This window comes from Copadichromis virginalis, linkage group LG3 (assembly GCF_057382275.1).
Source record: "Copadichromis virginalis isolate Kocher_CV1m ecotype Utaka linkage group LG3, C_Virginalis_male_GT1.1, whole genome shotgun sequence".
NCBI classification, from domain to species: Eukaryota; Metazoa; Chordata; class Actinopteri; order Cichliformes; family Cichlidae; genus Copadichromis; species Copadichromis virginalis.
This window is the reverse complement of record NC_140620.1, coordinates 42,512,446-42,656,624: the sequence shown is the minus strand read 5'-3', so window position 1 is coordinate 42,656,624 and position 144,179 is coordinate 42,512,446.

Below are 144,179 nucleotides of genomic sequence, written 5' to 3'. Positions count from 1 at the left end.
AACTTTTTGGTGTCCCAGCAACAAGGGCTTGTATCGTGTCTTGAACAGTGTGCAAATTGCGTCACGTGAGGAATGACAAAAGCAAGAAATAACTCAGTTTCACTGCTAACCAAAGCTCTGTCATCTTGCCTTGTGAATGACTGGTTGTTGTTGCACACACGATTATGCTAGCAAATGATACTGTCCAGGCTTCAGGCATCGCTCTCACATACTCTACGGGGCTTATAAACCATAGTTTCTCTAAATATTCATAACATAGGCAGAAAATACAAACTTCACCCAAAGCATGGAGACAACTTTAGAGCAAATACATTATATTGAACAAAAAAAAAAAGAGAAAAAGAAAAAAGAGATAACAAATCTTGCAAATCCTCTGGGAAATGAATCAGACCTGTGATGTATGTTACAGAGTTGATGATTCTGCGATTAGCGTAGCAGGCGCGTGTTACATGATAAAGATACTAGCAATGAGTTAATTAGGATTAGCATAGTACACCTTGATCATGTAGGAGTGTTGTTTTCATTTCTCCTGTATGGGGTGGGGGGAGAGAGCTGAGTACGCTGGTGTGTAGCCGTAGGATATGAGGTAATTAACTTATCTAACAGAGACATATTCTTGAGGTGCCTCTTCCAGAGAAAATTGGCTTAGACATTCTTTTCACGCCCCATATAGGCAACTGGAGCAGTTTGAAATAATACCACTGTAATGGGGACAGTATAAGTGAATGACTAAAATAGACACTCATTAAGTAGTAATATCTCTGCAATGATATAATGCAATCAGAAGAAATCGGATGGGCCGTTGCCTGAAAATGCATTATAAAAGATGTGAAATATATTTGGATCAATTAAGCCATTTTTTAAGTAAAGAATTGAGCAGAAGCAAAAAAAAGAAAGAAAGAAAGAAAAAAATGATCAAATAGTGTTGACAGCAAAAGGCATTTAAGTTAATTTGCTTGCTATGCTACACTGGTTGCAGTTCTGCATCAAATTCACGTCAGTGCTCTCCACAATTACTGTGGGAGGTTGTAAATAGTGAACCCGGTCCACGGGGGGGGGGGGGGGGGGAGGTACCGGAGTATGATGAATGTATTGGCACAGCCGACTCCGTGTTGCTCTTGTTCTCTCCAGTCATTTGGAACATCAAGCGCTCGCCGGTGTTCCCTGTGACTTTGCTCCAGTGGATGTAGGTGTATGCCGCCGGCAAGTTGCAGCCACCTAAGGAATTCCCAACAGAAGGGCCAGACTATGGTGGCTCAGATTCCCCTTAGATTTGTCTTTTCTCTGTTTCTTTTGAGTCTTGATGAAAACTACCACATAAAGATTTGTTAAGCACCAAAGCCTCCCAAAAATATGTCAGGTATTTCTGTTCGGTCTCCTGAATGCCCCAGAAAATCTCACAGACATAAGACCGGCAACAGAATTTTGTTTTCTCTAAGCATCCTTGAACAAGATAGCAAACTTGCATTCCCGGGCCATCAGCTAAACTCACAACAACCAGCAACTACACTAAGTGCGATTTTTGCAGCTCTTTGCTTAGATGACTCACTTGATATATTTTATGAACACTCCATTTTAAGAGGAAAATATTTTTGCTACCTTTATCTGATATCTGTTGTTACTTGTTTTGTTGTACATTAAAGCTACAGTCCGGGTTTTTTCTTTTGAGTTAATTAAAAAGAATTGAGTCTTGTAAATATGTAGTGATTAGTGTATAAATACAGTATATCTTTAAGCAAAATAATATACTCTCATAAATTTGGAATCAGTGCATTAAAAACATATAGGAACAGGTGCTGTTTTGCAGAAGCTGCCAGGTTGCACTGCTATCTTGAATATAGTGGCTGAGATCGACATTACTGGTCTGCTTAATCATGTTCTATGTATGCGGCTGGAGATATATATATAATAGACCAAAGGTGGAGGAGACTCGTAACTGTTGGTTTCCATGGATTTTAATTACATTTTTAATTGGTGTCTGCACCTTCAGACTCAAGATGTGATGGATCTTGCCTATGTTTTATTATCTGAGAAGGCATCCCCGTCACCCAAGAAGCAAAAGCATGAAGGGAAGAGACAAAATTGCACCAGTTTGGGAAAAATGTTATCCTATTCTTCCTTACCTCAATCCTCATCTCTTCAACTAAAGTCAGTGTTCTAACACACAATAATGTGCATAAATCTGTATTTATTCCCGATGTTGTTGCAACTACTTATTGTCAGCAGACTAGACATGTGACCCTGCCATTTCATGAAAGCTAACAAAAGTCGGGTAAACAACAAAAACAACTGGCTATAAGCTAATGTTATGCCAGCTAATGTTAGTCTTGAGTGTCCTAACTATCACTCTTTCCTTCTGATAAACAGTTTGATTACATTCTTGAATCATATGAAAGTTTTTTCAGTAAGTGTCAGAATCCAGCATCAAAGTATGTTTACTGACATCAGCTAACAGTAGCTAACAGAGGCTAATAGCAGCTAACAGAAGCTAATAGCAGCTAACAGAGGCTAATAGCAGCTAACAGTGACAAAAACAGCAGCACTTTCCAACTGAAAAGTTTAGGATTTCCTTAACTCAGTATCACTAGACAGACGTTTCCCAGCCTCCTCCAGACTAAGCAAACGTGGACACCCTGTGAACTGAAAGCCTAAACAGATAAATCAAGAAAACTCAGGGAAATGACACACTATGATTACCTATGATCTAAGTATGAATGTGGCCATGACCCATCTGCAGGACACGACAGTAACATATATACATAATGTCATTAAACAGACACAGAAACAGAAATGAACACTGGTGATCACCAATGAGAATACACAACAGAACACAAGACACTTTGATAAAGACCAAAGGGAAGACAGAAATACACAGTGATGATTAGGTCAAAGAGTTGAGGAAGGAGAGACTAATGAATCAGGACAATCGAGGGGGTGGACAGGAAGCAAAACTAAACCGGACATGAAAGAAAACAAATGTTAAAGGTGAAACAAGGAAAAAAGCCAAAGGAAACACATTGAACATGAAGACTCAAACTAAATGTGAACACGGCAAAAAAGGAATGCAGAAAGGCAAGATAGGATCATAGAGGGAAGCGCTGAGGAAATAAAACTACTATCAAAAATCAAATCAAGAAATCAGACATGAGCCAAAACACAGGTTTGCAGAACTGAAACTCATCGGTAGAATAACCATAAAGTAAGACCATGAATCAAAGACTCAGAGATGTCACAGGAAATAAAGCTTGCAGTCTGATAGAATAAAAGAAATCAAATGAACACAGACATCCGAACTTCAAACAGTGGAATAACAACCAAACAGAATGACACCTTTTAAAATGAATGAACTGTCATTCACAAAGAGTGCCCACGCCCCAGGAACCTTGATATGTCCAACTTAAAAAGTAAAATGCACATGCAGGTTACAGGTTTGGCATCAATCATGTAAAGAACAAATACACTGTTTTTTCAGTATGTAGAGCACAGGCTTCCAAACATCTTGCAAGAAAAATGTAAGCTTAAGCTTGTTTTTAACCATCTTAGAACGCTTATGCATTACCCTTTTCTGCTAAAACAGTCAAACGTATTTCAGCTGCTTTCCTGTCTGGTAATCATCTTTAGGTTTCAACACACTTCTTTTTAAGTCAGGTATTTCTTGTGAGACTACAGTTTGATTTAATTGTTGGTTTTTGTTAACTACAGCAACAACTAAATCAAACCGTTGGGTGTTATTTCAATTTCTGAGATAAAAATACCCTCCAGTCACACAGTCAATCTGCAGGCAAAATTAGAAATTAGTAAATTAAAGGGACAGCTCAAATTGAGCGGCTTGAATACTAAAGTCAGTTGGAGAAGCAAGACTGGGATGTTTTGGACATGTGCGGAGGAGGGAGAGTGGATATATTGGACAACGGATGTTGAAGGTGGAGCTGCCAGGTTGGAGGAAAAGAGGAAGACCACAGAGGAGGTTCATGGATGTAGTGACCAGAGATGGGCAGTAACGCGTTACATGTAACATAACATAATTAAAATTTTGCTTGATGCATAAAGTTAAAAGGTTAAAACTAATAAAACAAATTTAAAAAAGAGACTTTCTATTTGGGGCAGCACGGTGGCACGGTGGTTAGCACTGTTGCCGCACAGCAAGAAGGTCCTGAGTTCAATTCCACCATCGGGTCTTTCTGTGTGGAGTTTACATGTTCTCCCCGTGTTTGCGTGGGTTCCCTCCGGGTGCTCCGGCTTCCTCCCACCGTTCAAAGACATGCAGCTTGTGGGGGTAGGTTAATTGGATAATACAAATTGTCACTAGGTGTGAATGTCCGAATGAGTGTGAGAGCGAATGGTTGTTTGTCCCTGTGTGTTGGCCCTGCGACAGACTGGCGACCTGTCCAGGGTGTACCCCGCCTCTTGCCCTATGACAGCTGGGATAGGCTCCAGCGCCCCCCGCAACCCTGAAAAGGATAAGCGGATGGATGGATGGACTTTCTATTTGATTACATTTTGTATGATGGATTATGCAGAAAAAGTAGAATTGGGCTGAAAGATCTATCGCTTTATCACCTATTCAGGTTGTAAATTGTGTTTTTAAAAAGTAACTAAGTAATTAATTACTTTTGAAAATAAGTAATCAGTAAAGTAACGGGATTACTTTTTTGGGGAGGTAATCGGTAATTAGTTACTGATTACTTTTTTCAAGTAACTTGACCAACACTGGTAGTGACAGAGGAGGATGATAGCATGAGGCTGAGCTGCTGACTGACTACCACAGTTAACTGCTGCTTAGATGATAAAGGAATAACTCAAAGTTGGGGAAATACTAGCCTGATATGAGAAAGTATTGCAATCTCACTCACATCCTTCTTTGGTCTGATATTACTCCTACTCTGATTACCACGAGGGATGGGATATCATTTTTCCTAACCGACTGCTAGCGACCAGTCTAATGCGTGACTGATTTAACGTCACTTGAAATCAGAACTGATGTGTACCGACGCCAGCCACTTTTTTGAAAACACAATTCATCATGTTTATTCAGTAGCTATGCCTCAGGTGCGCTGAAAACTTGCAAATGCTGGCCATTTTAAATATCCTTGTAACTACTTTCAGCTTGACAACGGCCGTTGTTGCAGATTGGCTGATCGTTACTCCTCCCACAGCTCTCAGTGGACATTTGATGTATTTTTCTTGATGCCAGACAAAGGAGTCCTTGATAGAATGGATGAATCCAGGTAAAGGGAAATTCACTAGACTTGGTGTGTCTCACTGATCAAATCTGAATAAATTATTCCGTAAACACGTAAAATATAAATGCATTATCAAGGGGCTCAGAGGGTCCAGTGAATAATCTTTTATACTACACTGTTAAAGCAGTAACACAGCTGGTAATTTAGGAGTGAATGATCACAAAGAGCTCAGGTATACTGCAGTGCTGAGGGCGTCCTATCTGCCTAATGTGAGATGTTTTGTTGTCCCAGTTCTCTCATTTGCGTCTCTTTTCAGTGATGAAGTTGCAGAACTGAAGTATCCCGAGGCAAAACGAAGGCACAAGATTGAAGAGACGCTTCCCCTTTGTTGTAATTAACTGTCACTATGTCGTCCTCACATCTTAGGAAATATTAGGAGCCTTAAAAGCCCTCCTGCCAGGTGTAACGGCTTGGACTTGAGGTAACCGGGGGAAAAAAAAAAGAAAGGAAGACAGGGTTGAGAGCCACAGCTGTGCTGCAGAGGACGTGCTCACCTGTACCCAGCTGTCATCTATAATCAGACTCCACTGTGTTCTTATAATGGACCTGATATACCGGTGCTCTTACTGTGTTTGGCAGCTTGTCTCGTGTTTCAGACAGGCAGTGTAGGAGGCGGATGGACACCCATGCTGCTTTGCAATCTGAGCAGGATTTCCATCTGACCACACATGTTAACCCTGGTTTACTTGACATCTTCTTGGTCATGTTCAAATTTTCAAGACACGTCGCACGACTGAGCCACTGTTGCCTTGCTTTTGAAGAGAAGTGAAGAAGAATAATCCACATTGCTTCAGTAAAATAAGGACAAAACTGTCATGGTCCTGGGTCGTGCGACCCAGTGTTTTGTGTTTAGTCTATTTTGATGTTTATTGATTGTTTAGGTTCATTAAGTTAGTCCAGCCATCTGTATATACCACCCTTGCATTACGTCTCCCTTGCCCTTCGTGTGTTTATGTCTGTGTGTCTTGTACTGTCAAGTTCATGCTGTCAGTTATGTCACCTCCCCCTGTACTACGTCTCCCCGGTTCATGTCTCATGTTTCCTGTTTTACTTTGAAGGCCTGCATTCACTGTCAGTGTATTCAGTTTCACTCCTCCTGTCCTGTCGTTAAGTTCATGTGTGTCAGCTGCGTTCCCATGTGTGGCCACTTCCCCTGATCATTCCTCATGTGTATTTAGTCTCTGTGTTTCATGTAGTCTGCGTCGCGTCGTCTGTGTTCCCACCCTCCATGTTTCCATGCCCGGTCTGTTGTATTCATAGCCTTACCTTAGTTCATTCCCAGTTTAGGTTTCTGTTTAGTTATTGCTTTTGAGCTGCCCTTATTCTTGTTTGTTTCTCTTGCGTTACCAGCCACAATAAAAGGCTCGCTTTTGTTTAAAGTTTACTCCCGTGTCACTCGTGTCTGCACCTGAGTCCTCCACGCACTCTCCACACGGTCTGCCCCGGCGGTCCGTGACAAAAACTGGCGAATGCAATTGGTTTCCAATCAGATTCAGTTGTGATTAAATGTGGTTATTTTAGACTTTTTCCCATGTTGATTTGTTGCATCTTTTTTCATAGTAATAAAGGTAGTATAGTATAGTCTTTGTCTTTGCACACATGCAGATACTAAAAGTCCTAAAAGTCTTGGGTAGCATGATTGCTATAGCATGAAAGGTAAAGGTTGAGCAGACTAAGCTTACTTGGAGCATGCTTTTACTTTGAAATTTGGCAAAAACCAAGAGGCGGTTTGATATATTTTTTTGCAGAAGACAGCAAACACTTCATGTCATTTTTGTTCTCCAGTTTATTTAACATAAAACACAGCGTATCTGCCAATTCACAGTTCATTTGGAATGGTTTGATGCGGACTTCCTAAAATGCCAAGGACAGACCAACATCCCACACTGAAATGATCTTGAATGAATGCCTTGCACATAAATATTCTGTTACTTTCATAAAACGCCTGGATTTTCCTTTACTAAATAAGAGCTTTGTTAAAAAGTTTCATTATCAGGTGATACTAAATGTTTCACCCTTGGCACCGTTCTGACAATTTTAACTGGCCAAATAATCAATGCTTTCAGTCACAAAAACAATGCCAGTGGAGGAGTAATATTATAAATCTGAAAGAAATCATCCCACATGTGACAGTAGAATACACACAGTCCTTGATTATGGCATGGTACAACAACAAACATTCAACCTACATAAAGCTTAAAATATCAATTTTAATGTATTTAATTTTCACAGTTACCATAATCAGAATGCAATTTTTTCAGTAAGCAAATGTCAAGTTCAGTTTCAGCTTTCAAGAGAATAGATGACAGAGAGCAGGTCACCTAGTAATCAGAAGGTTGGTGGTTCAGTCCCCCTCTGCTCCAGTCATGCCAAGTATCCTTGGGCAAAATACTAACCTCAAGTTGAATAAAGCGCTTTGAGTGCTTACATAGAGTAGAAAAACACCACATAAGAACCTCTCAATGTAACAGCAACAACGTTTTATTTAGAAGAATCAGATAGATAATTTAACAGCTGTTATTTTTCTAAACGTACTTTAAACAACCTATAAAACTGAATCAATTCAAGCAGAAATGGTTCAGGAATAATTCGAGGATGCAGCAACGAGTTTGAAGTGTTGACTTGGCCTCTGTATTACTCAGATGCAATAGACCACCTTTGCGATGTTCTGGAGAAACAAGCCCAATCTATGGAGGCAGCACCTCCTTCCTTAAAGGATCTGTTGCTAACATCTTGGTGCAGATACCACTGCACATCTTCACAGGTCTAGTCCATCCCTCGATGGATCAGTGCTGTTTTAGGTGCAAATAGGGGGACCAACACAATACTAGGCAGGTGGTCAGAATATTGTGCCTGTTGGTGTGTATATATAAAGCTGGTGCACAGCTCCGTTTAGAGCAAATTCCTAAAAAAGTCAAATGTGGGTGGTTGCTCAGCTGTCTTGAACTATGCAGGAAGCACATGCTACCAATTTGAATCCCTTGCAGCCATTTTGCTAAAGGCTCTTGCATTGTTAATGCTGTTTTGTGTAGAGCTAGAAACCTGCCCCCAGTGGCCGACATTTTGGCAGACCATATCTAACAATGTGTACAGTTTTTATGGAGTACTGGGCTCAGAGACAAATGTCCCTAAAAGGAACATAGGCTGCACTACCTTTCCAGTGAGACTGCTTAATATTCATCCACGCACAACTTAAGCCTCCAGAGTAACCGGAGAGATTCCACAATCACATGAATGTTCTAGTTCCTCGCGAGGCAGCTGGATTGTTGCCCGTTTTGCTCGATCAAAATATCTCATTAACTAGTCGGGGTCCTGTGAGAAACTACAGTCACTGTCTTTGTGTGATGATAGTAACCCATCAATGATTTTCAAGCTTACATTTGTTTAAAAAAAGCACAATTTTGCATTGTTTTTTTACTCATTTCATTGGTTCCCTAAACATCCCAAACCATCAATATAGAGGTTTTTTTTGGTGATTTCAACAGCCTCTACTCGGAGGCTACATTAACACTGTCTGCAGTTGCCAAATTATGCCACCTGAAGTGGAACATGGTATAAATTTTTGGCTGTTTTCCAGGGTGATATTAGAAAACATGGTGGCAACCTAGCACTCTGTTGCTCTGTGCATTTAAGATTTGCAGCAGAGAAGACTTATTATCTGTCTAAACAGTTTCTTTGCATCCCCCAGAGGTAGTCTTTCAGTTTCAACATGAAGGCACTATCGTTCTTATCATTCTTCTCATTTGGATGCAGGGTTCATCTTTCATAAGCCGTTACTTGCCCTTGGCCACCCTTCATGCACACACGCAAATGCACATGCACACAAACCCTCCAAGCTAACATCATCTTGAAGTTTTACAAAAGTACCTGTAGCAGTCCTCAAGACAATTAAAAACCCAAATTTAACAAAGCAAATAGTCTGACTGAAATGTGCTGCTCACAATTTAGCAACTTTGTGGTGAGCGTTCCTATTTTCTTTCTCTCTGGCTGTAGAAAAAAGAGATTTCACTATAATCCCTCATGTCATAGATAGGGACTGGTCCAGGCACCCCGCCTCATCCTCCTGCCTGAATCTCCACACATACAGAGACATCCCACCCACTTATGCTACAGTAGCGAGGCTTTTGCGTTAAAGAAAGCACGCTTTGTTGACGCTGGGGTTAATCCTGGCAAAATTGTCCTCAAGCTGGAGCAAGTCGGGCTGTACCCGATCATCTCAGTACAGATGGAGCTGCTGTGTCAGTAGCTGGCCTGCTCGGCAGTTGGACAAGGGTGGCCAGTTTTGTGTTCACCCCGTCTAATCCCTCCTGCAAGACCGCTTGAGCACTGTTGCTAACTTTATTAGATTTGTGCAATAATGTGAAAATGGGCTGGCGAAACAGCTTGTCGCGGTCCTTCCTGTTCCTTGGCCTACTTTACTATTAAAGGTCAGGTAAAGGTTAGGGATTCTACACACCTGACTCTGCAGCTTTTTCTTCAAAGTGTTGGAGTGGAGTGAAGAAATCCCTCCTCGCAACACAATCTTCCTCAGCTTCTGGCCATCTCTTTTAGCCCTTCTATTGCATCTTTCTAATATTGAAAAAAAAAAGCTTTAATCGGCTGTATTTCCCAGACAGAGTAAAATATCTATAAAATTAAATAAGGAACCTGCTGCTTATTTCTTTTGGGCATTTTGACAGGTTTTTAATCTAAAAATGTTGTCCTCAGGCCAGCCAAAGCCAGACATTTTGTACTTGTTTAGGGGGCACAACCCTCTGACATGTTACTGATGCACAAAGACACAATGCATCTCCTTCTGACCTTCTCTGTTGTTCTCTATCAGCACTCTCAAACATCACGTCTGTAGTGCTCTTTCACTGCATGAAGCCATTCTGCTGCTCATTGATCATCACCACACTCCTTTACCTAGCTTCAGCTTCTCTTTCCCATAGCTTTGTGTTACGGCTCAGCAGCTTTATTTCTTTGTAGTCACGCCAGCTCTGCACATCACTCTTGTTCATTAAAAAAAAAATCCAGCAATATAATATTAAGTAACATTGTGTAATTGTCATGGTCCCTGTGCCTCTCCGGCTGGCTCACTCCAGGCCACATGTTTTGTTTTTTGTTCTCTCTCCTCACTCTCCTCTCTGCCTGGGCAGACCTCATTTTGGGCTCCCGCCTTTGACCCACGCACATGCCCTGATTACCTCCTGCTGCTGCTCATTGACCTGGTTTCCAGCCGCTTCTTAAGGTGGTGGCTCTGACTTTGCATGATCGTTGAGCTATCTGATTTCGTGTTCCCGGCACAATCCTCTCAAACGGGTTTGTTCTCGAGTCTCCCTTCGCTAGTGGTCCTGACCTGTTCTCTCGTATATAGATTTCCCGAACCTGTCCCTGAACTGGTTTGGGGTGGCTGTTGCTGGGTGAGCGTGCAAGCAAGAAGAAGAGAGCTTTTGGATTCCCTACCTCCCCCCCCGGAGCCCTGGACCCTCTGCCCCTTCACCTTGCATATATTCTGCACTGTGCTCACTGTAAATAAACTTTTAAAATTCTTCTTAGTGAAACTCGAGTCTGCACCTAAATCAGGTCCATCCGCCCTGACAATAATATTGCATCGCCCTGAAAGTGGTTGTATTAATTAGAGGTGGAAAACCCTATTCCTCAAAGGATTCACCACCTCGCGAGGTTCTTGATATTGGATCATCTCCATGCAGGTAACATAACAAAAATGTTACTTTCACAAACCTATGAGTAACTTAAAAATCCCACTCAAAACTTGCAAATGTTCAAAATGAATTGTGTTGCTTTGCTTTGCCCCAAGGAGCTGCCTAATTAGCAAAAAAAGTGGCAATTATGACTTTATGTGGTTGTTAATTGGAGCTTGTCTGAAAGGGGAATATGAAATGCCAAGGAAATTAGAGATTAGCGCATTACAGGGCTGTTAATTTATGGCCTATTCCGCCAGGAAGTTCAAAACGAGGGAAATCTGCGACGTTTCTTTACGTATAAATGGCATTTTATCATCTGATGGTCACAAAAGAAGCGATCCTGCTGCCTCTACCAAATAAACATGTCAAATGATTTTCATCCTAAATGAAATGGAGACACTTCATTAAGTCTATTATACATTCTGATTAAATTTCTGTGTAACATTAAATTAATGAAGCACACACCCAAAGATAACTGAAAGCTATGCAGATCAAACTAATATACATGTAAGTAATTAAATTGATGAAGGGAATTAACTATCATTGCTAATTACATACTCGTGCTTTGGTTTGTGTTAAAATTCAAACAAAGCAGAATGCATCTTCATCCCAGCGTGTGGGAACTGCACACACAGACACAAACGCACACTCGTGATAAGCATTAGCAGAATAAGCCTTTTCATGCCTCATGGAGATCTATTTCTTTTCACACCTGCTGAAACATTAATTAAAGGCACAATTGTCCGAGGCAAGCGCGCAGTGTATATAATACGTGATAACCCTTCGGGGACACACAGGGTGTTCTCGCTAAGCATAATGTCACTGCAGTGGGGATATTTCTTCCAGTGTCTAACCTTTTCCACCAGCTAAGCAGTCGTGAAGGTTTGATGCAGATCTGCTTAATTTGAATTAACTTCAAAAGGAAGAAGTGGTGCAGCCATCACGAATCTCTACACTCTCGCAGAAGTGAAAGTGGGAATGTGTTTTAATGATCTGTGGACGAAATCAGTGGGTGGTTGAGCAGCAAGATTAAAGTTAAAGAACTAAATTTGTTGGGTTAATCTTTAGATGTAACACTGATTGCAGATATTATACACTGCGTTACCGAGGTGTGAAAATGGAAATTACATAGACACATTAAATGACTAATGATGCCAAAAAGGTGTATTGATCACCCTCAGTGTGCAGTATATACACTGTGCTGCACTGCATTAGCATTTCTTTGACTAAGCAGAGGTTGCAAGTATAATTTTTGACAAATTGTGTCAGTACTAGTGGAAACATCATGAAAACACAAGCCTTCGAAAATACAAATGTATTAAGTACCAACCTGTGGCTGGTTAGGGTTAGAGCAGAGGTCCCCAACCCCCAGGACACAGACCCTGGGTCTTTTCCTGTGTGTTATGCATAAGTCTTCTATTTTTTGGTACCGGTTTGGTACTGGTTTTATTTTGTTGTTTTTATCCACGACACCTTAAAGGCCGGTCTGTGAAACTATTGTTGGACATAAACCGGTCCGTGGTCCAAAAAATGCTGGGGATCGCTGGGTTAGAGGACATAAGAGGCATGGGAACACAGACGGCAGGAAAAACTAGAAACATAAAGGGAGCATTGCAGCCTGTACATTTACAGCTGAACTCATGACTATTTTCACTATTTTGTCTCAAATTAGAACTCACGATGTTGCAAAATGAGTTTTTTCCTTATGTGAGGCCTGTACTAACGACACAACCTTTGGGCTTATCCAGGAAGCTTCAGGGTTAACCGTTCTGCATTACAAAGGTGCTTCAATTCTTAGTTATGCTACAGACCCAACCTGGTTATGTTACAGATTAAGGATCAAGAGGTTCCAGAGACTAATCAGGTCTCTGGAAAATAGATTTCTGAAAGAATCATTTGGTTCTGAAAGCTTTTCTCTTTCCCTGATGAGAATAAATGAGAAATATAGATTCTTAGATGCAACTTTATTCCCTGTTGGCTACAAACAACTTCACACATATCTTAGTATTCTATAAACATTAATAAAGACTCCCACTTGTACTTGTGGACCTTATTGGAAGTTTGCAGGTAGTCTGACCTGGAACTTGAGAATAGTTTGGCAGAACACAAAAATCAGAATCTTTAACTCCGATGTGAAGTCAGTGTTGCTCTATGGTGCAGAACCTTGGAGGATGACCTTCATCAACAGCTGCTTAAGGAAAATTTTGACAATCTGTTACACCAACAAGACTTACAATCACGACCTGTGGGGAAAAATCAAAATCAAATACCTGTAGAGGACGAGATAGGAAGAAGCTGGAGGTGGATATGATATACACATCGTCAGACAAACCCTGACCTGGAACCTGCATGGGAGGAGAAAGACGCAGGTCGAATAGTATGTGTATTGAAACAATGGCTCAAGACTGAACACTTTGGAGGACCCTTGTCCACAGCTTATAGCCCAGGAGTGGTGTCAGACACGACCTGTGTTTGAGTTCTGTTTTTATCTTCTTATTTCTCAGGTCTTTAAACACCACCAAAGCTAAAGCCTAATAAATATAAAGTAGAAATATTAGTATAACTGAATAAAGATTAGAATCCTGTGTCTCAGTGACAGAGCACTGTCAACATACACATTTGCCCGCTTCAAATAAGACCAGCTTCAAAAAGATCAAAATGCTCAAATTTCCAAACATTCATACAGTTTAATGTTAAACTACTGTTTCAGCGTTTTTCCTGTTACAGCCGCTCACGCTGCTTCTTTTTCTGCAGCAGCTCTGCAGGTTTCAGCCTATAAGTCTATATTTGTGATTAGACACATGCTTCCAGTGCCACCAATGGCGTCCAGACTTTACTCAGCACTAAAAGTGTAAAAATCCCAGTGCAGAACACAACCCATGAAGCAGACAAGCAGGGCTGGCGATGTAGTAAACCTGACCGAGCTGAGCTGAGTCTGTTATAAATATCCAATGATGTGCCATCTTCCCCTGGCAAGCCAGATGTTTTCGGACATATAGTTTGATGCACCATTTGAACAAGAACCCTTTTAAATGAAAATGTGATACATTAATACATTAATTTCATAAAAAATGCTAGAGGACAAGCAGTCCCTGTGTTCTTGTCATGTTTTTGTATGTTTTCACACGACAGCTTCATCTTACATTCAGTGACAGGCATGCCTGCTTTGTCTGAGTCTGTTTTCGTCCCAGCGAAGCCCAGAGAACATTTTGAATTTATGGAAGAGGATGTGCAAGTATGAATATTTGAATTTGGACGTGTAACTGGCCGCAGTCTTAAAAAAATTGAGATTATAAGCAAACTACACCTGTGGCTCGTAGAGCTGTGGGGTTTGTCATTGTAATATATTTCTGCGACACATCTGTATCAAATTATTGCTTTTTTTTCTCTCTTTTTTTTTACAGTAAGCCCTCGAAAGAGTCAGTTTCTTCATACCCGTCACTTTAACTGATGCCTCACAAGACTCATATGAGGCTTTGACATTGCTTCATCTTACAAGCAATTTGTCTTACTTTTATTTAGTAAATTGATCAGGCACACCACGTTCCAATCTTAATATCTCATTTTGGATGCAACAGACTCGCACAATTCACAATTCCAGCCTTTGCTGCCAGGATTCGCTTGGAAACAATCAGCCTGCTTGCATCCACGTTGTGATTACTAATTCAGACTGCAACACATTAATGCATTTTCTCAAACTGGGTATTTTGTCCCGTTTACCTGCTGTCTATACTGTTACAAATGCACACTGGCCTTTTTGTCCCCCCCTGTTTTTTGGCATTCTTGAAACCCTCCGAAAGGTTGGCTTTGATGCGCGATAGTAACCCCAGCCTTATAATAAGCATTCAGCATTTTCGTAATGACATCGTATGACATTATGATTCATCGTGACCATTATTTTTTCGTTCACTGCGTTATGAAGCTAATTAATCACATTGTTTTCAAGGAAAATTGAGTCTGAAATGGAATTTCAGCCGCGGCGTCTCAAATGACACACTTGTTTACTGCTTCGCTTTGCAGGCAGAGTCGCAACTGTGCCTCTTTCATGATAAGCACAGTCATTGTGAATAAAAAAATGTGCGCACAACATTTCATCTCACTAAATGCAACTTTTATTGCCCCTCCCCCCCCTTTTTTCCACCCATGTCAATGCCTAATGGCTTTGCAATTGGCTTTTTAAAAGCTGCCGTGTTTTGGCCTTTACCCCTCAAACAGGTTTTTTTTTGCGTGCGTGTGTGTGTGCTTTCACCTTCAGCAACAGCTTATTTCTCTCTGCTCTTTCTGTCACAGCACTTTGCTCAGAGAACACAATTAAATTTGTTTGACATGACCGGTAAATACAGGAATGGTCCACTCTGTTCTAAAAAGCACACCGCGCTCAAATGCTGAAGTAGTCCAAAGATAGAATTTGAACTTAGCCATATGGGTTGTTTGTGGTTGCTGTGCTCTCTGTGAAGGCCATTAGCTGCTCTGACCTGTGCAGTTAAGAGGTGTCAACTATGATTTGCTATTGTACATCTCTGGTCTCCATGGTTCACTGCTGATGGTTTTTAAAAGCCCCATTGGGTTGCTCTCGATTATCATCTACTTAAGGGCCATCGTTGTTCATGGCTCTCTGTCATTGACTTCACCTACATTTGTTCTTCGGATTCAAAACCAGACATCGGGGCTTGCTTTCTGACTGTTTACCGTTTTTTGACCTTCGACCTTTTTTTTTAGCACTTCGTGATTCATACAGAATAATATTTTCAGGCTGAAGCGATGAGGGCACAGTTTCTGACTGAACAGTTGTACACTTCAGTTGCCCAATGGGAAGTTTGTGGAAACATGCTCAGCAATCTTTCCCTCTTACTTTCTGATTCTGATGCTGTGTTGCTTCTTGAATGAGAGAAACTTCTCACAAAGATTAGCGCTAGCTTGTTTGTAAGAAGAAGAAGCTTACTAATTGCTAATACTTACTAATATGCTAATTAGCGCTAGCTAAGAAGCTAGCGCTAATTAGCATACATCTGTAATTACTCTTTGGAACAATATGTAACTTCTGGCTGTAATAAAACTAGAACAGCATTAGCCAAATGCTAATTTTGAGGATTTAAAATGCACTGTGACGTTACAGTGGCAGCATGCATCTTTTATATACAGTCTATGCTCATCTCTTAAATACCAGAGGCTTCATAATTCTTGCAAGTGCACCTTATATTATCAACTATATAATCATCTAGAGTTTTTCTCAATCTTTTTTTAGACACACTTAAGCACATGATAATTTTTCTCCAGGAGAAGAGCTCTGTCATAGAACCTTTGTCTTTGTGTCTAAGAGCATAAGACAGTTCAAATTACCCCGGCCAACAAGGTGATGATTATGCTGTCGTCTTGCCTTTGTGCGCTGCCAATTATACTTCCAGAGGCAAAATAATTTTCAACTCTCAGCCAATCAACACACCAGTTGCTCCTTTCGATAGTCAATTCCTGAGCTGATGCCTTAAAGAAAAGCCTTGTCTTTAAAATTGCACACTTTCCCTCTGTCATGGTCTCCGTGCCTGCCCGGTCGGCCCCACAAGGCTACAATTGCTGTTGCTGTTTTTTCCCTCTCTGCCTGGGCGGAGCTCACTGTGGGCTCCCGCCCTTGGCCCACACACACACACCTGACAACACTCACCCATCATCACCGGGAGCACTATTTGAGGCTGGAACACAGATCCTCTCGTCGCTGGATGATTGTACCCCTAACGTTAGTGTTCTCACAGCTCTTGTGCTTCATATCCGTGACTTGTGATTAGTTGGTGACCTGCCTTCTCGTCTGCTTCAGATCCCCCCCCCCGGACCTGCGACCTCCCTGCTGCGGGAAAGTGTGTGAGTGTGAGAGAAGAAGACGTGAGCGAGTTACCCTGTGATTTCCCCCCCGGAGTTTTGGATCCCTTCACTGTACATATATTGCACTGCACTGTAAATAAACCACACCTTGGAGATACCTTACCGCTCTGCGCTTGAATCCCTGTACCAGATCGTGACACCCTCAGCCTGTGAACAGGAATCAGGGTGATCAGGGCAAACGGTTATGACGTTAATGCTCACTAGCCATTTTGGGACTGAGAAAACAGACATGGTGGAATTTCACCTTAACACCTCGACCACTTTTGTATTTAATTTTCAAGAAAAATGCAGCTCAGTTTTTGGTAAAAGGCTAAAATGAAAGCGTTTAATCTGAATAGTTTAAGGAAGATTTTTGTCCTTAACACAATATTAGAATTTTTATTTAATCTGCAGTTTTCTAGAAATGGAACTTCAACCCTGTATCCATGTTTCAACAAGTAAGCAAGCCTGATCAGGGCTTTCCATGCATCTACAATATTTTGATGCAATTCACCTGAAACAACATTTTCCATAATAGAAAAGAAAAGAAATAATTCATTGCATTGTATTTATTGAATATTCTTTAAATAGTGGAATCCAGTATATATTTTTAAGGTTGCCCGTGGCAGTTACAGTAATAATGGAGAAAAGCAGGGAATTTGACATGTGACTGTGGTTTGATATTGGACTGATGACCAGCCAAGATACTGATTTTCAACATTTACTTAGTTTCAGATTATTTAAAAACTTTTTGGGCAGAATGAAGCTAAAAGAGTAGTTGTAGCTGTAGTTCTAGGTCTGCATGTGTTCAGCAGTGGTTGCCCAAAAAACCTAACAAAGTGAAAGTGAACTTTATCCTTATGCAGAACAGCATGTAAAAGTTAGATGGAGCTCCTAAGTAGGGATGGGTACCGGTTCTGACATAAACGGTAGTAACCAGACCGAAAAGCAGCGCACATTTCAGTGCTTTATTTCGGTGCTTTTTTTTCCTGAGATGTCATACACTTTGGATTCCAGCCAATCATTTTACCTTTGCAAGCGTAGTAGGTGGGCCCAGGTACGTACGTTCTTTTAGAGCAGAGCTACAGATTAAAACACCCAAGGCGAAGTGGTCAAAAGTCTGGCTGTACTTCACAGCAAAAGATGCAAACTCAGCAGACTGCAACAAGTGCTTTAAGGTGATACTGTGCAAAGGAGGCAACACCTCGAATCTGATGAACCACCTGGCGATGCATAGCGTTTTTTAAAAAAGCCCCATGTTTGATAGCTTGCTGCGGGTGTGGTGCCTGTTATCTGACCCGGAGTTAGCAACATCGCCCAAAAACTCGAAGAGTAGAGTCCTGGCCCCTAGCCCAGTGTAGCAGAAATGATGATGGCAGCAGCAGCCGTTATTCTCTGCATCAGTAGCTTAATGTTGTACGTATGTAATTTACGTTGAGTAGGCTAACCACATCATTAAATTAATGCATGTAAGGTGAACTAGCAAACACCGTCGTAGTTACATACGTCTGTCCTGTTGTTTGATTCCAGATACTCCCTTCACCCTGGCAAAAAAGGCTAAAATGACCAAAGAAAAAGTGGAAAAAAGCTAAACATGAGAGGTTTTTGTACAAAGTTTGTGTTTTTTCCATTGTTTAAGCACTGCTTCCAGCCAAGAGTGATACCATAAATCCCCTATAGCTGCAGAAAAGGCTAACATTGCTATCTTTTTTACAAAAAACAGCTAAACATAAGAGGTTTTTGGACCAATTTTGTGTTCTTCATTCTTTAAGCACCGGTTCGAGCACCGTTTAAGCACCGGCACCGTTTCAAAAGTACCGGTTTGGTACTGGTATCGGATAAAACCTAAACGATACCCATCCCTACTCCTAAGTATGAAAAGTGAAGCCCATGTGAAGCTGCTTAAAAGCTGGTTCTTTATTGCGGCCACCAGGGGGCGACCCTTTTGGTTGTCAAAAAAACCCCACCCCCCATTATGTCCTATTGTGGTTTCTCTGGTGTGTTATTGCATGTCATGCCCAAGATTTATCATACATACAGGCACATACATACTATATGTGATACAACCATCAGAACAAACAAGCAATACATATTTTCACCAAGCAACCAAAAGACAAAATGCTGAAACTTGGCAGGCTAACAGGGAAGCAGCATTCTTTTTTTTTATCTTCTAATTTTTCTGCTCATATTTCACTTACACTCCTTGGGTGGCCTGTGAAATGAAGAGGAGATAGCATTGTGTGAAGATGTGAAGATACTTTGATATTTTGGCATGCTGGCAAGGAAAGCCTTCACAAAGAAGATTCGGATCATAAAGAGGGAACCATCAACTCCTTCCACAATGTGCAGGCTCCGCCCACCATCTTTAGATAAGTGTTTATTTCTCTTCTCATTATACAATATTAAATAATGAATCGAGGTTTAAGCCTGTTTTAGACACACTACCAACTTATGATTTTATAGAATATATTGCATTATTATAAATGAAACAGGAGATAAAATATTTAACGTGGTTTAAACCTTAAACATATGGGGCAGTAAGAGTATTCCCTACATCAACAGCACACTGACGGGAGATTTCTTGGCAGAATAAGTTTGCTTGCTAAGTGTTTTCATAATGTGTTTTACTAAAGCAAAGCATCCAAATATTGGTAATGATTCGGGCTGGAGGGAGATGGGGTGGTGTCGGTATCCTACAAGAATCAAGGGATAGGATTTTCAAAATAAAAGGATTGACATCATGAGTTTGTTTTTAAAACTGGGGAAAAAGTATTTATTTTGCTGCATCTGTGAGTGAGTGTACATCCTGTTTTGTAGTCATAACATTGATTGGCCACTATGCCAGAAAAGAAGCATATTTCTTTTTCTTTGGTTTGTGTCCAAACCATTAAGCTGGAACAGTCAGAATTTCTAACCTTTGCTGGAAAACATTCTGCAGGCACACTGCTATTTTTTTACACATGGTGGTCCAACCCAAGAGAATACTAAACATGTTATTATTTATTGATTCAGCTAAACTAAATCCAAATAGTGCACATGCGATTTTGATTTCTGCCAAGACAATGATGCAGAAAAACAAGGAGCTTCTTCAGGCACGTTCATTAGCTACATGTGGCGGTTGTGTCTCAGTGTCTCAGGAGGTCAGCTGACTGTCCAACAAGCTGAAGATTTTGAGCCCCAGCTTCTCCAGTCCACATTTTGAGGTGCGATTGAACAAGATACTGGCTTGAGATACTGTGAGTGCAAAGCTCCTTTTTAAAAAGCATTTAAAAAAGGTATTTAGTGTTTATTAAAATTTCTATTTCCTAACCTTTTGTTATCGCATTCAATCCCTTTTTTCTTTCCTCTATTGTTTTAATACCATAGAATCATCACAGCTTGAATTAGTGTTCGCACAAGGGCTTTTTCTCTTACTACTTTCTCAGTTTCGTGTTTACCTCCCCTGCTCGCGGCTGCACTGATAGACATCTGCGTTGCGGGGAGAGCTCCACCCAAAGGGGTTGAGGGCAATGCTGGCATAAATGCAGGTGAGCGGGCGAGAGGCAAGCTGCACATGGAATTGCTCACAGCCTACCCTCGCACACTGTGAACTCCTTACCCCAATGATCTGCTTTTCCCCCCAATAAATAACACATTGTTGAAACTGTGCCAAACTGACAAGCCTTCAGCCCTTCAGCTCCAACCCTGCGGTGTCTGAAAGAAGAACGAAAGAGGGAAGAACAAACACTTTGATGACTGCCAAACAGCATTTTATTTTCTTTCATATTGAGGAAAATGGATTTTAAGGGATCCATAACCTCCTTTAACACTGACTTTCGAGAACGCCTCATGCAGTCTGCATAAATCCCCTTCCCCTCCACTTCCCCTGTGGCGTCTTCACTTCTTTGTCCAGCTTCCTTTTTCTGTCTCTCTTGCTCTGTCATTGTTCCCCCGTGGGCTAAAAATGCTAATTCTTTCAAAGGAGTCATGGGATTTTGCTTGCCTCGGTAGCTCTCCTCTCTAGATTCCACATTGGATGTGCTCCATGATGTGTTTTTGCCTTGGATGGAGTGTAACTTACATTCTAAAACAGAAGCGCATTCATAGATCACAGCGAGAGTTCACTTGTTAAGCAGACACACAGGTGTCGCTTCTTCTTCTGTGCTCTCTTTGCTCTTCTTTCTCTGCTGCTAATGGGGATGCATGCCCAGCCATCTGTGAAGGACAAGGGAACCTTTTGGCCGAGACAAATCGCTTTGGAGCAGGGCTGCAGTCTCCCACACCGCCTCCCCGTCCCCGTGCTCTCCGCGCACACACACAAAGATGAACACAAACGCGTGCACGCTGTCCCTCTCCTCCAGGGTAACAAGGGAAGCGTTTGCATTGGGTCCATAGTGTTCCATCAGGAGTCAGCCAACTGAGCCACCAATCTAATCCCCAGCAGCAGCAGCCCACATGGCTGCACTGCCAAGTTCCAATTAGACCCATAAAAAAAAAAAAAAAGTCGTCCAGTTTTCCTGAATGGGGACCTTTATGGAGGAGGAGCCCAGCCCTGCATGACCCGCCGTCCACCCGATATAACAATGCGGCTAAAAAAGCAACGCAAGACGGGGCAACAGGCCAGAACTATAAGACACCCCCTGGGGGAGGTGTGGGGAGGAGGGGGTGACACTAAAAACACAAGACAGAAACAAAGCACTTTCAAAGTTCAACCTCGGTTAGGGCGGGGGCTCTGAGACCCGTAAAACCATTGCTTAGAATAAGTGACAACTGGCAGGTTTATCAAAGCCTCGGGTGCTGAAGTACACAGAACTCCCATTTTTCAAATTACAGTGGCTGGCTCGTTGCACTGCAAGATATGCCAGTTTGTTTGGTGGGTAATCCTCTGCAAGTAATGTATCATTTGAAGTGAACTGATTTTTAGTGGGTCAGAGAAGCCAATAAGCATTTCTGTGTGAGCCACAATAGTCAGTTTTCTTGATCCGATCCCGTGTTTCACAGCTGTGAATTTGACAATTAGTATTAGTGGCTTTTACTATCGAACCCGATCCGTGTGCAAAAAGCTGGCTGGTGACGGTGAAGCACCACTGATCAGAAATTGGGACTACAGAGCTTTCCCTTGAGTTAGAAGCTGAGGAAAAAGCCATAACAATGGATTTATAGCTCCTATCTTCTATAAACAGCACCAATATACAGTAAATGGAGACAGGTCCTTAATAGTCCTAGCTCTTCAGAGCTAGAGGATTCTGCTGACAGCGGTGTCACTGATAGTGTCTGCGTGTACGGATCTCTGCATGTGGAGGGGTGCTGCCTGTCCAAACCGAAATGTCCTCGGTGACCTTGCTAAATAAAGACCAGTAGATTGAGTCATCCGCTCTCCCTGTCCATTGCTGAAGCGCTGAGGCTTGAAGTATACATTTGCACGCCGCATTACACCTTCTAATAGGCAGTCAGTCAAAATAACATGCTGCCTGAAATGTCAGCGTTTACCTTTTGTAATGACCAAGCTTTCACTGAAATTAATAGATCCTCAAGCTCATCTCTGGAGCTGAGCGTCTTCGTACTGTCAGAAGCAGAGACCCTGAAACCACCAAGCCCACACCGACGCGCACACATCCCACAATACCCGGGCAAATATCAACTCTCGCTAACTGCGACTTCCTGGCAGCAGGAGTCGATGAGACGTTTTAAGATCGCATTGTTAACTTAAATCATTCGGATTTTATGGAGGTATCGAAATTATCATCGCTGGAAGATGCTGCGTGAAAAGATCCACGGTGATGTGCTGACACGTAGGCTTGTAGTATAGATAATATTTTAAAAATAATAAGTGGTTATCACGCATATGATCATATCATAAACAAGCCAGCGTCAGCACAGTCGCGGTCAGACTCACTTTACTGTTTATTTCCACTCTCATCTGTTTAAGCAACACAGTTGTGACTAACTAAAGTGAGGCGTCTGCCGCTGTGGCTGCAGAGACTTCTCTCGCTGGGAGAGGCTCACTTCACACAACAAACTTGTTAAGTTGAACCGAGTCACTCCCACAGGTGCGTACAAATTGTTGTTATGCAGTTGAGTGAAGCACTGGAGACGGGGGAACTGTTGAGGACTTAATTCTTAATTTAATTACCGAACTGTTGTCTGCCTCTTGCTGCTGCTTCTCCACTCTGCTGTCTAAGCCTGCTAAGCTAGCTGCTTCATTAAAATGCTCTTTTGTACCTTGTGGTTGGACTCACGGGTGTGGAAAGGGTGTTGGTTCATTGTGCTGTAAAAACGGATTATTCTATATAATTTCATGCCGGTTTAGAAAAGTATATATTTTTACTACTTTCTACAAAAGGGTCACTAATGAATAACAATTGTTTTTACAGTATAGTTTTTTATGTTTTAATGTGCTTTATTCGCTTTGTTGGTGCTGTTACATTCTGCCTGTTCTGTTTATTCATTTGACATTCGAGCTGTATGCACCACCACTCTGCATCACTCAGTGCCAGATGTCCTCATTCACCAGTGTTAGGGAGTTTTTATTGTTTTATTTGCTTATGCTTCAAAAGTTATGTTACACATATTTCACCAGACACAGTTTTCTGTAGAAACAGGAAGCTGACCCTGTGACACTGGGATTTACCGCAAGAGACCAATACAGAAATACATATCCGCAGAAGTTGACTTGCATTATATTATTCTTAGAAATTGACTTGCAACACACATACTTTGTGACACACACACACAGCTTACACACACAGCTTACACACACAGTTTACACACACAGCTTACGCACAGACAGCATCAGGACCTGCGTAACAGGAAATGTGATTATATTTGCATATTGACGATGTAACCTATAAAAATAAACGAATACTGCAGTTCGGTGTGATTTGCTCTGAGCTTTTCACCTGTGCCGCACGTTGTCAATCTCAAGTGTCTCATTGTTGTTTATTCACCTGACTGTTTGTTAACTGTAAATCTCTGACAACCAGTAATAAATAAAATTAAGGACAATTCTGACTGGAAGATTTGTATTTCTATTGATGTCTTTTGTTATATAGTGAAACTCTTATATTGCATCAACCCTAATTTATACATTTCATTTTAGGGCCTCTAATAGTTTAAAAGCTACAACGATATCTCACTCCTGGATTAAACGTAACATTATCATTAAAATACTGATTAGGTTTGACACCCCTAATACACTGTACCTTTGATACAATACTATACAAAAGCCCACACCGTGACGGATCCTCCACTCTGTTTTACAGATACCTGTGACTCTACAGATACTGTACCTCTCTATGTGACCTCGGCCATACATACAAATGATGATTTGAACCAAAAATGTAAAGTTTGGATTTTTTCCTCCATGTTTCCCTTCCTTAAAAATTTCTCCTTGATGCTGACGAACGAGACTTCAGTGTACAGGTGCATCTCTCAGGTCCTGTGTTGGGTCTTTCCTGTTTCTGGAAGGATGTGACTTTCAGATACTGCTCACCTGCTGTAGATGTTTTGCTTCTGTTTTTCTTTGTCCTCCACTTGTCCAGTTTCCTAAAGATGTTTTTGCGTCTTTAACATTTTCGGTAGATGCAGCTACAGAAATTGAATGTTTGGGGCAGGCTGATAGTAACAAAGTGTGAGCCACAGTTTCAAATGGGCTCTTTGATCAGTTATCTGTGATCTGTAGACACAACACTGCTTCATCACTCGAGTTTGTTACTTCTTTACGCTTGAACAAACCATAGGTCAGTGTTAAAAAGGTGGCTTGACAAACAAAAAATATTCTCTGGAAATGGTCAAATACAAGCGCTGGATTGAAATTGAGTGAAAAAGCAGCCAATGTCCAAAGAAAAATGTTGAAAGCCTTGAAAACTTTTGCTCTAGCTCAGCCATCCCCAACCGGTTCATGTCCGACAATATTATCACCGACTGGCCTTTAAGGTGTCACGGATAAATACAACAAAATAAAAGCAGTACCGGTACCAAAAAAAAAAAGGATGTATTTATAACACAGAGGAAAAGACCCACAGAAACTGAGTTAACGATAAAAACAAACAAACAAAAAAACACTAAAAACCGATTTAAAACGCTGAAAACCATAAATTTCACCCCCAAGCCTCAACTCTTGCGCCCTGGTACCAAACGACTCACGGACCGGTACCGGTCCATGGCCCGGGAGTTGGAGACCGCTGCTCTAAATGGTAAATGGCCTGTATTTGTATAGCGCTTTTATAGTCCCTAAGGACCCCAAAGTGCTTTACACAACCAGTCATCCACCCATTCACACACTGGTGATGGCAGCTACATTGTAGCCACAGCCACCCTGGGGTGCACTGACAGAGGCGAGGCTGCCGGACACTGGCGCCACCGGGCCCTCTGACCACCTCCAGCAGGCAACGGGTGAAGTGTCTTGCCCAAGGACACAATAACCAAGACTGTCCAAGCCGGGGCTCGAACCGGCAACCTTCCGATGACAAGGCAAACTCCCAACTCTTGAGCCACGATCGCTCTAGACCTCTTTAAAAAGTACAAGAGTCTGGCTCCGTCGTGGCATCCTTCACCACCCCCAAAACAAATGAGGGGTGGCTCAGGACTTTTGCACAGTAATGTACCTCACACCACCAACGAGCTTTACTTTATTCTGAATCAATCTTTAACGATTTACAACCACCGTCACACACAGTCAGACACACATATCAGTTCAGTCACACCGACGGGTGCCTCGTCGCCCTCTGTGTTAATGCCGGTCTCCTACAGAGTTGCTCTCTTTCTACCAGCGGGAAAAGTAAACTGTAAGACCCACATTCACCACAGAGTGACCGTGAATGGCTATAGGTTCAGTTTTGTTCATAAAACTGTCAGAGAAGGAATTTGACTCTGTTATTACCCAGGCAGACACACAATGACTGCCTTCAAAGGCAAAATGAAAACCTGGTCAGATCTGAAAATTAACCAAGTGGTTGGGGATAAGATCATATCCAAAATCTGAGTTGCTCAAAAGATGTTATCTGGATATTCTGGTTATGCCATTTAACACAAACACAACCACACAATCCTTTATCCTCCAGTATATTTTCTGCTCTTTTTGAAACTTAGTCAGTACTTAAAGATTCCTCTTGGCTACATTCAATGATCATATGCATAAACAGAGGTTGTTATTAGTGCGCCACCGGAGTGCATTGATGTGTATTCATGGGTCAGTGGGAAAATGTAGCATCTGCCCTCACCTCCTCTACTGTTTTTCCCATATACACAATAAAATGAAATGTTAATGGATGCTAATGAAATGGCTAATTGTGGATTCGGTGCAACCATGCGAAGTTCACACTCTAGGCCTTGCTGTTCATCGTTTATCACGCAAACTCCTCTTGAGAGTTCGAGGGGGTAAGGGAAAAAAAGCCAGGAAAATAATAATAATAATGATAATAATAAACATAAAAAGCAAACAAACAATGAAACAATTATGCATGCAGACCTAGTGCCACGCAGGTAACCTGCTTTGTGGTGAGCATCACGCCGGCTCAGAGGTGACATTCCTTTGTGCTCGATCGACAGATTGCAGAGCAACTTTTTCGATGGTGAGATGGAAAGGTAGCTTGCAGTAGGCTTGCCGGCGGCGATTTTTCACCTCAGCAACAGTCTTGCTTGTCAGTCCCGACAGAGACAGCCGCCGAGGCCTGCTAAAGCTGAGTAAAGCTCGCGGCTGTCTTTATCTCTCGGCCTGTGAGCCCAGAGTGGTTTCAGGCAGTGATTAGTGAGGCAGATCCCACGTGGGTCACACTTTTGCTAGAGGAGATCAGTCCTGGAGATTTGAGGCATCTGGGCACCTTTGTAGTAGAAGCATGTGAGTGACAAGAGAAGAGAGGAGAGGTGAACGAAATGGAGACTGGAGAGAAAAGAGAGACAGGCAGATGGAGAAGAGGTCTAGGTAGTAGCAGGAGGAGATGAAGGCTGTATGATTAGTCTGTACAGGGAATAGAAGAGTTGGGTATTTTAGGTGGAAGGAAAAGCAGACTAGTTTCATAAACTGCATCATATCACTGTAGGCTGTTTTAGAACACCTGCAAATAAGTAAATAAGTATGAGCCAACCCTGACACAATGCCCATGAAAAGAATTTCACACAGAAGGTCTTTTGTTATATGTTTTTAAATATTTTTTGCTATGCCGTAGACAGAAAATGTTCTTTTTCCACTTTGACCCGTTTTTCCTTTCTCCATCAATATGATAGTGTTATAAAAGTAGTTTGAATTCTTTTGAAATTCAGTTTTTCACCTTCCAGCTGGGAGCAGATTCGTACCACCGTTACATCTGATGCCTTTGTAATCTGAAACTACAGTGCAGTGATTAACAGACTGTATTTTCAGTTGTTCTAATCCCTGTAGAGGTCACCTCAAGGTGCTTTATACTGTGTGATGAAGACCCTGCAATACACAACACACAGAATATATAGAAGACTATATACAGTGGGGCAAAAAAGTATTTAGTCAGCCACCGATTGTGCAAGTTCCCCCACTTAAAATGATGACAGAGGTCAGTAATTTGCACCAGAGGTACACTTCAACTGTGAGAGACAGAATGTGAAAAAAAAATCCATGAATCCACATGGTAGGATTTGTAAAGAATTTATTTGTAAATTAGGGTGGAAAATAAGTATTTGGTCACCTCAAACATGGAAAATCTCTGGCTCTCACAGACCTGTAACGTCTTCTGTAAGAAGCTTTTCTGTCCCCCACTCGTTACCTGTATGAATGGCACCTGTTTGAACTCATCATCTGTATAAAAGACACCTGTCCACAGCCTCAAACAGTCAGACTCCAAACTCCGCCATGGCCAAGACCAAAGAGCTTTCGAAGGACACCAGGAAAAGTATTGTAGACCTGCACCAGACTGGGAAGAGTGAATCTACAATAGGCAAGCAGCTTGGTGTGAAAAAATCAACTGTGGGAGCAATCATCAGAAAATGGAAGACATACAAGACCACTGATAATCTCCCTCCATCTGGGGCTCCACGCAAGATCTCATCCCGTGGGGTCAAAATGATCATGAGAACGGTGAGCAAAGATCCCAGAACCACACGGGGGGACCTGGTGAATGACCTGCAGAGAGCTGGGACCAAAGTAACAAAGGTCACCATCAGTAACACACTACAACGGCAGGGAATCAAATCCCGCAGTGCCAGACGTGTTCCGCTGCTGAAGCCAGTGCATGTCCAGGCCCGTCTGAAGTTTGCCAGAGAGCACATGGATGATACAGCAGAGGATTGGGAGAATGTCATGTGGTCAGATGAAACCAAAGTAGAACTTTTTGGTATAAACTCAACTCGTCGTGTTTGGAGGAAGAAGAATACTGAGTTGCATCCCAAGAACACCATACCTACTGTGAAGCATGGGGGTGGAAACATCATGCTATGGGGCTGTTTTTCTGCCAAGGGGACAGGACGACTGATCCGTGTTAAGGACAGAATGAATGGGGCCATGTATCGTGAGATTTTGAGCCAAAACCTCCTTCCATCAGTGAGAACTTTGAAGATGAAACGAGGCTGGGTCTTCCAACATGACAATGATCCAAAACACACCGCCCGGGCAACAAAGGAGTGGCTCCGTAAGAAGCATTTGAAAGTCCTGGAGTGGCCTAGCCAGTCTCCAGACCTCAACCCCATAGAAAATCTGTGGCGGGAGTTGAAAGTCCGTGTTGCTCGGCGACAGCCCCAAAACATCACTGCTCTCGAGAAGATCTGCATGGAGGAATGGGCCAAAATACCAGCTACTGTGTGTGCAAACCTGGTAAAGACCTATAGTAAACGTTTGACCTCTGTTATTGCCAACAAAGCTTATGTTACAAAGTATTGAGTTGAACTTTTGTTATTGACCAAATACTTATTTTCCACCCTGATTTATGAATAAATTCTTTACAAATCCTACCATGTGGATTCATGGATTTTTTTTCACATTCTGTCTCTCACAGTTGAAGTGTACCTCTGGTGCAAATTACTGACCTCTGTCATCATTTTAGGTGGGGGAACTTGCACAATCGGTGGCTGACTAAATACTTTTTTGCCCCGCTGTATGTGTATATATATATATATATATATATATATATATATATATATATATATATATATATATATATATATATATATATATATATATATATATATATATATATATATATATATATATATATATGTGTGTGTGTATATATATATATATATATATGTGTGTGTGTGTGTGTGTGTGTGTGTGTGTATATAGGGAGAGAGAGAGCTGATAAGGTATTAGACACAGGTAGGGAATGAGTCACAGGTACAAACAATCAGACGCGAAGGGAAACTAATCTTCAAAGTGAAACAGGACAATATTAAAAGGAACTAATGCAGACATGAATACTAAACTCATCACTACAACAGAATTAAACACAGATACAAAGTGCTGAATAAGAACGGAAATCATTAATAAGAAGAAGAACATTACATTAGAAGAAAGCAAAGCCATAAAAGAACTGAGATCAACCGTGAGCGTTAAAAACAAACCGACTATGTTAACTAGTAATGCAGCGCAGAGGCCAAATCTTGTGATTATGGCTGGAAAAGCTGCATTTCCAGGCTGTGCTACGTGCTTCCCCATCCTCCCTGCGTTCCGAACGTCGCCGTCCTTGCAGTGTCAAAGCAAAAGTTGTTAAACTAACAGCACGATGCTTGAAGAAGAGCAGGGGTGACAAAGTGTAATTACTTTTGAGCAGAAGAGATCGTTGTTTACTTTGATGGTCGATTGTAGATTCGCATTCACCTTTTATCATCTAGGACAGCCGATTCCACAATCTGCTTAAATGGCAGCAAAAACTAATGGCCTGCGGGAGATAGCCCATGACTTTTAAATGAGGAATTTTTGACTTTTAAATGTCCTCATTGTATCGGAGAAAGTTGGAATTCGAAGAATTTCTTTTTGGTTTGTTTTTGTGAAACACGTAGAAATGAGCCGTGGCCTCTTCACATTTCCCTTTGTTTGCCTTTTCATAGCGAGGTGCTGTAGGCATTTCTTTTAAGATCATGTTCATTTCCATTCATAATGTGCTGGATGATTTTTTTTACAAGGAGAAGATCAACAATGGAAACTGAATTTAAGCAGGTCACCCACTTTAAACATTGAGCATTCACACTCAGAGTATTTTTCCTTTGCGTGCGACGTCTTAAAGGTCCCCCTATGTGGCTTGACCTCCCGTTTAATGAAATTCTATTGAGCGCTGCTTATTGTTAACAGTACAATATTAGTAATCCCAGGCTACAAACTAAAATCATAACTGGACAAAGCAGGAGCATGTAATAGGAACGTGCTTCAAGCAGTAATTTATGACAATAAAAATCAGCATTCAGTCTCATATTCTCATGGCTCTTGCTTCAGCTTTATAGTGCTAATTATGGCCATTACAGTGTCATTGATCCCCCAGTGCCACCATCACCACCACCACCACCCATCTTTGCTGGAGAAATAGTACACCCTGCCATTTGCCTAATAAGGAAGAAAGTTGTTCCATTTCACTGGACTAACCTCCATTCTGCCTTTATGCTGCTAAATGAAACTGATTTGCCTCAAAGACAATGTGTCTTAAATCGGAAAAGGAGACACGCAGAGGAAAAGAGAGGGAAGGGGAAAGTGGGAGAAGAGAATCATAAGTGGGCACTTATGCATATGTTTGATAAAGATAAGTGACGTCCCATCTATTGGTCGTTAATGAGATCTTTTGCAACAGGAAGATGTATGTGGCTGTGGTGTGGCACGCACTAGTGGGAAATGACTGCTGAAGGGGGCTGCAGAGGGAGGCACTTCATCATGTATAATTGCTACCTTGTACACACTGGGTCCCCAAAGGCTCTGGCTTCTCTGCAGACACCCAGGACCTTCCTCCTTTAAATTTCTCGTCGCTCTTCTTCCTCCTCGTTCGTTCTCTGCTTGCATTTCATCTCTCCCCTTCCGTCGCCCCCTTCCTCCCCGAGTACATTATTTCCTGTTAAACAATGCTATAGAACAATGTCTTGCTGGTTTGAGCATCTGAATACAAGCTTGATTAATCAGGCGAAAACACAATGACTTCCTCTTTGTCACGGGTCCCCTGTGTTCCCTTTAGTTTCATGTGTAGGAAGTTGGGGTTTTTTTGTCTATGCTGTGCATTTATTTTTGGGAAACAAAGTAAATCAAACAGAAATAGTGGCTCATTATCTTGCTTAAGCTGCAACACTTTGCAATACGGTTCATCTTTAAGAAGAATTCTCTGAAATGGGACACCATGCTAAGAACAACTGCTCCACTTCTAACATAAGTGAAAGCAAACAAATAAATCTGATGCGTTTTCTTGTTCTAGTGGGACACATGCACGAGTTTTTCAATGCAGCATAATTGCGAATTGAGCTTTTTTTCTCCCCCAAAAATAAAATCTCGACAGCCGTGCTAATCAGCTAACATTGTGTCACAACCCTCCCTTTTTTGCTAGCATTTTGCTGTGTGTTCATCAATTAGCAAATAAAGAGGATTTTTGCATATTTAGACAATTATGGCATAATGATGAGTCTCTGAGTGCAGAAATATTCAGAGCAGTCTTAGGAATGGCACAAGACACGGCACATTTGTGCGAGCCCTTCACAGGATTTTGATTGATGAGTCTCTGTCTGTCTGTCTGTCTGTCTGTCTGTGCGTGTCCCGTCGTGTAACATCCAACACGCAGTCGCGAATCTCATTCACTTGCAGCAGGCGTCGGCTTCAACAATACATCGATTAATGGGAAAAATCCAAAGTGGCACCAGCAAATTTGGCACGGCAACCTGACGCCCATTCAAGGGATGGTGGGAACACTGGCACGCATCGAAAGCAGTTTTGGTAGGGGCTGTTCGTGTTGGCAACAAGGAGTGGAGCTAAGTGCAACCATCAGCCAGTCCACGCAGATTGCATGGCACATCAGCGCTGCGTAGCCCTTCCAGGAATGGAAAGGGTTTATTTCTTGCCAGAACTGCGGAGCAGCCATGTTCATAGCAGGTTAGCCTCTGCGCTGGGTACATCAGGTAGGCTTTGGCAAATGAGAGGGATGGAAATAAAGGAGTGCATGACTGGATCAGCAGATGGGGTGTGGGTGGGGGGTGCGTGGGGGGTTATTCTTTACTTGGTGCCATGCAGCTGCAACAGCAGATAACATATGCCAGAGAAAGGAGGGCAGACAGAGGCTCTGTAAACCATGATAATCCAAACAATGTTTTCTAAAGGAGGGCCAATACTAAGCCTAATGGTACTTCAGTCGAATATTATCAAAGGTACTGGACACATTACAATGCAAATGTGTTATTATTGTTGCATTTACATGCAACAATAATAACACTGCCGCCAAAATATATATATATCTATTTTTACAAGTGCATCAAATGACCATTTATCATAATACTCCTGCTGTCATGGCTACCCAGAGAGCGCTTTTGATTGTTTTTTTTTCTTCCTGCCCAAAAATAATTTGTTTATTGACTTACCAAATTAAATTCACCCAAAGAAATTACAGCCATAAGTCAGCTGCATCACATTGGACTGCAATTAAAACTGAATTTCAAGATTAAATTTGCCTGGCAGGCTAAAAAGAGGCAGCGATGCAGAGTGCTATCTGAGAGCAGCTGTGGATGACAACAGGAGGAAAAGAGGAGACACAGCCATTAAAAGCAAACTTTAAGTAGTCTGTAATATAACCACTCGACTGTATGCTATAAGAAATCACATATAACTTTCACATATAACTTTATCTTTCTTGTTTTGTTTAATTTGATTTATTTTTTTGTGGTTGGAAGCGAAAAGTACAGACCGCTAAAGCAAGTCAAACATGCACCACTAACATGATTGAGCTGAAGCTACAAAGACCTCGTGGATGTTAAAAGAGGAAGAAGAATTAAGTCAGGAAATAATGGTAAAATGGCAACCCGAACTTCATACCTGTTGCATGAAATATGTAATATATAACTTTTCAGCTTCCTAATCATAATGGCATTTAACTGCCTTGTGAATTATTCAGTAGCTTGTAGAACCATCCTGAGCAGCAGAAACCTTAACTAATGTTTTTCTGTTTGACTTTGTCAGTCTGTCACATCGTTGTGGAGGAATTTTGGCCCACCCTGCTTTACACTTCTGTTCATTCAAATTTGCAGACATGTGTTTATGTACAGCTTTCTGAAGATCCCACCACAGCACTGCAGTTAAGTTGAGGACTTTGACTGAGTCATTGAAGCTTGTTGATTCTTTTCTTTTAGTCATTCGATTCGATTTACTGCTGGGCCTGCGATCATTGTCCTTTTCAGACACATTTTATCTGTCAGTCAGATGGCCTCACAATTGACTCTAGAATACTTGGTATACAGGTGTGTTCATGGTCAACCAAATGTCAGCGAGGTGTCCACTTCATGTGTGGGCAAAACAAGCCGCTACATAGCCTCTTAATTGCTATGAAAGTAAGTAAAATCCCTGTATATTCTCAGGCTATGTAAGGCTATGACAAGAACTCTAATGAGCACCAGGTCTTTGCTGACTGTGTAAACATAGTTCACAGGAGAGAAATATTTTTTAAAAGAAGGACAAAGAAAAAGTAAAAGAAGATGTGGATGATAGCTGCAATTATAGTTAATATTTCCTTACATACAACTATTCCAAAAATTTCACTTTGACTTTGAATTCAGTACAGATGCAATTTCTTTGGAAGGTTTTGCTTTGCTTTTATAATTAATTTTTTTGAACGTTAGTCGAGGATGAAATGTGCTATTAGAGTTGCATCAAAACATTACCTTTATGCTAATTACAAAACTTTACAGAAGCACTCCTGATGAATGTTCGGCAGCACTACGTTGCCATGCAAACTTCCTTTCCTTATAATTTTTTTTGGATCCTGCACACATCTTTGCAAAAGGTGCATGTAGTTTAAAGCACTTTGTGTGCACGCTTCACACGTCTTCCCGTCACATCCATATTAATGGCTTGTCATTTTGCCATAGACAAAAATGCTGTAAGCTGAGTGACATGAGAAGCCAAGTAAAGGGCCAAATCGTGTCTGCAGCATGTCCAAACAAACGGAGCAAGAACAGTTGGCCAACTCTTCAACAATGGCTCTGACTATCTTGTGCAACGGGTACCTAGCTCTTACAGCAGCTGCCAAAGCCACTTCAAATGGCCCCCACTTCAGACAAGATCCTTTAGAATAGCTTTGAACACAATCACGAGAGTGAGGCTAAGCCGTCAGAGGGACTAGCTTGTATAATTTTCACGAATATGCAAAGCCTTTGAACTCCAGTTCATGGATTTTCTGTTCGCTGAATGTGTAATGTCAATACACACGACTCGCTAAAGTGTGTATGGATGAGCCACATATCTTCAGTAACAGGTACAAAGTAATTGCCGTAAGAGTAAAAATAGCATCAAGCGTGCATTACAACGCAGAGGAGTCACTCCTATCAGAAGCTGCTGATTTCTTTCTTCAACCTTTCCTCAGAATGGACTCTTAAAAAAGGAAAAAAAATATTGCACTCAACAATAGGCTGCTGTATGTGTGGGTGTGGAGAGTAGGAAGATAATACACAGGCTCCAGTGCATGAGAGGGCCTTTGTGCAATAGCCTAAGCAAAGTGGGCATCGCGTCAACATTACAGCGTACCATAGACTTCTCAGTATTCAGCATATATGATGCAGCGCAGTGTCCATTTGGTAAAATTAAAAAGGCATTCAGGCCGTAAATCCTCACTCACATTAAAAGTGTTGAATACACTGCAGTGTTGGTTCACAGAATGCTGTTCAAATCCCACATAGAAAATATATTTCCCCCCCCCCCCCCTATTTTCTTTTCTATTAGCTTCATGATAGCGGCAGCACAGTGGTGCAGCAGTTAGCGCTGACTCCTCACAGGACGAGGGTTAATAGGTTTTTGCATGTTCCACCTGTGACTGTGCGGGCTCTCTCTGGATTCTCCCACTCCCTCCCTACAGCCCAGAGACATGCATGTCAGGTTAACTGGTGAGTCCAAATTGGCTGTGGGTGTGATGCTGAACATGATCAGTTGTGTCTCTCTTTGTGTTTGTCCTGTGCAACCTGTCCAGGGTGTAACTCTCCTCTCGGCATATGACAGCTGGGATAGGCTCCAGCCAGCCTGCGACCCTGAATTGGATAATCGGATGATGAAGGATGGATGAATTAGCATTAATGCTTTGTTTTCTTCGTTACCATGGTGCATACTCTATATTTATACAAAACATATTTCCTGTTGAAATGCATTACGTACAAACCCGTGTTTACTTAACAATTAATGTCCATGTTCATAAAAATTTGATTTATTTCATAACAGTTTCACAAACATTCTAAAGTCAGTAAATAAAGCAATAGTGTTTATTTTAATAAATAATTAATAAATAATTTAATGACTATTAGAAAATCCTAAAATTTTAAACTTTAGTCATTAGCCACTCTTATTTATTAGTGATTGATCACACACTCAAAAAAAAAAAAAGATTCTTCATGCTCAATAAACAATGAAGCAAAACAGTCGACCCCCACTTAGGCTACGTTCACACTGCAGGCGACTGCAGGCCGTATCTATAAGATAAAAGGATTATTTATAATTAATCATTAAGGAAAACTTGCTTGGTATAAACTGAATGTAAACCAGTCAAATGAACTTCATTTGATTCCATTAAATGTAAAAATGTATATTTTACTTATGTAATAAAATTAATTGGAAATAAATTAGTTAAAAATCAGCATTTTGAGCAGATTGTGTGTGTGTTTGGATATGAAAAATGAATGGATGGATGTTCTCTCACAGTATTACATGGTCCCAAGAGCAATGCATGGACACCATTCAGCAGTGTAAATAAATGTTTCAATAAATGGTTTAAAATCGTTTTTTTTTTAGCAACTGAGCTAAGCTAAATTGACCATTAGCAAGTTTTGCCCCCTTTTCAGCATTTTTTTTTTTTATGTCTTGTAGTCATAAAAAAGGCCAAACACACCATTAAAGATGTAGAGTCGTTGTGCCACTGATCTTGATTCTGCACCAGGTTTGTGTGGATACGTGAATGCCACTGTGGTTCGACCACAAACGAATGTTTTTATAGAAGGAAATTCTGTTTCCAGATGACCAATTAAATCACATTTTAATTCGTATTCGTATTCACATTACCGACACTGAATATTTTATTTAATGCAAACCTTTCAACAGAAGCTGAAAAGCTTTACACAGAAGACCGTCAGCTGAGTAATGTGGATTATTCCAAAATCTCCATTTACATACAATTATGTTTAACGTTAATCATCTGTGCAAAGTGTTTGTGCCGTTCAGGAAGAGGCTAGTCTGATTAACAACCTATGAACCTGCACATTGTGGGAACTCGTTCGTAGGAATTAATTTACTCTGCACATCGGAAGACTCCTAATTATCAATTGTACATCATGTATTACAGTAACCCGTTTGACCTCCAATTACAATAGCACCAATCAGAGTGGGGTTAATTCCAAGCGACGATCAATTTGGCCCAATCATTTTTGCTCCACTCCCATGGGTGCCCGAGTCACTTTGAAGCAAGTAAATGCATTTCCAGCAGCCCACATCAACATATTACCTTGTTTTACTGACTCTGTTAATTTATCAAAACCACGTTGCATATTGCCGTGCCTCCAAATGCAGCGTTAATGACACTGTGCTAAGTGCGTTCTCATTCTCATTGAGATTTATACAAAAGCACTATGACTGTGTTCTTTGTTGATGTTTTTGTTTGCTGTTTTTTCTGCATGCGCGCTCATTGCTGTGACTGATTTCTTGGTCGGGCTCAATCAAAATGTTGTCCTCTGCTGCAAATTAACTCCTGCAAATGAGAACAAGCAGAAAAGGTCATCAGTCGATCTGTGAACATCCAATATTATTTCTTATTTGAAGTTCAAGAAAAGTGTGCATGAAGTTCTGCCTGAGAGAAAACAGCGCTCGCATTAGTTTGTAGTGTGTGTGCATCCTACAAGAGCGCTCTTTAAAGGAAGGCCACATGTTGTCTCCTGAGAATGGTTTCTGCTGAACAGCCAATAGCAGTTGTCTTTGAAGGCAAAGTACAATGGAGAGGGAAACAAAAGCTTTGCTCTGCTGTAAACCAAGGAGTAAGTAGGTAGGCCTAAACAATGACAGCATGTCCTTGAGTTATAAATATATAATATCCCTCAGGTGGCTCTGGGAGACAGCAGCTTCTGATTGGCTTTGGTTATAAATCATTCATTACAGTTCGCATCAATAATTAATATTCCAACCAAGCCTGAATCCTTTATGTAAATACTGTCACACGTTAGAAGGTTACCATTGTAAACTTGCACAGACAGCAGTTTGCGAACTTTTTGATTGCCAGCTTAGGATGCCGTGTTTGTGTCGGCATTCTCTTTAACTAGCCTGCGAGATAATGCGGCACAAGGGCAGCGCAAATAACCTATAAACACCGCGAGGCTGATCAGATATTTCGCTTGTATCAGGGTGTACTGATCTTTGATCGATTACAGGTGTCTCTACAAACCGCATGACAGTTGAGAACTGTAAAAGAATCACAAGGATGGATGGGTTCTGTTAAAACCACAAGAGGTTTATTGTGGGGAGAAAAAATCAGCAGACAAATATCCTTCTTATTATATTAGATTGTTTAGTTAAAGCTGCCAGCACAGCGTCTAAGGCAGGGACCAGCTGTGTAGTCTGACAAACTGAGTTAGAAATAAGGGTCCTTTCTCCAGTCCGATTTTAGCTAATGTTACAATGTTTATCGGTTCAGCTTTCATACTGGGACTACTTTTAAACCAGGACTAGATGCTGAAAGAAGATTGACAGCCAATGTTTATTCAAAACAGAAATATTTGCTGGGTAGTTACATACAAATATACAACAAGCTCGTGTACATACAGTAAACAGTTCTTATATTAGCCGGTAAAGGTTGAAACGTTAAAAAAGGTTGGAAAAATAAAAATGAGAAAACCTTATAGAACATTTTGCAAAGTTTATGAGGGCAAAACACAAGACGTGTTTTTCATATATGAAGTTTAATAACATCTATATTATTTAATCAAAAAGATTAAAAACAGGAGTAAGTGTCCATATTGAGCTTCTACAGTGTAAAGTTGGCTGCGAAAAAGTTTAGCACTAAAGGTCAGGAGGTCACTTAACTTGATCACCGTTTGTTTATCTTTCTTTCAGTGCCTGCACCACACACAGCAGCGCTGACGGTCCAATCAATCACAGCTCATTAATGACAAGAAATGGGCTGCTGAAACAAGACCATATGGCTCTGGCTCAGAACTCCAGTCTCCCTGCCTGGAACCTGCAGAAAAAATGCAACTGCTCTAGCCTTTCCCCTAAATAGTTATGACTATATAGCAGTAACTTCTTCAAAGCTTTAAATTGTGTGCATTTTTTTGTGTTTCCTTACTCGTAGTTAGCTTCAGTGATGAAGTTTATGATTAGACGGTGTGTTGCGAGGGAAACTGCAGCGAAGAAGCCTCATAAGATCGTAACACCTGGATTCTGTTTAATAGCCATATGGTAATAATACTTCATCAAAAGACTTTCAAAAGTCGGATGACAACAACTTCGACAGCTAAGCCTGCCTGTGCTGACACAGGAGGGGAGTGACCAAGTGGTGGAAAGAAAAATCTGTATGTCAGTCGCCTGCAGGGGCGCGATGTGAATGTTGATTGAGGTGCTGAAAACTTTACCACTTAGTTGACATTGAAAGAATGCAGCATTATGGAAGCACTAAGCCTATAGATTGGGCCTGAAAATAGCAGGAAACGGGAGCACATGAGCTTTTTTTTCAAAGGTTACTTCAAAAGCGCTGTATAAATGCACACTTTCTTCAATCTCTTCACTGCTTTGATGCCTTGATCCCCCTGAACTTTGCTAAAACAACATTTGAGCTGTAGATACTTTTCCAGAGAGAAATGGCTGCGATATTATTGATTCATATTAGGTGTCTGCTGCTGTTTGTGTAGCCTAGACACTTTTATCTTCCATTCAGTCGACACTTACGCCTCAGCAGTAGCCACTACAACTTTGCTGATGGACACGAGTTGGCACTCTGGTATCCTATAAAATGCTTCAGGAGGCGATAATATGAGCAAGAGCAAAGCACAGGACTCCAGACTGGCACTTTTGTCATGTTAATGTGACCGCATATGACGCTTCGCAAATAGGATTTACTGTACAGGGCCTCCTATGAAATGGAATTGCAGTCTCATAAAATGTACTTTTAAAGAAATTGTGTGAGGGAAGTCTGGGCAGTAAATTAAAGTCCTCTGGCAGGATTAGATGGAGGGAGAGGCGGAGAAGGAAGAGGGCAGCTGGATGAGTATGAGGGGCAGCTGTGCAGCTCCGGCTCGCAGAGGTCATGGATCTGCTGTAATTCCACACTTCTCCATTTCAGATTTCATTCTTTTTTTTTCTCTGAAACAATTGTCCAAAGGAGCGCTCTGGGTTCAACCGTTAATGCAGTGGACACGTATAACAAAATGCCTATAAACTGGATCCAAGAGTGTGTGCGTGTCCACAGTGAAAACCTCCCCTTCTTTTGCACGTCAACCGAACATCTGGGTCTGGCTTTGTGGGGAAAGTGTGAAGCTGATTTGCAGCTAAAGTTACTTCTTACTCGTAACATTTTGAAAGTTGAAGACCAATTTTAGGAGGATTCTCCACACTGCAGGCTCACAGAGCTTCACTCATTAGGCCACGTGTATGGGGGCAGCTCAGCTATAGTCCATGCAGAAGTCATCTAGGACCTTAACATTGCTCTGGTCACTGACATTTAAGTGTACTTCAAGAGTCTCCACACTGTGCCTTTTAAAACCTCCTCCTCTATCATCTATTAAATCCCTGAACCCCTGGGCCTGGTCTACATGAGCATTTGCGTGTGTGGAAAACTCTCAGTAGATATCCAGCTGTGGTTACTAATATGAGATCGGATGAACTCTTAACAAGCTTGTGAGCAAAGATGCAGGAGAGGCCAGGAAAGCTCTTCCTCCTGCTTTCAGAAAAGGCTACTCGCCTCTTTTCCCCTCCCACAAACTCTGACGTCAGCTGCGCGTTGACAATGCAACCACTCAACCTTCATGTGTCAAAATCTTAGCAGCGGATTACTCCACATATTTTTAAACGATGACATTTTGAAAAGCATCTGCATTGTAAATTGGTTTTAAGAGCCACTAATAAAAAATGTGGTTTAGATGACTGCTTTTACAAAACATTCATGATGAGATATAAAAGCAGAATTGAGGCTTGATTCATGTTAAGGTCTTTAATAAGTGGGCCCATTGTGTTTAATAAAATGTTGCTATTTTGCGCTGTTCTGATTAGTCATGAAGTCTGTTTGGAAACCTGATGAAAAAGCATCCAAAGAGGGCAGCAATACTTGTAATCACACATTATTTTTAATCTTTGTTATGTTTGTGTCGTGGTCTCTGGGTTTTGTTGTGGAGTTTGATTATTTCTAAGTGTGTTTATTTTGTTTTTTTCACTGGTTCTGATTATTAGTCGCCTGTGGCTATTGCTATTGTCTATAATTGAGTTCTAGTTAGGATTTCTGGAGTGTGCAATTTGAGTTTACTTCCTGAATTCCTTGCATAATATTCTAGCTTTCTCCATCTGTTCTTGTCAGTTGGAGGCTTATTTTCTCTGTGAATACTTAGTTGTTTTATTATTTTCTGTTTTACTTTGTTAGCTGTTGTCTCAAGACATTCAGCTTTTGCTTTAAGCATGACCTCCTGAAGGATTATACCTTCACAGCCTCCAAAAGGGCTTCACCACTACCTATCTGCCTGTCCTGCTTCTGCATCATGTCCATTCTCAGGAAACAGGATGTCAGTTTTACAGGCCTTCTGCACAGCCTCCTTCCCAGCGTCAACATTGGTGCTCTCCTCACTGAGGTTTCCTGAGCGGTTAAACCTTCCTGCCTTATGACCAGCATCATGTACACTCTCCTCTGGGATTCTGCCTCTATTCCTCTCCACCTGCCAGGCCTCCCGATGGGTTTCTCCTTTACTGCCTGATTCCCGAGGGGATATTCTTTTGCCACAGTATCCCAAGTGGTTCCACCTTTACCACCCGTGTCTTGGGTGGTGCTTAATTGTTCCTTTTGTCTTAACCCTCATATTTTGTCATACATGGAAACATGAAACTAGGGATGGTGATCTGCCAATATGGAGTCTGACAATAAGATATTCAAGAATGGAACTGGATAGAGGGATTTCAAATAACATAGCAAGTATCAAAAAATATTACTTGTAAAACAAGGGTACATTATTTTAACTAACCAATTCATGTTTCGTGCAACTTTATCTTTTTTTCTTAGCTTACAAAACAACAGTCTACGCTGCAGCAGCTTTTTAGGGGAAATCGATTCGCTGAAAATGTTTTTCTTTCTGTCAAAATTTAGGAAAGACTGTAACAATATACATCTCTGATGATTGCAAGTTAGTTATTGTTTTCAAACCCTGCACTCTGAAGGGAAGGTTAGTCCAAAATATTGTCACGAGTGATATATAGTACATGCTTACGCTGCATTTACCACCAGGCCTAAGCACTGGCTTTCTAGTATGGCCACTTGCAGAGTCTCAATCCTATCTTCTCCCTGGTGTCTTTTTAAATTTAACAAAACTTTAATCTCTTTTCACCATCATTTCTCTTTTACTCTACCTCCACTGTTTTTCATACAGTTTTAGACGTTTCCTGCTACCCTCTACAATCTCTTCGCTTTTATTCTCTCTTCACCAACACTCCCCTCCTCTTTTCTATTTCACGCATCATTTCTCTGTTTAATTGCTGCTGGCTGAAACCTTCTCCATATTCCCCTGCAGCTCAGCATTCCTCCAGTCCAATGCTATTGCAGCCTTGTGCTATTCAATTACCCCTCGGTAGACTAAACTAAGCAGGGCGGGCCAGCACTGTTAGGGCTCTCAGTCACTGAAACACCACCCTGGACAGTGGCCAAACATCAGCTTGCTGAATGATAAAACAAAGCATTGTTGATTTGAACCTTAGGTGATTAAAAAGCGAATGCTGCACAATAAGACAATATATTTATTTCTTTATGGGCTTGTACAAAATATGAAAAACAAGACTGTAGCTGTATTGTAGTGCCTCTCCAAAAAACTAGAAAAGATGTGAAACCATAAGGTCAGAGTACTACCCATTGTTTTGAGTTTTGAAATTGATTGCATGGAAGAGGGACCAGTGCATGGTGGATAGTCTCCTTTGTATAATGTGGGAGGAACAAATCACTGAGTGTGCAGGAGCTGCAGACAATTCAGCAAAAGTTGAGATAACACAAAAGAAAATTGCTTCTCGTGGGAATCTGCTATAAGTTGTTTTGTTTATGCAGGATAGCTAAGCCTACCTTGGTTGCTACGTTGAATACAAGCTATACAAGTGGACGGTAGGGCTGTGGGATATGCCCAAAAGCTCATATTCCGATATTAAGACATCTATCGTCCGATAACGATATAAATCACAAAAATTTAACATTTTCTATAAATTCTGTGAATCTCGGGCAGATCGACTGGCGTGAAGTGTTTCCAGCTGGGCGTCGCGTACCTGGAGTCGAGTGTTTTAACTGATGCATGAAACGATACATTTTTAGACATAAGTTGTAACAGCCGCCGTTTTCTTTGTAAGTATTTATTACACAGCGTGCTGCGGGGAAAAGCCTGTTCCAACGTTTGAGTCTAAGGTTTATTTTTTTTAGCACCTGGTGGCTCTTTTTTGCTTCTCGTCCGTAAATAATCTGCTCTTTTACGTGATTCAGTTTATTTTGAAAAGTCTCAACAGGATCTTGAGCTTTATTGTGAAAGGTTTATGTGGAACAAGCGGACACGCGGTGGTTTTACCGTCGTTGTTGCTAATGACAACGCATAAAAACAAACGCTGGTCTGTCTGTAGTGTGGTTACATTAAATATAAGAGAAAGAGAGAACTTTAAGAAATTAACATAGCCACTACAGTGACCATCAAAACGATGAAAAAATATTGCCGTAAACAGTTTATTTTGCGACACCACGAAACAAACGATAGCGTAAAATGAAACGATAGACGTTTTTATATCGTCATCCGATATATTTCATTATATCGAACAGCCCTAGTGGACGGGTGCTCCCAAATGTTAGACGCTGCAAAGGGACGATGGTCTTAAGTAAACCAAGTTCTCATTGTCCTGTCAGTTGCACACCATAGAAGTCGTAACCTGCCATTGTTCTTTACCTATTACTGTTGACTGTTGTTACTGCTGTTTTTCTTTATCTTGGGGTAACTGTGAGAGCATGTACTCTCCTTTGAACAAATTGTCGGTTTAAACAGAAACAACAAAAATGGTTAAAATGGAGCTTGAAAAAAACATTCACATCTAAGGTACAAGGACAGGACTGAAAATGATTTAAAAAGAAGCCAATGTCCAAAGAACATGTTTGAAATACCTTGATAGTTTTCTTTATATAGCGCCAAATCAAAACAGTGGCCTCAATGTGCTTCGTACATACGGCAAAGACTCTACAATAATACTGAGAAAATCATCTATAGCTAACTAGCCAAAGTTTTTTTGAAGAAAGCGCCATCTCTTGGTGACACTGTGCAATTGAGTGAAAGGGGCGTGCTTATAGTGGAAAGTAGGTACTCCCCAAGGGAAGGAGGGGTGACTCCCAGTGGCTGTATCTTAGCTAGCTTATGCTCCAGACTTCAGTTGCATTAGTAACTGTCTTGTATGTTCCCTGCTTTGCCATTTATTAATCATTAGCATTATTTGCTTCCAGTGCTGGTAGTTTTAATCCAGACTCTTCCCTCTTTTCATCACCAACAGTCGGTTAGGCTGTCATCGCTAAAAGTTGCCTAATTAATTATGCTTAAGCATAGATTCAGTGAGGAATAGGTAAATGCACTCATCTACCTGCATTCCTGGGTGTTTGGGGCTGCTAGCCACTTCTTTACATCCCTTACACTTATCCTCCCTCACACCTTACTTTTCCCTGGAACAGTCTCTCACTGTCGTTCTCTAAACCTAAAAGACAATTATGATTTGATCAACTGGTCTCTGAGTGCTATTGACACCCTTTTCTCAACGAGAAGTCGGGGCTCGGGAGAGCCTGAGTGCCCTGGAGGGACTTTCCCTGCCGGTTACACGATGGACGGGTGGCAGAACTGGAGGACCGTGTGCCTGGCGGGACTGTCGATCGAGGACGCTGAAGATATCTACCTATTCGGAACCATGATAACAGGGTTCATGCTGATCGGCGTTGGCCTAGCCCTGCTTTATCAGAGAAATAAGAGAGCGGAACCGGCTGTTCAAACCCCCACATGGCTGCCCGCTGGATTCGAAGCGCCGGGACGAGGTGCGACCTCTCACAACGAACGTAATATGGTCAACACCTTGGAGACGCTTACAGCTGCTGTGAAGGCTCAAAACAACACCATTGAGCGTATGAGGGGAAACATCAGAGAGAGGCCTGCTCAAAATGACACCCTTGAGCGACAGCTGGAAAACATCGCGGAACGGATCACTGCAGTTGTGAAGTCTCAGAATCAAAAGACTGACAACACCTTGGAACTGAAGTTTGATACCATCATGGGGAGGCTCGCGGCTCTCCAACGCGAAGTTGAGGGACCAGTCTCAGAGTGCTAAAATTCGAGCTGCTCACAAAACAGAAATCAACAATATTCAACATTCGGACACCACGGCGCCAGCTGCAGGCCCAAGGCTGGAGCCCACCAAAACAACTCCCTGATAACGACTGTGTGATGACTATTCTTCCCGTCCCATGAAGGCCACCTGGGTTGGCTGGCAGACTGTTTACTTAGCCTGATAGTGCGAAGGACACTGTCTCCGCTGAACTCTGGACACACACACACACACACTTACACTGACAAGCACTCACTCATCCCCCTCCCTTTCCAACGCCTTCGATGCTTGTGCCCTACCGGGGATGATAGCAGTCAACTGGACCAGCGCAGATGCTGCAGGACCGGATGCGCTGTCTACGCCGGCTCTCTCTTACCCTTTACCCGCCCCTGTTGCTTGTCTCGTGTTTCTATGGTGTATTGATAGTCATGTGCTTTTGTGCTGAGGTGTTTTTTCTGTTATCAAACTGTTCTCCCACTAGGAGCTCAGTCTGAGTGGAGTTTTTTTTCTCCTCCTCTTACCTCATGTAGTGTATTTTCGTTGTTTTTCCTATCAGCCTACCTTTCTGACATGTCTGCCCAATGTGATGTTTGTGTAAAGTTGGTCAGAAGGTTCCTTTGTGAGTGCGCATGCGCCATTAGCGTGCTGCCTGCTGTAACCCCTAATTTCCCTCGGGATGAATAAAGTATTCTGATTCTGATTCTGATTCTGACCTCACACTGTCAAACCCAGTTCTGACATCATTACTCTAGTCCAGTCATTTTGTTTCCCGCCTTCTTTGAGCCAATCAGTCTCTGTTCCGTGTGCTTTAAATGTCAGCACTCTGCACTCTTCTGTCATTCTGCCTTTCAGGCTCTCGTTTGTGTGACCCGCCTCCTCCCCATCGCCGCCTCATCATGATCACTCAGTGCCCCATCCAGTCCTCCATCTTCATCTCCATCCTCACTGTCTAGACTCTGGGGGTTACTGTCCTGATTCTATCTTTGCTGCGACTCTGCTCTGCTATGTTGGTTCATCTGAGTTTAATCACCAAATAACTGATTATGCAAATTCTCTGTCTTAATAAATCAAGTGCAGTTCATCCAAATTATCTCTCCTCATTGAACTTGTCGCTAGTACTGTTTTCCTTTTTCTATGCCTTTGCTGCAGTAGACAAAAAACTGCCAAGTTTGGACTTAAATGTGTCCAAAATACACAAAACAGTCAACACTTTAAATTTTTACAACAAACAAAATATGAGCACAATTCAAATTTGATCTTAACTGTAAAGCAAATAGCGGAGATAAACAGGCATCTGCAGCGGTTGCTTCAAAGTAACAATGTCTCACTTTTTCAATATATGCATTTCGGCATAAACAAGATTATTGTCAGTCCTTAAGGGTCTTAATGTTTGCTAGTATGTTTTGAGCATTGTGCAAACTGCATCATTTAGAGCCATTTCAGAGCCACATAAGAGCATTCATGTGCTTTTTCTTTATTCTTCCTCTTATTAGTATATTACAGTGCGGCGTCACCACTGCTTGCGGTTGACTTTGTGTCCAAGGTGACATCAAACAGTGAGTCATACAAAAAAAAAGCAAGTGAACAAAAAAAAGTGTTAAAGTAAGTGTCTGATTACCAACCCTCGAGAAAATCTAAACATTTGATCAAACAGATGTTAGGAAACATTTGCAAAATTAGACTCAAGTGAGCTGTTTTAATTTGAGATAAAAGGGCAAAGAGGGGATGGGTAATTTTTATTCCTCAGAAAGCCAGCAGCCATCAAGCTTAATCAGGCCGTGCTGTTTTGTTTTAAAAGCAGCCTTGCTGGAGACAGTTTCAAACACCTCCAGAGTAAGCAGTGGCAAAAGCGCTCATATTTGCAACTGTTAGCATGAATATGAATACAAAGCTGGAGTAGGACGTTTCTAGGCCACACACATCCACAATATGTTAACCAGCAAAGCAAGATACACACAAACACACCACTTATCTTTTTCTCTCTGAGGCCTCACACATCGTAATGGCTCTATCTGCGTCACGCACACACACATACACACAACCCACTGAGGTATCCAGAGTAATTATCAGGCTGTTAATGATTGCCGCGCATCAGCAGTGCTCCAACCATTCATTACAAGAGCTTCTTCAGGCCCCTACTGCGCCCGTGAGACTGCTTATCACACACCACACCACTTGATGGGCTTAATGCAACCTATTAACCAACAAAAGTCTAGATGTGAAGTTCGCCAGGCCCCTCCCATCAGTAATACACTTTGATTTATGTTTTTGTATCAGTCCAAAGTCAAGCACTGGATTGGGATAAGCTGGATTGTTATTTTTTTTTATCTTCTTAAGTGTGGATACTGCTCTGAAAACTGTAATTACTCTTGTAAGAACTACAGTGGGAAGAGGAGAGTGTGGTCAGAACTAATCTGTATTTGAAGTCCTTTCCATGATGGGGCTTGTCTGAGCGGCAGAAGGGTCTGACTGGCTAAATAGCTAAGATGTGGTGCACTGATATTATAATGTTGGCCGTATCACTGCACCTTGACAGCTAGTAGCCTTTGGAGTCACCCCCTATCCCTCAGTCTATGCCATCCTTTTATACATTCATCCAGTCTCCTGACACTGACCCCTGTCACTACCCTGCATTGAGGTTTTTACTGTGAGATGGAGAAGGTCGATAATGTCTGTCCCCATCACAGTGAGGAGACCCCGGTCTCAGTAGGAGCTTTCACTTGTGTCTGGGTATGTGACTGTATATTTATGTGTGTGTATGTGCTCATCAACCCAAGAAGACATTCAGTTCAATTCAATTTAGTTATATAGAGCCAAATCAGAATCAGAATCAGAATCAGAATACTTTATTGATCCCTGGGGGAAATTATTTTTTGTTACAGTGCTCCATTTTAAACCAACATTAAGACAAGACAGACAATACGCTAACTAAGAATAGTACAATATATACATATATATACATACATACATACATAAGTCACTTATAAATAAATATTTAAAAAATCACAACTACAGTTGCCTCAAGGCACTTTATATTGGAAGGTGAAGACCCTACGATAATACAGAGAAAACCCCAACAATCAAATGACCTCCTGTGAGGAAGCACTTGGAGACAGTAGGAAGGAAAAACTCCCTTTCGACAGGAAGAAACCTCCGGCAGAACCAGGCTCAGGGAGGGGCGGCCATCTGCCATGATGGGTTGGGGGTGAGGGGAGGAAGACAAAAGTCACACTGTGGAAGAGAGCAGAGATTTATATAACTGAAGCAGATCAGACCAACAGCTGTTACGAGAGTAAAAGTGTGTGAATGTGAGAGTGAATGAATAGTGGCATTGTACAGCGCTTTGGTGAAAAGCGCTATATAAAGCCAATCCATTATTAAATGGTAAAATGGTAAATGGCCTGTATTTGTGTAGCGCTTTACTTAGTCCCTATGGACCCCAAAGCGCTTTACACTACATTCAGTCATCTACCTATTCACACACTGGTGATGGCAAGCTACATTGTAGCCACAGCTGCCCTGGGGCGCACTGACAGAGGCAAGGCTGCCGGACACTGGCGCCACCGGGCCCTTTGACCACCACCAGTAGGCAATGGCTGATGTGTCTTGCCCAAAGACACAACGACTGAGACTGTCGGAGCCGGGGCTCGAACCGGCAACCTTCCAATTACAAGACGAAGAGAGGTGATGAATGCACATGGACTTGGATGTAGAGATTGTTTGACTTGTTAGTGAGATAATAATTACTGTAGACTGGAACGATGAAATTTTTTATATGCTGTCTATAGGAACTCTATAATATGAGCAGACCTAATTCAGCATATCTCACTGATAAAAGTCAAAAAAGCAAAACATAATTTCTTCTAACACTTTGACACTGTAGCCCAGGGGTGGGTAGTGGATTGTTGATGACATGACCAATAAGCTTACAAAGAGATAAAATTCATATTTACCAATGTTGTATTGAGCAGAACTGAGTTCAGCTTATTGGTGCAGTCCTTGACAAACAGTCCCAGTTTCTCATTGGCAAAATTGATCACCAACCCCTGCTCTTAGCCCATGAGCACAAAACAGTCCTCTGCAGTCCTTTTGGACTACACAACAAATCCAGCATGTCCAAATTAACACTGTTGGATTTGATTTCAACGCTATTAAAGTGTCTATATGGGTCCACACCAGAGAGTGTTAATTTAACTCTTTTTGGAGAGTTGGTACGTTAACTCTGATTTAGTGTTAAACACCAAATCTGTCTGGAGTTGATAATTTAACACTTGGTGTTAAGAGTTTATATATTAACTCTCAAAGAGTATTTTAGTTTAACTACGTAAGAGTTATCTTCTAATTCATTCTAAAAAGCAGGAATTTTACTGTTCTGAACTTCTAGAAATTTCTTTTGGAAATAAACATTTACTAAAAAGATGCAATGGTTTTTGAAAAACATTTATTCTGAACTGTGCACCACAATTTCAAAACATTTTCTGAAAGATGTAACAGTATACATGTTCTCACTTTCATTAGAATTTTGTTTATCAAAAGGTCTGACATGGTAAATGCAAATAACAGCGTTCTCATCACTTATTTCTTCAATACAATATGCATGTCCTTCATTCATCCCTTTGTGGAACTTCAACGCACTTCTGCTCTCCCCCATATTCCATCTTCACAAGCATATCCTGTGCGGAGATTGAATAAAAATTAGTTGACACTAATTAATGACACAAACAAGTAAACAATTGCAGCACAGTAAAAAAAAAGAAAAAAAAAGGAATCCTCTTTGAGCCATTACTTGTGTAAAGTATTTTCCCAAAAGACAAGGACACAGGCAACAGGTAATACTGAACTAAATGTAAAACCTCAACCTTTTTAATTTTTACCTAAACCGTGTGCACAAAACTCTGTAGGGATCTATGCTAACGTAGAATCCAGTCAGGACGCCTGCTACTGCTGTTTGGTCGTGGTTTTTTTTATTTTTATGGGCGATCGTTTTCAGGCTTCAAGTAGCACCATTATACCAACATTTCACATTCTAGACATTGTTTTAGGTGTATTTGACCAAAAGTTTGACTGAAAATTCACATGCAAGCTTTTTTTCATGGCTGTGGTATTTGCCCGCAAACAATACCTTTCAGCTAGCTAAAACAGAATATTATGCTATCAGCGAGCAACATGGCTAATGCCTTTCACACAGCTTTGTCTCAACTCCAAAGAGCCACAGAAGTAAAAGCTAATAATAATTGAAACAATCTTTGAAAAAATGACTTACCAAGCATGGCAAACAACTCAAATATGTAGAGCAAAATGTTCTGAAACGGCTTCACTTCAGCTTCGATTAGAGCCATGCTGGGGGCGGAGTCTGTGAATTCACTCTATTGGTGTCATAGCCCCTGTAGGAGTTCAGAGTTAAGAGGTCAAGAGTTAATGTTTCCATTGTAACACCTCCAGAGTTGACAGAGAAACACTCATTTTTAACACTCGATTTTAACTACTATCATTTTACACCTCAGAGTTACATTAAAAGAATGTGACTCTGCTTAGAGTAAAATTAACTCTACTTTTGCAAGAAGACTATTAACACCAAAACATTTAACACTTTTGAATTTGCTGTGTACCATGCCATGACCAGGCCTTGCATGTCTGTAGTTTTACTTGTATGTTTAAACAGCTGATAAGAAATGCAGTACTGCTGTGCAAGTTGGGCCATATGTATTTTAGGTTAATTGATGACATGTCACTTTAAGTCATTTATGTGGTAATAATCCAAAAAATGAGTTCCTGCTGGTAATGTGATGTCAGCTCCCCCTTAAATCGGGATGACATCTGGACAAATATTGTTATTTGACTCGCCAAGTTATTGATGCCATATTGCCAGAAACATGACAGACCACATAAACATTTGGTTGATAATAAGAGACGTTTGATTAATGGTTCAAATGCATGCACTTCATACTAACTTTTAATGTTTAATATGTTATGAAGTTGTAGCTATTACTTGCAGTCCTCATAGGGTGACCCAGATTAGTTAGAAAAGCTATTTATTTGCAGTAAAGCTGATAAGTAAGGTTTCTAATTAATTTATTTCTAATGTAATAAAAAAGAGCTATGTGTGCTCGTTGCTTCACCATGACAGTGTGTTTTTCTTTAATGCTCAACTGTGGAAACAATATTGATGCTACAGACAACTGTTGTATTAAGTGCCCAAAAAACCTCTCAAAAATAGGATCATCTGGGTAGCATGACTATAAAATGATGTCTTATTTGTCTCATGAAGAGGAATTTAATTCGGGAGGAATTAATTATTATAAGGCAAATCATCACTTACAGTTCTAGTCGGCTTGCAAGTCAGCATATGCATCTGATGTAATCACAGCTTGCAGGCTCTCTAACCTCTATAACTTCAATGTACTTTTAGTCTGTGTCATTGTCCTACTTTACTCACTATTTAGAATCTATTCTGTGATATTTTGGGCCATCATTTAGAATGCTAGTCCATTAACCTGTTATAGAAGCTATGGAAAGATACGGTGCATATTATGCACCCAGCCCTGTGTGTGCATGTTATGTTTATATTATGTACCAGTCTCAAGTCTTGATTCATCAAAACATATCTCTCAGGGGGCTGGGTCCGTGACCTATCATTGTGTTATTTTGTATTTTCTTTGTTTATTACATATTGAGATACTGTTAAGATGTAGTATTATTATTAGTGGAGTTTTAGTCCAGTTTATGTCTCTTCTGTGTCTTCTGATTTATGAATCTTGTCATGTCTATGTTCCGTTATGTTTCCTGTTTTATTTTGAAAAGTCTGTTCCATGTTCTGTGTGTTTAGTTCTACTTTCCCTGTGGCGTTCAGGTTTATCTGTGGCAGCTGTGTTTCCCCGGTGTTTCCACGTCCCTCATTGCCCTCTTGTATATTAAAGTCCTTTGTCTCCTTCTGTTCAGTGTCAGTTTGTCTGTTATTTGCACATCACGTTCCATGGATGTCATGTTTCTCTAGTCTTGGGTTTCTCATGTACTGGTCATGTTCATGTTTAGGTTTATGGTTATGGTTATCATTAGGCCTTTTCCATGTCCTGTATTAGCTTCTTCACAGTCTAATTAATAATTTAATTATTATTTAGTTTTTTACCTTTGTTCATCTCTGCTTTTGTTTTTGTGATAGTTATCAGCCAAAATAAATGGCTCACTTTTTGTTAAACTTTAGTCCTGTCCCTCGTATATCTGCATTTGGGCCCACGCTCCTCAAACCTTCAACCGCCATTCCAGCTGTGACAGTATCATCACATAAGCTGTATTTCTGGTAACACCGTTGATCCCAAATGTTTAATAGGTTTACAGATAGCAACTGACCCTTCTACACACATACCACCTTCTTAAAGGTATAGTCAGTCATTTTAGAGGTTATTTAACAGAAAAAAAGATGACTGCGCTCATAAATATACAGTGATCAGTGTGTAATTATGTCTTAATTAAGGTATTAAGGTACACTAAGGTATTCTTATAAACTTGAATTTAAAAGTACATATGTGCAGGTGCCGGTTTATTGAAGCCACCATGTTGCCCCACCATTTTGAATACAGTGGCTGAGATGGGCATCACTGTCACTAATCACGTTTTATGTGTGTGGCTGGAGACCAGCGTGTCATGGAGGGAAACTTTAATTTGTGTCTGCACCTTAAGACTAGAGACGTGTAGGTGCATACCTATGTTTTTAAAATATAAGAAAGGGTCCTCTTCCACAAACACTAATGTGAAAGAAAGAGACAAACTGACCAGGATCTGAATAAAATGTCATCTTCTTCCTCCTCACCTCAAGCTTAATCTCTTGAACTGAACTCTAACACAAAAAATGTGCATAAAGATGCTTATTTATTCCTGATATTGTAACAACAAAATTTCTGGGACAACTTCACCTTCTTCAAAGGTGCATGGAGAGGATGAGAAACTAACATTCTGATATTGTCAGAACGACTGATAATGACAACAATAGCTAGTTATAAGCTAATGTTATGCCAGCTAATGCTAGGCTTGAGTGTCCTAGAAATCACACATTCCCTCTGATAAACAGTTAGCTTATCAAATCATTAAGTCCAACAATGTCAGATTCACGTCAAAGAAAGTTTCACTAATGCTGGCTAAAGGCAGCTAACAGCGACAAAATCAGCACAACTCACTTAACAACTCACATCAGTATCACTGTCAGCAGACAGAAAAGAGCTGTAGTGAGCAATCGACAAATATCATGCAGAACACAAAAACGTAAACAGAGACTGACAGACTACACTCACTATAGATAAATGACAGCCACAGTTGTTTGTCCTACAGTGGCCACCATACTGAGGACTGTGCACTTAAATTGGGAGTGGTACTTCAGTTGACTACAATCTGCAATTTAGCGACATCTAGTGGTGAGATTTTTTACACTGTGCCTTTAATTGAAAGGAAACACTGGATTTATTCCTTGTGCGCGCTCAAATACAATTATAGTCACAATCATAATATAATCAAAACGTAAACTTGTCAGCTGTCTCACCAACAGGACACATTTATCTATCTTATAGTGTGTAATATTATTTTCCCTTTTGGATAACACTGCACACTCATCCAAACCACCGAGAAAGGATAAAGGTTGTAGAGTAAGATAAGATGTGTATGTCTGTGACTGGTTTATGTTTGACTGACCATGACCATCATCAGGCTCAAAAAAGGAGTGAGAAAATGAGGAGGTAAGTATATAAAGTATGACATATGTTAGCCAGGATATTTTGGTGCACTTCCATGTAGTAAATCTTTGGCTCAATCTTTTCTGCTGTGCTTTATTGGAGATGACATATATCTTCACTGCATGTATCAGCACAGTTCTAGATCCATGTTGTAGTACAGTACAATGCAACGTAGCTCTGAGATTACAGGAACGATCACAAGTAAAACGTAAATTTCACAATAGTTAAATATTATGTGATTTTAAATATCCCAGCATACATTCTGAAGATGAGAAGAATAATGAAAACTCCAGCAGAGAAATAAATGAGCATAAATAAAATAGAACTATCATCAGTTTCGCAAATATTGAGACCCACAACTCAAATTTGATGAACATGTGAAGGTTTCAAAAATTTAAAGGTCACTGGGGAATGTTTTAAGCTAAGCTAATAGATTTTATGTTGTTTTTTTTAAACTTTAATATTGTGTTACAGTATCAGAGTAAAACATCGTATTGTACATCTAAATTTGGACAACTGCTAATCTCCGTAATAGATTTAAAGTTTCAAACAACCATCAACAATTTAAAACAGTTTTTTCTGTCCTCTCTGTCACACTAAGGGTCAGAGATTGGTTCAAAAACAATCAGTCATTTCAATAATTGATACTATAATTTCACAAATATTCACAATTTAAGCAACTTTTTTACATTCTGTTTCCTGGTTTGTGTGTTTTCTTCTAAGTGCTAACTGTGTTATATTTATAGTGTGGCTGTATGTAAGCGATTGCTGTAAAATCGTATTTGTGTATTGTTAATGTAAAAGCTCACCTAGGGGTGGAAATCAGTGCAGCATGCCATGCTCTCTCTCTCTCTGTACTATTTTAAACTGCATTGTCCCAGTTAGATTAACATAAATGTAAAATAAATTAAATTTCTGCTATTCTATTTCTGTGCTGAAAAATAAATATTTTCCTGAAAGCTTAACTCAGGTATTTGTCTTCTGTGTGAATAGCTGCCTGGAAAAATCTCTTAGTTATTGCGTGCCATAAAAATGGCCACAGTTGGTCCATAGCCCGAGCTGATGGTCTGAATGCTAATTGACTTATTTACATCCACTGATAATAAGCATGTTGGAGAACCAGGCTTAAGTGGTGATTATTATTTCCTTTGTTGTTGAAACATTCCCTGTGGAAGCTGCTCAGGTTGGTGGTAAACACATAAACACTTTCCTCCAAAATACTTTAAGCATCCTCACCTGTCAGTGCCGCTACCATGACACCATCTCACAATGACACTCTTATTTTTTCAGCAATAATTGAATAGGAATGTTTACCCACAGAGAGTTTGCAGCCTGAGGCAGTACAACAACAAAACAATTTAGGGCTGGCAAAGCACAAGGTGGCTGGGTGGGAGTTGCTTTGGCAATAACACCACACACGAGGTGTCAGTCTTGCAATTATAAGATCAATTCCTGGTAGAATCATGTCATGAACCCAGGAGGAAGTTTTGTAGCCCTAGCTTATTCAGCACTGTGAGGCTACACACTCAGCACAACATAGCCCCCCATGTCCTGGCAAGCTAATACATTTTTATTACTTGTGTCAGGCCATTTTAAGGTATGCAAATGATGAATTCTTCCCCGGGTATATTTTCTTGCTGACAGTTTGGAGAAAAGCTGAGTGTCACAGTATTGATTCCTCTTGCTTCTGGCCTTGGTTGGAACTATTTCTCCTCCATATATGTGCTGTATCGAAAAGTGTAGAGGACATTTCTAAGAATTCATGCAGCTGGTTCCACCTACAGACAGTGAAAAGTAAAACTTTATTAGGATATTACCGGCGATGGCGAGAGAACTGAAACAACTGCAGATGCCAGACACAACACTTTCCAACTAAGTTGCGCCACATCTCGACTTGTTGCCATGTGATGAAGGAAAATACCATCTTAATGGCGTGAGGCTGAAAGAAATGGCCAGAGTGGTCTCCTATTACTTATGTTTCTCTCCACTCTCAGCCTCACCTAATGGGATATGCCTCAAACTGAACAATAGTTCCATTAAACGCCAAGTCAGAAACAAGAAGTCGAACACGAAGCCTTTCAAACTGGCAGGCCAAGCTGAAAGATGGAATTTCAGCTGCTTGAGATTAAAAGCCCGCAGCAGCAGATGGAAGTGTAAAAGAATGAGAAGAGAAGGAGAGAGTGAGAGAAAAAAATAAGAGACGGAGGGAAAAACGAGGAAGCACAGGAGCAAGACAGAGGTGGCAGGCAGGCAAAGTGGCAGTTACACTGTAAATAAGATCTCCCCACAGGGTGCTTAACTCTGGACTGCCTTTGTCTGGCCTTTAATAGCTTACAGGGCTGAGAGAGACAGATTAGAGCAAAACTGCAGGGACACAGAAATATAGGCTTTGTCTACAGCTGGGATTTATCTCCCACCCTGCGTCTGAACTTTGTTTTCCTGGGGGCCTCCACTGTGTTCACTTGTAAAACCTGAGTTGTGTCTCGCTTCCTGTTGCCTGCCGAGTTTGAATCATTATCACCTCAAAGAGATTATCTAGACAGTTTGAGCGCTCTCCGGCGACGCACGGATAAATCTGCTCGGCGGCGTCGGAGGCCGTATAATTTCGCTGCAATCAACTTGAATTGACGGACATGGGTAGTTTGTGAACTTTTGTAACTTTACTGGGGCGTGTTTTCCTTGTTGAAGCGGAGTAGCTCAGAATCAACCAGGCTCATTAATCAAAGTGCAGCCTAAAGGGAAAACATACCGGGCTACATTAATTTTCACAGCAGAGTGGCTGAGGGAAATGATTAATATATTACCATAAGGAAACAGGTTAAGAAGCCCTGATTACTGTCATATAACTGATCAATGAGGACTTATGCATTATTTACCTATTTTGTCATCACAGAAGAAACCGCATGCATGAAATATACAAAATAGTCAATAAACCGCTATACTCCCTCAGCACTGAATAGAGGGGGGCAAAAAATAAATAAATTAATAAATAATGCTTTTACCCGAATTTACACAACTGCCTTGCACAGGCCGGAAAAAAAAGGGGGGGGGGGGGGGGGGGTGAAATTTACATAATACACCTCGCATTTAGAATCAGGTGTCGTTAATAATGAGCACTTGTGTTTGAAGGAGCTCTTCATTAGTGTGAATGAGCATGTGATTGCCCGGGCTTTGATGTGACTTCACACGGCAAAAACCGGATTGGGGTGGCTAATGAAGTTCTGAAAACGACCGCTGAGTTCAGTGAATGTCAGCTCTTCTTTTGACATTAAAAGTTAACAAGAGACTCCTAGCTCCCTTTGATGCGACACACCCAAGTTTAAGGGAGCTTTTGATACACAGTTGAACAAACTGGAAGAGGAGGCATGTGAAATTGGGCATTGTGCGCGAGCAAATACGAAACCTACGCCGACTCCAAATAACCCCTCTTTGTGCTTCAAGGCTATCCGAGACCTTCATGGCACATTTAAACTTTCATTCAGGAGCCAAACGCTTTTGAGTGAGGAAGCTTGAGGAATAAACCCTTACAGCAGATCCTCATAAATGTCACCTTCGTCTATCACGCTGCGATAGGCCTCTGCTTTGTCTGTTTTTGTAATATCCTTCTTTTAAATGTGAAAATGAAAAGAAAAGCGTGATTAGCACACGCTTCCCAAAGTGGTCTGAGCAGCAACAACACGGGCACCTGCATGTTTTGATGGCGGTATGCTAATTAGCTGCTGCATGAGCGGATGCTCCTTCCGAAAGAGAGGAGAGCCTAATTAATTTTCAGATTCGAGCTTTGATGTGTCTAATTGCTCTAAGCTTCCCAACTTCATTAGTCAGCGAGCTCCCTCGGTGGACGCTGAAGCCGGGTCCCTGCGGTTACCAAGGAGTGATTTACCTGTGTATTTTTAGGCTCTGTTATTATTAGATGCACTGTTTGTTGCTGCTGAATCTCAGCTGGTCTAAAACTAATAGGAAGAACGCTTTACGATATAATGTTGTCTTTCTCATCTTTCAGTGTGGAGAACTAAGTTCACTGTCAGTTCAGTTTATCAGGCTTTTATTTGCAAAATGCATATAAACATCCATGCAACATATAATGAAATAAAGATTTCACTAGATTCACCTACATCTCCCTTGTAGCTTGAGAACTGCCTTTATTTTTCATGGCACAAATTCAACAAGGTGATGGAAACATGGCTCACAGATTTTGGTCCATCACACAGCTGCTGCAGATTTGTCTGCTGCACATCCGTGTTCAGAATCTCCAATTTTTATCACAGCCCAAAGGTTCTTTATTGGATTAAGATCTGGTGACAGTGGAGGTCATCTGAGTACAGTGAACTTCTTGTCAAAACAGTTTAAGGTGATGTGAGCTTTGTGACATGGTGTGTTATCCTGCCTGGTCATAAGGGATGGATTTAAAATCAGTTGAACAGAAATATCTAATAAAGTGGACGTCATTTAATATAATATGCAGACATTATATTAACTTTTAGAGTGTTCATCTGTATATTTAGCGACATGCTATTAGAGCTTCTGGAAAGCCAACCTTTGACAGTGAGACAGGTCTGCTCTGTAGCTCATGCAGGGTGGAAAAACTCCAACTCTGTTACAGTCTCTCTGGTGTTTACACCAGCTATTTACACTGTAAAATCTAATTATCAGCGAGTGTTGTCACATCAGCATATCCACTCTTATTACCTTTGCTTTGTCACTTTGAAATTAGCTGTACAGGACAGCAGAGGTGGTTTCATTTCGAATCAATTATTAATTTAGGTCTTGAAATTAAGTTGTGCACAGCCATCGCTTTGGTGTCCCAGAATGGGCTTTTTAACAACAATTATGCTATTTAAAGATGATTAATGCCAATTTTACATCTCAAGATTGCAAAACATGGCGATGAAAGGTAAACATTGCGACTACACCCTGAACGCTTCAGGAAGTCAAACTGCCGTAACATTAGCACTGAACATTGTGGTAAATAATGTGCATTTCCATCAAACTACAATCAATGCTGTATTTAGGGATCCCAGATTAACAATATAGTGCAATATATTATATATTATTAAATTATGTGATGATTTATTATCAATTAGAATGCAAAATTAAGAATAGAAATGTACTTCAAAAAAATTACATTAGTTGCTGGAACATTTTCCACAACTTTTTTGTATTGGATGTTAAGTTTAGGTTCAACAACTACTTAGAATTTAAAACTACAGAATAACTTTAAACAGCTCTCCAAACACACATATTTATAATCGAACATGTGACTTTATTATAACAAAAAGGACCAGGAATGCTGCTATAATAACTAAGGCAGTGCAAGGGCATGTGCTATTTTAAACTCTTGTCCATAAGGGGAAACAGTGAAAAGGAAGAAGCAGCACTTTGAAAAGTCTGGGGTATTGGCCATCGCTAATGATGCTAACAATGTGCCAGTCATACTGTATCTAATGAGTTGATCACCCAGTTGCAGCGATCTAAACCTAGTTGACATTCAGTGGTTGCACACCGGAATATGTTTTTGCTGCTGCCAAATGATGTGATCTAATTGACACCTCATTACTTCAGACAATATTGATCGAAGTGGGTTTCTTTTGCTCCTTTTTCCTGATATATGTTTTTTTCCCCTAAAAATAAAAGAATGACAGACATTAATCATTAGGGAGACATTTTCCACAAATGCTCTGATTGGGTATAAGTAAATGTCACTCACTGTCACTGTGAATCCTGATAATAGCTCTCCCTCTGTCACTGTTATTTAGGATGTAATGATGATGGTAATGCTACAGCGTTTGCTTAAGAAACGCACTCGTTTGTACGTCTTCACTGTAAAAAAGAGTGAAAAAAACAAGCTGGTCCTCCATAATAAAAGAAGTCATTGAAGTGACCTTTGTATGCTAGGCCAAATGAGAACATTGGTAAGAGGGGGATCCATTTACTGGAGGAACACTCTTAAAAAAATGCATATGAAGAAACAAGTTGAAGACTGCTGGGTTGCAAGTTTTTCTTTTTTTTTTGTGGTGCTGGGGGTGGGGGTAGTTGCCTGGAATAGCAGGATTGGCCTCATTAGTGAGCTTCTTGGAGATATGGGCCCTGGAGTCCTGGGCTGAAGCTCGGGGACTTGCTGACTTGTAAAAATACCTTTCTCTGTGCTTTTAATTTTTCTTTTCTCTGAACCCATTTAGCACCTTTGAAAACTCCCAGAGAGCAATTGACCTCATCAGTTTGGCTGCGTGACTGTGTAAGGTCATTTTGTGCAGCGGCATAACTAATTGGTTTCTGGCTTGGTGTCTTTACAGTATAATCATTACTTTATAAATTAATGTGTCTTACAGGAATATGGGACTGTTGTTGTTTTCTAGTAAACATTCTGCAAACATTATTGCATCTGCAGAACACACTATGCTTCCTTACGTGACATAATAAGGAGGCAAATTTTTTCCACACGACTGTCCTAGATGGCAGATCTGGGTGGCTAGAACACAAGTAACCAACAAAAGTATATACTTGTATATTGCAGCAAACCCTACTCTAGAATAAAAGCAGTGCTTACCCGAAGCCATCTCACACCTCCATTAAAATCCAAGTTGCCTCCAAAGGCCACCAACAATGTTTTTTAAACTATTAAAGACTCTTAGAGTCTCCCAGCAAAACGCCATCGCTTTTCATTTGGCTCATGCTGCAGGACATTAAAAGTCTTTAGTACTGATGATCTATAATTCATTCTCATTTTGACACATTAAACTCCGAGCCCACATTTTGATTTCTGCTGACCAAACAGGAGAGGGAAAGTCTTCATCAGCATCTTGTTGGAGATTATATTCCTAAAACAATGTTAATGCGTGCCGGCCAACTTCGATCCAGGAACAAAGAGCCGGAGGCCTGAGGGGAAGTCATCATCACTCATAAAACCACAGATTAATGTACTACTTGCCTATTACTCATCCTTTTATTCTATGCAACAACCAATAAAGTCTCACAGGTGATAAGCTAAAATTGAGATTTACCCCTTTACACAGGAGAGCTTCACAAGGCGCTGTATATGTACACCAGAATAACAGTGGTTCTTGAGCCTTTTCCTCTATAGGCCCATTCAGAATCCAGTAGGTAATAATTAAAAAAATAATGAAAAAGGTTTTTAGCTGAATATTAGCATCTTCTTTATTTTCCCTACATAATTCATCTCTTTTCCCCCTGCAGGGACTCAGGGCCCCTTTATATCCTGGTTGACGTCAAATTGATGTCACCACTCCTGTAGTTAGGAGCTATTTCTGCAGGTTGTGCATGTTTCGTTTTTTGTAACATGATGTGCTGTGCCACTGAGGACACAGCTGAAGATACAAGTGTGCCATAATGTTGGGTTTTAACACCGTTTTAAAGATATATTGGCACAGAAGCTAAGAGCTTCACAGTTTATACAGACAGTGATTCTTCAACATGTGAATTTGTGGGAAAAAACATTGCAGTTTCTTTGATTCCAGCTTCGACGTCTTCTCCTCGTATATGAGCACTCATGTAGAGGTTTAGTGTGAGTGGCTACACCTGTTGTTTAGGAGAATACTGCAGATGAGCATAAATAGAAGCGGCTGTGTGACGATGCTACCAGCAGCATCCAAAGTGACCAACGTGACAGGTCAATTCGGCCTTCATGGTGTGCAAACCACTGTATTACAGTCGCCCTTGTCATGGTCTTTTTTTATGATCTGTATTCTTTTGGTGTCCATGTGTGTCCTTTGTCTTACTCTTCTGTATCCGTGGCTGATGCCTCATCTGGGTCTATTTCCTGTTTTATTGTGAAGAATGGTTTCTCATGTGGTTTTCTGCATTTTTACTTTAATCTTTTGTTCTTTTCCTCGTCTTTAGTGGCTTACCTTTTGTTACCTCTCTGTCCCTCGTGTGCATTTTGTCTGTGCCACCCTTTGAAAGCTTGTTGACTGATGTAGCTCTTCTTCATTTCTCCATTGTGCTTAGTTCTGGCTCCCACTTTTGGATTTGGTTGAGCTTTGTGGTTTTTTAATAAAAGCTCATTAGTAACTAGAAGTCTTCAGCCTGTGTTGGAGCTTTTCCCTAAACTGTGATACCTCTATTCTACCAGATTTGCCTAAACTATATCAACTTGACACAGGATTGTCCACAATAAACTTTTTGCGTCTACTCTTAACCGTGACTGTCCACACATACCTTGTCGGCTGTAACTATGCAGAGCATAGTGGTGATGATGGCAGAGATGTTAGTAACAAATTACAATACAGATATTTGTCACAAACTAACAAGACTGGTTGGTACATCTGTCACTGAATACAGCTTTGGTTAAATCCTTCCCTAGTGGCAATGATATTACATATACAAAAAATGGCTGATTCATGAGCTGCACCTGATCAAATGCATTTTAACAAAATATACAGGGTGGGCCATTTATATGGATACACCGTAATAACATGGGAATGGTTGGTGATATTAAAGTCCTGTTTGTGGCACATTAGTATATCCGAGGGGGCAAACTCCTCAAGATGGGTGGTGACCATGGTGGCCATTTAGAAGTCGGCCATCTTGGATACAACTTTTGTTTTTTCAATAGGAAGAGGGCCATGTGACACATCAAACTTATTGGTAATGTCACAAGACAAACAATGGTGTGCTTGGTTTCAACGTAACAGTTTCACGAAACTTAGCAAGCAGTTTGCTAACTGTAGCATGGGAGATGGGTGGTCTCGTAGGGTGTCTTGCACTGAAATCTGCTGCAATAACCCGGTTACTGCGTTCACCAGATATCAACACAATTTCGATCCGCTCCTCATGTGTTAACCTCTTCGACTGTGAACAAAGAGAAACTTGCAAATAAGTCATGAAAGAATAAAGAACTTGAAAATTCTTTCATGAGTCACGTAGTTGTTTTGAGTATTTCTGAAACTCCCACCCATTTCAAGGGTTTATAGAGGATAGTCTGAAAAAGAGAAAATAGCAGTTCCCTTGGTTAGAGGTTGCATTGGTTAGAGGAGACTGCTTTGAACTGATAAGAAGGCAACAATAAACTCAGGTACTCGTTAAAACCGATGTTCGCAGAAAAGCATACTTTGAAGAAGATCAACTAAGGTAGCAGAAGACCACAAAGGATTCCCCTTCTGTTGGCTAAGAAACATAAAAATCAGACTACAGTTTGCACACACTCACCAAAGGTGGATAACTGAAGATTGGAGAAATGTTACCAGATTTCATGATCTCTTACAGCATAAGGGCAGGGCATAAACAACATGAAAGCATGGTCCATTCTGCCCTATATCAAAGGTCCCGGCTCCTGATGGTATGATGCCGTGAGATATGTTTTCGTGACTCACTTAATACCTGAGTGAGCTGGTGAGTGCATTATTCATTTCATATGTTTTAAATCATAATCAATGACAAGAATCCTCTTAAAAAACAGAGGAACGTCAGAACTTTACTGAAACAAAGAAGAAAGAGGAAAACTAAAATGTAAATAGTTGCTGGCACTGAATTATAAAATGTGGAACAGATGAAACTAAAGTTGAACAAGGAAGCCTCCTCAAAGGTGCCGTCCCTCCTCTTCAAACATCAGTTGTTTTGTCTTTCCACAGTTTATTTCATCTGCAGCTAGCAGACTCTGCACGACTCAGGGCAGCTGCAAGCAATAAGACAATCATCAAATCACGTCTACCAACATCAACAATGAAGCTGAAACAAATGCCATGAATCTCATTTAATAAATCGTACTCTTTCTTATCTGTCAATTCAGGCTGAAGTCTCTGGTCCAGTCTCATCGTAAAACAGCAGGCACCTGGAAAACATTAAAATGAGCATGCTACAGAGAAACATAATACATATATATATGTGTCACTATTCATACTATGAAAATCCAGACTTGTAGTTAGAGATTTGTGAAAACACAATAAAAATCAATCTATTTATTCATATTTCTGCAGCTGGTTGCATGTTGTGTATGTCTTTAACAGAGGTTTGCTTAGAGGTTGTCAGAGAAATGCACCACTTCCTGTGACATTAAAACAGTAAAAAGTTTTGCACCAACCTCTCTCTTCATTGGTCAGTGTCTCCCTCCTCCGGCTCCCTGTCTCGCCTCCTGCTCCTTTGTGCTGATCTGGGCGTTTCAGTGTTAGATTGTAGCTTTACCTACTTTAACTGTGAGGGTTTTCTGGGCTGTAAAGCTGCCAGAAACTTAAATTTCACTTCAATACCCAACTTTACGTAGGTTTTCATCACTGTCTTGAAATCCCCAGGAACAATTTTTAAATTGCCCTTCCACAGCAATTCACAGTGCTGCTTACTGACAAAAATATCATGTTTCATGCAGTGAGACACACACCTGACAGATCCATTTCACGATTTTCATATTAAAACACCCAGAAATATTTTAAAAAGCCAGTCATATACAGTGTTTTCAACTCACGCCCCCGGAGCTAACATTAAGTCAATTTGGTAGCCATCTAACTCTAAAACAGTAAGATGTAAGCGACCTGCATTCTTGTGTGTTGGTCTTATGCAGAGCCTGTGCACAGCTTTGCAGACTGTTGTCTCAATGCTTTAGCTGTTTACTTGTCACCAGGGACCAGTATCACAAATATGTAGAACAACTGAAAACTATCCACTGCAGCTGCTGGTTGAGTTTTCATGTCCTGTTTTTTATTTTGTGTTTTTTCCCCAGACTTTTTCCCTTCATGGCTTTCCCTCCATTTTCTCTTCATGCCCACAATCAATGAGCATTTTACACATGCATGGCATCATCTCCAATTTCTATGCATTACCTTTGTTGCTGTTTTTCTTTTCTTTTCTTTTTTTTTTGAGGACTGCATAGAAGCACATTTGTATACAGAGAATCCGATGTTTCTGCATTGCAGACCATAGCAACAATGAATCCAGCTTCACGCTGATGGTTGCTGGTTACCTCTGTCAGCCATCATGGAACCTGTTGCTTTAAGAACTTCTTATATTTTTAAAGAAAATAAGCAATGCCAGTACAGCGTGCTTGGAAGACTGCGACATGACTGAGGAGGGCTCGGTTTGGTGAGAATTCAGTTGTGTCGCTGTACGAGTCATCATGAATAAAACATCGGCCGATCAAGGCTGCACTCAACATCTGCATGATAAACTGTGTCACTTTATCAAGAATCAGTGAGATCATGCGCAGGATGTCTGAAAATTCCCGTTTAATAGACAGTCAAATATATGCATACTCTCGCAGTCAGGCTTCTTCACTCGAGTGCACAGTCTGTTTGGTTAGTTGCATATTTACATTCCAAAACGTTGGCACTCATTAATTAAAGAGGAGACCAAAGTTCCCTGCCAGGGTTATGTTGGGGCTGATCCACCCCACTAAACCATTTCCATTTGCCCTTGGTTGTCTAGGTGAAGCAGAATGAGGGAGAATCTCCATATCGCGTTTGTTCTTGTCAACCTATGGGCTAGTGTCGAATCAGCGCTGTCATATATTTGCATTGTAATTAGCTGTGCCCAAGCGTAAAACATTATATTTTCCAGTGAATGTGAAATGCACCACAGAGATGAGTGTAAAAGAATCGGCGTGTGTCTGTATGGATGCTTGGTTGTGGTGTTTGATTTTTTATTTCAGGGTGGATTTGTTGTCTTGTCTGCTCGTGTTTGTCTTCTTACCTTTGTTCATGACGCTAGTGGTCTCCGAGTGTGTTTTTCCTGTGTGACCTGGGGAAAAATGTTCCACACAGTAGAAGTGACATGCTCACTACTTGACTGCTAGGGAGTTGCACAAATTGAGCATGACAAGCTGCAGACAGACGATGGCTGGCATTCAAGCAGTAAGCAAGAGTCACTATTACTAAAAAAATGATGAAGCTTACTTCCAAACATTTTACTTGAGACACAGAAAAGAAAAGTTTTAATTCCAATACCTCAGCAAATTCATAATTCAAGCAGGAAAATACTTCTTATTTCTAAAAAAGCAGGTGAATTAACTAGTAAACATATTAGTTGGTAGCTCAAACTCAAACTCAAGGAAGATCCAGCAGAAACATTTGGTCCTTCACTGGGGTACCAATCTTGGTTATGTCACTGGCCCCTTTGTTAGGTATACTTATTCAGCTCCAATCCGTCAATAAAATGGCAATAGCTCAGTGCATTTATGCAGGTAGCCATGACCTGCTAAAGTTCAAGATGAGCATCAGAACAGAGAAGAAAAGTGATTAAAGTGACTTAGAACGTGACATTGTACGGAGCCCCGCAGGGGACATGGGAGAAAAAAAAAATTAAGACGGACTTTTGCGAGATCTCGCAAAACTAACTCGGGATCTCGCAAAGCTTTTGCGAGATCTCGCAAAACTTTTAGCCGCATTCTTCGGACGCCGGCTCGAAGCCGACCGGGAGGTCGAGGCACGATGTGCCGGGAAAGCGGTGTTCCTCCCGGCTGTAGTAGGTCTCGACCTCCCGTTAGCTTCGAGCTAATGGGAAGAATGCGGCTAAAACTTTTGCGAGATCTCGCAAAAGCCTTGCGAGATCCCGAGTTTATTTTGCGAGATCTCGCAAAACTTTTGCGAGATCCCGAGTTTGTTTTGCGAGATCTCGCAAAACTTTTGCGAGATCTCACAAAAGTCCTTCTTAATTTTTTTTTCTCCCATGTCCCCTGCGGGGCTCCGTAACATTGTTGTTGGTACTGGATGGGCTCGTCTGCTGATCTACTGGGATTATGCTACACAACCATCCCCGGAGATTACAGGGAATGGTAAAAACAGTTAGTGAGCAGGAGTTCTGTGGGTGACGATGCCTTGTTGATGTCAAAGGTCAGAGAAGAATGGCCAAACTGCTTCGAGCTGATAGTAAGGGAAAAGCAACCCAATTAGTCACTTTTTGCAACCAAGGTGTGCAGAAGAGCATCTCTGAATGCAACATGGCAAACACTGAGCAGATTGGCTACAGCAGCAGAAGACCACACTCGGTGACTCTCCTGTCAGCTAAGAACAGGAAACCCTGGCTACAATTCATGTGAACTCAACAAAATTGGATGACAATCTGATGAGTCTTAATTTCTGCAGTGACATTCAGATTGTAGGGCCAGAATGTAGCATAAACAACATGAAAGTATGGATCCATCCTGCCTTGTATCAGTGGTTCAGGTTGCTGCTGCTGGTGTAATGGTATGGGGGATATTTTCTTGTCAAACGTTGGGCCCCTTAAAACCAACTGAGCCACCTTGTCTGTTATATGCAGATGAAGAATTAAGGAAGTTTTGAAGGTAAAGAGGGTGCATGGTACTACCCGGTACTAACAAGGTGTAGCCAACGAAGTGTCTGTGAGAGTATGTGGGTCAGACCTGGCCCAGACGTCACAACACATTTAACATCTGGCCCATATTAGGTGGACATGCAGCTGAATTGCAGGAACCAGCCTTGCTCTGAGTCGCAACATCAGTCGAGTCAATCAGACATTTTTGCTATCTGCGGTGTCATCATCACCATAGTCCAATTATAGCATTGCTTTAAAGGCATTTTGGGCATTTTGTCACCTGCATTTACTTCACAAATAAGGAAAAATTTGTCAATATAATGCAACCAAGTGCAATATTTAGGACTCAGGCACTATCATGAAATTCAATCAGCGTGTCTATGACACAGTGTCATCATAACTGAATGTGAAGAGCCTCATTGACTTATTGCAGTTCTGTAGTATGGGATTGCATTACTTTATAGCTATGTAAGTTTATCTAAAATGTGTTATAGATACAGAGTTTGTCGAGAGGGGAAAAAAAAGTTGTTCAATTTTTCTCTCACAACAAATTAGGTCCCATCATTTCTACTGACAGCAACTTTTGAGTTTCTGCCTCTTTGCCAGTGTTTCTATGGCTACATTGTCTCTGGCTCTATTGAGAAAAGCATGGTGATTAGCATTTTGTGACTTGTAGTGGTTATAAATGTCTACTGTCACATACTAACGACTATCACACTAACGTCACCCCGATGTAACACTGTTAAAAATCTGCGTGTACGCGCTGCACTTTTGGATTTGTCACAACCAAACAAAGAGTATTCACAACAAATAATAACTTTACACCCCGAGCAAAGACATTCATGAATTAGTAATTGCAGGAGCACAGTTCTTTTTTTGTGTGTGTGTCTGATGTCTGCTGTGATGTTCGACTCATTTAGTATTCCAAACAGTGAGCTGGGGTCTTGTGTATATGTGTACCTCGCAGTGTTATCTAATAACTGGCAGACAAATGGAACGCTGGCTTGTATTTTACAAACATTTGGCAAAGGTTGTAATTAACATGCAACATCTACCATTCACTGCAACTGCTTCTTTTAACCGATGCAGCACAAAATGTTTTGTTTTGTTGACACTGCCCAATTTTAACAGTGCACGTCTGCACGTATTTATTCACTGGATAATTTAAGATGCTTTGGTTATGCTTTGACTTTGTGGAGTGCCACAGTGCTGACCTACGAAAACTTCATGAGCTTGTCATGTTACACGTTTACCGGCTTAGCATTGATAAGCGGTCAGCTTGGTTAGAAGAGATGACTGAGAAACTCTGAAAAAAGGCAAAGCTTTCTTATTTTAATGTAACACTTTGCAAACTCTCAGTTTCTTCTCCCTTTCTTTTTTCGGTCTCGACAGAGCCGTAATGAAGTCCGTTTCTGTGTCAGAGCTATTTAATCCAAATGGAATAATGCAAATTGATTTTGGCAAATTAGTTTTAAGTGTTCGGAGGGAGGTGACTTCCTTAGATGAATAGCCGGGACGACATGCACTTAAGAGTTTCCGTGCACCTTAACTCATCATGAAAGTGCCTTCCCTGTAGGCTGGGAAAAAGTTTTCATATCACAGGGTCTGATCAAGGTTGATTAAAGTATGGCATACATAATATAGAATTATTAGTACTTTGATTCGTCATAGCTCTGCTGACAACATCAGCAATATCTCAATTTATTTAAATGTGCACCTGCAAGTAGGAAAGTAGATATTAAATCAACAAAGTGTACATTCAACACTGTTGAAGCACCTTTGCTAACACTTGCAGGTATATGCTCGTGGCCTTGCAAGACCCACTAATGTTTTATTGATGAATGAACATGAGCATTAACCTCTTCAAGCGAGGTGCAAATTGAACGAGCTTTCATTACGTGACCCAAGACTACTTAGTTCACTGGACAATGCTCTAATTGACTGTGTTACCCGTAAGTGTCGTGATTTAGGTTCCAGAGCCATTTGCAATAGCTTGTGTCAGAAAGTTTTCACAGTTTAATGGTTGAACTTAAAGTAACCTTTGGGTGAAAAAAGAAAAAAAACATTCGTTGTCTTCAGTCTCAAATAGAACAAGTGGTGGGTTTTATTTACAATTTTTATTTTCGACTGATAAAGAAGTTATCAAGCAGCATTTACTTTGGCAGCTTGGCTCAAGTTCAGTCTTTTTGTTTAGGATGTGTGGCAAAGAGTCCGATTAGTGCTTAGATGAGATGGAAAGAAAGAGAAAGATTAAAGAAAAGAATATCTTGTGAGCTGAAAAGATATCTCGCGTGTGTGTGCAGCTCTATCTATAGCACATCAGCGTCAAACATTACACTGACGGGTGTGAACCTGTGGCTCATTCAGGCAAATTTCAATTCCCATCGACACCGGAAAGATAATGAGCTTATGGATGTTCTTCTTTTTTTATTTTTAAGATGCATTTTTGCTCAAGTCGGTGGCAGGGATTATAGTTTGGAGTTAATAATGCTTGTCTTTTGCTTTCACAAACAGAGCTTGGCGGAAAAATTTGCTTGACAGTCTCGCAGATGCCACATTAATTCGAGACATTTTTCATCAACGTGTGCTATCGTGAACTCTTTACACATCCAAACACCTGAGAAAATCGAGTTCATTTGGATGTAATGATTTTATTTTACATGTACTATGTGTAACAGGCATGTGCGAAGGACTTTAAGATCTCTGCATTATTTGAATGCTTGTCATTCTGCAACACCTACACACGATCAGTCTTGGTTATCATCATTTATACCGTACGCTGAGTGAAAACTATCTCCTACATTTTGTCTTTTTATTGGACAAATGTGATTTAATTAAAGCAGGATCTTATTGCGAAAATCAAAAGTCTCTATATTGGGGGATATATCCCACCATGATCTCCTTCTCATAATAAACAGCTTTATCTTTGGCACTTCCTGGTAAACGCACCAGCTTTTTTCTTAAAGGCTAGCTGTAGCCTCCAAAGCCTGTAAATCTACCGATAACGTGCAAAACCAGGACTATTGCTTGAAGGAACATGCATCGGTTCTTCTGTGTGTTGAAGTCGTGACATTATCACGGCTTGTACTTCACTAGGTTCTGTAACTTCCTTCTCTCTCATTAGGAAGGCCTTTCACTGGTCTTTTTTGGGGAAACATGTTTCTGAAGCATAAAAAAAAGGACAAATTCAGTGAAATTCACTCTCCTTTAATCATTTCCCAAAAACCTTATGCTTTTGTCTCTCTTGTTCCAACCAGTAAGTGCAATATAACAATACAATCCTTTGACCAACTCATGGGTCCTTTCTTTAATCCATAATTTCGCACCTGCTTATGAGAGATGGGATTACAGTCATGTTTGGTTAAAAGGGCCAGCACCTACCCACTGTCAAGTACACCCAAGCCACTGTGGATGTTTAATAAATTCCTCAACTTTTTCCTCTTCCCTGACGTGCAATCCCCACTCATGCTTAACAAAATACACGCTGGTGCTAGTCTCACTTATGGGGCAATAGGGAGAGAGTGGGGTCAGGGTGTGTGGCTAAACATTTGCATTTTTCTACACATATACATACTAAATATGGAAAGATTTTCCAATTATAACTAATTTAAGGTATAGCTCTTAATAGAAAAATATAATTTTAAAGAACTCATATGAGATAGCAACAGTATTATCAGTACCAGGAGAGGTTCCCTAAATGCAACTAAAATACTAATGGTCATGTGACTACATTAGTTATTTCTAAAAACAAAAGGCAGTATCTTTAAGATACATTAAATACAGTTGAGGCTAATTTATCTGTTGTAAAGATACATTTTTGGTGCCAAGCAGTGAAGCTGAGGGGCTGCCCATACAGCAGTGTATCATCCAGCAGTTCCTATAACTATTTCATCAACAACTTTCAAATACTGGTAATGAGGACAGCCTAATGATTCTTATATGTCTGTGCCTTGACTCTAGACTTTAAAAAAAACAAACCAAAATCAACATTTCTGAATGAATATATTTGCTTATTTAAGAAGCTGGAAGCATGAAATGTTGGCATTTTAACACTTTTAACACACTTAAGCTTGTATAGTTTTATTTGATAAGTAACATCATAATTTGAAACGTAAGTAGTAGTAAGTAGTTAGAGTGAAATAAAGGCATAAGGAAAATGTTATAAAAACCTCATTATTTTGTATATTAACTATTATAATCTTATGTCCTTTGAGCACAATCTGCATGACGTGTCTTAACAGCTTATAGCTATATTTGCTACTCACAGCTGGAAATCGTGCGTTTTTGGAATATATACAGTACACAACAAATTTATTAGCCAATCTGTCATAAAGACAAGAAAACATGATTTATTAGAAATGAGAAAACTAAAAATTACTGAATTCAAAGAACTGAATTTTCATTTTTATATCTAAAGTTTAAACTGGACGTCTCTGAGACGTTTTAGAATTAAAGCTGTTTTTTCTTTTCAGGGATGCAAGTAGATAACTGTATTTGGCTTATTAATAAACAAAAATAACGTGCTTCACTATTTTTTAATGTAAAAAAATAGTTCCAAATTCAGTGGTAGTAAAAATAATGATATTTTATCAGTAAAAATATAATTTTGATTAAAGCGCTTGTGCATACTGGTGGATGCATCATAATAGGAACATAAAAATGTGTTTGGTAATTACCAACTCTTTTAATTTAGGGCATCTGTGCCATATACCTTGCACTGGGTGGGTGGGTGTATTAGACTTAATGAACTTCAGTTTTAATTGCTAGTTCTTATTTAAAAAAAGGGCTTAATCCATATCAAACTGTTGACTTAATTTATTTAAAATCATGCTCTTTGCCTGGATGAGTAAGGAAACATTTATTTTACAAACAATTTTGATAGAGGTTATTATTATTTATTTACTGCAGATAGAAGAGATGGTGACAAAAAGGTAATTTACAGTAATTGTGGAACCTTTTTGTAATGTGTAGAGGCTGTAAAAACGCTGCTGAGTAGGGTTCTAATAAGGCACTAAACACCATTTATTCATTTTTAAATGGATGGTGCCTCCGCGTGAATAATTAAAATGGAAATGAAAAACAAGGACATGGCCTCAGTGTCTTTAATGATGGTATCGGTCCATCTTTTGAACCATTTTTATAATTTAGTTTCTTCTTTCAATGTTGCTTTTAAATGACCAATACTGTTCTTGGAAGTGTAAGAAAAATCAAAATACATTCAAACTGGGTATGTGAGAGCCAAAAACAGGGTTACTCACTGGGAAACATAGCTGAGAGACCCTGAAAGAAAATTAGAAAAACAACACACGCAAAAAAAGTTCACCCTTAGGAATAAGTTTAGTCCACCGTTACAGTTACAGAGAGTGTCCAGTTTTCATTTCTAGAAAATCTCTCGCTGTAGCATTGAGACCGCCTCCATGTAAAAATGATTCAGCTTCACCAGAGGGCATTATGTGGCCCCTGGCTCCTTCTCTGGCGTCTCACTCACCACTCTGCTGATTAGCCGAGTATGAAGATTACTGGCAGATCATGGCCAGCAGGGCTGTACACACTGAATTGTGCCAGGGGATCCATTCGCTCTGGCACAATGACCGGGCCAGAGTTTGCCATGGGCTCACTTTCTGATGATGCAAGAAACTTGGGGAGAGGGGTAGTGTTGTGAGTGAAACAGGTTTCTCTCCAACAGAGGATATGAAATTAAGGGGGAAATGGCAGATTCTCAGGAATAACACGTAAAATACGAGAATCCTTTATGCTTTTGGGGTCTGATGTCTTTGAAAATGGCTGCACATTTATCACGTAGTATATCCACCAAGCAGCCCCAACATTCAAACTAGACGTTTGATGATGGATTATCTCATTATAATAAATACTCAGTTCTTGAACTTGATGTTTTTGCAGCAAGAAAACGAGTAAAAGTTTATGAAATGAGGGACTGTGGGCCAAATTGATGGCCTGGCAACTGGTTACACGGTTTTTCCAAACAGCAGGTCATGTGGAGGTCATGTTCCCCATAAGCAGTGGTTTGTACATAAAGTTGTCCTGAGGAAACAAATGGACTTAATCATTGATGTGCATGGAGAGCGAAAGCTGGCCTGTGTGATCTGATGCCAAAGAGCTGCAAAACTTCAATCGCTGAAAAGCTCAATGCTGGCAATAAAAAGTTTTCAGAAAAAGAAAATAACAACAAGAACTACAAAATCCCCCAAACAGCGCATTGCTGTTTAATACATATCTACAATTCAACATGCTGTTGAGTGGGCTTCTAATAAGCTGCTATCCACAATTTTTTCATCTTTTAGAATGAATGGTACATTAGCGTTAACAATTAAAATGGAAACGACAAACAAGGAGTAGACCTCAGCGTCTCCACTTACTTGGGGAAGAAATCGCAGCAACGTGCACAGTGGAAACAAGGCAAATCCTTCGGTGGCAATGTGATGTTCTCCAGTGAAAACTTGGCTCCTTGAGCTCATGTAGATATAACTCGGGCACGTACTAGCAACCGAAGATCACGGACACCCCTTCAGGGCAATTGTACTCGCAGGTGGTAGTAGCCACTTGCAGATGGATGTATGCACCCTGTCACTGCTGAATCTCTTCAGGAAAGTTTGAAGAACAGGATAAAGAGTTCAAGGTGTTGACTTGGCCTTCAACTTTCCCATCTCTCAAGCGCATCGAGCTTGTGTTGGATGTGGAAGTCAAGTCAAATCCATGAGGCCCCACCTCGCAAGCCGGCAGTACTTAAAAGATCTGCTGCTTTTGTCAAGGTGTGTTGCGCATGCCAACAAAGAATCTGAAAACTACATATTTGGAAAAGTATAATGAAACTTGCCTCAAGGACAACCACATGTGGATTTTGAATATCTCCAGTCCAGGCGTTCACCAAAAGACAGTAATTTCCTCAGCATTCCTCACGGTGTCCACTTTCATGTAATCTGAATGAATTTATTGACTTCACCTGTGGATGGTGTTGAATATTCAGGGCATGTCAAAAAAAAAAAAAGGCATGTACACGCACATTAATAAAAATCAGAATGTTCTCCTCAAAAACAATTCCACAAAATGTAAATGATGCAAGTGACCTTGCCTCGTGGGGAAATGAGAGGAAAATGTTGCACACATCATTGTCAACAGAAGCGATAGAAGCAGAAACTATTCCCCCAAGGCAACTGGAACGTCTCTTTTCCTCCTCCTCCACCCAGCAGGAGTGGCAGGAAAAAAACAGCTTTTTAAAATGAAAGATTGTGAGCTTTTGGATATTGACATCAACTCAGTTTCTCCCAGTCAAGCAGGTATTATCTGCATAGTGAAGCATTTTGCGTTTTAAAAAGTCTGCGTAGTCGATACGAGTGTGTCCACTTTCCGTGAATAATGGATGAGGTGTGAAAGGATAGGTGAGGTGGGAGGGGGTGAATTCATGCATTGTGCGAGACAGGAAATCACAAGGATAGCTGCTGCTTAAAAATATGCATGCATAGTCACACAAATCATTGTATATTCACTCACATAAATCATCACATGCAAGCAAAAAAAGTTTTTCCCGGTAATTCTGAGCTGGTATTCAAACAGGATTCAGATATTTGTAAGCAGTGCGTCGCTAGGATGGAGTACTACTTTTACTAGTGTCAGTGTTCACAGGAAAAAATGAATTGTAAGATAAAAGGGGCTATTTTATACTTGCAAAGGAGAACGTGTTTAGCATTAAAAACTGAAAATTACAGCATACACTATATGGAGCAGTGCTTGAAAATTAGTAAAAAATTAGTAAAAAGTTCAACACACCCCTCCAAAGGCAAGAGCTATACTAAAATTTTGATGTTTTATGATGTTTTTATTACAATATGCTGACGTCAGCTTGATTTTATAACAACACGCTGATGTCTGACCTTTGACCTATGGCCTTGAAGCATTGCATGCTTTGCAAATGATATATTTTATTATCTTTACCCATATATCTGGAGCAGAACTGACTGAAATCTTTGGCCAGTAACCCATTATGGTTACTTGAATTTTTTTTTCAAAGTCAAAGGTCGACTTTCAGAATCAGAATCAGAATCAGAATACTTTATTGATCCCTGGGGGAAATTATTTTTTGTTACAGTGCTCCATTTTAAACCAACATTAAGACAAGACAGACAATACGCTAACTAAGAATAGTACAATATATACATATATATACATACATACATACATAAGTCACTTATAAATAAATAGTTGGAAAAGAAACATGTGTAGTTGTAGCAGCAAACAGTGTGTTAAGTGGATGCGTTGTACAGGGAGATGGCCACAGGCAGGAATGATTTCCTGTGTCGTTCAGTGGTGCTTTTCGGTAATCTCAGTCTCTCACTGAACGTGCTCCTGTGACTGACCAGCATGTCATGGAGTGGGTGGGAGGTGTTATCCAACATTGTCTTTATCTTGGACAGCATCCGCCTCTCCGACACCACCTTGAGGGAGTCCAGCTCCATCCCCACAACATTGCTGGCCTTACGGATCAGTTTATTAAGTCTGTTGGCATCTGCGACCCTCAGCCTGCTCCCCCAGCATGCAACAGCATAGAGGATCGCACTGGCCACCACAGACTCATAGAAAATCCTCAGCATTTTCTGGCAGATGTTGAAGGACCTCAGTCGCCTCAAAAAATAGAGACGACTCTGGCCCTTCCTGTAAAGTGCTGTGGTGTTTTTAGCCCAGTCCAGTTTATTGTCAATGTGTACTCCAAGGTATTTATAGTCCTCCACAATGTCAACACTGACCCCCTGGATTGAAACAGGGGTCAAGTGTTTCCTGGTCTTCCTGAAGTCCACGATCAGTTCCTTGGTCTTTGCCACGTTGAGCTGCAGATGATTCTGCTCACACCACGTGACAAAGGAGTCGACCACAGCCCGGTACTCTGTCTCATCATCCCTGCTGATGCATCCAACCACCGCAGAGTCATCAGAAAACTTCTGAAGATGGCAGGTCTCTGTGCAGTGGCTGAAGTCTGTGGTGTAGAGGGTGAAGAGGAAGGGGGAGAGGACAGTCCCCTGTGGTGCCCCTGTGTTGCTAATCACCTTGTCAGACACACACTGTGGGAGACGTACATATTGTGGTCTTCCTGTCAGGTAATCAACAATCCAGGACACCAGAGAAGCATCCACCTGCATCGCTGCTAACTTATCACCCAGGAGGGTCGGCCTGATGGTGTTGAAAGCACTGGAAAAGTCAAAAAACATGACCCTCACAGTGCTCGCCGGCTGGTCCAGATGGGTGTAGACACGATTGAGCAGGTAGATGATGGCGTCCTCTGTTCCGAGACGAGGCTGATAAGCGAACTGAAGGGGATCCAGATGTGGTCTTACTATGGGTCGCAGCTGGTCCAGGATGAGCCTTTCCAGGGTCTTCATGATGTGGGAGGTCAGTGCCACGGGCCTGTAATCCTGGGGGCCACTGGGACGAGGCGTCTTTGGTACAGGGACGAGGCATGATGTCTTCCACATGCTCAAATGCTCAGGTACTCATGCCCCCCAAGGCTTAGTATGTTGTTGTGAAGTTTGAAGATAATATTTGTACTGATTTTCATATTTTGGTGTGATCTTGACCCGATTTTCACCTATATTAAAACAGCTGACACAAAACTCGGAAATTATATATTGAAAACTACAATGCTAGACTGCAAACAAACAGACTCGCTGTATGGAGTACTACTGCCATTCCCCACATTAAAAGGACCAAGTGGAGGTGGTTTGGGAACATGACCAGGACGTCTCCTGGTCAGACCTGGCCTCTTCCAGGTCAGTTGTCCCAGGTACATCCAGTAGGGAGGAGATTCCAAGGCAGACACAGGGAATGTAGGAAAGATTACATCTCTGTGGAGGCTAACACATGTTTATAATCATCAGGGCTGCAAAGTGAAAAACTATAAAACAAAGTGCACATATAGCCCCACAGTATTAGTGAGCTGTAATACAGTGCTACCAATAAAAGGTTACAAATAATTTCACATAGCATAATATCATAGAAAGTTATGCCAAAAACATCCCAGAGAATGCCATTTCTTCTGTAGTTTAGTGCATTCATGCAAGATATTTTTTTGCATTGAAGTATTGCTTTTGAGGAGAAGTGAGCCCAGTTCTAGTTTGCTGCAGTGTGTATGAAAAGGAAAGGAATGTTTTCTGACTGTGGTGACGATATCAGCGAATGAGTCAATACTGGAAATTATTTTAAGACATCCAGAGCAAAAGAAAAATGTTGCTTCTCAGAAATTTCAGAGTACCGAAATGATTGTGCTGTTGAGAGAAAAAAGTTTAGCGTCTTAGGCACAGGCGTCAAACTCATTGTACATCGCGGACCACATACAGCCGCTTTGATCTTGACTGGGCCGGACCAGCGAAACTCCCAGTTCTGTCATTTTAAAGAAGCCACATGTTTAACTGATTTAAAAAGAAAAAAGTAAGAAGAAGCTTAATTACTTTGTGTAGTATGAATGGCCATAAGTGAGGTTTTTATCAGAAAGAAAAGCTGCAAAACTTATGAAAATACAGTTAAAAGTCCAACATTTCTGCAGCAGATCAAACAGGTTCAGAATTATAAACGGCTTCAAGCGCACATTCAGGCCTGTGAGACTCATTCAGACACTCAGACACTGAGCCATGGCTCTGTGCTACGTGCAGACATTTCTGCATCTCTGCCATTCAAAGACTTTTTATGTAACATTCAATACTGAACTGTAACTTTAGTGTTTTTCAAGAAAGCAATTTTTTTTTCAGCATTTTCATAAATGACTAATTTCTATGTATTGGCGTCTACGAAGAGCATGTTTGGTTTGAAACCTTTTGTCCTCCACAATGGAAAATAGCTCAAAATAAAAACGGATTTCACTTTATCTAACCTGTAATTGTATGACTGGGCTTTGCAGTCTCCAGTGTCACTGAAACGCAGCCAGATGCTGCTCGTTTTACATTTTCGCTCGTTTCTTCACTTTTTTCTGACACGCTTGCATTTAAATCCCTGTCTCTTCCTTCTTTAACATAATGGTATAATCTCAGTCTGTCAAAATAAAGTCCCACCCCTGCCTCCATGGATTCACAGAAGGGCTGAAGATTAGGCTCCCAGATACTGACGGGCCATTAATAATTAACATCTGAAATTATCTCAAGGATGTGGCCATACGTTTGACACCCCTGGTCTAAGGAATATGAGTTTGAGGCAAAGAGACATTAAGTTCTTTGAACACAATACTGTTACTGACTCCAAAGACCAACGGCACAGTTCGTTCAGCGTGCTTCTTCTTAGTTTGACCAGTTGTAGCTCATATAACTAAATAAAAAACAAACTAATTCCAGCCACAAAGTAAAACTCTTGATCTGCGATTCTTCAGGAGGTGGCGGTGTGTCTGCAGACATGTAAGGAACTTGACATGAGTGAAAATGCACAGGTGTCAGTTTCACACTTATCCTTCAGTTGTCACTCTGTAAAATCCACACCTGCGTTCTCCTGCTGCTTTCCACACTTCACCCTCAGATATGTCTGTGCATGAAAATCCCAGGAAATTCACAATGCTCTCGCTCCATGTACAGATATATCCACCAGATGGGGAATGAACAAAGCAACGATTCAGAGAAGTCAGAAATAAAAAGCACAGGAACAAACCCTGACCAGGAAGAGATGAACACAAGGAGCAATAAAGAAATAAATCAACACTGACTATAAAATATGGTAAGTTCGTGTTACTTATTCAAAATCGAACAGCCCATGTGTGCTTTTGCATCATTTGATACCCATATTATACAATCAGCTCACCACAGGACTTGATCTGGAATGAATGAGTGGAATGAACTTGATTAGAGTGAATGCTTCTGCAGAGCCCTGATACTGGTAATAGCAGCATATCGTAGAACAATCAAGAACCAGAACTCCACATGCTTCCTTGTGATGGATTCACTTAAGTCCTTCAGCTAGTGAAGCACATGCACAATGCTGTGAAAAAGTATTTGCTCCCTTCCTGAGTAGCTGGTGAGTTGTTTGTACTCGAGTTTGTCTGTTTTCCCATTTATTTGCATCCTTGCTGTAAGAGCCTTTGATGTGTTATGCAGTTTTCTTTTGACAGAAGTTTTTAATATACTTTTTTTTGTGGGGGTAAATAAGGCCGTACAACGTACAGTAAAACAACAATTCAGCCATAACCTTTTGTGCAATATTTATCTATACAGAACATAAAACATCCCAAACTTTTCATCCCCAAATTCCCCCCATTATTTACAAAGTACTACAGAAAATGATTTTTGTCCAGTCTAGTATTTTCTCCTGTCTAGAGTGTAACAGCATCATCACACACACATCAACACTCACTATCAACCTGTAGTCCTGTTTTACATAACGTGGCTCCACAAAAACATGCACTGCGAGAAATCGTTTTCAGGTACTCTCTCAACAGGGCAGACTTCCTGAAAATTACAGGTTTCAAGCTCTGCGTCATACAAATGACTAGTATTATGGTGATGACAGGGAATAAACAGACGTGTGGGTGTAAAAATGGGTGGAGGGAGGGGAGGTGAGTGGAAAGGAAGAAGGGCAAGATCACTTCAGAGACACGACCTCCTTTCCTGCCCACTACCAAGAGCTCGGATTGATAAGAGACTGACGAAGAAGCAGGCAGTCATTTAGTGGGACCAGTAAATATCCCAGTACAGCCCACCCCCACTGCCTGGATAACTAGGAGGAACAGAGGAAAGCTTGGACCAAATTTCCGCCCTGGTGGTACGTTGCTTTAATTAAAGCCATTTAGCCTGGGGGAAAGTTCAGGTTTAATTCAATTCAGGTTTATTTATATAATGCAAAATCATAACAAGAGTCACCTCAGAGCGTGTTATGCTGCAAAAGGACCCGGCGGCATTCAGGAGGAAATCACAACAATCAGACAACCTGCTTTCAGCAAACACTTGGCAAAAGTGGGAAGAAAAAACTCTCTTTTAATAGGAAGAAACTTTCAGTTGAGGCATGCTTAGCAAGCCATGACTAGCTGGGGGTGAGGGGAAAGAAGAAGATAGGATCACACATGAGCAGTCAGAACTTATAGTGGCATTACTAAGGGATGGTTTGAGGTCATCTGATCCGGCCTTACTTATAAGACTTATAACTTATAAGTGTAGTCCTAAAGGTGGAGAGGGTTTCTGTCTCTGTTTTGAGCGGCCGAAGCTGGAGCTCTGCCTCCCGTTCTACTTTTAGAAACTCTAGGAACCACAAATAAACGTGCGGTATGAGAGCTGTTTCGCTTTCTCATTCCTGTCAGCACTCTTGTTTGCAGCATTTTGGATTAACTGGCTAATTTTTAGGGAACAACCTGATAATGATGAAGTAACAAATTCCTTAACTAAAAACATCCTGTCTCGTGTCTGTTTAGCAAAGTTTAGCGGTACCCAAAGAGGGCAGGATGACAGCAGATGCCCTCTTACGTAACCTACACCTCTGCATCCGCCTCCTCATTCTCATCACCCTTTAAATCTTTTGCTCATGCCACAGCTGGCGCACAAAGCTGACAATGAGCTTTTCATTGCTGCCATTCACCTAGACACAAGCCACGGTAATTGTTTCTCGCTTTGATTCTCGCTTTGATTGTGCATCCCCCCCGGCTACCCGCCAAGCAAACTCAACAAAGAAACCGTGGGTCCTGTTATCACCGCAGATGAATGGGTGTGCACCCAGTTAATATTTCAGTGAGGTGGAACAGCAGCGAGAAAAGGGGGAGGATTTCTTTTTGCCAGTGGAAATCAAGCAAAGAACCCAACCTCCTGTCAGTGGCCCAGCGATTCCACGTTGAAGTGTACAGCTGTCTCACCATCTGCGAGGGGCCTTGTAAAATCCAGGACTGCATGAATGAGGTTAAAGGTAGATGATCGTGCACTCGAAGGAATAAACTTCTGCTGGCCTCGTCTTTACTGGATTACATAGTTAAGGATGTCAGCATATGATATTTTAACATGCAGTACCACGCTTACGGTACAAAAGTGTGAGAAAACAGCTGTGAAATGTGCAGATAGAGGTGTCCAGGCACTGCAATGAAAGCACTGCACAGATAGAGAGGAGTAATGCAGCAGTGAGATGAACTGACAGACTGTTACACTATAGCGAAGCATACAGTGTGTCCTTGAAACGTGTCACTACGAAACAAAATAAATGTCTGCTCTGAAACACTGAAAACACATCTCCAGCGGGAATTGGCAACAGTGATTTATTTGCATGTCTCAGGGAGCCCTTTGCTGTTCATGGCTCCCATGTAGCATGTCTCTGACTCATCTGTGATGTATTGAGACTCATACAAGAACAGGAAATTCCTATAGTACCTATCTCAGGCAATCTCTCATGTCATGCCGCCAGTGTATAACGTGATTAACTGCCCTTTTTAATGCACATAGCAAATGAGACAATAAAATTATGTGAGCGAATGAAGGATCTGTTTGGAATTCACTGTGGAAAGCCAAAATTTGGTGATACTATAGCACGACTACACCGGATGACACGAGAGGAATCTCAAGTAAGGAATATGAGCACAAGGGTAATATATATTTTCCACTCACTGCGGCTGCTGATAGATCTAAAACGCTGATCTTTTAAACTAAAATTGACAGAATCTTTGGACATGGAACAAAGATCATATTCTGTGCTGTCATTTGCCCTAAAAAGAAATATATGTCATGTTTTCCACAAATTGAGCTAAATCGCAAACATTATAAGATAAAAATAGAAATAGAGGGTACACAGCTGCCATCCTTGGCCTATCAGAATTCTTCTGTCATCAAAGAGCCTATCGTCTGCTTTATAATAACCAAACTGAGAAAGGTGAGCCATTCATACTGTTGCAAAGACCCATGCACACAGTTAAAGGTTCAAAGTTTTGTGGCGGCAGGTATATAGTTCGGTCTATGCATATACTTGGACGATAGCACACTTTTTTGTCACACTGCCTCTGTACACCACCACCAGTTGATCTTAAATCAAATAATCAAATTGTGATTGAAGTGAAGACTTACAACTTTAATTAAAAGGGATTTAACCAAAGTATTGCATTAGCCTTTAATTACAGCCATTTTCACACCTAGAGCCTCAAAATTAATTGGACAAAGTGACATAATTTTAAATATGAGGATTGTTTTAATACTTGGATGAAAATCCTTTGCAGCCAATGACTGCCTGAAGTCCAGAACCCATGGACATCACCGAATTGTTCCCGTGGGACGCTCAGCTAGGCCTTTACTGCAGCTGCCTTCACTTGCTGCTTGATTGTGGGTCCAATGACTGAATTGGCCATTGAAGAACATCCCATTTTTGTGCATTGAGAAACTCTTGGGTTGCTTTTGCAGTATGTTTTGGGTCATTTTTCATTTGTATTGTGAAATGCTGTCCGATCAGTTTTGAAATTTTTGGCCGAATTGGAGCAGAGTGTGTTCATCCATCAGTCACGCCATCAGTAAACACTAGTGAGCTGGTTCCATTAGCAGTCATACGTAGCCGTCTTATTTAACATATGGCATGATAGACGTTTGGTCACGAGCTGTTTCTTTCCATCCTCACATCATCAATCCACCACATTAAAAGCCAGAACTGTGCAGGCTGTTTTAGATGTTTCCTGGCAAAGTTTAATGTCACCTTCATGTTCTTGAGTGTAACCTCATACTCGACCCTCATACCCTTGGACTTCAGATTGAGAGTATCAGTGAACACCTACCAAATACAAGTTCAGTACTTGGAATCAACATCTTATTTTGACATGGAATAACAAAGCAACAGCTCTCGCCTGGAACACTTTTCAGTTAACTGCCAATTAGTGTTTGATTTTTGTAGTTAACGTTTTTTTACTACTTTTGTCAAACCCCTTGAATTAAAGCTGTAAATGTACACCTAAGTTACATTTTGATTATATTTAAAATCCACGGTAATTATGTACAGAGACTAAAATATATAAATCAAAAAATCAAAAATTCATGTAAATAACTGTATGAACGTAAGATTTTTAATTTACTGTCAATCAGTAAATGTTTATTCATTAACACTGTTTAAGTACGCTCTTTCAACAAAATCATCCAATCAGTAGATACTAACATTGTTTTATAATCCGCTAATTTAAATGCTGCTTCCCAAAGTTAATATGCATTTCTGAAATAAAATTATAACCTGGGGATACAATAGCATGCATGTTTGAACTGATTCACCAACTTTACCTCCACTTTTGACTTACAATCACGTCTGTCTCCAGCCTGGATGTTGACTGTAACCAGCTAATATTCTCTGTATTCATGCTACCAAAAGGAAGAAACTTATTGATTTTGGTGACCTTAAGACCTTCTCTCAAGTGGTATCAGACCAAAAAGTTTTTACTGTCGTCTTCTGACCCCTTACTCATTCCACTACACCATTTGCTGAGAGAAAAAAAAGGAACACTGTTGATTTTGGAGACTTTTTGACCTTTCTAGCCCCACCACGGGGGTAAACTTTCAAATTTCAAAGTACCCTTAGTGCCTGTGGTGATATTTGGCTGAGGAGAATTCATGCAGCCAGCTTTATTGCACAAAAACAAGAAGTTTACAGCAATTACCCATTAAGATATTTTACTGTAATTCTAAACAGAAAATTCTTAATTGGTTCAACTGATTAAACCTCTTTAATTAAAGCTCCAATCACATCTTGACAAGAGGAGGAAAAAGTTATTTACCTAAAACAAACCGTACTGTAATTTAATCTGAGCTTTTACTTTAAAAATAATAATATTACATTTCTTAGATCACCAGTTATTACCAGGCAAATTCACAATACTGGTAAAATAAGTGATGGAAAAAGCTGAGACACTGCACATGCATTGTGGGCTAATAACCTGGACAGATGACATCATGCACTTAGTAATAAATTAATGTGTTTTAGATCGTATTTTTAAGGTCGCCCAACTTTTTTTTTCTCTTACTGTACATATTTTTCTGTTTTTGTTACAGTGGAAAATGTTTCATTAAGACTAGGCGGTTAACCAGCAGTCACCTCCCAATTTCCAAGCTGCTCTAGTAAAATCTGATTTTTATAACTGTGTGTTATGTTTTGTAGGCTCGTGGGAGTTTGATGTATTTTAGTTTTCTAGTTTCTGAGTTTCAGTTTTTGTCTTTGAATTATGTGTGAACGCTGTCCTTGTTTTCCTTTAAAAGCTAGTGAGAGCTTTTCATATTTGGTCCCTTGTGTTCTTTGTTATTTAACCTCTCCTGTGTCCTTGCGTCATGTTTTGGTGTCTGTGTATTTTTTGTTTTATTTTCTTTTTTTTTTAAGAGTTTTGCATTCTTAGTCATCATCAGGCGTTTTTGTTGTGAGTGCATGTTCAGTTTTGTTTCTCATACTTCATTTGAGGCTCTGTACTCTTGTATTTGAAGCTTTTCAGTTCCTTTTGTATTTGAGTTCTATTTTTTTTAATGGAGTTTGTTCTTAATCTTGGTTTCCTCTATAGTACCTTTTTTAGTACAGGTGTTCATTTAGTGAGTCTGAGTTAGTTGCTGTTTCACTTTGGTATTTGGCTCGTGTGTTGCTGTGGTTTTATTGCCTCTTTTAGTCACTTATTTTGAAGCAACATCTAAACTAACTTGAACTGTTCACCAGGACATTGCATGACCATTTAAATCTCTTACAGAATTCATTTAAGGCTCCTGAGTGCCGTGACTTTCTCAGCATGTCTCTAGGTATAGTGAACCGTGGTCCATAGATGTGCAATATTAAACCTGCATTAAAAGGCTTTTTGGCCACTAATGGGCAGCAGAAGCGAGCTCTAGCAGCACACGGTTACCTTTGTGGTTACATGGCGATCACACTAACAAGCAGACACGATGAACATCTTTTATTCAAATTGCCTTTAATTTGTTCATGTTCAACTGATGAATTCAACATCTTTTCATCACCTCCTGAGGAAAATATATGGCTTTTTAGTGGTTATACTTCACTATGGTCACCACTTTGTCTGTCAATTAGTACTGGCCAGACAAGGTGCAGTCTGTTTTTTCAAGGTTTTTCTGTTGAAAATGCCACTAATGAAAGCAGTGAGACGGAAACAGGTTCTCTAAAGTTGGAGGCTGAGAAACCAAAGCCATAAGTTGAAAGAAGCCAGAAAGAGCCTTAAAGCCTCATAGAGCGAGACTATAAAATTATTCTTGTCACTATGAGCAACACGCGTTATATAAGCTGCACAATCCATTTTTACTGTAGAAGGATTGATAAGAGCTGTTTAAATAATACCTCGCTACATTAAAATTATACATAGAGAACACACTAGTTTGCGTTATGGGGCCATGTAGGAGATACTTACAGTAACATTTCTTTATCAAATAATTATTAGGGTTGTAATTGACCTCAAATTGAGACTCACACTGTTACAAATATCCTTCATGTCTTGGTGTGGTTGTGTCTTCTAGTGTTGGAGGAATCCCTGGCCCCACCTAAAAGATTAGTGAAACAGTAAAATACTACTTTGTTTCTCAGAAGTCAGTACTTATCTAAAATCTTATGTGAAACAAAACCAGAAGCGCACTTTAGCACACTAGAGGAGATGAGTCTATGATAGTGTCTTAATGTTCTCATCATTAAATTCTCCAAAGCAGTCAATCGTGACGTTGGCCCTTTGTTTCATGTTCACTTAGTGGCAAGAAATTGTGCTGTGTTTTGTGTGAAAATTGCATGTTTACGCTTTTGCAGGTGACATTTTTGTCTTTATAAAGTAATAGACTGGGTAACAAAGTCATAAGTGCCCACGTGCTATTTTCTCTAAGTACAGCATGTTGTGTGTGTGTGTTGCTAGTTCAGTTTGGCATCACTTATCCAGAGTAACCTGTCAAAAAACAGCAGTATATCCCCATCAACGTAGCTCTTTTGTTTTTTAGACTTTTTACATAAAAAGTTCTTAGTTTGCTTCGGTAACCTCCGACACATTAAGTGGAGTCAGTTGTTTTTGTTTTAAATCTTAGTTAAAGCTCCTGGGAAATGATCCAGAGCTGAAGCAGAAAACAAATAAATAAATAAATTCAATTATAGATGTTCTGATGTAAACAGAATTTGTTTGTGTCTTTTACATAAAATAAAGAGAAATTGCACTAAAGCTAATAGAATACAAAAAGAGTAGTCTTTGTACACATTTGAGGTTATAGGATGTTTTATAGTGTGTGACTACTTTCTTTATTAATCCCCTGCTGAAACCTTCCTGTCTAACATTTGCTACATTAAATAAAACTGAAAACTTCGCTAATTTAACTAAAATTCACAGAATAATTTTATGAGCATGTCGTTGGACTATGGCAGAACCCACGCAGGTGTGGGTGGGGGGTGGCAAACACAGAACGACCCGAGGCCTGCGACTTTATATTTTGTACATTAACAACACTGAAGTCCAGACTGAAATCTGCCATTCACTCTGATCTTCGATTTAAAGTATAAAATCGTCAATTTCTGCCAAAAAAGGGCATCTACGAACCTTCGTATCACACAAAACTGTGATTTACTTATCATGACGGCCTCTGAAGTTTCAAGTGTGTGCCAGCCCCTCTGGTTTTTGGTGGACTGAAATCAGCGCTCCTTGTAAAGCGAATAACAAGAGCTTATCCTGGAGGGGTAATTGCTTGCAGGGGAGGACATCCTTTGATGGAGCCACAGTCTGCTTATCTCTTACCCAAGGTTCTTTCAGAAAAGACAAACAAATAAAGAGCGAGAGAGGAAAGAGAGAAGGGGGAAAAAAAAAAACTTCAAACGTGGTTGTAATGAGGCAATAACAAGCTGCTACAAGATGTTTTGTATGCACGTCGCCATGGCAACGGCAATTGGGAATCTAATGCGAAAGACACCACATTAAATTGCATTAACGAGAGGGAACCGCGGCACGCTCTCGTAAGACGTTGGGCGCATTGTGATTGGAGATGAGGACAAAGACACTGGCGAAGCAATGCGACACGTCGACGATGATGACATGCAACTTAGTGTACAGTACACCCTGTGTATCCAGATTTGTGTGTACACAGAAAGGGACACAAAAATAGGCTGTCAGTTTTTATTTTTTTAATAAGACTCTATTTTGACATCTACTTCAAACATGTTGCGATGGTGCGGATGTATGAATGAATTAATAAAGTCCTCTACCCATTTGACATAGTAAAGTGGTGAGATTTTATTATGAAAATGACATTAAATTGATATCTTAGAAAGTATTATTTGAACAAATGTATAATAAATCTGTGTAGGCTCTGCAAATTTAGCATCTGATGTAGAAACATCCAGTTGGTGACTTATCGGCCTCAAGACAGTCTGAGTCAAGAAGAGATTTAAACGTCTAATTCAGCGGTGCCATTTATCTAAACTTTGAATAATCACATAAAAAGATAAATATGGATATGCAGATACATAAAAAAAGCATTTATGACTTCCGTATTCAGCATAGTAAGTTTGCAGTTTGTAGACTACACACATGCGAGTTTAAAAAGATGCTGCTGCTGAAAAACATTTCCTGTGGTTAAAGGTGATAAATTCTATCTATAAATACACATGCATACTACAAAAGAATGCACGTTCTTATGAAAGAATGACTGCGGTACACAGAAAAGTGCTCTTTGGCCTCAGCTCTGCATGTCACACGTAGAGGCTAATTTATATTCCACCATCATATTGTCCCTCATTGAAATAAACTCAGACACTGTTCTGAACACTTTACCGTTCACCCCAATGTTTCTTCATAGAGCAAAATTACACATTGCATATTCTTTTGCCCTTGGGTTTCCAGACTAAAACAGGAATAACATAAAAGATGCTTAATGTCAAATTTCACACAACAGTAAGCTGCTCTCCAAGCAGCGCTATGAATCATGTATAACTACACTTTCCCCCAAAACTTTTTTCTCATCCCACTGCAGGGTGTTTTTTTCCTGCTGAAAAGGCAGCTCTGCTCCCAGCTCTTTAGTTTTAAATATGCTGTCATATCTGTCTTTCAACAAGATATTTGACTGTGTGTGGTTCGTGAAAGGGTTTAGATATGTGTGCTGAGAGAAACAGACATCCATGAAAAGTTAAAGTAGAGCTGTATGTAAAAACAAAATTATCATCGTCACCCTGAAGAAGTAGAACTGTTAAACCTTCCATTATAAGATGCACGTTGTTACTTTCACTGATTTTTTTCCCTTGTACCCTAGAGTTTGCATACTCTCCAAAAGGTCCCATGCTACACTGACGTGGAAGAACAAAAGGGAAACAAAATGCATCTCCTTAAATGTATATTCAGTTATCTTTGCTTTTAAAATGAATCACTGTACATCTTTCTTTTGGGCCTTGAACAGTTATTTCAGTTACAGCAGAAAAAAACCTGTACATTGAAACAAAAGGACTGAATAGTCAACCTTGTATTTTTAAATGAAAATGTTTATACAGTCAGTTAGAACATTTATTTTGAAATGGGAAGAATTTGAGTGTTAAAATAGTTTGAAATTGAAATTCCTAAGTGGCCTTTTCCCGAACTTTTCCCGAACCAGCAGCCAATGCATAACTACCATGAAAAGTTTCATATTAGATCGGTGATAGAGTGAGAAAACTTACGTTTGTAAAGCCGCATGGGCATTTTTCAGGAGTCTGGCTGTTTGGATCATTTGTAGTTTGCATGGAAGATACTGGTTTGGTAAACGGTAAATGGACTGGTTCTTATATAGCACTTTTCTCCTCGAACCACTCAAAGCGCTTTTTATAAATCGCCTCATTCACCTATTCAAGAACTTTTTTCTATGGCTTTTCTACATAGGTGATTTCTATCTAACATTCACACACATTCATATTGATTGACTGATAATACTTTGTTTATCCCAAGGGATGCATTGAAGAGACACTTTAGATTAGTATCTTATCCAGGGATATTTGGCTTGCAGACTGAAACACCTATAAACACCTTGCAGACTGCTCTTCCTCCTGAGCTACAGCCACCCCTGTAGTTTGTCTACAAACACTTGCCAACTACTGGCTGAGCTATGGCGAAAGTTAAAACTAGTTTCTTATTGCTTTAACCAGCATATTTCAAAACATACAACTTTTTTGGTGTTTTCCAAACCTTGATGCAACAAATTTTACCTAGCGGCTACAAGACTTGCTAATCTGTCAGAGTTAGCTGTCATTTTCTTAGTGGCTGATGGTTAACATAAGGGTTGCGGACTGGTCTCTGTGTCACTGGGGCCCTGTTCGTGATAGCTCACAGAAATCTGAAAATATCAAATGGCACCCCAAACACACCCAGGGTCACAAGCCAAAACAATTCTGAAACACTGGTTTAATCTTCAAGTTTACATTTTTAATGAGCTTGCCATCGTTTTGGAAGTTAAACTGTTACAGGTGTTAAAAGTAGAGTATTGTTCTCAAATGTGTGAATGTTCAGAATTCAAGTAACATAATATAAATTTTCAAATCTATACTTAAAGCAACACTATGCAACTTTAGCCATGCTGCAGCTTCAATCAATAGTTGTAATATAATGTTAATTATCGCATTATAAGTAGTTTATATCAGTAAAGCTCATTATACAACATTTGTCTAAACTTGTGAACATGTGTCACCATTTAAAAAAAACCTGTCTATGTAACATGAATGTGGGATGTAGCTCGAACCAGATATAGCTTTTTGAAAGAGTCAAAAACAGGCTTTAAACCATTAGTTTTTGCTTTATAAGCTTAATAAAATTCATAATAAAAATTCCTGTTGTTCCTGTTATGACACGGACAAGAACTGGACAGCAAAAACACTGGGTACATTACACAGAACACTTACATATTACAGCAATTTGCAAGGAAAACTTTATTTCAATTTTCACCTGAAGAACTCTTAAAAAAAAGTTATTTCTTACCTCATCAACAAAAAATGTAAATAGTAAAACAATAAAACAGTGAAAGTAGCAAGAAAGCATACTTTCAGCTTTTAAAGAATCATATATGTTCCTTTTGCCTGCTGGATTGACTGTCGGACAGAAGATGGGCAATAAAACAGTTTAAATGTGCTCCATTATTAGATATGGTGTTTTCTTTTCTCTCCTCTCGTAAAGAGAATTTCCCTTGGGACCATGCGGTTTTATTTTTGAGAAATGTTAAAAAGTAACCTAAATTCACCCAAACACTTTTTCTTCTCTCTGTTTTTTTTTATGAATTTTCAGAGTCCTTTGTTTCTTTGGAAATGCTCAGATGTACTTTATATAGAAATACCAAGCCATGAATCATGTCAAGTGAGATTTACTGTACATTTCTGCATTCGCTGACTTCCAGGGACCTTTTGTGTTTATGTCTCTCTTTCTCCTTGTGTGCTTCCTCCTCTCTCACGCTCTCTTGCTTTCTCTTTTTATATCTTTGCACTTTGTGGGAGAAAATAATGCAGTGAGAAAATACTTATAATTCACTCTTCGATTGCAAAACAACTTTAATGTGCACCACTGTTAATAGCTTGTGACTGAATAACCTTCCATTTAGTCAAACTTTTCAGCGAGGGGGCTGGAAATTATGCATAGCCATTTTGGAGAATGAGGGAGAGTGGGATGATCCGTAACAGAGGGGACAGGAAGTCATTGGCAGCGGAGGGTGTCGGGCATGGGTTGCGATGCCCTCACGACACGAGATAGAGCAAAGAGAGCAAGCCACCTAGAGTGCATCAATTTTTCAGCAGCTGACAGAGAGGCATGCTATTTTTCAGGTTAGACTCAAAACAGCTGAGCACTTAGATCATCATTAGAGTGCAATTTTACAGAGCTCCAACCTTAATAGCTGCTGCACATTTCCCAATGCTGCACACTCTACCTCCCTCTAGCCGGTGCTCTGCAATTCTTGATAAATCACATAAACCTTTCCTTCTTGTCTATATACATTCTTGCTCTAAGAAAACATAGATATGGAGCGTGTTCATTAATTTAGTTGATTATTCAGTTCAATAAAGTGGCAATATGCTGCAGTCTAATGGAGGTGGGATGTTTAATCAGATTTTTATTTGCCAAATGAACCAATTAGTTTGAGTCCTGAAAGTCTGTGTCAGAACTTTATTAAAAGACAGAGCTATTTTGCAACTTTTCACGAGTGGGATCTTCATATTTTTTCCACAGCAAAAACAAAGCTGAAACACTTTACCCAAAATGGTGAAACACTTTACCCAAAATGGGTTTATGTGTTGTACTCATAGCTAAACATTTGGATAAAACAAATGTGTTTTGTGTGTAACGGTACAACTAAAAATAAAAAGTCACTTTAACAGAATCTTTAAAAATAGAGTGCAATCTACTGTATTTAAATTAAGGAATTCTCTGTAACCATGTTTCCAATTTTGCCATTTTTGAAAAAAGCATGCAGAAAATTAGCAGGAAATCTGACTTTAAGTGTGTAGATGTTTACTTTCCATTTCATCTTACAGTTCAGACTGAAAGAAACCAAAAATATCAGGAGAAATCACTGTTGCTTTAGCTGCATATTAGTTAGCTGGCTTGTAGCCACCTACTACTTCCATACCTCACAAAATGAATCCCCACATACCCCCCCAATGCTGAGTGTATTTCTTTTCTAATGGCTTTGTCCAGTGTTATTTCTGCAACTGCTGAAACAACCACAAAGACTGTTGCTATAAAGAGAAAATCGACCCTTTTTGTAAAAATGACTTTCATTTTCTGTGATTTTGTGTTATCCTTTATTTTTCCAGGTAAAAGATTGCAATCTGTTGTCCTGGCCAAGAGTCAAGTCAGTTTCGTAGAGCTCAGTTTTTGAATTTCACCAAAACATCATCACAAGGAACTCAGCTGACCGGTAGCTTTGAGTGAGAACAAGACCACAAGGCCATGTAAACAATGGAAATGCGTCATAATTTCCAAGTGTTTTAAACAAAGGCTTTCCACGTGGTTTTTTTTGTGGTAGGAAAACCATTCGACATGTTTTGAAGGCCCTTGGGATACATTCAATAGATGAGATAAACAAAACTGTGTTTGATTTAGGAGAAAACTGCACAGAAGAACTGAGCTGAAGAGTAAAGAGGGGGAATAAAGTAAGGATAAAGAAAAAGAAAATCCAGACGCTACCCTGCATACATAAGGGAGAAAAGTTATGACATCAAGGAGCATCGTGGATATATTCTCTGATGTTGGTTTAAGAAAGATTAATATACAACACAGTTAGATTCATAAGGTTTCAGACAAGGACAATTTTTATAGATTTGTCTCGGCACAGAGGATTTCAAATGAAACAATCAAGATGTCAAGATGCGATTGAAGTGCAAACTTTTGACTTTAGTTCAAGGGATTTCACCAAAGTATTGCAAAAGTGACTGTTTAGCAAATCCAGCCGTGTTTAAACATAACCCTCCCACTCTCACATTCAGAGAATCAAAAGTAACTGGGCAGTTGTCTGGGAAGTAGCTTCACCGTCAAATGGTGATCTTGCATTTTGTGGCTTTTCATTGGAACTCTCAGTGAGGTGGAAAGAGTTGTCAGTGCAAGTGAAGGAGGCCATCATTAGGCTGAAAAACCAAAAACCAACAAAAGCAGTGAGACACAAACATGGTTAAGCGCTTCATTTTATACACCTGTGGCAATGCAAACGGATATAGATAAAGGGGCCCAATACTTTCGTTAATATAGTATACCTGAAGGATTGGCCAAAATTGCAACCTATTCTTCTGAAGAAAAAGTATAAAGTTATAAAGTTTTAAGAGGATCATTGGGCCTTTGACTTTTTGCATAAAAATGCTTTTTAGCATTTACTGCAAAACTGTTGTTAAACCTCTTTGAAGTCAAAATGACCAAAAGTTAACTCATTCATGTCATCGTCCAAAAGAGTATGGACCTAACTGTAGTACACATGTTTTGCTTCAAGTCGCAGTCATATGTCACCTGATGGCATCATCAGTTCTTACAGTGGGCTTTCTTTTTAAGCAAGAACTTCAATCAGTTTTTACTCTGAGGCGTTTCAATGAATCAGTCCTCTGTGTATCTTGGTTTCAAACACATTACGTGTAGTTGGGCATACAGTATTGTGATAATCTCTGAAAATCTCAGCGTGACTTGTGATGGCTCACCATAGGAGCAAAGCCACATCAAACCAAACATTGCTGGGCCGAAAAGGCACCGGGGAAAACAAACCATTAGCTCTTTGAGAAATTCATCAAAAGGTTCCTTTTTTAACAACCCACAGCAATGTCATTGTAAAGTTGAAGTAATCTGACAGTAAAATTGCTTTTGTGATTTGACTATGAAATGGTTTTAGTCCTCTGGTGGCATATTAGAAAGTACAGTGATTGGACTAATCTTAGGGAGGTAACTGAGGGAGTCCACTGCTCTGTTGTTTTATGATTAAAGAGTTTTAGCTGATTACTCTGTTGGGGCAAAAAAAAAGAAAGATCTGTTGTTTTTTCTTTTTCATTTTGTTTTTTTGGTCTGTCTGCCTCGTTGTGTTCCCCCGGCGTGTATATGTGGTTGGAATAAATGTGATGAAAGGTGTTGTGGTTTATCTCTGGACCTTTTACACTTTCTTCTCTGCTTTGTAGTTTAGAGAACCTTTGTAGCCTGGACACATGATCCTCAAGTGTTCTTAGCCAGGGTCTTAGAAGATGGGATGAATGGAAAGAGACTGATGGACACTGAAGCTATAGGATTGAAGTGGGTCCCAGGCAGAAACGGATTTGTAAGGCACGGGGATAGAGGGCACGGTATAGCAAGGATAAGCTTACAAAAAAACCTTTTGTTCCAGATCAGTTGTGACCACACTTTTAAAATCAAAATGATGCTTTTTTTATTGACTGAACTGTGGACATGTTTTATTTATGAATTTCAGACTAGGCTTGTGGGGAAGGCTTTGCCATTTCACTATTTGTTAAAAAAGAAACATAATTAAGCCATTTTTCCATTCATGGCCAAGAGAGACTCCAATTTTTACCCTGCCAACAACAGGGATGAGAATGGCAGTGATGGTCAGTCAGTTCATCTGTCAAACCTTTTGGTGGAGAGCATAGTATTTCAAAGACCCCTGAACAGATTGCCATGCACTTTGCTGTGGGAACATAACAAGGTAGTTTCTTCCCACACAATAAGCCTCCTACTGCACAAATACCTTGTTTAACATTGAAAATCTGAAAGCTTGTTATTTATCATTAGATTGCTGCTTGAACAAATTATGCCTACCATGAAACAAAATGCATTCAGATTTATTTAACCATAAATGCATCCTCTGGTCCTAGAAGAAGGATCTCTAAAGACTTTTGTAATCATGGAAGACTGTAGTGTGACTACAGGAATGGTATTTTTTAGCTTTTTTGTCTAATGTCTATGCAGAGTCCTATGCAGAGAAACCTATAAAACTAATAAAACATATTGTTTAATAGCCAAATCACAAATAGTTACTTTACACTGAATGTTAGCACTGGTTGGCATGGTAGCATTACATGTATACAGTTTCCTGACACACTTACTTGCCATTTTAATATGTCATGAACATTTTCCAGCGCCACCCTTCAGTATTAAATAAAATAATTTTAGACTTCACAAGTCAATATGCAGATTCTTAATTCTTAGTGTGCCTTGATGTGTTTTTAACCACTCCAGGTCCAGCACTGTATAACTGTATAACATTTTAAATTTTAGAGCCATCTTCATACTGATTAAAGTGCCTTAATGTGCAAGAGACCTCACTTTTTCTTGTCTTTATTGTGTTTATGTCTGCAGATTTTGAGAAGACTCGTCCAAGGTCACTGACAAATGAAGACGTTGTAGTGCTTTAAATCCTCTATAATAACCTAAAAAGAAAAAAAGAAAAGAAGTACTGAGGGGTACAACACTTGGATGACACTCAAGAAGACATTCATCAATTTTCCTGAATGGCCATTTCAGATATTTTCTGAAATGAGGATTTTTATAAATGAATTATATAATCTGTTACACAACTTCACAATGACACCTTATTGTCAACATACTCTAAACTTTAAGAAAAAAACAGACAGGCCATCTCAATATGTGGAGGATTTTCCAGAATATATTGAGTGTTGAAAAGCCATGTGCTCAGGTGTATGGATGAACCTGTCAGCTGTGAAGAGATACCACAATGACATTTTCATTTTTGGTCTGTTATTTCCCCTCATGAGACACTTGACTTATGGTGAGAAAAGTTTTCACTATGACACTTCAGCTGACAGAGAATTGGCTCATTAGCTTTGGTTGCAGTTGTGACATTTCAGCTTCATAAATCCAGACAAATGTATTTATAGAGTGCTTTAACAAAGGGATTCATCACAAAGTGCTTTTTGGAACAACAAAGGCTACAGCTTACATATAAACAACTGAAAAAAAAATGAGTTTCATTATAAGGTAAATAATAAAATAAAGGCAGAGAAAATAATTAAATTGCCAAAAAATAAGCTAAAGGTGTTTTATTGTTATTTAAACCTGCACTACTGTCACACGTTGAACCCACGTTTTGTTTACTACATTTAATAATGGGCTTCTAAAATCAATCAGTTTGAAAAGAAAATTTAAGCACAGGTGTGGGACCTCTGTGAAGCTCTGAAAAACATGAAGTGTCTTTGACGTAATGCAGAATGTCACAGGCATCCATCTCCTAAATGTTAGAAATACATTACATTTTCCTAACCAGTGACATTTCTTTCAAAATCACAAGGAGCCAGCAGTACCGTAATACTCATAACAACACTATTAGAAAACAATCCATGCTATGCCATGTGTTATAGATTTGGACTTCAGTTTCAGCTGTACGTCCTGCTAAATTATAAGATTAGAGCAATAGGTGGATTTATACAAATTATGAAATGCTAGTTGTTGCTAACTATTAGTCATGACAAAAGATAACACATTAGCATGCTAAGGTGTAGCAGATTATAGCATGCAAGCTGGTTAGTTTAGGGACATAGAAACATTTTCTTTAACTTTGCATATTCTTCAGTATTTAAAATTGTGAAATGATAAATTAGCGTTAGCATGGCTAATGTTCACAGCATTAACTATTAGCATGCTCAGGTTGGGTATCAGACGCCACCTCTCTGGGGACATCTCAGGCCCTCCAAGGTTTGGAGGCCTATCTCCACCCACCACCACTTCCCCTGCCAGTGGCGGACTCCCTCAGGTGTCGGTGCGTTGGTGGTTCTTTGTGTCTGGGGATGGGCGTCCGGGTACACACCGGCTCACTCCTTGGCGGCCGCTTATCGGGGCCTGGAGCCTGGGGCTCGCTCGGGCCACTTCGGAGGTGGGGTGCCCCCGGCCTCTCGGCCTGGGGCTCGGTCACTCAGGCACAGCTGGCTGCCGACGGAGCTCACGGGCGCGTCACTGCAACTCCCCCTGGCTTCTGCTCCGCGGCTGCTGAGTGAGCCCTCATCTGGGACTCTCCTCAGCTCTTACTGGAACAGTGGCGCGGCTGCCCCTCTGTTGGTCTTCCTTGGTCTCTTGTGTTCTGGGGGCCTCTGGATGTCTGGAGTTTTGATCTCCTCCATACCTGCTTCATACCCTGGAGGACGGGGCTGTGGCCCCCCCACACTCCCTAGCAGATCGTTACATGGAGAAACCTTTGGAATGCAAGCATGCTGATCCACACAGGTATGCACACAGGTGTACACACGGGTATTCACAGACGCGGACTACAGCTTTCTTGGCTGCTGCCTCAAAGCACATTGTGCGCTGTCTATCTTGCGTGCTGCACAATATCGTTTATTATTTAGTATCTACTGATATCTACTGCTAGCTAGTTTATTGTGATGGTGCCGTTTTTTTTATTATGTTGCTCTTTGTTGTTTGCTTTCTCTTCTGTTTTTTTTTCTCCATACAGGTGACCCAGGTGTTTTTTCTCACAGTCTCTTCTCCCCTTTGGTTTTCTTTCTCTCCCTCTCTTTCTTCCATTCTTTCTCCCTGTCCTGTCCCCTTTGTAGCAACTGAAAATAAAATAAATTCATAATTATAATAAAGGTCAATCAAATGGACCAATATGGCAAGGCCATGATGATCCACGTGGTAAAATAAATCCGCTTGGCATCTTTCTTGGCCTTAAGACAACAATTCTGATGGCTAAAGATCCAAATGGGACACAAAAAAACAAAACAAAAAACTATTAGCATGCTAGTGTCGCGTGTAATTGGTTTTGCAACACATTGTAAAACGTCACACCATCTTGACAGTACTTCATCTCCTAGCATGTTATTGTAGCAACACTACAGTGTAGCAGTTAATACACTTTGTTGACAAGAGGAAGATTGCTGGTTTAATTCCGGCCAGAGGCAAAAAACCTTAGAGTTGTGTGAGGAAGAGCATCCAGCTTAAACTCTGCTAACTCAAACAAGAGGTGCTAGCTGCTGTGGTTTGTGACAAAGGAGCAACTAAAAGTAGCTCAGCTTGTTCTGAACATGTTCGCTTAGTCGTGTTACATCCACCTGATACTGATGAATTAAAAGCTACCTTTGTTTGCTCCCTTATTCACAGCAGGAAGATCTGTGTTTTTGGTTTGGCAATTTTTTTATAGCAGATATTTTTTCCTGACACATAATTCAAAAGATTTATTTCTCCTCCTGAAATCAAACTGCAGATCTTAAGCCGTTTAGGCATGTTAGGCAAGTCTAACCGACAACACAAAAGAGCCTGATACTACAATAGAATAGAAGAAACTTTTATTGTCATTCTGCATGTACAATGAAATTGAAGCTAAATTGCAATTTAGCTCAATATCAGCTAAATTGCAAACTCTCTTTGCCTCCATAATGCACCGTTTGCCTGCATGCAACCAAAGTCAAGAAAAACCTAAAACCGGACTACAAACTGAAACCAGACAGCTTCTGAAATCCTTGCCCCTTGCCTACATAATTTGCATATTGCCAACTCTTTAGATGCCCAAGGCTTTTCCTTTTGGGTGAATACACACACTTTGAAATATAACAGCCAGTGTTAAAATTAAGATTTTAATTCTTAAAGTGAGAAATATCCCAAGAACAAAAAAACCGAAGACACAGAGAACTTTGTCTTTTAAAAATGTAAATGTAACGGCTGTAGTATCGCTTGGCTTAAAGTTTGTGGGCTTTTGTTATGCTGCTTTGTTGCGGCTCAAATGTTGGGAGAGGAACAAAAGCTACTCTAGTTTGCCCACACATTATCATGTCCGTTTCACAAATCACACAACAGATTGATCAGAGATAACGGATGCATCTGGCAAGATTTTCAAAATCCAGGCTGGTACCAGTGGACTTCCATGACTAGCCCTACATTTATTATTCTATTACTCAACTGTTTCCATTTCTACAGTTTATGTTAATTTATTGGAGTGATTTTACGCCTGACTTTCAGATACTAATGTCTGCTGGAAATGTAACAGGAGGTAGTGAATGATTTTCATGCTTTGGATTGCTGCAAAAGAAATTTGTAGAGCAGCTCACACATTTTTTTGAGTTGTATTTGTTTATTTTGTGTATCTGTGTGTGTCCATGGAGCATTCTCCATGTGTCTTTTTTAAGATTTTAAATTAAGCAAGTTTAGGTTTCTTTCTGCACCTGATGAAATACAAAATCTGGCATCTGAAAAATTTGTCTGTTTTGAATGTGGGGATTGCTGGGAGATGTGATGATGGCGAGCCATCATTCTCCAAGTAATTTAGTTTGGGCAAATTGAATTTTGCATTAGAATGGAAGCCCTTCAACTGACCAGAACACAATTTATGTGAAATAAACCTTTTTATCCTGAACAATTTACTGATGGAAACCAAACAAAAAACACAGAAAATTAAAAAAAGAAGGAATTAAGCATCGAATGCATATTCTAAATGGCAGTTTTTTGAGTATGATAAGACCCCATATCTCATGTGATAAAAATCCAGTTTTCTTCAAGCTGGTTCCGTTTGCATACAGTTAAAGTTTCCTGGCTGTGCATGATTACATTTCTCATTAGCTAAGCTGCCCTCAAAACTTTCAAACAATTCAGTCTGGAGGCCATCTTGCTCAAATATCTTTGCGTGAGAGACGACCAAAAACTGGGGGGGAAAAAGAAGGAAAAAAAGCACTGCCACAGCAGAATGTTCCCCTATCTCTGTCTCGTTACGACCAGTCCTATCAATCCATTCATTTGGAGATAATTAAAAAGTTGCCAAAATAACAGCGTTCAAATCTGTGAGCCAGAGCCATTAAAACATTTTCTCCCTCTCCCTCTGCTGGTGCAGCTGCCAAGCGAGGTGACACTCCAAAATGGCCAGCTGTTATCAGTGCACTCCACACCAGTTGGTCTCAATGCTTTAGAGAATTTGTTTAATAAGATTTTTTCCCCCTAAACCTGCCATTTCCTTCCCCTTTACCCGTGCCAAATTTGCAGGCATGTGGGGATAAGGGGGACCAGGAAAACCCAAGCATTTAAGCGCTGTTATTATGAAAATTCTGAAAATCCCTCTGTCTAATGAGTTGTCAATGCTAGCAGGATGAGAGCAGCATGAGGAGCTATTGCATGGAGTTTAAGACGGACCGGCCTGTTGTCTGTTTATATCAAAGCGTACTGAAAAGAATGGAAAGCTGCACCAAACGAGCTCCAAGAACTCACTCATCTATGGAAAGAATTAAATGTCAAGAACTGGTAATTGTTCTGAGCAAGGAACTCTTGAGGTCAGACTGAATCAGAATAAAGGAAAGAAGAAAAATGTTGAATCAAATGAACAAAAACTCCCCACTCTACTTTAGCGTTGTAAGCTCGTCAAACATTTCTCACTGTGGAGACCGTTATTTTGCGTGACTTTAAGCCAAGAACATTAAAAACGGGCCCTTAGCAGATTTAGGACAGTGCTGAAATGAAGTTGACCCAATCAGCAGCAGTTCAGAATGAATGAAATGGTGGAAAACTCTCCCTGTGTCAGGGTTTGCTAATTAAAGACGTCCATCAGTGGGGTTGTTCCTGCCAGCAGGTCCGCCATCGCTCATAGCGGCTGAGTGTCACTGAAAGTGGTTTGCTTTTATTATATTCCAAAAGAGACACAGTTAAAGTGTAATTAGGAATGTGAGCATGGGCAACGCACATCACACGTGAGCTGGAGTGATTGGTGGAGATTTTCCTCAGAGCTTGTGTCAGGCTTTAATTACTTTTCATGAAAAACGAAATAAATGCGCACATCATGCTAGTAAATCCCTTTTCCTTTTACGTGATCTCGACCCCCCCCCCCCCCCCCCCCCCTACCGCTACTCACCCTGGAGCTCGAGCTGGGTGTCTATCATGATAAAAGTTGCTTTACAAAAATAAAGTCAGTATCACGCCGCACAGACAGAGAATTTAATTCAGGATTTGTAAGAATTCTGACCTGACAAATTGAGATAAAGCAATCTCACCTGAACACCCAGCAGATAATAGCATCTCAAGGTTTACTCACTTGAGGTTTTAACGTGGTTACTTGGGCTTCTATTATTTACATTATTTTCAGGACGTGAAGTCGGTGGCTGTTCAGTGTAAGCGTCTCTAATTCATTTTGTTTTCCAACCTCAAGTAAACCTGGAGCAGCAATAATGCTGTGACTATTGATTATTCATTGTTTTCAGTGCCATATTTCTAATTGTCCGGTGACAGCTTGGCTAGGCTGTTTTCTTTCCCCCCCCTGATAATGGTAATGCTGAGTTCACAACATGTGGCTTTACAGATAACAACAACCAAGACCCAAAAGTCCAGATACAGTTCAGTAACTGCAGACTCAGAAGTGACAGCAGAACGCTTAGTGGTTGTTTTTTTTTTTGCTGTACTTCCTGTTAGCCACTAGGTGTAGATAGATGGAAGATGACAAAATCTATATAAGAGAAATAAAACTACACATGTTGTATGCAGTAAAACAAAAGGGCATATAATCTGCTGCAATTGTGTTTTTGTTAATGCAGAATTGTGTAAAAGTCCTGAGCCATCCACTCCTTTCTTTATATTTTACTTTGAAGGAGCCAGACTTTCTAGTCATTTTTAAAGGTGTCTTGATCAATAGTTCTCCAGGCTGGAGGCAAAGTTTTAATTTGCTGTGAGCATGAGTGAAAAAAAAGTCCAGTCTTTTAACATGACTATTTTCAGAAGAACACTTTTTGGGTGGTGAACAGTGATTGGCACTCTTCTGTGTGGAATTTGCATGTTTCCCCCCACCTGTGTGGGTAGTCCTCCCACAGTCCAAAGAGTAGGCTTATTAGGTTAATGATGACTGTCTGTCTCTGTATTAGCCACACAACAGCTTGGCAGCCTTGATAGCTGGGATAGGCTTCAGCCCATTCGTCACCCTGAAATGGATAGTGTGAGAAAATTCCCAACATTAAAAAGAATATGACTTCAGGGTAACAACTGGATTAACATTAAAATAATAACCTGTCAAACACACCTTACTGAGACAGTTATTATTTTACACATCTAGAATGAGAGTTTCGGTTTTTAAGTTTTGATGACATTGTGCATGTATTTTTGTTAATTCATGTACATGTTTTGGTTAATTTGTGCACACCAGACCAGTGTTGGGTAAGTTACTTTAAATTAGTAACTTAGTTACATTATTAGTTACTTCTATCAAAAGTAACTCATTTACTTCAAGTTACTCGTTACTTTCAAAGTAACTAGTTACTACGGAAAGTAAATTTGGTTTTACTCAGAATTCTCTTGTTAATGTGTTGCTTCCGTAACTGGATACCCAGCCAGATTGCCAGTCTTCTAGCTTGCTTACTTGCCACAAGTGCACTGTGCCACCTACCAATAGAAAGGAAAAGATAATGTGCATATTTCCACGGGAGAAATCCCACGCCTGGACCGCCGTTGACCGCCGCCATGATTCTAGCCTACGTCACAGCGTCATGTGCGCCTTTTACATCCAACATGAAAACTGCAGTCGTGGTGCTTTCGATTGTACTCAGAACTCGGAAATTCTGCCTTCTGAATAGGAAGATGTAGGTAACACCAGACTGCAGATGAGCTGCATACAGGGCTAGACTGGGACAAAAAAATCGGCCCGGGCGTTTTGACTGACCGGCCCGCGATTATAGGAAAAATCATAAAGCCTTTGAATGAAAATAAACACTGTTGTGACAGTGATGTACACTGTTCTGATGGTATATATGCATCAATCTATCAATCGTTTGTTGTAAGATTCAGATAATATTTTTTTAAAAGCTAGACATTTTAAATGAGAAGAAAGAAAAGTATTTCTTTGTGCCCCCCTCTCCCTGTTAATGCCCTACATGCCCCCCTGGCAACACTTTGCTAGATCCGCACCTGCACAGTTACCAGCTGTCCGCTACCTAAAAAAGGATCCTGGTGTTATTTGTCTCTCAGAAACAGTTCATAACTTCCCTTCAACTCATTCATGTCACCTAAAAGGTAAACCTGTTTCTCCATCACCTGTTCAGCTCTGATGCTTCAGTAAGGACATCTCCTGGTTTCATCCTCATGTTTCCCTCTCATCACATATCCAAACCGACATCATGACCAGCAGCTTTACAGCTGTGGCTCCAGCAAACATCAGCTGACACTAGAAAGTAATATTAAATAAATTCTAACAGCAGCTGATCAAGCTTAAACGTGCTGCTGTCGTTTAGCGCAAAGTGGGTGATAAACAAACAAAAGAGAAAAGCCGATCAGCTGATCATTGATCAGTTTCATGATTGAAGTAGAAACAGGAGAGGGAGGGGGAGAGAATGACAGAAGAAGAGGCAGCTGTTACTTAATAATGCGTTAGTCCCAACACTGCACCAGACACAGGTAGAGAACCGGTGTACTGGCCAGTCCTAGTAAGAAGTGATGCTAAATACAAATTAAAATCCAGAATTATTGCTGGAAGAGAAAATCATCCAAGCATGCATCTAAAACGCCACAATGCTGGACAGTAACTAGAGCTTAAATAATAGAATAAAACTAGCCCAACATACTAGGATAACAGTGAAGATATTAACAAAACCCAAGACTAAATGATATAAGAAGTCAGGCTCACTATTTGGCTATTAAAGAGATCAAACCAGACATGCAGAACTTCACTATGTTGAATATTTGAATAAAACCCAAACAGAAACACCAACTCCAATATATTCTCTAAGAATCCAAAACTTGGATACACAATATGTTTCCAAATGGCACTAAAACCATTTCAGAAGTTAGATTTCCAAATAAGTTATAAAAAACCAAACTAGAGTAACACCGTCTTGGTTGGTAATTTATTTCACTGTGTGGAGCAAGTGATCCATATGCTGTAAGGCTAATGCAGAGGCTGGCCTGAGGCCATTCACTGCGTGTCTTTCCTGGTGTATCTCCCAGCTTTCTTGTCTTCTCTCCATTGTCCTATTGCAAAAAAGGCTTAAAAAAAGCCCCTCTCCCAAAATATATTAAAGTATAAAAGATATTGTCTGCATTACTACTATCCCTTCTCTTCTGTCACTGTCACTCAAATAGAATAACGTGCATTGCTGGACTATGAGCCAACATCTATCACAAATCTCTGTTACTATTAGGTTAAGACAGCCAGCCATTGCATTCGCTGTCATATTTCACTATATGTGTGATCTGTAGCGCAGAACTAGCTACTCTCACTGTATTTCTTAAATATTCCTGCAGTATAATACTCCTATGATAATCCCTGTGACTCCTGTGATGCCTAAAATACACTCTGAACTGGTCCACTTTTCAAACTTCCTAACAAACCACTTCAAAAGAGTCGTGACTGCTGACGGTCTCTGCTATAAGTGTTAGGTAGGAGACGAGCAGGTCGCATGACAGCGGAAATTAATTTGCAGCGATCACGCTTGTGTTCAGCTGTTGCAGTTAAACATAATTAGGGGTCGTGTAGGCTAACTAAAAATGGCCCTCCTTGTCTTGTATTGTGAGAAACGGGAGAGAGCCTTACCTCAAGAAACTCAGTGTGCTGCATAGAATTTCAAGGTGTATTTACTTTAATACACAGTTATAAAAGCAATTGGAGATAAGTGGATATAATGGAACTGAAGACTAAAAATGTCACAGCTAAAGGTTCTGGCAGCAGGGGTTGTGGTTCACATCGGGTGATTTATTAAGGCATATTTTTGCAGATTTGCTCTCATAATGGGTCAGGGCATTAAAAATGTTGTCCCGCACGTCGTTAGGTTTCTGTATAGGATTATAAAGTTATATAATGTGCTCAGTGTAACTGGCTCGCTTGAAAGAGAACACATTACTTTAAAGGCAAGATGAATTTTTGCCTTTTTTGCATTGATTCAGGCATCAGGACTATTTTTTTTAACCTTCACTTAGATAAACCACTTTTCCTGAATAATATTAAAAACTACAGAGAGATATGAATATAATTGTTGGAGACAAAGGTGCCATAAGTGTGCTGTTTCCCTATATGCCATTAAGCTGCTTTCCTGACTGTAAAATAGACTTTGTTGACAAGAAACACTCTTTTGTTTTCTGGCAAATGCTGCAATAAAATCAATGATATCAATTAATCAAGCTGATTAACTAAAGGTCAAAGATTTCTTCGGTAAAATACCATTAAAATACGATGCAGCCTTTTTTACAATTAGTCTAGTTGAATCCATCGCTGCTTGGTGGGAGAGCAAGAATTACACATTAGGTTAAATGTCAGGATGATGCTGTTGAAACAGCAGAATTCCTTCTTAATTAAACAAAAGTGTTTGATCACGTAAATCAATGTGTGAAGGTATGACAGTGCTTTAATGTATAGAGTGGCTGGAAGAGAAGCAAATAAATAAATTGTTTAGTGCAGCAAATTATAATAGAAACTAAATCAAAGGTGTTTTTTTTTTTTTCTTGTTCCTCCTGAGGATACAATCAAAAAATGCAAATGCGAGGGAACTCATATGCTGATGTAATTTAACTACAGAGGCAAGCAGATAATGAGTAAAAATCCCATGCAAATGTTCTCACATCCTGCGCGCGCGTCTATTCAGATGCATGCATGAAACATAGTTTACACTAACTGGAATTAATTGTCTTTGGTGCATGGCTTGCAGTCAAATGAGACATGGGATTATGCTGATTGTAATGATGGCGCCGCGTTGGGTCAGGGGTGGCATAAGCATGTGCTTTAAATGCATGAAACCCCGGGAAATCAAGATTGGTATTTTTCTTTATTGCCTCCAATCTGTGATTTTTAATGTTATTGTTATTATAACCCACCCACTTCTGGGACGTTTAATTTCTTTATTATCTGAGAATAACAATTTACTCCCATTTAATCACACTACAGCCTTTCAAACTTGGCTGAAATCATATAACCATGAAAAAAATTCTGCATATTAGAGATATTTGTGGAGTTTTATTGTACTCTTAGCCCAAATACAGTTAATAATAGTTATAGAAATAGAAACAGAAAGGTGTTAAAAAGCAATGGGGAAAAAAGTTGAGCAAAGTCAACTGAGACTTTGTTTAACTGGACTTGGCTTGTAGTGTTTAAGAAACCATGTAATAAACAGAAGCAGCATTTATGCTGTTTTTTGTGCCATATACCAAAGACACCCTTTCACTTTTGTAGTCTATTCAAGCTGCAGCATTTCTCCATCTCTCCCTCTGAATAGAATAGAATAGAATTCAACTTTATTGTCATTGCACATGCACAGGTACAGGGCAACGAAATGCAGTTTGCATCCATCCAGAAGTGCTTTAGTGATATAGATATATTACAATATATATTAGCAATAATATAGATATGTGAGTATATTACAGAAATGGGTCTCTGTCACATCAGAGCAGAATCTGCCCAGCATCCCGTTTTTGCTGTTTTACCCCATCACCATCTCAGCGTCCACCTGTAGGCTCCCAGAGAACGTTCACGCATCATTTCCCAATATTTATGTGCATCGCATTTGTGTGCAGCGATGTGCTCGGGACCTAGATGCCAATCCTGAGTAGTTTGACTGAAATATAACATCGAGATACCATGTCTATGAGAAATTTTGCTCTGTTTCTGTGGTGCTGCAGAGAAAAAGAGTGTGAGTGTGGTGAAGAGGCACAGTAGGAACAAATGCCTTTACCCACCAGGGCTTTAAGGCTGAAGCAGTTCAGGCAAACTTAAAACTGGTCATCTGATGAGCTCTTAATACTAAACAGGCTTTAAGCCACTCTGAAAGCCATTTACACTGCAGTCTTCCTGCCACATGTAGGCAAACGTGACACTCATTTGAATAACTCGCACTCACATAACTCTCTGGTCAGCGTTTAGCATTTAAAACTGCATTAATGTTTTCGCTCTGTGCATGAAATCATAAGACATCTGGTTTCTTCTCTTTGCCAAGCTGTGCACAAAAACCAGTATTTTAGCTCCAGCATACACACACACACACACACACACACACACACACACACACACACACACACACACACACACACACACACATATAAGCCATTTATGGCTTACATAACACATCTTATTTAATTATGTATGCATTTATATAGCATGGCTGCAGTAAGGTAGACTTTATTACAGGGTGTTTGTCTCAGTGTGGGTCACATCTTAAAGATCCTTATGAATAAATTCTTAAAGTGATTGTTAGCTGTGAACCAAGATGACACAATATTCTTGATTCTTGTGGAATATTGGCTCTTCTGTATAAACCACATTACTTCAATCCGCCCGCCTGAAGATTTTGCACATTCAAATTTTTTCAAGAGCATTTCACATCATTTTGTCTATTTTCATGACTCAATGTCGAACTTAATTTAAAACTGCAATGTTTAGTTGGGACTGCATGTTACTGTCAGATAAAGGTCAGGGATGAAATTACACTTCACGTTTTTGTTTTTTAAATAAGGATGGATACTTATCCTTGGAATAACCAGTTACCCAGATACCCTTTGAATTCGTCTTACCTAACCAATGTTTATTCTGCTTTACTAGATTGTTTGTGATATTGCAAAAAAAGAAAAAAAAGATATTTTCAGTTCCAAGTCAGCAAATAAACGGCCTTATAATAGCAGGAACCACAGCTGACTAAGAGGCAAACCTTTAAACATGCTCTCCTGGTGGCCTTGTTTTCAAAATGCCAGCAGATGTATAGACCAAAAAGTGAATGCAAATATGCAGAAATATCAACACCTGGAAATGTAATTGTTGAGCTATTTCGCTTGATAAACAAGGCCAATGCTGTGATAAGGTCCATCTAACACTTTACACTGAGTGTGTCTCTGTTTCTGTGTGTGTGTTTGACAGAACCACTCAGGTGTTCTCCCCCAGGCCTCCCAGATATCATCAGTCATTATCCTCGTCATTCATCAAACACCGCAGGTGCACGTGAGCATGTGTGCTTCACCAGTACCCTCCCCCTACACGTCTACCTACCTTTTTCTGCTGCACTTTCACTCTTCCGCACTTTTCCCTGTGGGCCTTTCCAAACGCAGCTCCCAGGAGGCCAAGAGGGATGCAAATTTGTACATTGTGGAGGAGCGAGCTGATGCAGTGTGTACAGAAAGAAATAGGCAAAGTTATAAATAAGAGAGCAGGTGAAATGCAAACAATATTTTAATTTTTGCCATTGTACTGTATCTAGAGCCTGGATCCTTAAGCAAAAATACACCCCAAACCAACATTAACCTGTCTAGTCCAAGTTGATTATTTTTTCCTTTCTTTTCTTTCTTTTTGAACATTAATTCACCTCTGTTTATGTGCAGAAAACATCTAACTAAGCATTTTAAATTTTGCTTTAGGTTCTTGTAGTTGTTAAATGTTAGTACTGTTTACTAGACAGCGCTCTGCTTTTTCTCATTCCCACTTCATTTGAGAAGCCTTAATGCATGTGGCCTTAAGGGGAACTATTCTGACAGTTCATTCTATCTTTTAGAGAGTAGTCATGTAATGTCATACCTAATGGCATGCCTCTTTAATAGCAACAGCGATGTTACCTCTTGGATTCTGCTTTATGAAGCCTCAGTGTCAGACTCATGAAAATGACATATTGGTCTTTGGAGCCAAAAGTAGCTGTATTTAAACCCGAGTTTAAAATACATTGAAAGGCTAGTGGTGCAATGGTTATAATTGAGTTAAACCGTCAATAGAGACCAATCAGTTCTTGTATGAGACTTTAAGGATTTTTTTAACGGTAATAAATTCCACATTTTTGAAGTCAAGTGGTAACTCCAGGAACTGCAGTTTGTGGCATTCTCCTTTACTGAGGGCTGCTTGACTTGTAAATAATTTACTAGCAGTAGGTAAAAACACAAAAAGTATTTCCAAAAAGCAACCCCTAGTTACCACATACTGACGCTTGGTTTGTGAAGTCCATAAATAACAACCATATTAATGATAGTGTAGAAATCAAAAACAAGTTTGGCTTCTAACATAGAGTCAATTTTACTGAATTGTAGGGATCTCACCATAATTATGCTTACATTATCTTTCTATACTTCTGTCCAGTACAGAATGCGTTCAACTTGTCAAATTAAGGTAGAAGTTACCGTATTTTTCGGACCATAAGGCGCATTAAGCGAAACAAAACAGTCAGATAAGTCAAACTTGACTCAACTCATTCTTCTTGCTTCTTCCACTTCTTGATTCATTAATGTTGAATTCTCTTGCAGCTGCTCTATTCCCGTGTTCTGGACCTGAAAACAGGGTTTGATTGTTGGTTTCATTCTATAATACTGGACTTATTTTTCTACGAAGGTTTGAACTTTGAGGGTGTTTAAACCAGAGAGGAAAGGGTGAAAATGTTCATGCCTGACTGAGAAAAGTATACAAAGTGTGTAGTGAGGGGTTTTACAGCCTTAAAACATCTATAATAATTGTAAAAAAAATACAGGATTTCACTTATCCCGGGTTATTTTTAGAACGGAAAACGAGGGACCACTGTACTTGTGTTTTTCAGACCAAGAGCAGGAAATGCGTCCAGTTTAGTGAAGCACCTAAAAAAACAGCATCCCAATCTGTTAACGGAGTTAATGGTGAATGAGTTTCAATTCAACATCCAAACTTCTGTTCGTCTTGTGCTATCCTGAAATACAGGGTATATACAGCTGACATTGCTGCTGTAAAATTAACCGTGGATAATGATATTTAAATGCTTCAGCTGACATAATGTAACTAGCATTATATTTCATAGTAAAGTTAGGCTGCTCAGTGTCTTATCAAAGAAAAATAATGTTAACATTTTAAATCAACAGTCTGCCATCAGCATGTCAGTGATTTAGAATGAATCTTAATAAAGGAGTTTATGTTTAGTGAGATCACACAATCATTTTGTTTTGGTATCAAACTATGTCAAGAATTGTGTAATGCTGCTGGGATTGCTACCACCTACTACACTGCTGGTATTGTGACATCCCTACTGTAGTGCAACTTAAACCATGATTTATCTAGAGATTTTCATCCCCCTAACCTTAATAAGTATTTGTTTTGCTATACATTATATATAAATGTGTCCAAAACATTCCTGCTAGGAAGAATTCTTCTTCTTTTTTATTAAATAAGAAAAGATTCACCAGTAGTCAGTAAATTGCGCTGTTCCGAACTACAGTTTGGTTCAAGTGCTTTTTGTGAGTGCCTTTTTCATTTTCATAACTACTCTTATTGCTTCAATTAAGTCCAACCTCTGCATCAACTCAAACCATAAAACCCAGTGGGCTGCATTTGCATTACGTTTCTGATTGCTAAAGTAATTGCACTACATCACAGTCAAATATAAAGACCTGGAATACAGAAAATCCATCTGCGCTACATTTTTTAAAATCAAGAATCACGTGAAAGTGAATTCCTAGTGCTGTCGCCGCATCTATCACCTTGTTGTGGCCTGTATGGTTCAGCAAGTCATCAGGGTTTGTTTGCTAAAGGAGCACTTTTCTATAAAAGTAGCTACATTTAAGCAAGAGAATCGAGTAACAACAACCAAACTTCACAATACAACTCATTTTGCCATCTTTTTTCACTTTCTTACTATTCTTATTGGTATGCAGCCCTCGGTACTGGTCATACTTGCTTCTTTCCAAAGTCTCGTCCCCCAGACCGACTTGGCTCCACCCGGGCCCCAAAGGCTGCATAGCTGCTGATTGAAATTCTTTAATTGGGGCTTGAACGATACAAGCCAAAGGCATGTGCTGCTGCTCTGTGGCTCCTCTGCTCTTCCATCCCCACGTGTCCTCTTGCCTCCAAACTTTTACTGCCAGGGCCACAATAGTAGGACAGCAGAGAATGTTTTCTCATTTGCAGGGCTGGCGCGGTAAACTGGTAAACACCAGCTTGTAACGGAGGGGAGCCATTGGTGCAGGCAAGAACTGTGATGATTTTAAAGTGGGCCCAGTGCAGTATGAGTTCGCAGCCTTCCCCATCACCCCCAGAATGATTTTCCTAAACCCAATATTATGTTGCACATCTGTTGTGACGGACTTCCTGGTTTGAAGTGCTGTTTGTGCCATTAATGGGACGCTTCCATTCACCCCTCTTTAAATGTTTGATATGACATCTGCGTTCCTTCAACATGGTTTTATTTATTCCATTTTTTCCCTTCTTCGGTTTATTTTCACACAGAGCCAATCACATATGCTATTAACATTAAACGAATACATCTCTGTTCCTTTTTCCAAATGCCCAGATGGTGACCAATGGAATTGTTCCTCGAAAACAAATTAAGGATGAGAGCAAATGTACAGATGGAGGGTAGAAATTAATTTCTAGCAAATTACATTTCATATGTAGATTGCCGTCACATTAATGGTCTGGTTAATGCCTCTGCAAACGGGGAATAAGAGGAAAGAGCCTGTGAGAGAGAGAAAAGGAAATGAGAGAGGGAGACAGAGGAAATGAAACGAGTGAGGCAGCAGACTGGAGAGACATCAGGCTATGGTGCAGTGATATGAACTCCTTGCAGATGATCACCTAGCTGACTTCTACTTTCTTCAGTGGGAAACTGGGAAAGTGACACTGCTTCTGCTTGGCACGGGACTTTTTTTCCCCACTACCCATGCCATCCAGATTCAGCCTTTTAAATCACAGATGCAATGCATGCAGTGTGTAGGAGCTGGGATCTGCAGTGAGGTAATGGTGCCAGGCAAAGTGAGAGGAGAAAGGCGGAGGGGAGGCGCAGCGCAGGAAGTGGAGTGCTTGTGCCTCCGCATGTTCGGAGAGAAGGAAAGCGTGCTGACAAGAGCTACTGTAGCATGGGGAGCACTTTTACTCTGTCGGTATGTCTGCCGCTCCTCCTCTGTCTCACAGTCACACACAGACAAGTGTGGAGTTGAGAACGTTGTGCCACTTCACCTCAGTAGCATTCATGGCTCACCGTTCTGTGCTGGTCATGGAAAATTCCTTGGCCCTTTCCACCTATTTTATATAATTGCTGAAAGCAACGAGTGCACGGAAACCATGGCTGTTAAATACTTAAAGTTGCTTGTTTAAGACACGGATTTGTAGTGTAAAGACTACTGTTGGGAGTATTGGTGATATTTATTTAACATGTAACATTTAACATTTGTTTTCTAAATTTCCAAAATATATGCATGGAAGCAGGGTATAATTTCTATGAAAACCACTTTTTTCACCTGTGGAACCTGCGCACTTTACTATTCAAACAGTCTCAGCTTGAAAATATGTGCAAAGGATGAGCAACTGTGTTGGTTGAGTAAGTAGTTGGCGATTTTGTACATAAAACCTTGAAATTAAAAGTTAAGTGTAACTCTCGAGACTCTCACAAAGCTTCAAGTAGAGCTGTGCTTGTCGCAGTTTGGGCAAAAGACCAGGCTGTCGAGAAAACAATATGCATCTTGTTGATTGTGGGTCAGTGCTGGATGAACTCGACCATGGCACCATATTTTGTTTACAACAAAGCTTTTTGAATGTGGCCCAGCTCTAACTGGGGTGTCTAAAAGGTTTTTTAAAAGCAGCTAGTGCTCCTGGGTCCTGGGTATTCTAATGTTTAAAGCCATCTGGCATTCCAACCTGAGGAACAAAACAAGGTTTGTCTGAAATAAAAGTGAAATATTTAAAACTCCTGTCCATAACACATGGTTATTGTATATACTCACTAATATATATATATATAAAAAAAAACACCCAGCACGCCCCTGCGGGCGGTTTATCCTTCAAGCTCGGGTCCTCTACCAGAGGCCTGGGAGCTTGAGGGTCCTGCGCAGTATCTTAGCTGTTCCCAGGACTGCGCTCTTCTGGACAGAGATCTCCGATGTTATTCCCGGGATCTGCTGGAGCCACTCGCCTAGCTTGGGAGTCACCGCACCTAGTGCTCCGATTACCACGGGGACCACCATTACCTTCACCCTCCACATCCTCTCGAGCTCTTCTCTGAGCCCTTGGTATTTCTCCAGCTTCTCGTGTTCCTTCTTCCTGATAATGCTGTCATTCGGAACCGCTACATCGATCACTACGGCCGTCTTCTTCTGTTTGTCTACCACCACTATGTCCGGTTGGTTAGCCACCACCATTTTGTCCGTCTGTATCTGGAAGTCCCACAGGATCTTAGCTCGGTCATTCTCCACCACCCTTGGGGGCATCTCCCATTTTGACCTCGGGACTTCCAGGTTATACTCGGCACAGATGTTCCTGTACACTATGCCGGCCACTTGGTTATGGCGTTCCATGTATGCCTTGCCTGCTAGCATCTTGCACCCTGCTGTTATGTGCTGGATTGTCTCTGGGGCATCTTTACACAGCCTGCACCTGGGGTCTTGCCTGGTGTGATAGACCCCAGCCTCTATGGATCTTGTGCTCAGAGCTTGTTCTTGTGCTGCCATGATTAGTGCCTCTGTGCTGTCTTTCAGTCCAGCTTTGTCCAGCCACTGGTAGGATTTCTGGATATCAGCCACCTCCTCTATCTGCCGGTGGTACATACCGTGCAGGGGCCTGTCCTTCCATGATGGTTCCTCGTCTCCCTCCTCTTTCTTGGGTTTCTGCTGCCTGAGGTATTCACTGAGCACTCGGTCAGTTGGGGCCATCTTCCCAATGTATTCTTGGATGTTCGTTGTCTCATCCTGGACTGTGGTGCTGACACTCACCAGTCCCCGGCCCCCTTCCTTCCGCTTAGCGTACAGCCTCAGGGTGCTGGACTTGGGGTGAAACCCTCCATGCATGGTAAGGAGCTTTCTTGTCTTTATGTCAGTGGCTTCTATCTCCTCCTTTGGCCAGCCTATTACCCCAGCAGGGTACCTGATCTCGTTCACTCTTGGCATACAGCTTGATGTCATCCATGTACAGGAGGTGGCTGACAACTGCTCCGTTCCGTAGTCGGTATCCGTAGCCAGTATCCGTAGCCAGTCTTGTTAATGATCTCACTGAGGGGGTTCAGGCCTATGCAGAACAGCAGTGGGGACAGAGCATCTCCTTGGTAGATCCCGCACTTGATGGTGACTTGTGCTATGGGCTTGGAGTTGGCCTCTAGTGTTGTACGCCACATCCCCATTGAGTTCCTGATGAAGGCTCTTAGGGTCCCATTGATCTTGTACAATTCTAGGCATTCCAGTATCCAGCTGTGGGGCATTGAGTCATAGGCCTTCTTGTAATCAATCCAGGCAGTGCACAGGTTGGTCAGTCTGGTCTTGCAGTCTCGGCTGACTGTTCTGTCTACCAGTAGCTGGTGTTTTGCGCCTCTGGTATTCTTGCCAATCCCTTTCTGTGTCCCGCTCATGTATTGACCCATGTGCCTGTTCATCTTAGCCGATATGATGCCTGACAGGAGCTTCCATGTAGTAGTACTGAGGCAGGTTATTGGTCGGTAGTTGGAGGGGACCGGTCCCTTCTTGGGGTCCTTGGGGATCAGGACCGTCCGGCCTTCAGTTAGCCATTCCGGGTGTCTCTCGTTAACTAGCAGCTGGTTCATTTGTGCTGCCAGACGCTCGTGGAGTGCAGTCAGCTTCTTCAGCCAGTAGGCGTGAACCATGTCGGGCCCTGGTGCTGTCCAACTCTTCATACTGGAGACCCTTTCTTGGATATCTGCCACTGTGATGGTTACTGGACCCTGTTCAGGGAGGTCGCTGTGGTCTGCCCTCAGATCCTCTAGCCACTGAGCATTGCCGTTATGGGTTGCATCCTTCTCCCATATGCTCTTCCAGTATTTCTCCGTCTCCAGCCTTGGTGGTGCTGTTCTCTTATTGTTCCCTTGCCACTGAGAGTACACCTTTGCTGGTTCTGTGGAGAACAGCTGGTTTATTCTCCTGCCTTCTATCTCTCTGGTGTACCTCCTCAAGCAGCTGGCCAAGGCTGTGAGTCTTTGCTTGGCAGTTTCCAAGGCCTCAGGTATGGACAGCTTGCTGTATTTCTTAGGCACCTTATTTGTCTTACCTTTCTGCAACTCCGTTAGTTGGCTAACCTCCCTCCGTGCTACTTTGATCTTGCCCTCTAGCCTCCTTCTCCATGGAGGGTACTGCCCCTTGTCGCTGTTCAACTTGTAGCCAATCATCTCACTGATCACTGCTGCCGTATTGTAGATCAGCTTGTTAGTGTCGGTAATCGTGGTTGTAGGTATTGCCTGTAGTGCTGCATTAACATCATCTAGCAGACCTTCTGAGGGTACTTCACGTAATCTTGGTAACCGGCTACGGGGGATCCAGGTTTCAAGCTTGGCCATGATCCTATTTTTCAGGTCAGTTCCTCTCGCACTCAACGATCCTTCTCCTATCGCACTTGGGGCTATGTACCCAATCTCGGGTGGGGGTGATGATATTGCCCCCCTGACCTGGCGTCCTGACTCCTCCTTGCCGTAGCATTTGTGTTGTACCTAGCTGTGAGAGCAGTCCCTTCTTTCGAATGTTGGAACACTGAGCTACTAGTTGTTTCGCCGTCATTGTGGATGTTGGGTATCGAAGAATCCATAGGTCCCTCATCCTATTCATGTAGCCCCTTCCGCCGGGGTTACTTGCGTAGTAGCATTCCAACAACGCCCTGTTTTCGTCTCTTGCCCACCGATGCCTTCTTGTTCCAGTAGCCCACTTTTCGTCAGGGTGCCCTGGTTCCTCAACACCTGACGCGGACCTTGTTGATCCGGGCGACGTCCGAGCCGGCATGCCTTCATATTTATCTGTCTCGCTCATGTCTGCGGTAGGCTTGCTTAGCATAGGGGGTCTAGCCTTAGGACCCTTACTGGATACAGACGCCCCAGGCAGGAATCCAACATATCCCAGACTTCATAGTGCGGTGGTGGTGTGGATAATTTTGCCGAAAAAAAACGGTGGAAGCGGAGCGGAGGAAGAGTAAACTTTCAGAAGTAAGTACTGAATATTATGTCACTTATTTATGCGCAAATATTTTTTTAATGAAGAACATTAAACCATTATTGTTGGCCACATGTCGGGAAAGTTATGTGACATTAGCGATGTCTGTACTTTCAGAATTAACTTGGTTTTAAAGCCTTTACTTTAAAAAAATATATATATAGTCGACCTTAATCTTACAGAGATTGTGATGATTTTGTGGATAATTTAAGTCAGCAGGGCTCTAGACTAACTTTTTGCCATGGTTGCACTGGTGCGCCTAAAAATAAAATTTAGGCGCACCAGCACAAAATTTAGGCGTACAAGCACAAAAGTTAGGCGTACCCAAATTTTTAAACTGCATTACTTAACACCGCAGTTTTACATGTTCACGTTTTTTTTGATTTGTAAATGATTAACTAACAACCTTTCAAAATGATTAACTTGACACCCCCTTTGCTGCCCAAATTAACAGCAGCTCCATCAGCCCCCATAGCAATGATTTTATCCAACCAGTTACTGCACTGGTCCCCAAGAGCAGCAAATGCTTTCTTTGAGGCAGCATAAATTCCTAAACAAATTAAAAAAAAATACCATTTACTTATCAGATCAAGAGTTTACAATGCAGTCTTTTTCAGTTTGAGTTTCTATATTCATGTATTATTGCTATGTTTAATTTTCAATGATAAGAACATGCTAGATATGGTTAATTCAGTAACACGACGTAATATTATTAATCATATACATAGGCTACGTGACATGACATGGCTTACCTTGGGCATGGGCATGCTGGACCTCAATGTGTCCAATCAGTATATTCGCTGGTCTTCCTTTTTGCAAGATACGAGCGTACACAATGACACATTCTTTTGTGGCGATGTCTGTGTCTCCATCGATCAGGAAGGCCATGTATGTACTGTTCGCAATTTCCACTGACGTCTTTTTTTTCAGTGTGTCAGCGATTACGCCTATAAACTGGGCGCACGCAACATCATTGCTGTATGTGGGGTTTATGTCCAAGCCATTTTTCCTGTGAAGAGTTATTTCTGACTTGAACTTAGTAAACGGAACTTCTTCTTTTGCAATATTGTAGGCGATGTTAAACTTAATGATCATCTCGGCCTCCTCCGATGACCTGTTTACTCCTGCCTGCCGCTGAAAGGCAGTGGGGAGCGGGGACATTTTGGCAGAGCATTTATCGCGGCATATAATGTGTCTTCTCGATGCTGTATGCTTTTTCAGCGTTTCAATTCGAAACGTATTAGCACCAGTGACAAATGCTGTGTTGCCGGCCATGGTCTTTCCACACTCGCGACAATAAATGCAGTGCATCATATTGTCAGCTTGGCTGTATCTTAGCCAGGGAAACTGGTCAAGCCACTCGATTCGAAATCTATACATTTTCTCACTTTTACTTTCAGTGGACTCCGGCTGGGAGTCGATCGTATGTGGCTCATTTTCTGATGCCGTCTCCGGACCAGTGTTTGACAAAAACGGAGAGGTTGATGGCTCCGTGTCAGAGCGCTGGCTCAGAATTTTGGACTGATCAGGCCTTAACTTAACGAAAAAGTTATCAATTGTTCTTTTCATATTTTCTCAATACCAACTTCATACACTTCTGACCTGGGCTACTCACCCTTCTCTATCTGCCCGCACTTTCAAACGTAAACACAAGTAGGTCTGCAGGAATATCTGGACCACGGCCAATCACAGAGGTCCCCGCCTCTGAGTATCTCTGATTGGTTTAGAACACGACATGGGCATAATGTGTGCCTGTTGTTGAACACACGGAGACTTTCAGGGTTGCTGAAACTTTTTTTCCGAGAAAATACTTGGTTGCACCGGTGCGACCAAGTATTTTTTTTACTTGGTCGCACCGGTGCAACCAAGTATTTTTTATTAGTCGCACCATGGAGAAATTTGGTCGCATTTGCGACCAAATTGGTCGCACTCTAGAGCCCTGGTCAGTCATATATACACAAACACAACAAGCTGAAAGTCAGTGATGCTGTTCGGTTTGCAGTCCTGAATATCACGGCACAAGCAGGATCCACTGCACTGTTTAACGTGTGTTTGAACGAGCTGACGGTTCACTCGTTAAGCTGAAAGAAAGATGCTTTAATCACAGGAGTCACACATGTGTCCACTGTACCATCTGGGAACTCTTCTTGTTTCGTAATAACACAAACACTAAATCCCCCTTCTTTTGTGCTGTTTTGTAGCAGTGTAGACTGTCACCTGTCTGTCTGTCCTGCTCTCTCTCTCTGTTTCTTTCTCTCTGATTGTGGAATAAAAGTATGAACATGTGTTTATAAGTTACACTTGTGTTTGAATCCTGCAGCTTATCACACATTTGATTTCCATGTGTGACAACTGCAAGTGTCCAGAGTGAGAACAGACTGAGGGACCCACTGCTGCACATCATCTGTGAGGCTTTGCACCCCTAATGATCCACCAGGACAAACTCAACAGTGTGTGAGGAAGAGGAGGAGGAAGAGCCAGCAGCAGCTGACAGATGGGGAGAACAGACAGACTGTTCCCTGTTTGTGAAGGACTGCTAGAAAAGTTTAAAATAACTAACTGTCTGTCCTGAATCAGTCTTATTAGGTAATGTTCAAATAATTTGATCATTCCAGTGTTTTCAGTGTGGGAGAAAGTACTCAGGGCCTTCAAGTTACACACTATGAAAGGCAGCAACAAGTGTAATATTCAGAAACCTAAAGTATGTATCAGCAGCAGAATGGACCTAAAAATAAATGTTTGTTCCAGTTCTATGAAGCTTTGAGTATTTTGGATTAGTAGCACTGCTGTGTTTGTTGCATCATATTGCTGTAATTGTTTATATGCTTTATATATTCTGAGGTAAGTTGATCTATAGTGTTATATCATATTCTATAAGGATGTAATGTGTTTGTATACTTTTTGCCCAGTTTGACCCATTTAGCAGAAGCCAGCCTGTTTAAGGCTCTGATATCTATTCTGTATGACTTAAAGCAGTTATGACATGGTCTAATTTTCTCACCCAATAAAGGAATATTTCATATATCAGTCTACTCTTCATTTTATCAGAAACAGTTATCACAGCTTGTACATTTTCTTTTTATAAATATATGTAAGCAATGAGCCAAATTTAGTAATGCTAACATACTGAAGGAACAACATTTGTCTCTTATATATGATACACCTATATATGCACTGTCAAAGATACTTGTCTTTGAGTGAAGATTTAAGGTGATAGGACATATAAATAACTGCAACTTGAATCTCTACTGAAGCTCAGTATTTGACACAGAGTTCATGTTCACTGCTGTAATAGCTAATAATGATTAATATAATAATATAATATGGCCAATATAATATTGGCCATATTATATTTACATTACCAAAGTGATATGACTTTAGTCTCATGAACAACATCAGCTAATTCTTATTTACTAACTAATCTTGAAATAACTGTTCAGTACAGAAATGAAGCCCAAAAATCATGTTTTACTGTCCTGTGGTCTCAGCCTCAGATACTTATCAAATCAGACAAAGCTCTTGTAGAAACAAACAAACAAAATATGTTCTCCCTCATTTCTGTCAAACCAAGTTGTATGACACGTTTCCAGCGGTTAGTATCATGGTTGCTAGGCAACCTGGGAAGCGCGACGGAGACTAGACCGTCCCATACAGACAAACTTGCCGTTTATTTTGCAAATCGAGCTCAACACTGCCCCTAGCGTCCTGGAGCACTTCCGTTGTGTTTTGGAATTTGCATGTGTTTTGGAGTTTGTACGTGTTTTGGAGTTTGCATGTGTTTTTGAGTTTGCAAGTGTTTTGGATTTTGCAAGTGTTTTGGAGTTTGCATGTGTTTTTTAGTTTGCAAGTGTTTTGGATTTTGCAAGTGTTTTGGAGTTTATACGTGTTTTTGAGTTTGCAAGTGTTTTTGAGTTTGTACGTGTTTTGGAGTTTGCATGTGTTTTTGAGTTTGCAAGTGTTTTGGATTTTGCAAGTGTTTTGGAGTTTGCATGTGTTTTTTAGTTTGCAAGTGTTTTGGATTTTGCAAGTGTTTTGGAGTTTGTACGTGTTTTGGAGTTTGCATGTGTTTTTGAGTTTGCAAGTGTTTTGGATTTTGCAAGTGTTTTGGAGTTTGCATGTGTTTTTTAGTTTGCAAGTGTTTTGGATTTTGCAAGTGTTTTGGAGTTTGTACGTGTTTTGGAGTTTGCATGTGTTTTTTAGTTTGCAAGTGTTTTGGAGTTTGCATGTGTTTTGGAATTTGCATGTGTTTTGGAGTTTGTACGTGTTTTGGAGTTTGCATGTGTTTTTTAGTTTGCAAGTGTTTTGGAGTTTGCAAGTGTTTTGGAGTTTGTACGTGCTTTGTCTCTAGGGGCCACCGTAGTATAGTGACTGAGGTCTGGAGACTGGCTAGGCCGCTCCGTAAACTTAATGTGCTTCTTCTTTAGCCATTCTTTTTCTTTTTTTTTTTGCCTTGGTGGGTATCGTTTTGGGTCATTGTAATGTTGGAAGACCCATCCATAACTCATCTTCAGTGTTCTGGCTGAGGTAAGGATGTTCTCACCAGAGATTTTGCGGTACATAGCCCCGTTTATTGGCTCCTCAATGCAGTGAATTCGTCCTGTAACCTTAGCAGGAAAAATAGCTCAAAGCTCCTTGCTTATAGTGGGAATGGTCTTCTTTGGTTCATACTCTGCATTTCTTTTCCTCCAAACAAGTCAGGTTTGGTTGACACCAAAAAGCTCAATTTTGGTTGAACATGGGCTTTCTCATGTGCCTTCTGTCCTCATTAAAATGAAACTAGCATAAAATTAGAGACTGTTCAATTCTTTGTGAGCAAACTTACAAACTGAGCTGGGGGAGGAAAGAGCTGATTGGAAATAAGGACAGTGGACTCAAACTGGGGACATAACAGCTTGCAGTGAAGGGAGATTAAGAATATATAAAAGGAAATTTTGAAAATGAACTTAACAGTGGGGTAAATGTGCATTCAGGATCTTGGCAGCCTTGTACAGTCTGCAGTCTTTCAAACATGAGCCTCACTTCATAGCAGCACATGATATTGCTAGTTGTGTTTTTTAGTTAAAGGGGCTATTGCTCGTTTGTTTAGAATGAGATGTATTCCCCTGAGTTCTTAATCTGAGTCTACCAAATGAGCCCCATTATTATACAGACGGATGGAAATGAGCTAATTATTTCCTCTTACTAATGGCCTCACAGTATGCCATGTTAAATGTGTGAGCAGAGGAGCATCAGAAAATCTTATAAAATACTAAACAGAACACTGAATACCACATTTATATCATCTTAATATGGGTTATAATGACAAGAGCTTACTTTGAAGACTTTCGATTTATGTCCACTCATTAAATATCATAAAATACCAATGCAATTTGTAGCCAATAGTTTATTCACAACAGAACATTTCATAACAGTTTGAAGACATCTGGGCATCAAGGTATCAGTTTCTGAAGGTTTGGTGTTGGAATTCGGGCCGATTCTTGTCTGATATAGGTTTCCAGGTGTTGAAGAGTTCATGTTGTAAAATGTTCTCTATAGGTGGAAGATCTGGACTGCAGGCAGGCCAATTCAGCTGCTGGACTCTTCTTCAATGGAGCCCCGCTGTGGTAATAGCTGCTTATGTGGTTTTGCATTGTCCTGCTGAAGTATTCAAGCCCTTCCCTGAAATAAACATTATCAGTCAGGGAGCGATAAGGTTTTATAAATAAAGTCTTATTATACCTTTCACCTTTCATAGCTCCTTCCATAACATGCAAGCTGCCCATTCCATACTGTGTTAACCGACAGTGGTTTCTGGAAGTATTCCTGGGCCCATTTAGTAATGTCAGTGACAATCATGCCGATGAGTGATGCAATTTTGTCTGAGACACGAGCATCCCTTACGCACAGAGACATGTCAAGTTTCTCAGAATCTTTTGATAATGGTATGCACTGTAGATGATGAGAGTTGCAATTCAACATTGAGGAACATTGTTTTTGAAGTAGTCCATCTTTTTACGCACTCTTTCACAGATTGGAGAGCCTCTACTCATTTTTTCGTCTGTGAGTCTCGGCCTCTCTAAGACATCAAATCAAATCAAAATTTATTTATATAGCACATATTAAAAACAACAAATCTGACCATAGTGCTTCACAGTCAGTAAAAGCATGAGACAATTAAAACAAAACAATGAAAACAGGACAGGAGACAGTAGGTGAGAACACAACAACCCAGAAAACAGACGACTAGTTAGAATCAAAAGCCAAAGTGAAAAGATAGGTTTTAAGATGTGATTGAAAAGACTGGATAGACTCCAGTAATGGCACTATTCGGTGTAGCTACAGTTAAATACTTAAATAATAAACAAATTCGTGCTCTGAGTTTTATAACATTGCTTGCAAGACGCCTTATACTTCTAAATTGGAAAAATACCCCCCAACCCATTCTGCTTTGTTAAGAGACACCATGTATCATTTACAGCTGGAGAAAATTAAATTTTCATTGAGAGATAATGTTAAACAGTTTTACCTAATTTGGCAACCCTTTATAGATTACTTTAATAAGTAAAACTGGGAGGGATGGCCTCCTCCCATATCTGCTCCAAGATTATACACATTGGTCTGGGGAGGTGTATTGTTTTTTTTGTTTTGTTTTTTTTTTTGGGGGGGGGGGGGTTGTTTTGTTTTGTTTTTTTCTTGTTTTTTTCCTCTCCCCCTCCTTTGTATATACTTATTTAGGTATATAAATGTGTATGTATAGACGTAGATATATGATTGTTTATATAATGGTAATTATATTTTATGTAAAAAGGAGGGGGAGAGGAAGGAGGGGAAGGGGGAAAAAAAGGAAAAAAAAAACTATGTCACTGTAAATGAGATACATACTTTGTTGCCTGATTTGAATAAAAAAAAGGTAAAAAAAAGGTAAAAAAAAAAAAAAAAAAGACTGGATAGACTCGACGGTACAAATATGAACAGGGAGGTTATTCCAGAGTCGAGGTGCTACGGTTGCAAAGGCCCAGCCACCTCTTGACTTCGGTCGAGACCTAGGTTGTGCTAGGAGCATCTGATTGGATGATCTAAGTGTTCTATTGGGATTGTACAAGTGGAGGAGTTCGGAAAGATAGCTGTTTTTTTTTAGATTTTTTAGAATTTTAAAAGTGAACAAAAGAATTTTAAAATCTATACGATATTTAACAGGGAGCCAATGTAAGTTGGCTAAAATTGGAGTGACATGTTCATAGATTCTAGTACCTGTGAAGAGACGCGCAGCTGCATTCTGAACTAACTGAAGCCGGTAAAGAGAGGAGTGTTGGAGACATCTCTTTTATAGCTCATCATGTTACAGACCTGATATCAATAAACTTAATTGCCAGCTAGATGTTCTCCCAGCTAAATATTTATTTTAACATTCTTTCTTTTTCAGCCATTTGTTGCCCCTGTGCCAACTTTTTTGGGACCTGTATCAGGCATCAAATTTGATATGAGCTTATTTGGTGGATGAAGGTGTAAAATTTCCCGGTTTGAACATTCGTTATATTTTTATGTTCAGCAGTGAATAAAATATTTTCTCATGTGATTTGAAAGTCTTTTCATTTTCACTTGTTCAAAATGAAAGAATGTCCCAACTTTTTCAGATTCAGGTTGTAGTTTGCGCGTAACATATACATAAGTTCAAAAGCACAATAGAAAAAAAAAGACACAATATAGATGTTAAGAGACATGTTAATTTCATTACTATTACAACAATACTGTAGAATAAGCACTTAGTAGTACTTATTCTACTGTATTATACCCAGAGTCATGGATGAGAATCAAAACTTCTGCTTCTTTGTATATAAGGTGCTGTTTTTTGCACCATGCAACATGACTGAGCACAACAAGAGTGTTTAATCAAGTGGTGATCTTATTATTTTATCCAAAAATCACAATTTCTAACCATAATCAAGTAGTTTTCTTGCCTGAACTTACTCTGAAGGCAAGTGAAAATCTATCTAAGTCAGGGGTGCTCACACTTTTTCCGCATGTGAGCTAATTATAAAATGACCAAGTCAAAATGATCTACCCACTACAAAAATCCAAAACATATACTTATTTATAAATATATTGAGGATTCTTTATATCTACAATGTATATACATGCATAACCGCAATATCCAATATTTCACAACACAATTAACTATGTAAATTTTTTGTCATTACCTGAGTTTACTCTGATGACTTGCACTGAATTGAATCAGCCAGGGATGCATAGTCCGGACAGTAGCTGCTGACGGCCAGGTTTAAGAGAAAAAACCGAGAGCTAAAAATTGGAGTTAACTCGCTGACTAGCTTGTCAGTTTTACTACACTTTGCGCCGCTGTTTGCGCATGCGCAGCGACCTAAGCGTCAGAAAAAATCTGCTGTCATCTGACTGGCTTCCCTGTATCAATCAAGTGACGGGATGGATGATAGGCTGGCATCTATTTTTTTAATGCCATGCGATCTACCAATACTACCTTTGCGATCGACTGGTCGATCGCGATCGACGTATTGAGCACCCCTGATCTAAGTTATTGTGACCATCAACAAAAAAAGTTGCCTCTCAAGTAAATGATGAGAGAGATACCCTACTGCAATCACTTCCTATTCTTTGTTGCTACAGAAAATTGGAAGTACTATAATTCACATCCACAAAAATGAATGCATCAATGCAATTTGAAGACTATTTCAAAACCCTTCAGACTGTGTAACAACAGTTGTTTGTGTGTATTTGTATGAAATGGCTGAAAAATTTGTACTTTTTCTTCCTGTTTCAAGCATGCATAGAGGAACCTGTATGAGAAAGATCCTAATTTACAAGATATGTTGGATCACTTGGACGTCTCGCTGAGTTGTGTGTAAAGTGCATTCTCTTTTTTTCGTATGTAGGACAAATTTATGGCCCACAAACTTTCAATCGAGCCTACTTCACTTCTCGCGTACTCTTAAGTTAAATATGAAAACACATCTTCATAAACTTTATTTTTCCTCCTGAGCTTTCCATACTAAGCCACTCTGTCATCCAGTCCTATTAAGGTTTTTAGCAGTGCTTTTCCAAGACCACATGCTGTACAAGAACTAGAGTGGTGTGCAATTATCAGCCTCTCTAATGGTGTCCCCTCTCACGTATGGCCTCAAAAGGCTATTTTCTGTTCAGTGGTCTTCGAGGGGGGAAAAAAAGGAAAAGTGCAGCCCTACTTCAGTAGAGAGAAAAAGAGCTAGTACAAATAGAAATGGAGATAAAAACTACAGGAACTCATCGGCGGATTAGAAGGAAGCAATTTTCCACACTACTTTCAAAAGTTTTTATCAACAAAATAACAAACTCAACCAAGTCAGCTCTGTTCCAAGAAAAATGCCAATCACATGAACAAAGAAATCAGGCATTACCTAAACATATGGATAAAGAACGGATAATCAAGTAGAACAAACGGCAACATTTGTGATTGCCACTGTAAATATCAGTCAATACGGAATACCGCTGTCACTTTTAGAGAATGCCGGAAAAGATGCCGGAACCCATATGCAGCATATCCTTGAATAACACGATCCAAAGAAGCAACATGCTTATTTATTAGTTGCTGATGCAGTCTGTTGAGTCGACTGGTCTCTGGACAAGGAAGCTCCTGTGGTTTACATCAGAGGTTGCAGTAGTTGACACATTTACTGTATTTTAAAGTTGCATTAACAAAACTGACGTTAGTAAAAAAGCATCAGTCACTGTAATACAAAGCATAATAAGTCTGCTTTGACAAATGCCATAAAGGCAAAATTGCTGTGCCTTGTTTGTGTTGCCTGTAATCCACATCAGTCAATAGAGTCACTGCTTCCCATTTAATGCTGTGGTTGCAATTGACACGGCCTTTTGTTTGCCATGTATGAGTGCATTGTTTTGATTATGTGGGACAAGTAAAGATAATAATCTTTAGAGACAATCGTCTCACTAAAGTATCTATTTAGTGTCTGTAACACAGTCTTTATTAGGGTTTTAGATATGCCCAGCTGTCAAAGAGTTGTGTGTTTCCTCTGTTTGTGAAGTCTTGTTTTATGTATGAGCTGCTGGGAAGGGTAGCAAGTATTTAAATGCAGCATCAACAACACTCCAATAGTGTAGAATTTAAAAACATATTTTATTAGGTTTTATTAATATATAATTCTTTTTTTTGTGCAAGTTTCATGATGATGGTTGCATGAATCTTCTCGCGGCAGAATATAAGAAAGTGTTCACTTTTTTTTTTATCAGCAAATGATGTAGTAGAATGAGCAAGGGGTCAGAAGATGACAACAAAAGGTTTTTGGTCTGATACCACTTGAGAGAAGGTCTTAGGGTCACCAAAATCGATATGTTTCTTCCTTTTGGTAGCATGAATACAGACAACATTAGCTGGTCACAGTCAAACATCCAGGCTTGGAGACAGAGGTGATTGTAAATCATAGAAGGAGGTCAAAAATGGTGACTCAATCAATTAAAAAATAATACGCTTTTGTTTCCCCGGGTCATAATTTGAATTCAGAATTATAGAATGATTTTGGGCAGCAGCATTGTTACAGGATATTATGAAACCTTTAAATGACTAGATTATGCAACAATGTTATTATCTACTTCATCATGCAGCTATTCCAGCCTAGATGAGCTTGTGCCAGTGATGTACCCTATTGTCTCTTTGGAAACAGTATACTTATATATACTTATTTTATATATTTGTTAATAACAATGTTAACAGTGTGAAAAACAAATATATAACTGCCAAATCTTTAACGTCATATTAACACTGTCTGAAGTGGACAGGGCTGTGCTCCCTATCAGGTCCAGCCAAATGCTGCAAAACTAACTGGACAGCAATTAACAGTGCGAATGAATAATTATGCAAAGCTTGCTGCAAAAACAACCCAAGTTTCTCAAGGCGAAGAAATGGGATATTCTAAAGCAGCCGGTGAGTCACCTTTCCTCATTTTGACCCAGTAGAGCATGTTTTCAGTTCCTGAAGATAAAACTGAAGGCAGTGAGACCCACAAAGAAGCAGCAAGTGAAGGTGGCTGCAGCAAAGGCCCGGCAGAGCATCTCAGGGGAGGAAACACAACATCTAGTGATGTGCATGGATTCATTCTAGACTTCAGGCAGTATAAATATACCCCAATATAAAACAAAACTTCTATCTAACATTATCTTAATTTGTCCAATAGAGTTCGCGCTTCTGAAAATGGGGGAGCGTATATGAAATGGATCTTATTCCATAACAATAACGCAGAGTTTTTGTAAGAGGTTAAAGTGAGATCTTCAGTCGTTATTAAAATAAAATACAGTAATAACAACAAACTTTAGAGTTGCTTGGCAGTAGACAGTGGTGCCAGCAACTATTGTCTACATTATTTCAAACTGACACACAAAAGTCAGTCTTGCCTCACATTGCATTGCTCTATTTAGCTGCTATTAAGGACGGAGTAGAGTGCTGATTTAATGCTGTAGACAAAAACAAAACAGCAGATGGTTTGCCTTTTTGTTGTGGATATCAAGGACTGCTGAGAGTTGTTTTTAGGAATAAAATTAGTATTCTTGCTGGACAGTGCTGCCCGGCTTCACACCAGAGACAACAAAAGGTGAGAGAAAACAAATCACCAAACATCTGTTAGTAGTTTAGATTATTTTGAGGGTGCGTGTGTTCGTGTGCGCGCGCTCATGGGGCATACTTTTTCGAAGACACCGTCGCTTCTTCTGAAGACTTAATTGTGCACTGGGATTTGTTCACACCCACAGCTGACCCCTGAGTCACCTCCCCTTGTGGCAGCTCGCTCTGTTTCTTTCTGAAGTATTTATCCCTCTCCTCCCACTTCTGCTCCTTTAGCCCTCAAGCGCCTTCCCCCTCATCCCCTGTTCGCAGTCACCTGAAAATACTTTACTCGCTTCACTGTTACTCATTTCAACCTTCAGGCTCTTTTTGCGCAAAGCCAGTTGTAGTGGGCTTCAACTGACTGAACCTAATGGAGACTCTGCTCTTCTTACACCTTTGGACTTTCCTCAACTGATAAGGTCAAGACCTCCAGCAGTCAGTATCTCTGGCTCTTGCAGTTTTTTGTTTACACTCAGAGCTTTGGGTCTATTCTACTCTGTTGGATTGAGTTTTGTTATTGTTGTTGTTGTTTTTTTTTCTTTTCTTCTTTTTGCTGTCCCTGCAATGCAGTGCGCCTGTACTTACTGTATATGTGTGTGTCAGTGTCTATACTCGCATGGCCATGTCAAGCCTCGGCTCACTGATGTTTCCCTGAGCTTTCTCCTCAACCATAGGAGCACACAGCTCCTCCATCCAACTGTCTGCATCTACTTCAAAGGCAGACATGACTAAGACAGCTCAGCTCAAACAGCAGAGAAGCCTGGATAGTACCCTGCCTGTGGGTTCTGTTCAAAGACCCTAACCTGATTGTGTGTTGCGCGTATGAGTGCCTCTGTGTATGAGAAAGAGGAGGAGTGTGAGTGGGAGAGTCGACATGATGTGTGACAGGCCCACATGAAAGATGTGAAAGAAAAAAAAAAACCCACAGCCTCGCATCGCACATACATTCAGACGTGCATAGAGTTACATGCAGAGGGCCACGAATGGGTGACACAGTGCAGACAAGAGGAAGAAAAGAGGAAAGTGGACCCAAGGGACACGGCTGACAGCCCGATACTGCCTGAACACCCAAGCTTGTGTTTGACACATAAGATGCATTCAATTCAATTCAATTCAATTCAATTTTATTTATATAGTGCCAAATCACAACATAAGTCGCCTCAAGGCGCTTCATAGATACAGAGAAAAACCCAACAATCATATGACCCCCTATGAGCAAGCACTTTGGCAACAGTGGGAAGGAAAAACTCCCTTTTAACAGGAAGAAACCTCCGGCAGAACCAGGCTCAGGGAGGGGCGGCCATCTGCTGCGACCGGTTGGGGTGAGAGAAGGAAGACAGGATAAAAGACATGCTGTGGAAGAGAGACAGAGGTTAATAACAGATATGATTCAATGCAGAGAGGTCTATTAATACATAGTGAGTGAGAAAGGTGACTGGAAAGGAAAAACTCAATGCATCATGGGAATCCCCCGGCAGCCTACATCTATTGCAGCATAACTAAGGGAGGATTCAGGGTCACCTGGTCCAGCCCTAACTATATGCTTTAGCAAAAAGGAAAGTTTTCAATCTGATTCATTCATAGCAGATGGCTATAATCCCTGTTGCTGTAATTCTACAGTCATCCTGGCTAACCACAGGTGTTGACTTGAATTTGTGTCAAAAAAAATGTGGCGTGGGATCACGTTAGAAAGTTTCTATTTACTGAACCATTCATCTAGGACAAAATCAACAACCTTCGAGAGGAACTGTGTTATGTACGTGAGCTCTCTTCAGTCATTATGTTGGGTTTGCTTTTTGGTCATAAAATATGCTCAGAATAAAAGATGATTTAATGGAGTTCAGTACATCTTTGTGGCTAAGAACAACTTGGCGCATATGTTTTATTTATATTTTGTTAAGTTGGACAGGTACTTAAGATTTCAGACTGCTTACCTTGAAGAAAGGGGGGAGACGGGTGGTACACACTTAATAAACCTCTCCTGCATAACATGGAAATTTTTATGCTATTTCATGAGTTAGAATGGCAATTTCTGTTGAACTTGCTTTTAAGTCAGACTTGAAATACAGTTACCAATACATCGGAAGAACTGTGAAAATTTGAAGTATAATTATTATCTGCTAATCCTTTGTGATTGATCTGATCTGTGACTGCGTGGTCACATACTGCGTGGATGCAGCTTGTGAGGTTGGAAAATGCAGAAATGCCTTAAACCTGCATTCTACATGAAGGCCACCAGATGGCGATAGCTGTGGTTATAAAATGACTTCCAGTCCCATAGATGTCTATGGACAAATGGCTTTCTGAATTGACCTCTGCAAACACTTTCATGCTGAGGTCATGGGCTCAGTCAGTCATTTTGGATCATACTGAATAAAAAAAAAATTCAATCTGAGTGGTACGGGATGTATGAAACCACAAACTCATTTATAACGAGCTGCAATCACAAGGCATTGGCCAATGTGCATGCAAACAAGATGCCAATGGAAGAAAACAGTGGTTGATGTCACACTGACTACGTTCATAATTTATATCGTCTAATAGGTTAAGAGACACTGATATCTCTTCCAGCTAAGTTAAGGAATTGCTGCACCGCAGGCAGTTTAAATCAGAATGAATCAATTAATAAATTTTAGATTATGGAGTACTAAAATATGCTCTTCTCATTGTGATTTTGTGATTAATGTTGTAACTTTTATGGGGCAGAACCAGAGCTAGATAGAGGTGAAAAAAATCCCATGGGATTTATCTAAATCAGGTGTGAGGAACTCCAGGCCTCAAGGACCAGTGTCCTGCAGGTTTTAGATATCACCCTGGGTCAACACACCTGAATCAAATGATTAGTTCATTACCAGGCCTCTGGAGAACTTCAAGGCTTGTTGAAGAGGTTATTTAGTCATTTAAATAAGCTGTGTTGGATCAAGGACACATCTAAAAGCTGCAGGACACCGGCCCAATGAGGCCTGGAGTTCCCCCTCCCCTGATCTAAGAATTGCACTGACAGTGGACATTAAAAAAACTCAATGTGGTTATTATTTATTTTATTTCCTTTATCGAGCACAGGGAGTAGTGACCAGTGCTGTATTACATTTCTGCAGAGCAGTGTGTCCACAGTAAACACTGCAGAAACACACAAGCTGTGTCTTCCCTAAGCAGTGCACACACAGAGCTCTCCAACATCAAAAATCAACGTCCACGCAGTTAGCTTACCTTTACAGGACACTCTCTCTCATATCACATGTGCTCCCAAAACATCTTCAAACGTCTGTCAAAATATGGCTACTAATGTGACTCGGGCAGATCCCAAACATTTCAGAATAACACTCTGCTCTCACAAAGGTACTGTCTTCTGTCAGACTATAATATAGGAATTCGCAGACGCATTCGCAAAAGTAATGATGTTGACAGCGTGCTGTGTGTCATATTCTTTCCTTTGGCTTTGATACATAGTTGCGCCGTCACACAGCATGCAGAAAAAGTAGGATGGATGCAACTGACGCAGCACCAACTTCATTATCACAGGGATGAGAAGGAAAGAAAAAAGAAAAGTGGTGCGGGTTTAAGCGGGCCGCGGGACGCCATTATTTTCTTATTACTGAGCAAGTATCTCCATGCCGTCACTGGAAGCAAAGCCAGGCTGCAGGACATGAAAAATTAACTCATTGTACAGTAATATTCCTTATCCTACCTATCAGATTTAAATGCTCATTAACTGAAAGTGCCGGAATGCCAATCCGGATCGTTCTGGCCCACTTTAACCCATGGTTATTGGTAGTTTCTATACCGCGTTCCTCGGCTCTGCATTAACTATGGCTAAACTTGTGTCTCTTTGCCCTCTGGTTTTCCACAAAGGCCAGTGTCAGTGTGAGACACAACCACACATTCATTTGCATAGTGATTCTCCCTAAAGCTTAGAAAAGTAGTGTCCAGAGTCACCACTTCCACTTCTTTCCAACTGCTTTTGCCTCAAGAAAGAGTGAAGTGTAATGCTGGAAGAAGCATATATACTGTATACAGCATAGGCGCCACTTGTCTTGACATGTTTTCCTACTGACACCCAAACAAGCCATTAAAAAAAGGCGGAAGAGTCATCCTAATCAAAATGGCATTTTCAGCTACAATGCCCCCTTTGGTTTGGCTCCTCCATAATAATTAACATTACTCTCAAGCCCCAGCAGATGAGGACCTTGTAATGAAGGTAGTGAAGTAATGATATCCCATTATGACATGCAGATCCCTTGCTGAATGCACTGCCAGAGCTGCAGTCTCTGGCGAAGTCAGTTACCCCTTCAGAATACAGTAGCAGTGGAGTCCTTCAGCCTCATATAGCTTAATTTAAGAACGTCAATATTACCAAGGGCATCAGCAAACACCACTGGTAATTGACGCAGTAATCATATCACATTCAGGGCTAGGTAATGTTCATTGCCATGCTATTGAAATTGATTTTTGATGCACAGGGAAGACAGTATAAAGTAGATTACCAACAAGGTAAAAAAAACAAAACATGATAGATGACTATTATGGGAGGTTGCAGTGGGTCAGTAGTACACTGGCCTATTTGTTTATTTGATGTTCCTCATTAGATGCTAAATGGAGAGTAGAGGAGAAGAGTTGTGAGCAAAAAAAAAGGCAAAGACAGGCAAAACGTGCCATGGCGTGAGTGCAAAATCTTTGAACACCTGGGCAAAACAGGTGTGTGCTCTGATATACACGTTTTGGGTCATACCAAGGTTGCAAGGAGGGGGGACCTTACAGGGATTAGAGAAAAAAAATAGCAAGGACCTGGGGTGTCTCTTAAGAGTAAGCATTTCAAATTGCATAAAAGTGCATAAAACCATTATGCACTTCACAGTCATCAAGGACGTATGACCATATACTGTATCAACAAGCTGTGATTATTATAGCCATTTCATGATAATGCAGAAAGAATGTAAAGGAGCTAATATAATTTTATGATTTATCTCCTTTATTCTACGGTGCAGGCAGGGAGCAGAAGAATGGCACGTGTTGTTGCGTGATGCTATTTATTGCCGGGTCAAGACGCTGAACTTAGATTAGCTTCCTTTCAGGCTTTTTAATGAGTAAAGGTAATTGGCCATGTCTGCTGAAGCACTTATATGTGAGAGTCATAAATGTGGCGCTGAGGAGAGAATTAAAAAGTCCTCTTGTCTTCCGCATTATACAGAATAGAGATGTAAACAGGCCACTCGGTGGAATTGCAGTTGAACTTTTGGAGCCTGGTCATTAATTTTGGCTCTTAGCTAGAAATGGATCGAGTTTATAGGTACAGTCTCAAATTTCCAAGGAGGGAGGAAAAATGACAATAGCATGAGTATGGAAAGTAAAAGTGCCTGCTCCATGTTAATTCCCCCCCTTTTGTGCTGTACAGCATTTCCAGATTGGTGCACAAGCAAACAAATCACAACATTTTCATCTGTGGGAGTTTTGACCGTGCCCAAGCTCCCTGCTCTGCTTATCCTTTCATACCATGCATTCAGGGCTTTCACCATGCACATGCCGCTGCTGATAGGGTTCTGTTGGGCTTTATGTCCTGTGTCTTATCAGGTCAGAGGATTCCGCCGAGGCTTGGTTGTATTGTTGATGTTGACCTCCCCAAAAGTCACACAGAAAGGAGCTAAATTAAGCGATGGCAAGCGGAAAGCTCCAAGGAGAGCCCAATTGCAATTCAAAGGCAAATTAGCAAATCAAACACTTTGTCGTTGCCAAAGGAAATTGATGTTAAAAATGAGTGACAAGTGTTTAATATTGAAAACTTACCTTAATCAACGCGTCATCGGGTTAAAAAAAACACAAAACATAGCACTTGAGTGGAGGTGACATTATGAGCTCGGAGACTCTTTGAATGCATCGTCATCTACATAAAGGCAGATATGAAGGTTATCATTGTCATTTCCAATCTGTGGAGCGACTAGTCAGGATAAATTAAATTACAACACTATCAATGACAACTGCCCTTGTACTAAGTCAGTCCTTTTATTCATGTGTGCTTAAGTTTTCTGCAGTCATCAAGTGGTTAGGTCTCGCAAAGTTGAAAGTAATGTGAATAATGAATGAGATGGCTTGTGAGGTCTCAGACACAGGTAGATGCTGAGCTATCGAGACAGGATAGTGCCGAACGCATCAGTAAGTATATTACTATCTTTCAATCATATGCGTCTGCCATTCAGCATACATGTATGTGTAGTCTCGATTCAAGAATGGAGGACAAAAAGCTAGTGCTTACATTTGTAATATTTACAGTGGGGCAAAAAAGTATTTAGTCAGCCACCGATTGTGCAAGTTCCCCCACCTAAAATGATCAGTAATTTGCACCAGAGATACACTTCAACTGTGAGAGACAGAATGTGAAAAAAAAATCCATGAATCCACATGGTAGGATTTGTAAAGAATTTATTCGTAAATCAGGGTGGAAAATAAGTATTTGGTCAATAACAAAAATACAACTCAATACTTTGTAACATAACCTTTGTTGGCAATAACAGAGGTCAAACGTTTACTATAGGTCTTTACCAGGTTTGCACACACAGTAGCTGGTATTTTGGCCCATTCCTCCATGCAGATCTTCTCGAGAGCAGTGATGTTTTGGGGCTGTCGCCGAGCAACACGGACTTTCAACTCCCGCCACAGATTTTCTATGGGGTTGAGGTCTGGAGACTGGCTAGGCCACTCCAGGACTTTCAAATGCTTCTTACAGAGCCACTCCTTTGTTGCCCGGGCGGTGTGTTTTGGATCATTGTCATGTTGGAAGATCCAGCCTCGTTTCATCTTCAAAGTTCTCACTGATGGAAGGAGGTTTTGGCTCAAAATCTCACGATACATGGCCCCATTCATTCTGTCCTTAACACGGATCAGTCGTCCTGTCCCCTTGGCAGAAAAACAGCCCCATAGCATGATGTTTCCACCCCCATGCTTCACAGTAGGTATGGTGTTCTTGGGATGCAACTCAGTATTCTTCTTCCTCCAAACACGACGAGTTGAGTTTATACCAAAAAGTTCTACTTTGGTTTCATCTGACCACATGACATTCTCCCAATCCTCTGCTGTATCATCCATGTGCTCTCTGGCAAACTTCAGACGGGCCTGGACATGCACTGGCTTCAGCAGCGGAACACGTCTGGCACTGCGGGATTTGATTCCCTGCCGTTGTAGTGTGTTACTGATGGTGACCTTTGTTACTTTGGTCCCAGCTCTCTGCAGGTCATTCACCAGGTCCCCCCGTGTGGTTCTGGGATCTTTGCTCACCGTTCTCATGATCATTTTGACCCCACGGGATGAGATCTTGCGTGGAGCCCCAGATGGAGGGAGATTATCAGTGGTCTTGTATGTCTTCCATTTTCTGATGATTGCTCCCACAGTTGATTTTTTCACACCAAGCTGCTTGCCTATTGTAGATTCACTCTTCCCAGTCTGGTGCAGGTCTACAATACTTTTCCTGGTGTCCTTCGAAAGCTCTTTGGTCTTGGCCATGGCGGAGTTTGGAGTCTGACTGTTTGAGGCTGTGGACAGGTGTCTTTTATACAGATGATGAGTTCAAACAGGTGCCATTCATACAGGTAACGAGTGGGGGACAGAAAAGCTTCTTACAGAAGACGTTACAGGTCTGTGAGAGCCAGAGATTTTCCTTGTTTGAGGTGACCAAATACTTATTTTCCACCCTAATTTACGAATAAATTCTTTACAAATCCTACCATGTGAATTCATGGATTTTTTTTTTCACATTCTGTCTCTCACAGTTGAAGTGTACCTCTGGTGCAAATTACTGACCTCTGTCATCATTTTAGGTGGGGGAACTTGCACAATCGGTGGCTGACTAAATACTTTTTTGCCCCACTGTAGTAGAGATACAATCTCATCGTTTTTACCTTTCTGTAAATGGACAGGTACTTTGAATTGAGCTGTCAAGCCACTTTCGACTACAGGTCTCATTCAGGCACGCATACATTCATATAATACTCATCACTGTGTGGTTTGCGGGATGTAGCAAGCTGGCTTAGAAGGTGCTACAGAGGGTCACTAAGTAGGCCCGGGAAATCATTGTGATCCCACTATCTGCTATCAGTGACATCTTCAAAATCCACTGCCTAAACAGCGTGCCTACATGGCTACCAACATCATCCACCCTGCACACCACCTCTTCAAACTCTTGCCATTCAGAATGAGATACAGAGCAACTTCAGCAGAACAGCTTTTTTATTGTGTCTGTGTGTATATGTATTTATATGGTGTTTAAACTGCATATATACAAATCTATCTATATATCTATCTACCAACTGATCTTGTTGTGATGCTGTGACAGTGGCACGGTGACAATAAAGTCTCACGTCTCATGTCTACCACCTGAGCCACTTTGAATTCATTCGCAATTGATAACATTATTGCTGATATTTATCCTGGATCAAAGTCTGACCAACTGGCGAGATCTGGCGAGATCTGAGGATTACCATCCTCAGATCTCACATTTTGATGTACATGTTAGGCGTGTCATCCCACCTTCCTGTCTGCTATCATTTTACGGGGGGTATGATTATGATTTTTAAAAAATCTGCGACAGAAGCTCAAGTTCACCTTTGGATCCCAATCAGAAAGGACAGGCGGCATGGTGAGAGTGCTAAAGCGGCAGAGATAAATGAGGTCATATCCATGCAAGTGACCTGTGATTACATATAAAAACCCTTAGCATCAGACCATCGTCTGCATCACGGACAGTCGCTTAAATCACTTCTGAAAAGGAGTTGCAATTTCCTCTGGTCCTCGTCTTTGCGTTTGCTTATTCTTCATGCGCCCTCTACTACACGAGCTTAGATACTTCACATTCATTCACATTCTTTATATTCTACATTCAATAAATGCTCATACACCTTGATTCCCCTTGGCAAAGTGTTTTGTTTTCCTTTATAGAGAACTGATGAGACCTTTTCAAGGTGAGGCCGATTAGCATTTCTTTGTATAGTGGCAAAAAGAGCAAAAGGAGATGAAGATGGTAATAGAGTGCACTCATCCAATCCTGAATCCCCATCTATAGATCACATAAGGTATTAATATTACCTCACGCAAAATAAGAAAGGCAGTTGTACCCGTAAGTTGACACACACACACAAATATTTTTTTTGCTCTCTTACGAAGCGGTGAACGCTCTGCAAGGGCCTGTGGATCATAGCCAAGAAGCTGGTTAGGTGTTGGAACTACAATGCTTACCCTCAGCTAAATGTAGTGTTACAATCATTAACTGTTGTTCAGTGATTGAAATTTCACAGGATGCTGAATCCTTTGAAGCTGAAGTTCAGTGTGAGATAGCGGATGAAGCTTTGATCCCTACCACTCCAGCTTTGCATAAAAATATCAACCAAGATGAGAAAAAATGGAACAAGAAGGAAATTATCAGGAAGGCAGTGGAAAAAAAACAGCACAAAGGATGCCTTTAGAAAAAAAAATTGATTAGTCAACATAATCTCAAAATAACATCAATGCCTAGTGCGTTGTGATGCTCTAAGTGCATTATCGACTGTGGGGAAATGTGCTCTGCTACACTATTTGATGTGTGAAGCTTGTTGTGAGCCTGCAAAACATGAAGTTGGAGGCACAACACTAGTTATTCTTTTATTTCTTGCATTCTTATTACATCTCCTTTGCCCCTTTACAGCTTCTTTTCATAAACCCTACTACACCCCAACACCCCAACCTATGTCTGAAAGTTTCTTGTTGTTTCAAAGACACCGGCTGCAATAAATATTGGGTTGCATCCTCAAAGGGTTTTAAAAGCCAAAGAGAAAAGGTCTGGCTCTTTCATGTGGCATTTAGTAAGTGTACAGAGAAAGGGAAAGGTGTGAGAGAGCATGCACGGGTATTGATGGTGACAGAGTAGATACGCCCGCCTCTCCATGCTCCATGAAGCAGGATTCAAATGGTCAGGCCCCCCCTCTTGAGTGCCTCCATGCTCTGGCCTCTCGATGTGTCTCCTTAAATGTAACGGATTATTGAACGGGCCGCTGTTTGATGTGAAACGCTAGCTTCCCTTGTAAAACGCCTCCAAAATGCCAGAAATTTGGGCTTAAACATAAATTAAATCTCTTTTCTGGAAATATTTTCAGCCCCTTTTACTTTTCGCTGTAAAAAAACACAGTCTGGTGTAGCAATGTGTGAATATTGCACGCCTGAGAAATTATTTTTTAAAGTCTGTGTGTGTTGTAATCTAAATTATTATCTTCCCCAGTGTTTGATGATGTTGCTGCAAGGTTTGTGAGATGGCACTATAAATAGCCTTAGAATAGAATAGTTGTGTGCAATGGCAACTACAGTAATGCTAATGCTTTTAGCATTCCATTTGCTGAAGACCAAAGGAGCAGGTAGCTGTAGTGATACGCAAATATATGATTAAACCAGTGTAAAACCAGCTTAAGCTAGATTTACAGGTGACAATGGCTTGTGCACATGTGCGTATGACTGTTTTGTCTTTGAATTTTCATGCATCGTATCCCAGTATGTTAAATGTTAAAATACACCTATTCTGCATTCCACTACTGTATAAAAGGGCGGGTGAAAACCTGGCAGGTGTTTAGTCTTCAAAAACAATTAGGTGCTAAACTAACGCGATCGCTAGGACCCAAGGTTTCTCAGCAGAATGTTGCATTGCAACCAGATGATCAATTTTGTTCACTTCATTTGTCTGTGCATTCAGCTCCGATTAGCTCCTACTGAGAAAATGATAAAAAGTGCTTGTATGTGAAGGCAGAGGAATATAAAGTAGTCGTTAATGACACATTATGCTGAGGAAAAGCCCCTGCCTAAAACTGCATCTTTGATGTTGTTTTCCTTGAAGTCAACAGTTTGTTAAAGCACGAGGTGAATGTTGGATAGTAGCAAAAACAATTGCCCTTGTACGTACAAGTTAACACTTTTGGAAGTCCGCTAATCGTGTTGTAATTGGTGACATTGTGCACACAGCATGAGAATACACAGCAGAATGCATCATCCCTGTGTTGCATGGCAACAGCTGAGCCCAGGTAGCAGGTGTGAGCATTATTTTATTCAGGAAGTTTGTGTAGCCCCGTGCTGGCATCCATAATGGAGCCAATCCTTCAGGGCTGCATGCGGATCTCCAAGCAGCTTGAGCCCTGAACGCTGAGGTGTGTTCGCTAACACGGGGGTTTCATTAACCCCCGTGTTAGCGAACAGTTATAATGTTGGCAGCTGCCAGATGGGAACTGGGATGGTAGGATGGTTCACGTCATCACATAATGTGGCAGGTGTTGTGTGGGGAAAATCCTCGGCGCTTAATGTTATTGTTATGACCGGGGGGGGGGGGATCCTGGGATTGACAGAACAGGGCACGAGCAACGAATGCCCCTTGGGGGAAGGCTCGGGATACATTTTTCAGCAGTGCTGACAATACTTATGGAGTTGCAGTTTATTAGTGATCATTTCTTCCTGTGTTGCCTGTGGTACCCAACTATTGCTTTGAGATTCATCATGCTTCAGTAGGACATTTATGAAAATCGGGTCTTTGTAATATCTTCTGATAGCACCCAAAGCCATTTTAACACACAAATATGGTGACATCACCTGAAAAAGGAGCGTGCAAGAATGTGACTGTCCATTGTGGGAGGGACCTTCAGGCTCACAAGTGCATAATATGTCTGATGTGCAGTTGCCTAACGTGAAGAAATATGAAGTGGATTATCTTCTGCTAGGTGTTACTTTTGAATCTGAGGCACCAACTGTGCACTTGGTCGTCTCTGCTTTCATGGTTTTATTGAGTTGTGCTAATGTTGCCAAATACAGTGCTGTGAAAAAGTATTTACTGTCTTCCTGATTTCTTAGATTTCTTTTTTGTTTTTCACATATTTGTCACATTTACATATTTCAGATGACGAAACACATTTTAATATTAGACAAAAACAATCTTAGTGAATATAAAATGCAGTTTTAAACGATGATTTCATTTAATAAGGTGAAACAAGTAATTCAAACTTACCTGGTGTTCAAAAGTAATTGCTCCTAAACCCAATAATTGTTTGTGCCATCCAAGGCTATACAAACTAAAGTCTTTCACTTCACCACTCTAGTTTGCAGAATTGTTTTAATTCAGTCACACTGGATGGTTTTCCAGCATGAACAGCCTGTTTAATGTCAAGCCAAAGTAACTCAATCACGTTTAAATCCAGATTTTGACTAGGCCACTCCAACACCCTTTTTTTTTTTTTTTTTCCAAAGCCATTCAGAGGTGGACTTGCTTGTCTATTTCGGGTCATCGTCTTGCCTTATAACTCAAGTGCTCTTGAGCGTGAGGGCATGAACCGATGGCAGGAAAAACTGCTTCAGGATGTTCTGGTAGAGAACAGAATTCATGGATACTGGTCCAGGTCCTGCCATACATGTACATACAAGTTGACAATATGTTTAATTGTAGTAACATTTTTCATTGGAAATAAAATGGTCTGATATTTATGAACTACTTTCCTAAACTAACTGGGCACTCAAATAACCTTTTACTACAAGGCTCACGCACGTTATCAGGGCAAGGTTTGAACTCATCAAGATAATTTTTTGGCAAATGTGAGACGAGTCTTTGAGTTCTTTTTGGTCAGCAGTGGTTTTCATTTTGATTTTTTCCCCATAGATGTCATTTTTGCCCAGTCCCTTTCTTATTGTTGTATCATGAACTCTGACCTTAAGTGAGACAGGCAAGGCCTGCAGCTGTTTAGATGTTGTTCTGGCTTCTTTTTCACCTCCTCGATGCTGTTTTGGAGTAAATTTGGTTGGCCAGCCACTTCTAGGAAGATTCACCACTGTTCCAAGTTATCCCCATTTGTTCACCGTGGTTCATTGCAGTCCCAGAGCCTTAGCAATGGCTTTGTAGCCCATTTCAGACTGAAAGGTGTCGAATACTTGGTTTCTCAGCTGTTTCTTGTTGTGGCATGATGTCTTGCTTTTTGAGATCTTTTAGCCTTCTTCACGTTGTCAGACAGGTTCTACAGAGTGATTTCTTGATTAAACACGTCTGGTAGTAACCAGGCCTGGGTGTGGCTAGTTAAACTGAACTCCAAAAAATGTTGTTACTCACGGTCAATTCATCATTTACATGGAGCGGAGGGTGGGTGGGATTACTACATAGAGCTAAGTAGGTTTGAATAGCTTTTTTCTTATTTAATGATGACTTAATTTCATGATAATTTCATCACCATTCACTGAAAACTGTATTTTTGTACTTAGTTGGATTATCTTTAGAATAGAATAGAATTCAACTTTGTCATTGCACATGTCACAAGTACAAGGCAACAAATTGCAGTTTGAATCCATCCAGAAAGTGCTTTAGCAATAATATAGATATAATACAAAATACGGATCTATTATAGGTATGTTACATGTATGTACATGTATGAAGGTATGTTATGAATATGCTATAACTATAAGTATGTACAGGCTATAAACAGGATATAAATATGGTTAAAAATGTGAAAACTATACAGATTGTAGATACACAGTTGTGAGAATTAATAAACTGTTAGAAACAGTTGTAGAACTATAATTATTGTATTGTAAAGAATGATTCAGTATGATAGACTAAATATATCTGCTACGGTTGGAAGGAGGACTCAAGCGCAGGACTCCGGTACTGATGCTTACAAGAAGAGTTTATTTACAAGTCACCAGGTGTATATACAAGAATGTGCAGGGGGGTGTTATATACAGCTGAGTGGGGGAAGAAGGGGTCTCCAGGGAAGTCCAAGGGAAAGCATACGTTCTTCAGAATATCCACTCACACGATCACAGGTTCACACTCCAACACTGCCACACGGGAAACACACGGGGAAAAATCCAAGAGGTTGCGTGGTAGACAACGATCCAGCGACGAACAGCAGTCACCTCCTGGCTTAAATGCTGCTCCCCTTAATGAGACACCTGGGTCTCATCTCCCGAGGGCGTGGGCCAAGGGCATGAACCCACAGTGAGTTCCGCCCCGGCGAGAGAGAAGAGGAAGAGAAACAGAGAGGGCTGATCAGCGTGCAGCTGATCCGCCTGGCCGTGACAGTACCCCCCCCCTGACGGGAGCCTCCCGGCGACCCCCAGGCTTGTCAGGGTGAGCCGCATGGAACGCCCGCACCATACCCCGATCCAAGAGGGCCGCCCGCGGGATCCAAGAACGCTCCTCCATCCCGTAGCCCTCCCAATCCACGAGATACTGCAGACCGCGCCCCCGGCGCCGGACATCCATGATCCGCGAAACGGCGAAAGCCGGGCGGCCATCAATGACCCGGGCGGGCGGAGGGGGTCCGGAAGGAGGGCACAGAGGACTAGAGAGACACGGCTTCACTTGCGACACGTGGAAGGAGTTATGGATCCTCATATTCCGGGGCAGGCGAAGGCGGACAGAGACAGGGTTAATCACAGAGTCGACCTCAAAGGGACCGATGAAAGTGGGAGACAGTTTCCTGGATTCAGACCTGAGCGGGACGAATCTGGTAGACAGCCAAACCCTTTGTCCAGGTGTGTAGGTGGGAGCAGGGGTCCGGTGGCGATCCGCCAGGCGCTTATTGCGTTCCACCGTGCGGAGAAGGGAGGCCCGAGTCGCCCTCCAGGCGCGCCGACACCTCCGAAGATGCTGTTGGACAGAGGGAACAAAGTGCTCACCCTCGACAGCTGGGAAGAGTGGCGGTTGATAGCCCAAGGATGCCTCGAAAGGGGACACACCGGTGGCAGAGGAGGTAAGGCTGTTATGAGCATACTCAATCCATGACAGTTGCTCGCTCCAAGTTGACTGGTTAGTGGAGACCAGGCACCGGAGAGCTGCTTCGAGCTCCTGGTTGGCACGCTCCGTTTGGCCATTCGTCTGCGGGTGGAAACCAGAGGAGAGACTGACCTGAGCTCCGAGGGCACTGCAGAACTCCTTCCATACACGCGACGTGAACTGCGGTCCTCTGTCTGACACAATGTCCGTGGGGATGCCATGGAGGCGAAACACGTGGTCAGCTAGCAGCCGGGCGGTCTCTAGAGCAGTGGGGAGCTTAGGGAGGGCGACAAAATGAGCAGCTTTGGAGAAGCGGTCCACAATGGTGAGAATCACAGAGTTACCTGACGAGACGGGCAGACCAGTGATGAAGTCAACAGCGAAGGGCGGCTCGGAGTCGGCAGAGGGTAAAGGAGGCCAGAGGGTGGTTGATGGACGCTCTTGTTTTGAGCGCAGGTCGAGCATGCGGAAATATACTCGCGGACGTCTTTGGCAAGGGAAGGCCACCAGGCGAAACGTTGGAGGAAGGTAATAGTGCGGTGGACCCCCGGGTGGCAGGTGAATCTGGCAGTATGAGCCCAATGTAACACTCGTGACCTTACTGAGGAGGGGACGAAGAGCAACCCTGGAGGGCCCGTTCCGGGGTCCGGTTCTGTCCGCTGAGCCTCTCGAATAGCCGACTCGATCTCCCAGGTCAGGGCCCCGACTACACAGGTGGGCGGTAGAATGGGAGAGTCCCGAGTTGCGTCTTCGGAGGCGGCGAATTGGCGTGAGAGGGCGTCTGGCTTGACATTACGGGAACCGGGTCTGTAAGTGATCGTAAACTGGAATCTAGTGAAAAACAGGGCCCACCTGGCTTGCCTGGCGTTGAGGCGTTTTGCCGATCGAATGTACTCCAAGTTCTTGTGATCGGTCCAGACCACAAACGGCTGGGCAGCACCCTCTAACCAATGGCGCCACTCCTCCAGGGCTAGCTTGACGGCTAGTAGCTCTCGATCTCCCACATCATAGTTGCTCTCTGCAGAGGTGAGACGGCGTGAAAAGTAGGCACAGGGATGCAGCTTACCTCCTTGCTGCTGGGAAAGCACCGCCCCCACTCCAGCGTCCGAGGCATCCACCTCCACAACGAACTGCCGGTCGAGATCGGGTTGGACGAGAATGGGCGCCGAGGCAAAGCGGTCCTTCAGATGGGCAAACGCACGTTGAGCCAGCTCATCCCAGCAGAAGGGAACCTTGGGAGAAGTAAGACGGGTCAGAGGCAGGACCAGTTTTCTATAGTTGCGAACAAAGCGCCGATAAAAGTTCGCGAACCCCAGAAAGCTTTGAAGCTGTCTATGGTCGGAAGGGGTCGGCCAGGCAACAACGGCTTGAACCTTTGCGGGATCAGTCTTAAGGTTACCCCGATCGATGACGTGGCCCAGGAAGGAAACAGTTGAGACATGAAACTCACACTTCTCCCCTTTAACAAAGAGACGATTTTCGAGGAGACGCTGAAGCACTTGCCTGACATGGCGTCGGTGGTCGGCGACAGACTGGGAGAAGATGAGGATGTCATCCAAGTAAATGAAAACGAAATGGTCGATGAAATCTCGGAGCACGTCATTCACGAGAGCCTGAAACACAGCTGGAGCATTGGTGAGACCAAAAGGCATCACAAGATATTCGAAATGGCCCAGGTGAGTATTGAAAGCCGTCTTCCACTCGTCTCCCTCCCTAATCCTCACCAGATGGTAGGCGTTGCGCAGGTCCAACTTTGTGAAGATGGTGGCACCCTGAAGAAGCTCGAACACGGAACTCAGCAGAGGGAGGGGATACTTGTTTTTAACTGTGATGGCGTTGAGGCCGCGATAGTCAATACAGGGCCGTAAACTTTTATCTTTTTTGGTGACAAAAAAGAAACCAGCAGCAACAGGTGAGGACGAGGGGCGAATGAGACCAGCGGCAAGTGACTCATTGATGTAATTTTCCATGCTTTCCCGCTCCGGTCGAGACAGGCTATACAACCTACTGGTCGGAAGCGGCGCGCCTGGGAGGAGGTCAATCCCACAATCGTACGGCCGGTGAGGGGGAAGAGAGCGTGCCTTATCTTTACAAAACACTTGCGCCAGGTCGTGATAGTCAGATGGTATGGAGGACAGATCAGGCGGTTCTGAAATAGTTTTATTGGGTGGTAGGTTCATGGCGGGGGTGGCGGCTTTTAAACAGGACATGTGACACTCCTCCCCCCACCCCGAAATACTCTTTTTCCTCCAATCAATCACAGGGTTATGTTGACATAGCCAGGGATAGCCCAAGACTAGTGGTGTGAGTGGGGCCTTAAAGACGTACAACTGTATGGTTTCAACATGATTGCCGGAAAGAGACAGGGAAATCGGTTCTGTGACATGAGTAATGTCTGGAAGACGCTGGCCACTAAGGGCTGTGACTTGGAGTGAATGAGACAGAGGCTCCGTGCTAAAACCTAACTTCAGTGCCAGCGAGGCATCAATAAAATTCTGTTCTGCCCCGGAATCGATCAGAGCGTCGAGAGAATGAGTCCTGAGACGAACCGTTAGCTTAGCCGCAATCATGAGACGAGGAGGAGACTGAGAACATGAGACCTCGCCCACCCGTACACTCCTCACTACCGGCGGGCGCTGTCTTTTAGCCGCGCCTGGCAATCCATGGCAATATGGCCCTTGCGGCCACAATAATAGCACTCACCGGCCCTCCAGCGACGATACCGCTCCTCGGGCGACAGACTGGAGCGGCCCAGTTGCATGGGCTGTTCACTTTCTTCCGTGCTGTCCAACGAGTGACTGCCGTTAGGCGCGCCCCCACCTGACGTCTCCATGCGCCCCGGGGGCCTCTGGGAAATGTAGTTTCCGATTCCCCGACGCGCCCGTAGGTGCTCATCCAACTTCACACACAGCGTAATCACATCAGACAAGGTCTTAGGAACATCTCTCATCATCAGTTCTCTCTTTAACTCATCACAAACATTATTCAGGAGAGTACTTATCAATGCCGACTGCCCCCAGCCAGTCTCTTCGGCCAAGGTCCAGAATTCGACCGAAAAATCCGCCATACTCCGCCTCCCCTGCTTCAAATTTAACAGTCTGTGGGCAGCCGCCTCCGCTCCGGTGCCTCTTTCAAAAACACTCTTAAATTTGGTGAGGAAGTCCTCATAAGAAATGTCCGGGGCTGTTCTCAAAACAGCTTGCGCCCAGTTTAATGCGTGCCCGCGTAATAGTTGAACCATAAAGGCGATTTTGGCCCCATCTGTCTCATATGTTCTTTGTAACTGACGGAATTGTAGTGTGATCTGAGTCAAAAATCCACCACATTTATCGAA